The sequence below is a fragment of the Mixophyes fleayi genome, chromosome 9, assembly GCF_038048845.1.
Source record: "Mixophyes fleayi isolate aMixFle1 chromosome 9, aMixFle1.hap1, whole genome shotgun sequence".
NCBI lineage: Eukaryota > Metazoa > Chordata > Amphibia > Anura > Limnodynastidae > Mixophyes > Mixophyes fleayi.
This window is the reverse complement of record NC_134410.1, coordinates 12,896,457-13,040,635: the sequence shown is the minus strand read 5'-3', so window position 1 is coordinate 13,040,635 and position 144,179 is coordinate 12,896,457. Positions and strand designations below refer to the sequence as shown.

Below are 144,179 nucleotides of genomic sequence, written 5' to 3'. Positions count from 1 at the left end.
CACAATGCGCAGGGTGTCCAAGATCAAATACGGAGGAAGCCGATAGCGGCGGACAACCTCCGCATCCGATATCCCAAAGAGACCGACACATGGCCTGAAGATGCGCTTCCTGGGACGGCGATGTTGTACTAGTTGCTGGTTTGGACGTGGCGGAGGATCAGGCCCCCCGTGAAACAGATTGTAGTCCAACTCCAGGATCCCCTGTATGTGTTACAAAAGCCTGAGTTAACAAACAAAACAGTAGGTGACACATTTCCACTTTTCATTTTTCACCGTTGCCTCAAATTATGAAACCAATACTTACAATATAGTGAACATTCATCTTCCTGCTTTTTGTGGCAAAGTACAGTCAAGATTTAGGGAAATTAACATAAAATGTTGGGGAAAAAAATTACTCCAGCCCTATTGAGCAAACACCACCTCACCATATAGAAACACCACAGACGTGCATGGAAAATGGATACTTACCAGCGGCAAACACCAAAATCACCTTGTGCAAAATCACATTAGTTACATTAAAATTTGTAAGGTGTAAACAGTTATGGAGTGTGAAACACGGAATACAGAGAGTGAAGCAAATTGTGTTAAAAAATGGGATTTTTTTACCAAAAAACAAAACAACCATATTAATTTACCTAACACACCACATCAAATTCCACCTGCCCCTTAATAGTGCAAAAAAAAAAGGTGCCACTCAATACTTACCACACAGACGCAAAGTAGCTTCTTATTATCACACTCAGCAAAGCTCTGCTAACTCTAATCTGTTGGAGAGGGTGAGCAGTTAACAAATAAAGGCAGGAAAAGGGTGAAAATTAGTCAAATCACTACATTATTGAAGTCTGTATGCAGTCCCTCATCAAAGTATACACAGTGAACGAATGTATCTAACTCCAAATGTAAACAAACACTTTACTTCTAACATCCAAAAGCCACTCTCTAACAAAGTTTGTAAACCACTTTCAGCACCAAGTGAAGTTGCTTAAAACATATAGTATGAATGGCATTTCTAGCTCTCAAACACATAGCAATGCTTTGATAGGTAAAAATACTTAAGATTGACAAAGGTACTGCTGTAAACGTCTTGAACCAGCATTTGTCCATCTGTAGTATACTCACCCAGACCACTGAAACTCCCAACAGCACTGAAGTTCCACAAAGGCGTTTTTAAGTACCACTGAATTGATTACTGAATTATCTGTCGGTGAGTACGCCGGAACGGCATTACGAGCACACAGGTGCGTTCAGAGTGGACGAGTGTGTTTGGTTTGAAAAGATATCTGTCATGTTTTCAAAGTGTATTCAAAGTAGTGTAAGTGTATTTTGTTACGATAATTCACATATTTGAAAAATGAACTTAGATGTTTGTGTTGTGCAAAGATCATGGTTTAATGAGTGTAAATTTTAAAGGTATGCAAGAGAACATATTTGCCATTTGGTGTAGACCAGGGGTGTCCAACCTTTTAGCTGCCCTGGGCCACATTGGAAGACGACGAGTTGGTTTGGGCCGCACATAAGATACACTAACAATAACGATAGCTGATCATCCAAAAAACCATAGAAAACATAGTTAACATATATATATGAGAAAAAAGTGATATATATATATATATATATATATATATATATATATATATATATATATATATATATATATAAATATATATATATCACTTTTTTTTCAAATACCCCTATACTTACCTTTCAATCGCCCTGTTCAAAAAATCCTCTCTAGTTATTATACTATAATCACTTTTTGTATTGTTTCGATGCAATATCAATAAAGTGCATTTAAGCCAGGCATTGTATATCAGGGTGCCCTGACCAGGCCTGCGGTACCTGACATATACATCACTGTGACCCTAAATTGGGACCTGTTTTGCTAATTCACCCACTATGTTAGTTAAGGGATAACAACTTATAATGGGCCAAAGAGAATAATATATAATGCCCCATTAGTATTACAAGTAGAAGTATGTAGCAGGGAGATAAGGTCCATGATGCTCCAGGGCCAGGTGACTTTTATTCACTGGTCAGCGTCCCTTGAAATAATAAAAAAATCCTCCTTAACTTACCTTTTAATCGGCTTGTTCTCCTGTCCTCTTCTCTTCTTTTCTCCAATTCTGTGCTGCTGATTGTTCTTCTCGCGCGGGTGACTCCTCTGTGCTGCGCTCCGCAATGGATGTTGGGCGTGATGACATCACGCCCGACATTCACTGCGAGCACCGCACGGAGGAGGAGGGACAAGGGAGGGAGCCGGAGTACCAGCTGACGTGACCATGTGAACGCAAGGTAAGTATTTTCTTTTCTTTTTTTTGCAGGATTTTTTTTTTTCCATTAACAGTGCTGCCCCCTTGCCACAACCAAAACTCCTTCTGGGCCACATTTACAGGCGTGCTGGGCCTGGACAACCCTGGTGTAGACGATAGTGTGGTGGTTAGGTATTCCATCTGTCAATGCTAAGGTCATAAGTTCAAGTCCACGAGTCAACCTCTAGTGCAAAGTGCAAATACGACCCTCCTGTAAGTTTCAACACAATTAATAAAAGTAAAGTACGCAAATACTATTCATTCGCCATAATAATCGCATCCGCGATCATTCATCCTATTTTAGTATTTACAGCTCGGCAGGTTTACAAAAACAGACAATTGTGTGTGTGTGTGTGTGTAGGTGTAGTACTTGATTTCATGATAACCCTCATGTTGGTAATAATAAGTGCCAACTCAAATTGTATGCAGGTACAACACAGAGAAGCAGCTGACCCTAATAAGTTGCTTGCAAACACTTTTAGGATTCATCCACAAATGAAAGTTGTGTAAATCCCAAAATGGCCCCCAAACCCCTTTGCCAAAAAACTGTCCCAAATGCTAAACGAAATGTTTTACCAAAAATTAATATACAGGAGTGATTTTCATTTTAAACGTTTCACAGTGCATATTCCAAGGACTTACACCTCTAATAGTTCCTAGTGAAATAATTGACATTATCCCTAACTAGAAATCCCAAAACTTGTCCTGAGCTAAGGTTGATGGTCTGTTTTTCATTCTATGCAATTGAAATCATTTTTAGACCACTTGATCATTGGTGTAGCGGTTAGAGAATGCACCTTTGCAAACTCGAAACCTGAGTTCAATTCCTCCCCAACACTCAACACTCTTGTGTGTGTGGAATCACTAATATTCTTCCTATATATGTATTGAGTTCCAAAGTGTCTCTGTTGTAAAAGTACGCTAGCTCTAATTTCAAACAGCTCTGGCGTGAAAAGTGAAAATTTAGCAGTATTATTCTGAATAGCGTTTGGAAGCAGTTGGGTTAACAAACAATAGGAAAGATGTGTGGATATAAGAGCCATTTTACATAGAGAATAAATATAAAATATTGTGTGTTAGCCAAAATTTTTGCATTGCTATACAATTTGCTAGAGCTCCATGTAAAAGTGAGAAAGGCCTTATTCAGGATATGTGAATGTTTTTGCACGTACCTTTGCCATCCATTCCGGCTGCCGGTATGGATGGGGAATGCACTCAGCGCTCCATTCCAGGAGTGGAATGCACTCAGCCATCCATTCCTGCATACATTAAGTCAGTTATAACAGATAACTGTAATCTATAGGTGTAATCTCCAATATATATATATATATATATATATATATATATATATATATATATATATATATATATATATATATATATATATATGGAAGTATGTAGCAAAGGTGATCCCCATAATCCAAAGAACATATATGTGTAGCATACCAAAATGCAGTATACAGGCCTAGAAAAGACAGGCATCTTTACTCAAGACCCAACAAGCAGCAGAGGGCGCTATATTAAGTTGACTAATTCCGGCATTCCGGCAGTTCCGGATTTAAACCAAAGGCTCAAAATATCAGCAAACATCATACACTTTACAGTGGCATTTATTACAAAGGTGTCTTTAAGTAAAAGAGGCTTATTTTACACAAACGTACTAATGGAAAATTTTTAAGATATATATCCAAATAGATGTAAAAAATTTTTTAAAAAAAACCAAACCTAAAAATTTCTGTATTCGTATGTATGTTGTGCATATTTAGTTTTGCATTTTAAAAGCGCACAATGCTTTTTGAGCAGTTTAATTGTTATTTTAGCTAACTATTTTGGACTTAAACATGGCCCTGAGCTGCCTTAAGTTTAAGTAAGGAGTTGAGACATGATTGACGTCAGTTTTACGTACACGGACAGAGGGAACTCCTACTCTTAAGTTAAAATCCATAACGCCTACTCTTCTCAACTGATATCTTATCTCCGCCCACTCCACGCCCACTCTCCTCCCATTCCCACCCCTTTCTTCTCAAGTGGTCAGCCAACATCGCAAATGTATTTGCGATGGAGTTTTAGACACGTATTCCATTCCGTGACGGATATGCTCTGTTTGAGCAGCGTATTATGGTGTTTTACGCATCGTAACTCCCTGTTTCGTGCATGCGCAGAGACGATTATCAGATTATGCGCATAAGAAGGCAGATCCGTACCTTGATGAATCGGGTCCTACATTCTCTAGAAGCGGATTACCCAAACAAAACTGTAATTATAATGGACATCAGATCATTTCAGAATTCCAGATTCCTGAAAGTGATGGCATAAAACACTTCACTTAAGCACCATACCATCCAGACACAAATGGATTAGCTGTAAGCTTTGTTCAAACATTCAAGAAAGCTATAAAAGCCCATGAGCCACGAGCAAATTAGTAGCCTATAAAAAGAAATTCAAATATACATAAAAAATTTAATGTTGGTCAAGAAATGTTAGCGCAAGATTGTTGAGAGGACAAATGGCAACCGGGGAAAATCATTTCAAGGTTTGGTCTCTTTATGTATACCGTTGATGTTGGAGCAGGCTTATGGAGTTGTCATGTAGTTCAAATCATTAATGCGCAAGGGAAACAAGCCACAAGCTCAAATGTTGGACCAATTCAAAGGAGCTCAAATGTTGTTGAATCAATTCAAGAGCCAAATGCAATTTTAGTTATAAAACATCAAGTTGCTTCCACAGACATGTATATTCAATAAGATGTAACTCCAGAGACTTCAGTAGATACTGAGAAATTAGACTATAGAAGTCATTTAAAAATGTGTCTTGTGCTTTTAAGATGGCTTCAAATATAATGTAGATGTCTTAAGAAAAATAAGGAGTATATGATATGATCCTAGAAATATGTCGACGGTGCTTAGGAGTAGAAGATAAGAGGCACCCAATGCCAATTATTTTCATTTAGATAAGAGTATGGGCCTCTTAGAATTTATGCTACCATACAATGGCAGATTTATATCCCCAATTATTTTAGACATATGATGCCAGATGTTGTATCGCTTTGCATGCTTTCAATGTTCTATAAGAATATGTATTCTCCATTGTAATAAACAGAATAGCTACTTGAAACGCAACAAGAGGGTGTGTGTTTTGTTTCTGTTCTCTGGACATAACTGCATGCAGGAAAGAATTTTCTTTGGTTTGTGTATATGAGACAACTTCAATCCACTGGTAAAAGACTTTGGATTTGACAATACCCAACAAGAATGTGGGTCTACAACTGTTTTAGAGGAAGTCCCAGAGTCTACGACAGGAACTACAATTTACCGAGTCTAGTGCATCAAAGCTTCAGTCGTTATCCTGACAGGTAACAGAGATATTCTCTAAAGCTCAATTAATATTCTTAAAAGATTCATATACTGAAGATATTTGTGTCTAATTATTTTATTGCATGGTCATAATTTTGTATTTATTATCTAAGAAAGGAGGAGTGTAGTATAGGTGGACAACTTTATAGTTTCAGAGGTTAACATTAGGGGGTAAATGTATCAAGCTGAGAGTTTTCCGGCGAGTTTGAAAAGTGGAGATGTTGCCTATAGCAACCAATCAGATTCTAGCTATCATTTTGTAGAATGTACTAAATAAATGACAGCTAGAATCTGATTGGCTTTTCAAACCCGCCGGAAAACTCTCAGCTTGATACATTTACCCTCAGGAGTTTGTTCTAAGAAATTTAGTTATATCATTAGCCCAACTGTCATCTTTTGGAATATGTGCATGAGCTCAGAAGTAAAGAGTTCAGTGGCTGCTGTTCGTAATATAATTAATTGGCCAACGTGTTTATTCAAAACTAAATACACTGTAACTGAACTACCATATGCATACAGCTGCTGGACACACTGAGCTTAATTGTCATTCCTGTTGCATCTGTGTTCAGCTCCTGAACACACAGAGCTCAACTGCCATTCCCATTTCCATATCTGAACAAACTGAACCAAGTTGTCAGCATTCTGGATCTTGAGTCAAAGCTGCAGTGACTGCCTACTCTAGGAACCCTAACCTGGTGGCGGTAAAGTAGAATCCATCTCCTTGATTGCTCTGCATCAATTGTTCCTTTCCACTCTCTCATTAACTACTGTACCTAATCTACATTCATCCACATCTTTCACATCCCTCCACCATGCACCTGCTTAATATCCCTTCTCACTTTCTCCTACTCACTTTCATCACACTTTACTTCAAAATCCTTTTCTCTCCAGAATCATATGTCTTCATCACCTATTATTATTTCCCATCACTAGTTCCCTCTTCGCTAATCTGCATGCATCAATTGTTTTGTTTTCTATACTCACTGACCTACATAAACAGAAACAAACCTCACTCCACGAATCATCCCCCCATGTCCACTATCCTGCCCAGCTCCTTCTCATGGCTATTGGCAACAACTCACCTAATCCTGGGCCCTGTGCGATCCCCACTATTTGCTCATGCTCCTCGTTCTACCCCAAAACTTTCCTTCCAATTCCTCCAATACACCCTCAGTTCATTCTCTCCAGTAACCAAAGAAGTATCTGCACTCATCTCATCATCTCAACCTGCAACCTGCCAGTTGAAACAGGTTGAAGAGGTGAGCTAGAGGTGGTCTTGCAGTGGGAGAGAGAGAGCAGAGAAGTTGGGAGAGAATAGGGGGTCAGGTTGTTGGGTGATATGATGAGATGAGCGCAGAGACTTCTTCTTTGGTTACTGGAGAGAATGAACTGAGGGTGGATTGTGGAGTGTCACAAAGTAGGATCTGAAGGTAACGGATTCCTAGTTTATTTTCTACCTCCTACCCAGCATATCTACATCTGGCATATCTTTTCCTCAACTACCACTAATTTATTTGGGGTACCACAAATCTGGGTTCTCTGCCCCGTTTTTTTTCTCACTGTATCCCTCTTCTCTTGGGGAACTAATTCTGCCTCTGGTACCACCCTTACACTGATGACACCAAAATCTACCTCTCATCCCCTGATCTCTCTCCTTCTGTACTTGTATAACCAAATGTCTCTCTGCTATCGCTTCATTGAATTCCCAACATTATCTAAAGGGCAACATATCCAAAACAGTTTATCATCTTCGTTCCTCCCAGGGTCAATGCCTCCACTCAAATCTCCCTCCCCCACTTTATTCATCACAACCAGTCTTTTTCCCACTCCTATTGCCTCCACCTTAGAATAGTTTTCAGCATATGCCCTTTTCTTTCCGAAAATGTTACTAAAACTTAAGGATGAGCGGACTCGGATTTCTGGAATCCGAGCCCCCCCGAACAGTGCGGATCCGAGTCAGATCCGAGCACTGCCCGGGTATTCCCGCCGATTCCGAAACTGAAAGCGAGGCTCTGAGTCATAATCCCGCTGTCGGATCTCGCGATACTCGGATCCTTTAAATTCCCCGCTTGCCGCCGCCATCTTCACTCGGGCATTGATCAGGAAAGAGGGAGGGTGTGTTAGGTGGTCCTCTGTCCTGCTATTTCTCATGCTGTGCTGTGCTGTGCTGTGTCCTGCTGAGTCCAGTGGTGCTTTTGCCAGAGCTCTGTCCTGCTGAGTCCAGTGGTGCTTTCGTCCTGTGCTTTGTTTTGCTAAGTGCATCTTTATTTTAAAAGTATTAAAAATTCTTCCATAAAAAGAAAAAAAAAAGAAAAATTCTATAAAAATCCTTTTAAAAAAAATATAAAAAAAAAATCAAAAGTCCTTGCTGAGTCCAGTGGTGCATCAGTCCAGTGCTCTGTCCTTGCTGAGTCCAGTGGTGCATCAGTCCAGTGCTCTGTCCTTGCTGAGTCCAGTGGTGCATCAGTCCAGTGCTCTGTCCTTGCTGAGTCCAGTGGTGCATCAGTTCAGTGCTGAGTCCAGCGGTGCTTTTGTCCTGTGCTTTGTTTTGCTAAGTGCATCTTTATCTTAAAAGTATTAAAAATTCTTCCAAAAAAAGAAAAATTCTACAAAAATCCTTTAAAAAAAATATAAAAAAAGTCCTTGCTGAGTCCAGTGGTGCATCAGTCCAGTGCTCTGTCCTTGCTGAGTCCAGTGGTGCATCAGTCCAGTGCTCTGTCCTTGCTGAGGGAAATAATCTCTCTGTGGCTTACCCCACTTAGACTCTCCTGGGGATTTGAATAACTGCCATTTCTATTACTCTGAGCAGTGGATTTCAGACCAGTTTAGGGTTTTATATTGTGGCCCCGATATCAAATTGGGTACCGGGCCACTCCACTACGCAGTCCAGATAGCTGTGCAGTGGAATTCAGACCAGTTGAGGGTGATATATTGTGGCCCCGGTACCAAATTGGGTACCGGGCCCACTCCACTACGCAGTCCAGAAAGCTACCTCGGTCCAACGTTTTGGACTAAAAACAATATTGTGAGGTGTTCCAAATAGACTGGAAATTAGTGGAAATGATTGTTATTGAATGTTATTGAGGTTAATAATAGCGTAGGAGTGAAAAACAAACAAAAAACTAGATTTTAGCACTTTTTATGCTTTTTTAAAAATAAATCAGAACCCAAAACCCTAAATCAGAACCAAAACCTTTCGTCAGGTGTTTTGGCAAAACAAATCAGAACCCAAAACCTCAAGCTAATCAGAACCCAAAACCCAAAACACTAAAAGTGGCCGATGCACACCCTTACTAAAACTCTTATCCATTCTCTAATCATCTCCTGCATTGTCTACTGCAACCTCCAGCTATTTGGTATTCCCCTCACACATTTATCCCTGCTTCTATCCATCTTAAATGCCGCACCACTCCACATCTGCTGCACCACTTTGCAAATCCCTACACATATCCTCCAGAAACCATTTACATTACTCACCCTTACCCACAAAGCCCTCAACAACTCCCTTTTATGCATTTCAAACTTCAAATCAAAACACTCTCCCTCTCGTCCTCTTAGATCCACCACTGACCTGCAATTTGCTTCGTCTCTGGTAATCATCTCTCAGTCCCACCCACAAGATTTCTCACGGAATTCGCCATACACCCCTTGTTCAGATTCTCTGAGTCTCAAAATTTTTAAACAGTCTTAAAATACATCTCTTTACTATACTACTGTAACGGTCTGGAGACTAAGTTTAAGTCCAGCATATACTGTGGAGCACTGTGGCACCTTACAAATCTATGATAATAACAATGCTTATATGTGCTGACTACTTCAGGCAGTTGCCGACTACTGGAGGTGGGCAGAGTTGCCATGTGCTACAGATAAAATTTCCCCATGGTTTGTGTTAGCATCTGTCCACTTCTACTCTTCTCCATTACTCAGACCACACTCAGAATATTGCTAAACTACTTTCACACACCCTTAAATCACAAGCTTTCTGCTTAGTTATATACAATCTAACTACAGTCAGGTCCATAAATATTGGGACATCGACACAATTCTCATATTTTGGGCTCTATACACCACCACAATGGATTTGAAATGAAACAAACAAGATGTGCTTTAACTGCAGACTTTCAGCTTTAATTTGAGGGAATTTACATCCAAATCAGATGAACAGTGTAGGAATTACAACAGTTTCTATATGTGCCTCCCACTTTTTAAGGGACCAAAAGTAATGGGACAAACGACTCAAAAGCTATTTCATGGACATGTGTGGGCTATTCCCTTGTTATTTCATCATCAATTAAGCAGGTAAAAGGTCTGGAGTTGATTCCAGGTGTGACATTTGTATTTGGAATCTGTTGCTGTTGACTCTCAATATGAGATCCAAAGAGCTGTCACTATCAGTGAAGCAAGCCATCATTAGGCTGAAAAATCAAAACAAACCCATCAGAGAGATAGTAAAAACTTTAGGTGTGGCGAAATCAACTGTTTGGAACATTCTTAAAACGAAAGAACGCACCGGAGAGCTCAGCAACACCAAAAGATCCGGAAGACCACGGAAAACAATCGTGGTGGATGACAGAATAATTTTTTCCCTGGCGAAGAAAAACCCCTTCACAACAGTTGGCCAAATCAAGAACACTCTCCAGGAGGTAGGTGTATATGTGTCAAAGTCAACAATCAAAGAAGACTTCAGAAGAGTGAATATAGAGGGTTCACCACAAGATGTAATCCATTGGTAAGCCATAAAAACAGGAAGACCAGATTAGAGTTTGGCAAACAACATCTAAAAAAGCCATACAGTTCTGGAACAACATCCTATGGACAGATGAGACAAAGATAAACTTGTTCATCACAGAACACAATCGATTTTACACCGCACCAAGCTTTGAACCCCTTGAAGGTCAATTACATAAATAATGTTTAATCATATAGGGGAGGTGCTCCAATACTATGTATCAACTATTTGTTATTAGAAAAAGAAAGAAAGAAAGAGAGGAATAGTATTTTGTGGGCACTCTTTTATACAAATGGTTTGATATATTATTATTATAAAAACAAATAAACTTTATTGATAATTATATTAAAAAATTGTCACAGCGAAATATTAAAAATGATGAATGTAATATTGAAACCTGTAATAATTCAGTTAAAAGGTAGATTAATACCGAGCTGGCTTGCTGCTATTGATCTATGTAATTAGTGGCTAACGAGTATATTAAAGTACACTCAATTGGTATGAATCTATGACTAGGAGTTCCTGTAGTGGGTCTCTGCTGTTAAGATATCAGCAGGGATCCATGTTTAAGGTTGATAAACAATGAGATAGATCTATGGTTAAGATAAACTATTTGGCACAAATAAACCATTCAATCCCTTAATTGGTGTCTATAAACCAAATTACTAGTTATCACTTTGATAGGTTTAGCTTAATAATATATGAGAGCTAAAAACTTGTAAATGTCTATCCATTGTAACTAACCACTTACCTGGTTGTCTTGTGAATGACCTAATTAATATAACATACGAGCTATATTGGCTAAGTACTATTATCTTCAACTAATAAAGTCCTCTGATATATGGTCCATATAATAAATATATTGTTGAAGCCAAAGTCATACTTTATGCAACTTTTAAATATCGTATTGTGGCTGATACGGAAAACCAGCTGTATAATCATATAACAAGCCCTTATTTCCATGGTGATATCAACAAATGACGTCATAGGATCATATGATGTATCATGTGATACAAAGCACCACTCATAGACTCACAGTAATAGCGAGCCTCTGAATCCTCGGCTCAGCTGACCTATGTACGTCACGTAAGGGGCGGGAATTTCCCCTTTATAGAGCCTACCACAACCGACCATCGGGTTGCCTTGTCAAAGCTCAGAAGCGAAACGCGCGTCGGCGTTACGCTGAGCTCGCTGCTCTATTTTTATAAATTATTCAATATAGGCTGAGAGTTAGTACACCTCTAGCTAGGAGATTAGGATTAGGTTCCGTTAGCAGCCAGATATTAGGTTGATTCTATCAGGAGCATTTAGGAACCAGCCTATTACAATTAAACAATGGATAGACATTTACAAGTTTTTAGCTCTCATATATTATTAAGCTAAACCTATCAAAGTGATAACTAGTAATTTGGTTTATAGACACCAATTAAGGGATTGAATGGTTTATTCGTGCCAAATAGTTTATCTTAACCATAGATCTATCTCATTGTTTATCAACCTTAAACATGGATCCCTGCTGATATCTTAACAGCAGAGACCCACTACAGGAACTCCTAGTCATAGATTCATACCAATTGAGTGTACTTTAATATACTCGTTAGCCGCTAATTACATAGATCAATAGCAGCAAGCCAGCTCGGTATTAATCTACCTTTTAACTGAATTATTACAGGTTTCAATATTACATTCATCATTTTTAATATTTCGCTGTGACAATTTTTTAATATAATTATCAATAAAGTTTATTTGTTTTTATAATAATAATATATCAAACCATTTGTATAAAAGAGTGCCCACAAAATACTATTCCTCTCTTTCTTTCTTTCTTTTTCTAATAACAAATAGTTGATACATAGTATTGGAGCACCTCCCCTATATGATTAAATATTATTTATGTAATTGACCTTCAAGGGGTTCAAAGCTTGGTGCGGTGTAAAATCGATTGTGTTCTGTGATGAATTAGTGTGCTCTTGACACACTGCTAGTAGTATTTCTCCAGCACAAGCTATACAAATAGATAGTATTAACCATTAATCAATAGTAAATTACAAGTATATAAATCCACGATGGCGGTTTTTAGCATTAGTAATGATTTGGTCACAAGACAAGAAAAATGGAAGTCCAATGAGGATATTGACCTTTTATTTGGCTATACCTCACAAAATAAAGATAGTGATGACTGGACGCAAGACCTCTCTATGCTAAAAAATATCATGTATAAGCAGACAAAAACATACTGGAATAAGACGATGTTTAACAACTATACAAAACAAAATATGGTTCCAAGAGGGTTAAGACCTAAGGTGTACCCCACTTTTGAGCTGTTCAATGAAGACCTCAAAAGAGAATGGGAAACAGCTCTAACTAAATGTTCTAATGAACTGATTCGAATTCTGATCAAGCATGATACCTTAATATTAGATCAATATACAGGAGAGATCAATGTACTAGGTGATAAACTCAAACAATTTGATAACTTAGAGACTTTTCAGAAGGCTTATGATAAATTTAAAAAGGAGTTGGATCAATTTGAAAAGCTAGTGATGGATAAAAAACTTATTAAATTTACGAGAGATCGTAATGATTATCTTAATAATACAGTTTTTAAATGGCATCATAAAAAGCCGACAAACAAATCAGTTTCTTTCTCCAGCATGTCTGAAATTGACTCATCTGAGGGAGAAACAACGGATCCCTCCATGTCATCAAAGGAAGATTCTCATTATGGAAGGGATTTTTTAGGGTTACGCCCAAGGCATCGAGAGGGCGGAAACAAATCAAAATCAGACAGATACGGAGGGGGGGGGAAGAAATATAGAAAGAAAGATAAAAATAATGGAGGAACAAGAAACTCCTTACCCTCCTCGGAGGAACTACAGACGCACCAAGCTGTAGATGATCAATTGAGAATTATTAACTTGACAAATCGGCAGCTCACCTCAACACATATTGACCTTCTTAGTAAAGGCTTGTCATTTTCGCCATCCCTTAAGTTTGACAGATTTGATTGGGAGAAGGATCTGGTGCTTTTCTCTAGGAAATTATTACTTAAGAAATTTTATTCCAAGCAATCACAGGCCACTGTTTCAAATGACCCTCAAGAAGAAAATATAATGACTAGCGTATTTGATACAGTAGCAGAACAAAGTGCACTTCAAATACTGGAAGAACTAAATACTGAGGATCAAGTCATAGAGACGGGAATTACACGTCCTAAATTTAAGAAAAAATCAACTTTCTTTCCAGATGTATCCATCTGTCCCCAGATTAAAGTTTATAGAGATTTAGTCTCAAGATCTGGATCAATTATATCATACATCTTCATATAATAATGTGGGTGAGAACAATATGTCCATAACAGAACGAACAGCATTAAAAGAAATTAAAACTTGGGATGATATTATCATCAAGCCCTCGGATAAAGGGGGAAATATTGTTCTCTGGCCCAAAACACAATATTTGGCAGAAATGTATAGACAGCTCAATGATGTAGAATGCTATAAGCGCATCATTTTCAATCCTACAGCTAATTATTTACTATCTTATAACAAACTTATCAAACAAGCCTTTGATGGAGGTATAATATCTAAAAATGATTATGAATACTTAGAAGTACGTAACCCAAAGATATCTACAATCTACATGATTCCAAAGATCCATAAAAATGAGTCCAACCCCCCAGGAAGACCAATAGTATCGGGGGTAGGATGTCTTACGGAGAATGCGAGCAAATATATTGATCTTCACTTACGTAAACACGTAGTGAGTTTGGACTCATATGTAAGAGACACCTTGGATGTACTAGCCAAATTGCATAATGTAACAATCAATAGCTCTACGAAATTGGCCTCTCTAGATGTGGAATCACTGTACACTAATATCCCTCACCATCTAGGCATTAAGGCTGTACGTTATTTTCTCAATATATGGAGAAACAGAATAACATCAACGAGTTTCTTGTACAACTGTTACAATTTGTTTTAACCAAAAATTACTTTATATTTGAAGATAAATTCTTCCTACAGATACAGGGGACAGCCATGGGTACAGCCTGTGCTCCCACCTATGCCAATTTATTTCTGGGCTGGTGGGAGAGGGAATATGTATTCTGTGCTCAGAATGAAGAATATACAAATCATGTAATACTATGGCTACGTTACATTGATGACGTCTTAATACTATGGGACGGTCAGGATTCTCTTTTTCAAGATTTTGTTAAGATTCTGAATATTAACGATATCAATCTTAAATTAACCTCAGAAATTAATGAGATGGCAATCAACTTTTTGGATCTTACAATTACAAAGACTAATGATGGAAGACTGGATACGGATGTATACCGTAAAAAAACAGCCACCAATAGTCTTCTACACTTTACGAGCTCTCATTTTCCCCCGGTGATTAGGGGTGTTCCGAAAGGAGAACTATTAAGAATTAAAAGAAATTGCTCTAATCAAACAGTGTATAGACAAAGAGCAGACGAATTGAAAAAGAGATTTCATGATCGAGGATATAGTAGAAAGGTGATCAAACAGGCAGAGCAAGCTGTTAAAATGAGAGACAGAGAATCCCTTCTATATCCCTCTCCCAATACCAAGAAGGGGTTACAAACTAATGATATCAGAATGATAGGAACATATTGTACGGAATGGAAAAACATATTATCTATTTTTCAAAAACATTGGCATGTCCTCATGTCTGATGAGGACCTCCGTAAAATTCTCAATGACAGAGTATCAATTACATGGAGACGGTCAAGGAATCTTAAGGATCAATTGGTTCACAGTTCACTCCAATCAGAACGTAAACAATTATCAACAAGACCTAAGGGTTTTTTTCCTTGTGGAGTCTGTAAGGCATGTCAATATACAATTCCAACTAAAGAATATACAGACAAATTTAAACACAAATGGAGTATTGAACAATTCCTTAATTGTAACACACCCAACGTGATATACTGTCTAACCTGCCCATGTAAGTTGAAATACATAGGAATGACCAGCAGACCGTTCAAAAGGAGAATTCTTGAACACGTGGGGAACATACGGAATGCTATTAAGGATAGAACTAACATGAGACCTTTGACTACAGTAGCCAAACATTTCTTACAACATCATGATCATGATCCTAAATACCTCAAGACATATGCAATGGAACAGATAAATCTTGGTCTTAGGGGCGGGGATATACAAACTGAGCTCCTTAAACATGAAACCAAAAAAATCTTTCTGATGGGAAGCCTCATCCCCAATGGCCTAAATGATAATAGTAACTACATGGTGTTTACCTGATTATGAGTATAAGCAATACTTTAAACCCCAAAATTTGGGTTCAATAGGTTCAATTTTAACTGGAATTTGAATTACTAATAACCACAGAACAAAACTCACATATTCAGTGTTGTTGATTACTTAAGCACATCAATGTTTATTTATCTGTATCAGCTAGAGTTGCTGGATTAGTCTTAACCTAGATATTCAATATCACTCATGTTTTGGTTTTTGCACTGTTTATTTTCATTTTTTCAATCAGCACTATTCACTTATTAAATTATATATAAAATAAAAAATAAAATAAAAAATAAAACACAATAAACAAAAATTAATAAAAAATGCACAATAAACAACAGAAAAATACATATTAACACTCAATAAAAATAAAAATAAATAAATAATAACAACAAAAAACACAACAAACACACAAAGAATAATATCATTCATCACATTTTTAATATGTTTGCACTAGTCACATTGTTTTATATTTTGACAAATTTAATGTTCATTTTTTCAGGATACTAAGATCATGTAATAAATATAAGGCGAAGTATTGCAGTTACAATCAACGTGAAGCCATTAATATTCACGTTTAACACACTGTAAACATAACATGGATATATATCATAATATGGAACTTATACCATCTCAGATTAAATTTATCAACATGACACCTTTATCTTTTAATGATAAGCAATTAGATCCTTTATGTATTTTGATACGCTAACCACTTACCTGGTTGTCTTGTGAATGACCTAATTAATATAACATACGAGCTATATCGGCTAAGTACTATTATCTTCAACTAATAAAGTCCTCTGATATATGGTCCATATAATAAATATATTGTTGAAGCCAAAGTCATACTTTATGCAACTTTTAAATATCGTATTGTGGCTGATACGGAAAACCAGCTGTATAATCATATAACAAGCCCTTATTTCCATGGTGATATCAACAAATGACGTCATAGGATCATATGATGTATCATGTGATACGAAGCACCACTCATAGACTCACAGTAATAGCGAGCCTCTGAATCCTCGGCTCAGCTGACCTATGTACGTCACGTAAGGGGCGGGAATTTCCCCTTTATAGAGCCTACCACAACCGACCATCGGGTTGCCTTGTCAAAGCTCAGAAGCGAAACGCGCGTCGGCGTTACGCTGAGCTCGCTGCTCTATTTTTATAAATTATTCAATATAGGCTGAGAGTTAGTACACCTCTAGCTAGGAGATTAGGATTAGGTTCCGTTAGCAGCCAGATATTAGGTTGATTCTATCAGGAGCATTTAGGAACCAGCCTATTACAATTAAACAATGGATAGACATTGTCACGGGCACTAGGAGTCTTTACCCAGGGATCACCAGATGGTAGGCTTACCAGAGCAATGTAGATGGTAATAGGGTACTCTGGTAGCTGGGTGATCACGGAACATGAAATGATGGCCGATGAGATGCTCAGGAAAGTCTATGACTAGCAACACTGGTAATAATGAGGTAATGATACACAAGGAACTGTATGGACAAGGACACGTGAAGGTAGTCAGTGGTCTGCGATAGCAAGTTGTACCACTGCTATAGTGAGGAGGAATGTCCAACAGAAACAAGGAGGTGATGAGAGTCAGCGGTCTGCGGGTAGCAAGTTGTACCGCTGTCTGAGTGAAGGAATGGAATCCAAGTGGAGGTATCCAGGTAGTCAGTGGTCTGCGGTAGCAAGTTGTACCACTGCTATGTGAGAGGATAATGGAACAGGTGATACCGGAAACAGGGATCAGTGGTCTGCCATCAGCAAGTTGTACCACTGAATATATATGTGAGGAGGTGCACGGGGGAAGACTGCAACACAGGATATACACAGGCACCTTATACACGATCCACAGTAATATGCACAATATAGGTATATATATATGTAAATGACTGATCAGGTCTGCAATCTAGAAAGTCTCTTGAAGTAGTCCAGCACAATGATAACACAGTCAATGATGGCAAGAGACTCAGCGGGTAGCAGACTCCAGAGAGAACCAAACACAGTCCAGCAAGATATGCAATACACAGCACAGTCAATGAAAAGTATGCATACCGTGGTTCAGCAGTAGCAGTCAGATGGGATTGCAGCGGTACCTGAGCGGCTGGAGACCGACTGGATAGGAAGTCCCAGGATAGGAGAAGCAGCGGTCTAGCAGGTGCAGCGCACAGGTGAGTAGACCGACAGGGACACGAATCCACAGGAGTCAGCAACACGTGGAACTGGACTCATAGGAAACCCAGGAGAATGGAGATGATCCAGCAGAGGGTAGTAGAAGAGATACAAATCCAATGCTGACAGGAGGGTAGAGGCCAGTGGAACACGTGAAGGCGTGGAGAGTGGATCAGCAGGAGATGGACGATAGCGCTGACCACAGCGGCAGGACTCAGCGGCACACGGAGGTAACCAGTAGCAACCACAGGAACCAACAGCGATGGGAAACAGGAGTGCAGCGCAGGGCAGGAGCTGTAGATCACGAAGTGTAGCAGATGGTAATGAAAAGCGGCAGTCTCGAGGAAGTCACAGCACAGATGAGATGAGAGTGTAGTGCACGGAGGCAGCGGATAGTAATCAGCTGGCAGTCACGATGTTAAACACAGGCGAGTTGCAAGCAGGAGACTGTAGTGCACAGAGGCAGCGGATAGTAGTCAGCTGGCAGTCACGATGTTGAACACAGGCGAGTTGCAAGCAGGAGACTGTAGTGCACAGAGGCAGCGGATAGTAATCAGCAAACAGACTTGATGAGAAGCAGGTGAGTGAGGTAAAAGCTGGAGTGCACGGAGGCAGCGGATAACAATGAGCAAACAGTCACATTGATATAAAATAACGTTGAAGTGGTGTAGAAGACTGTAGTGCACGGAGGCAGCGGATAGGAATCAGCAAACAGTCATGATGATACAGTTGATGGTAGAAGTGGTATGGAACCACAGTAGTAGAAGTGGTTTGGAAACCACAGGAATCAGCAGCACTGAATACACAAGTAATACAGGAACACCTTCAGAGACTCATGAGGAATGAGACTCCAAGATCAGGCAATGTGGTAGTGACCACAGGTGCTTAATATAGGGAGGTAGCCTGATCTGCCAATTAAGTTAAAGGGGTATACACTGAAGTATAGAAAAGGGCTGCGCATGCGCAGACCCTCAGGATGGTGGACGGCCACGGTTCCTAAATGTCCGGGAAGAGGCACTCACGGTCCGGTGAGTGACAGTACCCCCCCTTTTAAAGGTGGGCACAGAACGCCTGGAACCGGGCTTGTCCGGATTTTTGGAGTAAAACTTCTTCAAAAGGGCAGGAGCATTAAGATCTTCAGCTTTGATCCAAGAGCGCTCCTCAGGACCAAAGCCCTTCCAATGAACGAGGAAGTGGAGGACTCCTCGCGAAATTTTTGCATCTAGTACCTCGGTAATCTCAAAATCCTCCTCCTGATGGACTTGAACTGGCTGCGGAGCTGAGGGAGGAGTTGAAAAACGGTTGATAATAAGAGGTTTGAGCAAAGATACATGGAAGGCATTAGAAATCCGAAGACTCTTAGGAAGAAGGAGTTTCACACATACTGGATTGATAACTTGAATGATCCTATATGGACCAATAAAACGAGGGGCGAATTTCATGGATGGAACCTTCAAACGAATATTTTTTGTGGATAACCAGACACGATCTCCAATTTTTAGTGGTGGAATAGCCCGCCTCTTCTTATCAGCGAAAGATTTATATTTGATAGATGTCTTCTTTAAACAGGTTTTGACCTGAGACCAGATATTTTTAAAGGTCTGACAAACAGTTTCCACCGCAGGAACTTGGGTGGGCGGGAGGGCAGGAAATTCCGGAAAAGACGGATGGTGACCGTGAACCACCAGCACTTGACTTTTTGAAGATGACTCCTGAGATCCATCTTCAACGTCCGATGACGTCATGAACGCCCGATGAGGAGGAAGGCGTTCAGACTGAACTTTATCACACAGATCCGTAGATGAAGGATCTTGTGGAGGAGGACCTGGTGGAATAGACGAATGCTGTCTTTTGAATGAAACCACTTGGGAGAGACAACGATGATGACATTCAGTTCCCCAAGATGTAACTCGAGGAGTGCGCCAGTCAATCTGGGGAGAGTGACACTGAAGCCATGGAAGGCCTAAGACAATCGGACTTGTCGTAACAGGAAGGATCAAAAACGATATTTCTTCATGATGCAGGGCACCAATCTGAAGGGTTACTGGAGACGTACTCTGGGTGATGAGACCGTTGATGAGACGTGATCCATCTATAGCCGTCACAGTAATGGGTGTTTTTAAGGTAATCACTGGTAGAGACCATTGATTTACTAATGATTTGGAAATAAAATTTCCTGCTGCTCCGGAATCAATCAATGCCTGTGACTCAAAGGTTTTGGTAGCAAAGGAAATAGTCACATCAAAAGCGCAGACTTTAGATTTCATAGACGATGGAGAGGACTGCAGGAACCCTAACCTTATCTCCCCAGTATTGGTTAGAGCCCGGCATCTCCTGGGACAAGAATTGAGCATATGCGTAGAATCGGCACAATAGATACAAAGTCTATTCTTTATTCTTCGGTCCCTCTCCTCTAAAGTTAATTTGGAGCGACCTATCTCCATGGGTATCACCGGAGATGAAGCTGGGTGAAATTGAGGATTTGAGAGAGGAGGTGTTTTAACCGAAGTTGTTTTCTCAGGTTCTCTTTCACGAAACCTCAGGTCTACCCGATGGCAAAGAGAGATCAAATCTTCTAAAGAGGAGGGTAGTTCTTGTGAAGTCAGTGCGTTTTTAATTTTATCGGAAAGCCCCTGCCAGAAGGCGGCAACTAGTGCTTCAGTGTTCCACTGAAGTTCAGAGGCTAAGATCCTAAATCGAATGACGTACTGAGCCACAGTGCGAGATCCTTGGCGAAGACGGAGAATGCTGGATGCAGCGGAAATGACACGACCTGGTTCATCGAATACACTTCGGAACGTGGAAATAAACTCGGCACTATCCTGTAACAATGGATCGTTTCTTTCCCACAGAGGGGAAGCCCATGCGAGAGCTTGTCCAGAAAACAATGAAATAAGATAGGCCACTCTGGAACGATGGGTAGAAAAATTTTGAGGTTGGAGCTCAAAATGAACTGAGCATTGAGTAAGAAAACCCCTACAAGTTTTGGGGTCTCCATCGTATTTTGACGGAGTAGGCAGGTGAAGCGTGGAAGCTGTAAACACCTGGGATGGCACTGGGGAAACGGAGGAAGGCACAGGAGCATCAACAGTAGTTGTGGCATCTTGTACAGACGGTCTTTGGGAGGCTAAGGCCTGGTAACACCGCAGTAAATGCCGTTGGCGAACTTCCTGTTGCTCAATACGAGTAACCAGATGCCGCAGCATCTCTTTGGCTGTAGGTTCCGTATCTGGGTCTGTCATGGCCTGATCTTACTGTCACGGGCACTAGGAGTCTTTACCCAGGGATCACCAGATGGTAGGCTTACCAGAGCAATGTAGATGGTAATAGGGTACTCTGGTAGCTGGGTGATCACGGAACATGAAATGATGGCCGATGAGATGCTCAGGAAAGTCTATGACTAGCAACACTGGTAATAATGAGGTAATGATACACAAGGAACTGTATGGACAAGGACACGTGAAGGTAGTCAGTGGTCTGCGATAGCAAGTTGTACCACTGCTATAGTGAGGAGGAATGTCCAACAGAAACAAGGAGGTGATGAGAGTCAGCGGTCTGCGGGTAGCAAGTTGTACCGCTGTCTGAGTGAAGGAATGGAATCCAAGTGGAGGTATCCAGGTAGTCAGTGGTCTGCGGTAGCAAGTTGTACCACTGCTATGTGAGAGGATAATGGAACAGGTGATACCGGAAACAGGGATCAGTGGTCTGACATCAGCAAGTTGTACCACTGAATATATATGTGAGGAGGTGCACGGGGGAAGACTGCAACACAGGATATACACAGGCACCTTATACACGATCCACAGTAATATGCACAATATAGGTATATATATATGTAAATGACTGATCAGGTCTGCAATCTAGAAAGTCTCTTGAAGTAGTCCAGCACAATGATAACACAGTCAATGATGGCAAGAGACTCAGCGGGTAGCAGACTCCAGAGAGAACCAAACACAGTCCAGCAAGATATGCAATACACAGCACAGTCAATGAAAAGTATGCATACCGTGGTTCAGCAGTAGCAGTCAGATGGGATTGCAGCGGTACCTGAGCGGCTGGAGACCGACTGGATAGGAAGTCCCAGGATAGGAGAAGCAGCGGTCTAGCAGGTGCAGCGCACAGGTGAGTAGACCGACAGGGACACGAATCCACAGGAGTCAGCAACACGTGGAACTGGACTCATAGGAAACCCAGGAGAATGGAGATGATCCAGCAGAGGGTAGTAGAAGAGATACAAATCCAATGCTGACAGGAGGGTAGAGGCCAGTGGAACACGTGAAGGCGTGGAGAGTGGATCAGCAGGAGATGGACGATAGCGCTGACCACAGCGGCAGGACTCAGCGGCACACGGAGGTAACCAGTAGCAACCACAGGAACCAACAGCGATGGGAAACAGGAGTGCAGCGCAGGGCAGGAGCTGTAGATCACGAAGTGTAGCAGATGGTAATGAAAAGCGGCAGTCTCGAGGAAGTCACAGCACAGATGAGATGAGAGTGTAGTGCACGGAGGCAGCGGATAGTAATCAGCTGGCAGTCACGATGTTAAACACAGGCGAGTTGCAAGCAGGAGACTGTAGTGCACAGAGGCAGCGGATAGTAGTCAGCTGGCAGTCACGATGTTGAACACAGGCGAGTTGCAAGCAGGAGACTGTAGTGCACAGAGGCAGCGGATAGTAATCAGCAAACAGACTTGATGAGAAGCAGGTGAGTGAGGTAAAAGCTGGAGTGCACGGAGGCAGCGGATAACAATGAGCAAACAGTCACATTGATATAAAATAACGTTGAAGTGGTGTAGAAGACTGTAGTGCACGGAGGCAGCGGATAGGAATCAGCAAACAGTCATGATGATACAGTTGATGGTAGAAGTGGTATGGAACCACAGTAGTAGAAGTGGTTTGGAAACCACAGGAATCAGCAGCACTGAATACACAAGTAATACAGGAACACCTTCAGAGACTCATGAGGAATGAGACTCCAAGATCAGGCAATGTGGTAGTGACCACAGGTGCTTAATATAGGGAGGTAGCCTGATCTGCCAATTAAGTTAAAGGGGTATACACTGAAGTATAGAAAAGGGCTGCGCATGCGCAGACCCTCAGGATGGTGGACGGCCACGGTTCCTAAATGTCCGGGAAGAGGCACTCACGGTCCGGTGAGTGACAGACATTTACAAGTTTTTAGCTCTCATATATTATTAAGCTAAACCTATCAAAGTGATAACTAGTAATTTGGTTTATAGACACCAATTAAGGGATTGAATGGTTTATTTGTGCCAAATAGTTTATCTTAACCATAGATCTATCTCATTGTTTATCAACCTTAAACATGGATCCCTGCTGATATCTTAACAGCAGAGACCCACTACAGGAACTCCTAGTCATAGATTCATACCAATTGAGTGTACTTTAATATACTCGTTAGCCGCTAATTACATAGATCAATAGCAGCAAGCCAGCTCGGTATTAACCTACCTTTTAACTGAATTATTACAGGTTTCAATATTACATTCATCATTTTTAATATTTCGCTGTGACAATTTTTTAATATAATTATCAATAAAGTTTATTTGTTTTTATAATAATAATATATCAAACCATTTGTATAAAAGAGTGCCCACAAAATACTATTCCTCTCTTTCTTTCTTTCTTTTTCTAATAACAAATAAAAGATAAACTTGTACCAGACTGATGGGAAGAGAAAAGTATGGAAAAGGAAAGGAACTGCTCATGATCATCATCATCATCATCATCACCATTTATTTATATAGCGCCACTGATTCCGCAGCGCTGTACAGAGAACTCATTCACATCAGTCCCTGCCCCATTGGAGCTTACAGTCTAAATTCCCTAATATAGACACACACTCACACACAGACAGAGAGGGAGACAGACAGGTAGAGACTAGGGTCAATTTTGATAGTAGCCAATTAACCTTTTAGTATGTTTTTGGAGTGTGGGAGGAAACCGGAGCACCCGGAGGAAACCCACGCAAACACAGGGAGAACATACAAACTCCACACAGATAAGGCAAACGGGAATTGAACTCATGACCCCAGTGCTGTGAGGCAGAGGTGCTACCACTACGCCACCATGCTGCCCGCCCACCTCATGCGTGAAGCATGGTTGTGGTAGTGTCATGGCGTGGCCATGTATGGCTGCCAATGGAACTGGTTTCCTTTTATTTATTGATGATGTGACTGCTGACAAGAGAAGCAGGATGAATTCTGAAGTGTTTTGGGCAATATTATCTGCTCACATTCAGTCAAATTCTTCAGAACTCATTGGATGGCGCTTCACAGTGCAGATGGACAATGAACCGAAGCATATTGCAAAAGCAACCAAAGAGTTTTTTAAGGCTAAAAAGTGGAATGTTATGCAATGGCCAAGTCAATCACCTAACCTGAATCCAATTGAGCATGTATTTCAATTGATGAAGACAAAACTGAAGGGAAAATGCCCCAAGAACAAGCAGGAACTGAAGACATTTGCAGTAGAGGCCTGGCAGAGCATCACCAGGGATGAAACCCAGCGTCTGGTGATGTCTATGCGTTCCAGACTTCAGGCTGTAATTGACTGCAAAGGATTTGCAACAAAGTATTAAAAAGTGAAAGTTTGATGTAGGATTGTTAAGTTTGTCCCATTACTTTTGGTCCCTTAAAAAGTGGGAGGCACCTATAGAAACCGTTGTAATTCCTACACTGTTCACCTGATTTGGATGTAAATTCCCTCAAATTAAAGCTGAAAGTCTGCAGTTAAAGCACATCTTGTTTGTTTCATTTCAAATCCATTGTGGTGGTGTATAGAGCCCAAAATATGAGAATTGTGTCTATGTCCCAATATTTATGGACCTGACTGTATATGTATGTACGGTGCAGGAACTCACAATTCTATTCCTATTGCAGGTAATTTGTGAATTCACAGGCTAACACCATTCAGCAGCCAACAATCAAGACTTGGGGGTAAATGTATCAACTGAGAGTTTTTTGGCGGGTTTGAAAAGTGAAGATGTTGCAACCAATCAGATTCTAGCTATCATTTTGTAGAATGTACTAAATAAATGATAGTTAGAACCTGATTGGTTTTTCAGACCCGCCAGAAAACTCTTAGCTTGGTATATTTACCCCTTGGTGTTGGAAATTGCAGGTACACGTTGGGTATTACTGAGTTAATGTGTCGGGTACAGCGACTGCATGCTGATATGTGTTAAGCGCTGTTAGCACATGTGTGTACTGTTGGCACAAATCTACCTCTTAAAAATGTTGTACATCAAGATCTGCTCAGCAACAAGTTGTTTCTTTCTATCTTTTAGAAAACTTTGTCCAACCTGCCTTAATGTTTGCTTTAAACAAATATGTAAATCTACAAATAAACCAATACTCTCAGAAAATGATTTATTAGATTCTTGTACATTAATATATGTACAGTATTATAAAGCAGTTACAAACAGACAGCATTTAACAGAAAAAAAAAGTTTACTTAGTAGAGGCAGAGACACAGCCATAATCTCATTGCAGTGACCCAAATTGCATTGTACCTTATAGAACTGACAAACATTGCAACATTTACAAAGCCACTAGGAGATATTAATGCAAATTTTAATTTGACTGGATTTATATCACCATTTATATATTTATTTACAGGGTGCTCCATAAGTGTGGATACACCCTGTTAAAACGGAAATGAGTAAAGAGATATTAATCCATTGCCTACACTTCAAGATGGCCGCCATACTGGCCACAAACCCAAAAAGTTTTCCTCCACACCCAGATCATCATATGTGTAGACACTGGATTAATATTTCCTTACTCATTTCCATTTTAAAAAGGTGTTTCCACACTTATGGACCACCCTATATATGAGATATGTGTATAGTGATGAATTGGTGAGTTAAATTCATAGTTGCCTACTCTTCCGGAATGTCCGGGAGACTCCTGGATTTATATAGATAATGCACTGAGATGTGTCATCAAAAGTGAAGCTGCATTTAAGGATATTTTCTAGAAAAGTTATTCTGAGGTGTATTCTGAGATTTCTTCTTTTTGGAATCTGTATTTTCAAAGCAAATATGGAAACGATAACTGTAACACAACAGTTCTCTGACCATACAATATGTGATCAGAAATAGGCGCAGAGTCAGGTTTTCCGCACAGAAGGGAGGCAGCAAGGATCCACGTTTTTAATAATTGGATCTCAAACAATGAAAATTAGCTAATTTGTGATTATTTTAGCAGTATGGAAAATGCAGTCCAGAAGCATCGAGGATTATCTGAAACAGAAATGAGATACATCATACACTTTCCATAATACTATACAAAGTACAGGTTCAAAACATCTGCATTACTGTCCTATGCTTTCTAAACTCGGAACAAGACAAAACTATGTTTATGAGCAGAGATGGACCAAACTATTCTGCTGCCTTAGGGGGAAAACCAAAATGGTGGCACCCTTGTTATCTGTTAGATAAACATATGTAGTATGTTTAGACAGGGTTTCTATGTGTGTGTTTTTTGCTTTTTTCAGGACAGTTCCCTCTTTTTCCCAACAAATCTGTAACCCAAAATTAATTTTCCCATAATTCTGACACATAAACTAACAGTATCATTGGAATAGGTTGTTATAACTGTTATGTTATTTGCCATCCAAAAGGACGTATGAGGTAGATTTTTTAAGGCCTGAACAAACTTCAAACCACGTGGATGTTCCAAATTCTCATTGTAAAATGATGGTAGCCCTAAATTTAGTCAACATAAGAGCTGGACAAAGCAAGATCGCTATAGCAACTAACAAAGGCACTCTGGCAATTGGAGCATATACCCCTTTTGGGCAGCCTCCTTCCAATTGGGCAATAGGCTATCAGTATCTAAGATGGAGGCACAGGCTGACAATGAGTATGAATGTGAAACAGACCGATAATATGTGTCATAGGCTTGCAGTACATGCAATAGGGGCACAGTCTGGTAAAATGCGTGATGATATATTTTATTTGGGGTAAATATATGCTGCCCATTTTTAGGATGATAACTGTCTCTTAATTTTTGGAGAAATATGTCCAGGCTTGGTCTACACTACTAAAGACAAATATTTTAATTTTAAGGACCACTCCAACTCAAAATGAATACATTGTTCAGCGTTAACCTGACTTTCCACTGTAGCTCTGGTAAAAATTAAAGTATTATATCCCATCTCATTACAGACAGCGGAAACTCCTCCCACATCTTTAGAATAGTGTCATTGAACTACTGAGATATCATTGCCCGTGTATATATCACCCAAGCCACATCATACATTTTTGCAATACAAGTCTTCTAAGCTGTCAGTCACTGTGTGTCTGCTCTGGTAGAGAAGCTCCTCCCTCCTAACATAGCAACATGCTGTAGAGGAGTGAAAGAGAGCACCGAGGACAGAGTTAGTTACATATAAACACTCCAGTTATCTTCTGTATATCATCCAGCTCAGTAAAACACAGTCTTTTATATATATTAATGTAGAATAGTGGTTTTACTTGCACTTTAACTAACAGTAAATCTTATGAACAGACTTGGGCCTCTATATGGCCACGGAACACGTCAATGACTTATAATATTGTAATTTACAGTAGGGGTACATTATCCCATATATAACTTATTCTATCATTCTATATATGTGAATAGTATGTTACAGTCACATAGAATGAAACTGGTTTATATCATACCTATAAAGTCAGTGACCTCTTCCCTGGGTCATGTTCTTCTTTCCTTTACAAATCAGTGCAATACCAGCAATGATCCCAATGATCCCGAAAGCCAGACCGAGGCCACATACAATGTTCTCAGACATCTCTGAATCATGATGGGGGACCTCAGGTCCTGTAATAAGTGACCACAGCAAAAATGTTAATGAGGGACAAAAATAAAAATAAAATATAAAGTTCAGAACAAAAGCTGCAAAATGCAAACCACAGTCAAACTCAGATTTAAATCATCAGCATTATATATTTATACAGCGCCACTAATTCCACAGCACTGTACAGACCATATTTGTCACTCACACCAGTCTCTGCCCCATTGGAACTTATAGTCTAAATTCCCTAACACACACACAGACATATACACACACACACACACAGACATATACACACACACACAGACATATACACACACACACACACACACACACACGCAGACATATACACACACACAGACATATACACACACAGACAGACAGACATATATATACACACACACACACACACACACACACACACACACAGACATATACACACACACACACACACACACACACACACACACACACATATACACACACACACACACACACACATATACACATACAGACTAGGGTTAATTTTGTCAGCAGCCAATTTACTTACCAGTATGTTTTTGAGCACCTGGAGGAAACACACACAAACATGGGGAGACTATACAGACTCCACAAAGATAAGGCCAAGGTCAGGAATCGAACTCAGGACCCCAGTACTGAGGCACAAGGGGGGATGTTTAGGAAAGGGTGAAGTGTTTACATAAAATCACAGAGCCGCTATTTGCCTGTTAAGGAAATTGTCCTGTACTATTCACAAACATCAATCAGGATATCGCTGTTTTCCTCTTTTGACCTAATACTGCATCAAAGTCAATTCTTTAGATAACTTTGGGCTTTTTGTTTCACTTTTAATTTGAAAAGCATCAATGTGTCTCCTGTGCAGCTTTTATAACTACGGTTTTCCCTGAAACATTTCATTGGATCTGGGAAAATAAGAGTAACTGTAGTCAAATGAGACATTTACAAAAGTAAACGTAGGAAATAATTTCCTTTCTGATGGCTCTTTATTGTTCATTTTGTAATGTATTGTTTTAAATGTAATACATTCTATATTATTGTTAGTCTTGTCTAATGTTTACTGTTGCCCTGGTTTCCTCTTGGTTTATGCTGCAGAAAACTGACTGCACCAAAAAGTCAGTATTGTAATTATAAAAGCAGGATCTAGATGACACTATTACATCAGATAGATTAGAAGTGGTAAGTAGAACTTGTTCTGTCTTGGGCACAGAGATTTGCTAAATTTTAAGCCTGTCCCCTGTACACCATGTCCCAACCTTATCTCACCATACTATAGAGGTGGCACTATGCCATTGTCCATATATACAAGAAAAGGAGATGGGGATAATTAGATAATTACACCATCATTGTACAATCACGCTGACTGCTGTATTATTAGACACACTACAAAGCCATTGCAATTATTTTTATATTATATTTTTCCCTTCCCTTCTCCTTTAAAAGCTGATTCTGTGCAACCTCTCTAACTTGTCTGGCTCCTGCCCCTGGTGCTCACTCCTAGTTATACCTTCGTATACAGATATTTTACATAGTAATGCACTCTGAGTCAGTACTGTAACACTGTGTAAGGATAGATTAAGAATCTAGGCGCACTTGCGAAACTGGAGACCAAACCTGATTTCACATTGAGCCTCTGCTATTATCTGCTTAGTTAGCGACCTCCTAGATGAGCAGTGCAGGAAGATCACAGCTGTTCTCTACTATACACTTGGTACAAAGTTGTGTTTAAGCAATATGCATTGCTCAGATTGGTGATCAAACGTTATCTTCTGGAGATCTCGTCAGGGGATTTACATTCTGTAGTCTCCATTGGAAATCAGTTAGATCCCCAACACTACACTTTTGCACTTTCTTAAATATTGCATTCTATTTATATAGTGTGTTCTCTTGAAATTTAGTAAATACATCTCTTCCTATAATGGATTTCCAGTGTAATGATCCCAGTGGATTGAATCCGCTACTCATCAGGATGGCCACTGTCTTGATCTTGTTTTCTCTAGACTATGCTCAGTTTCTCATTTCCTCAACACTCCTTTCCTCCTCTCGGATCATCACCTTATTAGCTACTCGCTCACCCCCAGTTCTTTACTCTTCCTAGTGTCAAACTCTTCCAAGCCTCCTCACAACCGCAGGAATTTCAACTCTTGATTTTCAACAGTTTTCCACCTCTCTCCAACACCTTCTCTCCCCAATTTCTACATTCTCCTCCCCTGAACGGGCAGTACCCCATTTTCACCAAACCCTAGCAACTGCCCTGGATCAAGTGGCTCCAGCGACACTACATACTTCACGTAGAATTCGTTGCCAACTGTGGCACACTACAGTAACACGAACTATAAAAAAACTTCCTCGTAAAGCAGAACGTCACTGGCGTAAATCTTGTACCTCTAATGATTTCATCACATATACTGATATCTACCACTCCTATAGAAATGCTCTGGACACTGCTAAACAAACCTACTTCCAATTTCTCATCTATGCTCAGGCTTCTAACCCCAAACGCCTCTTTAACACACTTAAATCTCTTCTGAATCCTCCTGCCCCAAATCCTCCAACTACCATCAGTGCACGGGATCTTGCTTCCTATTTCAAGGACAAAATTGATAAGATCAGACTTGAAATGATATCATCTCCCTTGACAAGCAATCAACTCAATTCCTTTGTAGCACCCTCTAACACTCTCTCTTCATTTGATCCCACAAATGAAGAGGAAGTTTATACTCTCTTCTCATCTTCCTACTCTACCTCCTGTCCTCTTGATCCCATTCCCTCATAAATTGGCATGTCCCTGTCTCATGGGCAGCACAGTGGCCTAGTGGTTAGCACATCTGCCTCACAGCACTGGGGTCATGAGTTCAATTCCCAACCATGGCCTTATCTGTGTGGAGTTTGTATGTTCTCCCTGTGTTTGCGTGGGTTTCCTCCGGGTGCTCCGGTTTCCTCCCACACTCCAAAAACATACTGGTAGGTTAATTGGCTGAAATCAAATTGACCCTAGTCTCTCCCTCTCTGTCTGTGTGTGAGTGTGTGTCTATAGTAGGGAATTTAGACTGTAAGCTCCAATGGGGCAGGGACTGATGTGAATGAGTTCTCTGTACAGCGCTGCGGAATTAGTGGCGCTATATAAATAAATGATGATGATGATGATGATGATGATGTGCTCATTCCCCCTCTAACTAAAATCTGTAATCTATCTCTTTCTAATGGTATTGTTCCATCCCTATTCAAGCATGCAGTAATTACTCCCATTTTAAAAAAACAGAATTCTGACCCTAACTCTCTCGTAAATTACCGCCCCATCTCTCAGCTCCCATGCCCCTCCAAGCTTCTCCAGAGAATTGCCTACACTCGCCTCACACACTTTCTTACAGCAAACAACCTATTGGATCCTCTTCAGTCAGGCTTACGCTCTCAACACTCCACAGAGACTGCGCTGACCAAGGTTGTCAATGATGTGATCACAGCAAAAAATAATAACCATTACTCTCTTCTAAATCTCCTGGATCTCTCTGCTGCATTTGACACTGTTGACCACTCTTTCCTCATACAAACGCTACAATCCCTAGGTCTTGAAGGCACTGTCCTATCCTGGTTATCATCCTACCTATCTAATCGCTCTTTCAGTGTTCATTTCTCTGGATCAACCTCTGCTCCACTTCCTTTATCAGTTGGAGTACCACAAGGCTCAGTCCTAGGTCCTCTGCTATTCTCTATCTACACCACTTCTCTTGGAAAACTAATAAGCTCCTTTGGATTTCAGTATCATTTCTATGCGGATGATACACAAATCTATCTATCCTCACCTGATCTTTCACCATCTGTGTGTCTCGCGTTACTGACTGTCTTTCTGTCATTTCATCTTGGATGTCTTCTCGCCAACTCAAACTCAATCTTTCAAAAACTGAATTAATAATATTCCCACCCAAAAACAGAAGCTTCCTGTCTGACATTTCTATTTCTGTTGATAACATGACCATAAATCCCACCCCGCAAGCTCGTTGCCTAGGTGTAATCCTAGATTCACAACTGTCGTTTATTCCCCACATCAACTCTATATCTAAATCATGTTACATACACCTAAAGAACATTTCCAGAATACGCAAATATCTGACACAAGACACAGCAAAAACATTAATTCATGCACTCATCATCTCCCGCATCGACTATTGCAATTCCCTCCTTACAGGTCTTCCCAAAGTCAGACTTGAACCCCTACAATCTAATTTGCACGCAGCGGCTAGATTGATTTTCCTTGCAAACCGTTATTCCTCTGCTGAGCCACTCTGTCAGTCTCTACATTGGCTGCCTGTATTTTAACGAATCCAATATAAAATTCTTCTACTATAAGGTGTCGAAGTCGTATAATTGGATGAAAGAAAGTATATTAATTAATATTGTTTCACCGTGCGATTGCATTCAGTACGCCACATGTCATGACGCAATCGCACAATAAATAACGCACGCATACACTCACACATTCACTTATATATAGTTCATATTTATTAAGGTTCCAATCCACATTCATTTATTAGTAAAATGTATTAGATTGTTTATTTATGCATATATAATACTGTAGTAAAGGTATTTAGGGTTCAGGTGTTTTAAAAAGTAAAGAGTTTGGTCCCATATTTAAGCTTATTTCACCAGCATTAACTCGGTGTGGACAGAATAGCGATCGCATCTAGCGATCGCAAGATACAAGCAATATGAGATTAATGCTCAAAAATACTTTTGTGTGGGTCAGTTTGAACTGGTCATTCAGAGTCAAATCATATGAACAATGTGGTGGGGGAAGTTTCCCCTCACCCTTTGTAAGGATCAAAAGAACTGACCTATAACTTGCAAGGAACTGGAATATCATCAACCCGGGACCAATGAAGACCTCACCAAGTGTTATCTGTACAGGATATACAAGCATCCTGGCTTTTGTTCTAGCTATCTTTGATTCTGGCAATGTGAGATCATGGCTGCATTCATTGAACCTGGGTAAACCCTATAAGGAAGATGTAATGTATTTTGTGTTTTATATTTTCCTGCTTTAATGTAATATCTTTAATATATATCATGTATCAGCTATATTGTACTGTATTTTACTTGTTTATGGAACTGCTAAACCTTTTCTTGCTTTTTGCTAAATAAATTGCTTGTGCTTTGGAACACATAGGGGCATATTCAATTGTTAGAATATCCCGCCGTGTTAAAACTATTACCGTTATAACGGGAGCTGTGAGCTGAAATTCAGCTAGTAAACTACCGTAATAACGGTTTTTACGCGCACTATTATTACGGTAATAGAGTGCAGAGTGCGAGATTTTCGGCGATTCCGCCGACCATTGAATATGCCCCATAAATCGCTTAGACAATGCTGATTGGAAAACGATGAAATAACTTTAATAAAGGCCATCAACAAAATTGCTCCGACATACATTTCCTCACTTGTCTCAAACTATCTCCCTACTCGACACCTCCGTTCTGCACAAGATCTACGTCTCTCTTCCACTCTCATCACATCCTCCCATTCTCGGTTAAAGGATTTTTTCCAGGCTGCACCCATTTTGGGAAATTCCCTCCCTCGCACAGTAAGACTTTCCTCTAGTCTTCAAACGTTCACTGAAAACCGACCTCTTCAGACAAGGTTATGATATTCCTCAACCACCATCTTAATTTCCCTAGGTTACCCTATTACCATCCTTTACACAGCTGACACAAGACAACAACCCTCTGACCAACATTTCCACACACACAGCCCACTCAATACTTTTACCTTTGCATTCTAGCTGGTCTATTGTGCAATATGATGTAGCACATGCCCTTGTGTTTCAAACTCCCATTGTCCTATAGATGGTAAGCTTGCGAGCAGGGTTCTCTTACCTCTCTGTCTGTATGTATTACCCAGTATTACCCAGTATTGTCTTATTAATGTTTGTTCCCAATTGTAAAGCGCTACGGAATTTGCTGGCGCTATATAAATAAATGTTGATGATGATGATGCTAATTACATAGAGTTCCATTCATATGATCTGTACAGATATAGTAATTGTTTTACTTACTCCAGAACTTGTTGGTGGGGTTGACTGACAGCCCGGCATGCTCCACAGAACAGGTATACACATCTCCCTGTTTCGGGATCTCTGCCAAGTACAGGAATTTACTGAAGGAGCCATCTGGTGCAGGGTAGAAGTCGGTCTCTGACACTCCAGCCGTCACAGGCTGATTATTCTTCAGCCAACTCATCTTAATAACCGGGGGAAAGAACTTTGTGGTAAGACAGATCAATGTACTAGGTTCCCCAAGAATGACGGGTTCCTTTGTGAATACATATATGTCAGGGGCAACTGCAGGAAAAAAGATCACATTATTATGACCTAAACTATTATTCTCCGATAGTGCATCAATAGTATCTATTATTAGAAAAATAGTTTTAAGTGAATGTCCTACTTTTGTGAACTTTTCACCTCCTTCAGTACATCTAATAGTATTAAGGATACATTTTGATAAGAGATGTTCTTGACTTGACCCTTCTGCTTAGTTTGATAGATACATTCTCTATCACAGTGTACCCAGAGCTGTAGACTGTTGATCCACATAGGAAAGACTTATGTGTTGTCCTCTGAACATGTCTGGTCCCCACCACTGCATATTCTACCTGATATAGCAATTCATACCACAAATTCAAATTGTGTGGTGGTTTGGGCTGGACATATGCAGATGATACCTATCTATTGTGTAGAAACATTGTATATTTACTCTGCTGGAGAATGTATCTAACCAACTCATCAAAATAGACAGGGGGTTCTGTAAGCAAAAATGATCTTTTCCGGTCTATTGGGTGTAATAAATGCAAAGGTGGACATAGCTTGTACAGAAGGAGCCCAACTGTATCTAACTTCTATTCCTTAGCCCATTATCTGTAAGATATATACATTATTAATAGATTTGCTGCAACATGTTTGCTTCATTCTCAGCTTTCATTACCATACTAAGCTGCACACTCCCAGTTCACATTTGGTTGCTCCTGGTTAGATCTCTGTCTGGACTCAGTGTGCTGGAATGGACTGTACCTTCTCATTCAGAGTAATCACTGGTGTCAATGTGCAAGCTAAGCAAACACAATACATCCGGACCAATCACACTAGGAGTCCACTCATAATGCATTCTGGGAGCTCAAATCTCCACACACTAACTTTGTAAGCAGCGTAGTAAGTGGTAAAAAGCAGGAACTGTGCTATATGTCTTAAAAAGTAGGTTAATCATACTTACCAACTTTCTGCGATTGCCTTCCAGGAGCTAGCGTGCGGGGGGGGGCTCCAAAATCATGTCATGACGCAAACGCGTCATTTTACAGTGGGTGGCGGGCCAAATGCCCGATTCCCAGAGAGTCACGGTATTTTGGCCCTAATTCTGCAGACGCGGGAGATTGCCATACTCTCCTGGTAGTCCGTGAGACTCACCCGAAATGTGGGAGTCTCCCGGACATTCCGGGAGAGTTGGCGAGTAGGAGGTTAATTCTGAATAAAGGACTAAACGCACACAATACCTTGAACAGATGGTTCAATAATATACATTATAAAGGCAGGTAATCACAGTAATTTCTGGACCATGCAGGATATTTCTGTGCTTTGTGTGACTTGGTAATATGAAATAAGCTCATATTATGATATTGTTAATCTCTGCACTTTTCATAGGAATGTATGAGGTTTAGACTGTTCTCCGGTAATCAGAGAACTGCTGATGAGAAGCATCTTTGATCTGCATCTAATTAACATCTTAAGCTATATCTCACTTGCTGATTTGCTTTGTTGTGCTTGTCTTGGAAATAAAGGCTGAGATAAGACTACAATCTGAAGATCTTCTGATACACCTTATGTTAGGAGATGGTCCCAGGTATCCAGGTGTTTAACTCACCTTGGGGGTAAATGTATGAAACTTAAAATGGAACTTTTTAATAAAGGCAAAACTCACCGAGATTTGCTTGTAGTAAAATTGCCGTTTTAAATATGGCCACCAAACTCGCAGAAAATCTGCAATTTGACAAATTCTTCAATACAATAATTAAAGAACAATTCAGGCACTGTATATATCCTGTTCAGGTTAAACATAAAATATATATCAATTCTTATAATCATATGGTGAGAGGTTCCTTGATGGTTCTTCTCCAGTTCCTCATACGTAGTAGGAGGATTTATGAAAAACAAAAAAAAAACACTAATAGTGTGATTTTATATGCACCTGTTAGGGTTATGATTTATAATAAATAACTATAAATGTGACAATAAGTTTTATGAATAGTTCTTGTGGACTTTCCAAAAGGTGACCCAAAAAAAATAAAAAATAAATTCACTTATTAATCCTTTCAGGCTTGCTGGTCCCTAGTGCCACACTTCTTACTAGAAATTTCGTTTTTGTAGTCGCAATTAGCAAGAATCTTGTGTTTCTTCTCTCTTCTATTGTCCTCTGATACTCCTTAGATCGATATTCTCATCACGTGTTATGCATTTATAAAGAGAAGAAAATACATCTAATGTAATCCAACTTCAAATTTTTTACAAAAACTTTAATTTTCCCAAACAGTCACATATTAAAAAACACATTGAAACATAAAGCATTGGTTTGTACGGTCACTCCTACCAGAATGGATCTCTGAACAACAGCAGTGGTTAAGTGATGTTTCCAAACAAATATCCTGGGATTATAAACACACTGTGAAAGTCCTGAGTTCATAGAGATGTTTTACATCAGAGAGGAGGTCTGTATTCAGCAATCTTACTCTTCACAGACTTATACTGAGATCTATCACCAACATGTCAAAAGACTCTCAGTACCTTAACTTCCTATTTAAACAAAATCCACCCAATCACAGGTGATTAGGAACATGGAACATCTGTGATGTTTAACCCATTCATTATTTGGCTAAACTGAAATAAATACAACCACTGAACATTCAATAAATATAAAAAAAAACAATGTTCATAAGTTAATAGAAATATAAAAAATAGATGATAAAAAAGATAGTTGTAAAAAGTAAAAAAACTAAATTCCATCAAAACATTTGTCCACATAATTCATTTCTCATATACTAACCTACTAAGCTTTTATGTAATCTCATTAGTATTGTTATAATTTTATCCTTATTCCAAATTAAACGGATTCTTGATGGTATAGTTGTCTGATACCGGAAATGTGTAATTACCATTTGGGACACACATGGAACGCATAAAAAAACACAATATAAATAAAATCCTACTCTCCAAGGCTAAATAGGTAAAAATAATATCGCTATAAAATTTTCTTTATAAAGTCAAAATTCACGTACTAATATAATTCCTGCAAATACTATGATAGACCGGAGCCAGAAATAAGTCATTTCCGAGTGGAACGCACTTGGAACACATGGGATTTCCTCTTTGCACCAGGTGCTATGGGATGCATAGGACTTCCCATTTATGCAGGGTTCTATTGTAAATCAGGAATGCTTGGAAGCATGAAGTTCCTTATCAGTGTGAACTTCTATGAGGCAAATCAGCAAGTTAGATACAGCTTAAGATGTTCATTAGATGCAGATCAAAGATGTTTCTCATCAGCAGTTCTCTGATTACTGGAGAACAGTCTAAACATCATACATTCCTATGCAAAGTGCAGAGATTAACAAAATCAAAGAAGTATTCTGCACTGTCCAGAACTTACTGTGATTTCATGTCTATACAATGTATATTATTGAACCATCTGTTCAAGGTATTGTGTGCATTTAGTCCTTTATTCAGAATGACCCTAGTTTTTAGAACATATTGCACAGTTCCTGCTTTTTACCACTTACCAGTTACTACGCTGCTCACAAAGTTAGTATGTGGAGATTTGAGCTCCCAGAATTTTTTTCTGTTTTTCGTATATCCTTCTACTACGTATAAGAATAAGTGGAGGAGAACCATCAAGGATCCTCTCACCATACGAATATAAGTATTGATATATATTTTCTTTTCTGTTTAACCTGAATAGGATATATACAGAACAGAATTGTTCTTTAATTATTGTATTGAAGTGTTTGTTTGTAAATTAGTGTGTGTTTTATATCAGAACGGTTTGGGCAGCAGTTGATCTTTGGAGCACAGTGAGAACTTTTTTTTTTTTTAGAATTTAACAAATCTGCAGTTTAATAAATTTACCCCTTAGAGTCTTCCAAATGCCTAAATAGTAAAAGAAAGGTGCAAGGAAAACAAGAAAAAATATTGCCTATACTTCCTTACTGCTGCTTACTCATCCTTACTATATATATATAAATTGTGTGATCAGACGCACTCTGTGTAACATTGGGATGATAAACATGAACCACTGACAGCCAATATACCAGCATATATCAGCATCTGTAGATGAAAAGGAAAGCGCTGTGGAAACTAGCAACAAGAACCCTCCATATACATTTATTACAACCACTTGTGTCATTCACGCACACTGTACAATAAGACTTTCTTACCATATGTTGCTTTTGTGTTATTTGACCGTGCTTTCCAAATGTCAAGATTATATTTCATCACAGCAAGCTCTGGCAATGCTGCAGCTGCCTCAAAACTGGTAAATTCTCCAAACTCTGGGAGTCTCCATCTGGTCTGTTTCTCTGCCAAATCCACATAAAACATCTCATCCTTGTCCATCTGAAACATGTACTCCCCTGTTGGCTCCAGTGTCTGGACGAAGTCTGATGACGTTAACACATTGCTCACTGCAGAAGAGACAGATAATACCATTAAGTATAAGTACACTGTAACTATTACAGCATCTAAAGGGAATCAGTCATATTTTACATAAAATACTTGTGTTACACAGGGCCGGATTAACCATAGGGCTAACTGGGCTACAGCCCAGGGGCCTATGGCATCCAAGAGGCCCTTGAAAGTGCTCACAGATGTTCCATGTTCCTAATCACCTGTGATTGATCGGTCGAGGGCGGGGGCGCCCCCGGCGCGATCAGTGCTGCTGAGCACTTTCACTGCGGTCCTTCCCCGGCGCGCTGTAGTCTCCTTACTGAGGAGATCCCGTGAGTCTCACTCTCACGAGATCTCCTCAGTAAAGAGCGAACAGCACGCCGGGGAAGGAGGTAAGTGACAGGGCGGGCAGCTCGGATCAAGGGAGGGGGGACCCTCACGGGGGAATGGAGGCCCCCTTAGCCCAGGGGCCTCCATTCCCTTAATCCGGCACTGGTGTTACACAGGACCTAGTACAGTGGATCCCAATTCTTCTCAATTCCATGCATCCTTAGGGTCTCCAGATTTATTTTTGAAGGCACCCTTAAGCCAAAATAATTATCATGTAGCCCCCTGCCTTGCTTACCCAGCTTATCACCAGCCTTGGCCGCGGCACCCCAGGGAGCTGCGCGCACAGTTTGGGAACTGCTGGCCTAGTGTATTATGTAAGTACAAAAATGTATCCCTCCCTCTGCTTTATAGAAGAAATGTGTGTTATGTATGAAAATATGAGCTATCCCTTATTCTGCACAGTAGTCACTCCCGGGAGCTAAACTCAAGCCCCAACATTCACCCAGGAGATGCTCCATTTGGTCAGGTGATTATTATGTTAATCAGCACATCTAAATTGTTGTCTTTTTTTTACTACAGGCAGTGCCGGATTTAGACCTCACGGGGCCCTAGGCAAGATACTGGTTTGCCCCCCAATCCCCCCCCCCCCTCCCTGAAACAATCCATAGCACTCTATTTTTTTAGCACAGCATATACTCCTATAGTTAAGTAGAAGGGTAAGCCGCACATCACGCTGCTCTTCCTGCATCACACTGCGGCCCCTCATTATTGTCCCTCTCATCACACTGTGCCCTCCTTTATCATTACACTGCATTTAATAAATAGACCCGAATTTTTGGGCAAAAATCCCGGAACCAGCATCTACCCGTTGTTGTAGATGGTGGGGGCGGGGCTAATCGCGTCATCGTGGCCCTGCCCCCTGCTACGATTGGCCTGAATTTCCTAAGATTGACAGGGGCGGAGCCTAACGGCGCATCACACGTGGCCATGCCCCCTCGACTGACCCCCTCCCGGACAGCTGGTCTCAAAAGTAGGTAAGTATGATATAAATACATTGGCCCCTCACACACACATAATATATATACACTGGCCCCTCACACACACATAATATATATACACTGGCCCCTCATACACACATATTATATGTACACTGGTCACACACACACACACACACACACACACACACACATAATATATACATAATATAACATAATTTTATTTATCTTTCTATTGCCCTTTTTCCTTCTCTTCTTTTATTGTTCTTCTTATCTTGCTTTCTGCTTTCTTCTACGTCGCGCTGCTTCTGCTCCTCGCCGAATCCTCACAGAAAATTACGCCCAGCGTGATGTCATCACGCCTGACGTCGTTTTCATTGAGCATTCAGTTGGAGAGGAGAGGAGACTGCCGGGAGCCGTGCTGTCATGTGACTTTTTTTTTCTCCCCCCTCTCTTATCTCGGTCGCACCGCGATATTATTCAACATGTCGGCGGACAGAGGGGGATGGCAGGCGGAGGGGAGCGCCCCTCCGCCTTGCCTATCCCTCTCACCGTCGGCTCTGGGGACCCCTAGGCCCTAGGCAGTTGCCTAGGTTGCTTAGCTGTAAATCCGCCCATGACTACAGGCCGTTTATAGCCTGTAAGAAAAAATTGATAAAATATATAACAATTTGTATTAAAACATATATCTCCAAAGTGAACATAAGGAATTGTACCAGACTTCACTATTTATATATATATATTTATTTTTCCTTTTTTGAGATTCACTGATTCAAGACTTTTCTGGAAACATTGGATTGGAACATACACTCACTTCCTATTGTGAACACTGTTTTCCTGATTAATTACTTTTTTGTTATATTGTATTTCTGTTTTCTTATATAGTGTTTAGCGCCACTGCTAGAAATTATTTTCCCTTTGTATTTTACATAGAAAAGTATTGTATTTTCCCTATTTCTAGCAAGGCAGCTTTCCAGTAGTATAAGCACCTAGGGATACTACACTGTAGGGCTTGTCACTGTTCTGTGAGCTTTCGGGTAGGAAGTGCTCTCCTGGCATACACCGAACCTAGATTCATCCATCAGACTGCCAGATGGTGAAGCGTGATTTGTCACTCCAGAGATCGTGTTTCCATTACTCCAGAATCCAGTTCAGGAATTGCAAACATTATATACAGAAAGAGAAAAAAACAGTGGAGCTCTTAAAGAAGCAGCAGAGAAAGACCAATACATTGCTGTTTTAAAACAAAAGTTTGTCATGATTCAGCAAGAGGTGCACACACAGCAAGAGAGTCTATAAAGGAACTTGTGGAGTACAAGTTAGATAGGCTTCATCTGGCTGTAGAGCGTGATAAGCTTGTACGATTGCTCCATGAAGAAAATACTGTCTTCTAGATACACTGAGGAACGTGACCAAGCGGTGGCCTTGACATCTTCTCAGAGGGGTTTGATGAACACCAAGGATGAGAGCATCCAAGTGGGTAAACCAAGAGGGAAGTGCCTAAATCTGATCACTGCTAATCTAGGTTCAGCTGTAAGGCTGTCTGACCGAAGGTGTTTTGAATGCGGAGAGCGTGGGTACCATAAAGACCGGTGCACTAGACCTTGGTGAGCAAATCCAACCGGACATGGCGGCAACTGATTCACCAGTCGGAAGCCCGGTCTTAAAGGATCTGCCAAAAACACCACAACAACTGGACCCCTATCTTTGGGAGCAATCATACCGGATGTTATGGCTAGCAGCTATTGACATAAGCTTCTAGAACAGGTGACAGAGGTCTTCGTCCTTAGCAGCCGCCTTTCTCGTAGAGCTTGTTACACTCACAGGTACTTGGATGCCCCCAGGACTTAACCCTTAGCCTAGTGAAAGCTTATATACAATACTGCAGCAAGTGTTAGGAGGCGGTAGCAAAGACAAGAGAGGATGGTCAAGAGCAGGCTGGGGTAACGTGTCCGTCATGGCAGCGAGCAGGGATATCCAAATAACAGAGCCAAGGTCAGGACATACAGACTTCAAGCAGTATCCAGAAAAAAGCCAAGGGTCAACAACGGGAATCTAACAGCAGGAACAAAGTATCCATAGGATAGGGAGCAGGGCAGCAACTGAGAGTCTCAAATGCTATAACTGGCAGGGAGGCTAAGTGCTCTCTGCCTTAAATACTGGCATGGACCAATGGGGACTCAGCAGCACTGGTGTACAATTAGCCACTGAAGTCAATTAATGGCTTATTTATATTTGCGCACGCGCCAGGCTGCCCTTCATGCCAGGATGCAGCGCTTCACTGAAAGAGCGTCTCGCCCATTGCCTAGGTGACAGCTGGGACAAAGAGGAAGTGGCGTCCCAGTCATCATGGCGACGGCCGGAACATGGCCCTAATGTAAACAATGAGCTGCTGCGGCTTGGGACACCGCCACGGCACACAACGGAATAGTAACCTGGGGGTTACGGTAAAACTTTTATGGAACCCTAAACAGTCGAAATCAGCATTGTCTGGTGACGTCGCAGATATGCCCACTTGCCTGTTGGTGAGGGTATAGACTGGTCTAAGTATCCAGAACTATTGAGTGTGCCAGACTTTGCACAGGACAAGAGAAAGGATGTGACTTTACAGCATGTGTTCAAGTTGCCTCGTAAAATATTGGAGATATTGCAAGACCTGTCAACTTGGCAGGCTGTATACCAACTTATGTGGTCAAAAGTATTATTTCGAGTGATTACTGTGAAGGAGAGGAAAGTAAAACAATTGGTAGTTCCACAGGTTCATGTACCCCTAGTGTTGGAAGCTGCACACACTCAGGTGAGTGGCGGACACAACACAGGTAAACCTGCTACACAGGTTTACTGGTCTGGAGTCTACTGAGCCGTAAAAAGGTTTTATGGGGCTTGTCCTTGTGAGGATACCGGGGTTAGAACCAAGGCTCACTAGATACCCTGTCCTCTAGGTTCACAGGTCACACAAGTAAGGAGACAGGAAAGAAATAATAATCCCTTTTATTAAACAAAGTGCACACACTTAGTAAAATACAACAGTGCTCCCCAAGGAAAAACTTGTTCCCCCACCAAATATATCAAGTGTCAGAAAATCACCAGTGCAAGTAAAAACTCCCCAACAAAGTCCCCAGCAGGTTACCTCCAAGCACAGAGTCCTAGCAGGCCCAAACTCCTGGTAATAAAATCCACAGTTGACAAGTGGGCCAGGGTTTCTGATCCTTAAGGTGGGTCTGTGTATCTTGTTGATCCCAGCCGCTCGGCCAACTCTCCACAAGCTTGGTGGGACCCTGGGTATTAGTCTCCCTACCGATGTAATCCCACCAATTCCCCAGAATCTGCGAGTGTCTCCCGATGGAGTGGTAACAGAATCAGTCCTAGAGGTACACTGTCCGATCTCTGTCAAAAAACTCCTGCTTCAAGCATTCCTTTAAGGCCCTGCGAGAATACGGTTACTCTCAAACAGTCCACGTTCTCGCTGTCTCAAGATTCTCCAACAATACCCCCCTCCCCCAGACAGCTCCTTTTTTGTCTCTTCTCACAAGACATCTGATCCTGGCCACCTCCCTGGGTCAACCCCCCACTCATTGTCCTCTTGTGATTGTTGGTGTGAAGAGTTTGGGTGGTAACAGGGGTGGAAATAGAGCATGACATCAGTGGTCTCCCCCCTGCGGTTATGGTGCCATTCAGACTGTGTTGCAGAGTTGCTAGAACAATAGTTAGCACACAGGGAGAGACCCCCTCCTAATTTTAGATAAGGTCCTGACCCTCCTCTTTTTAACCTCTTCCACTAGTTTTTGATGTCACAGGGTCCACAGTTGATTCACACTTCCTGTGAGCTGCCTCCCCCCTCCCTCTCTGGACACCACAGCAATAACAGATCTGGCCACCGGGCAGCATTTATTAACAGAGTAGGCCATGGTTGTTCAATTGGCCCACTGAGGACAGACCAGGTTGGAACGATATTTTCAATATAAGGCCCGGGTCTGTCACAGTCCTGAATGCCAGAAAGCCTGTCCCACTGTCGCAGTACAGCCACTGTTAGAAAGAGCTCATAAGCGTCTTTTTACAAAAATAAGGGGCTATGAGAGGAGAGGAAAGGAGGACAGGCTGTTACAGAACAGGGTTCTCAGATGACATGAAAATAAGGTCCCTGTTAGTACGCTGGTAGGCGTGATTGTGAGGACATTTAAAAAGGCAATAGAACCTTCCTAGTCCTGTGCCTTAAAAAGTCAGCTGGACAAAAAAAGCGCAAGATTTTCGGCGTTTCCACCGACAATTGAAATTGCCCCATAAGGTCACATCACAATGTCTGTACCAAAAAATATTTTATCAAATAAATAAGCAACACATAATAATACTATAATCAATTGTGTACATATGTGCTTTTAATGTGTTTTGTTTTGTTTTTATGTTAAATAAATAAATCAGGATGTTCTTTATGTGTATGGACACACAATGCATTTGTATAATCACTCTTACTTGCATATACATATTTTTTGCTATCTAGTGGTGGCTGGTCGCTTCTGGTTGACTGATTGCGATATCTCCTCTGAGGCTGTCGGGTCTTTTCTTCATTGATTGTGCAAATGTTTTAGGATTTTTTGTGTGTATATTTGAAGAGAATTTGTGTTACTTTCATTCATTGAAAGTTATATCTGCTACATTCTCTGAAGCCTAATAGTAGATGCTTTTATCGGTATGAAAACAAATGTCTACAAACAGGGCCGGACTGGGACTAAAAATCAGCCCTGGCATTTAAAGCACACAGGCCCACCTCTGTTGAAAAAAATGTGTGCGACAGTGCAGTGGCGGTGCCGCAAAGGGCGTAGCTACATTATGTTGGGGGCGTGGTCAAAATGGTGCGTTGATACATACATTATAATAAAACATTACATTTATCAGACCCTCCCCATCCACATTACGCCACCCCCCCAGATACATTATGACACCCCCAGCCCACTGTACTTATCTATGCTTCTGATGCTGCTGACATTCCTGTAGAGTGAGCAGGGAAGCTCTTAGTTTCACGAGATTAATAAATCTCATGAGACTTAGAGCTCCTCGGCTTGCTCTGCAGGCTGTGTCCTGGGCGGAACTGGGAGCACAAATTCCTCCTGCTGACCAGAACTGGATTAAGGCTCGGGGGCCCGGCACTTAAGTCATAGGGGCTCCTATAATGTAATTTGGCTATTAGACAAATTTTTGACAAATACACAGGCAATACTGTGTGCACTACTGTTAGGTGCACGCAGTTCTGCCTTAACAAGCAGTACAGTGTGAAGTAGGACATATCTCCCAACTGTTCTTGTAGTCAGACCAAATCCTGACTAAGCGGGACAGTCACCCACCAAATTCAGAACAGTTGGCAGACTGTCCTGGTCTCTCCTACCTGTCTTGTCATGGTCACCACTTGTGGCTGCTGGTGTCTTTAGATCAGTTGCTGCTTGTCTGGATCCTGGAATGTTGGATGCCCTATTAGGAGAAAAAGTACATGAGTAAATGAAATTTAGCCCTGGTGTTAAATCAATATAGCATCCACGTTTTAAAATTAGGCCTCACTGCAGTCACTCATTAAAATACTAGTATTCACATTTGATAAATAAATCTATTTCCCTCCAACTAGCCCTGACATTAAATAGCATTCCCATTTAATAAATAAAAATATTTTCCTCTCTCCAAACAACCCCAGCAAGAAATTAAATAGCATTTAAGTTTAATAAATATATCCATTTCCTACAACCACCCCAGGCATTAAATAACTCATAATCACATTTAATAAATAGACCTCATTTTCCACACACAGCCCCACATTCAATTAATAGCTCCCAAACTACCCCAGCATTAAATTAAAAATCCAATCACCCCATCTTAAATTGATAGGCCCCACTATTAAATTGCCCCTCCATCCCCCCACAAATTGAATAGCACCCAATAATTAGCCCCTACCTGCAATTCACCATTAGATTAACCAGCCTACCTCCCACATTATATTAAGACCCCCCCATCCACACATTATAGTCATACACCGATCCCCCCCCCCACACACACACATTATAGTCGTACGCCGGCCCACACACACACACACACACACACACACACACACACACATTATGGTCATACACTGACCCCCCCACACACACATTATGGTCATACACTGACCCCCCCCACACACACATTATGGTCATACACCGGCCCCCACACACACACACATTATGGTCATACACCGGCCCCCCCACACACACACACACACACACATTATGGTCATACCCTGTCACACACAAAACATACTATATTTTCACTGTCACACACGTACACACTATAATCATACCCTGTCACACACACATACTTTACATACCCTGGCACCCACATACTTTACATACCCTGGCACCCACATACTTAACATACCCTGGCACCCACATACTTTACATACCCTGGCACCCACATACTTTACATAATCTGGCACCCACATACTTTACATACCCTGGCACCCACATACTTTACATACCCTGGCACCCACATACTTTAAAATACCCTGGCACCCACATACTTTACATAATCTGGCACATAAACTACCCCCCCTCCCTCCTTACCTTGTGCGCTCCGCGGCGCGCTGTGCAGTCTTTCCTATCACATGGGACGGCACCTATCACGTGGTGCGCGTCCCATGTGACATCGCCAGATCCATTGATAGGAGAGGAGGGGAGAAGAGGACGCGCGGCCACCAGGAAGTAAGTATACAGCCGGCCCCATTTCTCAGCGCACAGACTGTCATGCAAGAATTCTGGCATGACAGTCTGTGCGCTGAGCGATGGGGCCGGCCAGCTAGCAACCGGCCCATCTGATCATCGGCCCTTCTGGCATTTGCCAGAAGTGCCAGATGGCCAGTCCGGCCCTGTCTACAAAGCTTTATTGTGCTTATGACCTGGTTTTGTGCATATATATATATATATATATATATATATATATATATGGGTGTAGGTAGATCTGGCATAAGCCTGGTGTATATACTACCTGGCATGTGGACGACAGTTGGAGTGAGCTGTACACTGGCTCAGCTCTTAGCCCAAGCTTCCACTTTTCCTTATTCTCACAAATTTAAAGCGTTGGATATTTCTGAATACTGTTGGAAAATATCACAGTGGCGCTGAGGATCAACTATACACCAAAAACAAGGCTGTTTTAGTACCTACTGAACTACCATTTCTGTTCAGCTGCTGGAACCACAGAGCTCAACTGTCATTGTGTCTCAACATCTGTTCAGCTGCTTGCTGAGCTCAATTGTGATTGCTGTTGTCATCTCTGTTTGGCTGCTGGATCTTCTGCACCCAACTGTCAGCATCCTGGACCTTATCGTGTCAAAGCTGCAGAAACTGCCTTTATTAACCCCAGCCAGGGGGCGGTAAATTATCCTTCATCTCCTTCATTGCCCTGCACAATTTGGATAATGTTTTCCTTCCCACTCTCTCATTATCTACTCCAGCTAACACACATTAATACACATTAATTCACATCTCTTAAATCTCTCCATCATGCACCTACTCAAAATACACATTCACTTCCTCCACAATTCTCCCCAAACTCCACTTCTCTATCCATCATCCTATTTCTGCCTCCCTATTATTATTTCCTCTTCACTATCTCCCTCCTCCCTAGTCTGTACACATGAACTGTTTTGTTTCTTGCACCCACCCAACTCACCAGCCTACATAGACAGTGTGTGGGACCGGGCCACACTACCAAGATAACATCTCCCACTGGCCTGTCAATCTGCAGGGATCTCACAGACTGTCACCCCAGGACCAGTTCTTAAATTGCGCCCAGCAGACTGGGAAGAGCTTATTGCGGACACATAGGGGAGTAAGAAGGATGGGACAGGAAGTGAGGAACAGCTGGAAGCCCTGATACATAACAGAAACGTGGAAGAGGTTAATTTCAGGAAGGACTGTTTGTTATCCAAGATCTGGAGGTAGGGAAGGATAAGTATTACCCTTTGTATTCCACATGACTGGCCCAAACATTGTAGCAGGGACACAGCAGGGGAGCCACTGTGGAAGGCCAGATCATCTCCACTCCCACTCCAATCCTCTGGCCCAGCACCCATCAGTGTCTAAGAAGGAGAGACCAAGAGGTTTGCCTGTGGAGGGAAATACACTGTGGGAAATTGACCATGAATATAAGGAGTCACTCCAGGGGTGGAGAGGGTATTCATTCTGAGAATTGATTCCTGGAAGGTGTGGGGCTGACTGGTGTTGAGTTTCTGTTCTCTACCAGCGACCCAGTGATCATCGCTGTCCTGTACCTGTGGAAGCAGGCTGTTGCTCCATCTTGGGACCTGTAACCATCTCCATCCATCGGGAGATACTCGCTAGGTTCTAGGTAAAATTGGGGTTAAAGTTTATATTTTGTCCACAGAAACTACCTTTGTATTTTACACTTTATTTATTAAGTTGCTATTGAACTGTTTAAATATTTTTAGAAACCAAAACAGCTTTCTTTGTCTATTAATCGAGTGCTGTTTGCCTCTGGGACAAATACTTGGTCTGGATGATGCAGGGATTGAGGCACACTGAGGTGTTTCTTATATATAAGAACCTACTCTATTTTGCAAGTTTGTTAGTCTAAGCTGTTACGCTGACAGTCAGTACACAAACCCACAGAGCTAGATGGTGGAGGTCTTCACCTTTAGCAGCCGCCTTTCCCATAGAGCTTAATATGCTCACTGGTACTCAGATGCCCCCAGGACTTATCTCCAGATGTAGTGTGAGTTTGTGATACCAAACCGTAGCGGCAGGCCAGGAGACAGCGTAGATGGCAGTGAATGGTCAGACGAAAGTCAAGGTCAGGGGTCACTAGCAAGCAGGATAATCAGGGAACACACCAAAGGTCAGGGTCACGAGCAAGATAGTGAGGTCCAAGGCACAGGCAAAACTAATCAGGGTTACAGGCAAAGAGGGAAAATTCAAGGTACAGGCAGGGGTCATACACAGCAAAGACAATCCAGAAGGTAATTTCACCAACAGCACAGGAGCAGGTAGCAGGCAGAAACTGGAAGCTATAACCGGCAGGGAGGCTAAGCCCTCCCTGCCTTAAATACTGACTGTGGCCAATCTGAGCCTAGCTCTGACAATCACCCCCAGGCTATGCCTAATTAAATAAGGACCTTAATTATCCCACAGGCTAGTGGGTTACCTGCGCACGTGCCCTGCTGTCTCCTGTTGCCGGGACGCGGCGCTCACTATTACAGCGTCCCGACCGTTGCCTAGGCAACGGTCAGGACGAGACCCAGAAGTGACGTCCCGGTCGCCATAGCGACGGCCGGGCCGCAGGTGAGAGAGTTGCGGCGGCTGGGCACCTCCGCGGCTCGTAACATAAGCACCATGCATGCTGGTGGAGGCATTTTAAATCACACAAGAGATTCTGGGAGAGAACAACAACCAGGGTGCAATGAACTAACTAGATGGACAATTTTGCTGGACATTGGGCCTACAGCTATTTGTGACCTAGAGCAAAACGAGGCTATACTAAATTATGATGGGAAAGGAACTGTAGTAATTATGTGTTAAACAGGGATGGGAAATGTATCGGTACCATGATACCGCCTTATTGTTACACCCTTATGCCCATCCTTATTTTACAGTATTAGAAAGCTGCTGAACACGTCTTCACCTCTTATTTGCACAAAATACCATTAAGAAAGGAAAAGGATGAACCTTATAATAAGGAAACATTGGGGAACATGACTAGGGAAATAAATTAGAAGATAGAAGATCTATGTAAAAATAATGTGTTGGACTAGAGTTCTTTTAAGAGTTACAGATGTGCAAGAAATCTTGATTTACAGTGATTTAGTATTTCTAAGTATATGTGTTATAATATGTATTAATTAAATAGTTTTCTACAATTCTGGAATGTTTGAGAGTCTCGCAGATTAAAGGGAGACCTCTTGAACTCCTGAGAGAACAGGCTACTCTTCTGGAGAGGGCTTACCCGCAAGATGGACAATGACAAGAATTGCTTCAACAATTCCCAATCAGTAAACATCTAGTGGTAAGGCTTACTAAGGTGGGCGGGCCTTAATAAGCCCCACCCATTAGCTCTTTTCCTACCTCGCCTGAGGCATCTCCCAGACATAAAGCTGAGAAAGTAGGCAATTATGATTAACAAGTATTGGTGCTGGCAGTTTAATTTTGAAATATTCTGCACCTCACTAGGGAGGTTAATAAACAAATCTTAATTATTAACAACAAAAGGCAATGTCCTGTAAAAGAACAATTATGAGGTTCTGAATAGTACGTATATGTGTATAGTTTAATATATTATTTTGCAGCAAAAAATATACAGGGGGCATGATGGAGCACTATAGTTTAATCCTCTGTTATTATTGAATAACAAAATATTTATTTTCAATTTCCAATGTGAGATCCATTTTACAATGCAAATGTGCAGAGACTCAAGCAATCTTATATAAGTGAGTATATGAACAATACACTGAGTAAAAATCACACCAGAATGCAACATGTTAAAGTTTTAAGAGCGATACATGTGCCTTGGTGGGGTTTTCTACATACAAAAATATATATATATATATTAGAAATAATATCCTCAAATTCAAAGTTTGATTTCTGTAACAGTCATGACTTTAACTTGTCTGATGCTCATATTATGAGAATGCTAAATTAACTCTTAAGTATATGTCCAGATAGTATTACAGGTTACACTTGTAATCTGATAGAATATTTAAGCAAAATGTTGAAGATCAATGTCCTTACTGATAAACATAAATCTCTCTGAGTATATCAGCCCCCTCTGTAACGCAGATGATATAGCAAAAATATTTTTCTTTGTCACCTATCCCCCATTAATTTATAAGATGATTTATGCTTCCACTTACCTTCAACAGATGGACTGATGTTTAGGAACAATACACATATCAGGTATAAGTAGCCCAGGTGGAGGTGCTGTCTTTGAGACATATTGTCCATATAACACAGCGGCACAACTAGTCCACAGAACTTCTAATAAACGTCTGAGCTTTACAGAGACACACAGACAACTTTGGAAACATAATACTGAGTTGTTCAAGAGTATTTGGCCAATAGGAATATTTGTAGCACATGACACATCAGTTACTGGGTAGACTGCTCCCGAATAGAGCATACAAAGAAGGTTTTACTTGATTCATAGGGAAACACAACAGAATTCATCATCATCATCATCATTTATTTATATAGCACCAGCAAATTCTGTAGCGCTTTACAATTGGGAACAAACATTAATAAAATAATACTGGGTAATACATACAGACAGAGAGGTAAGAGGGCCCTGCTCGCAAGCTTACAATCTATGAGAATTAAGGTCCAAGAAGTTGTTTATGACAGTGGCAAATAGTACTACACGGGGGTACTTAGCAAACGAGTAGGTCGCTTTTTTTAACTAAAATGTTAGGGTTTTCAAAAATAGTGCTTAGGTAAAATTTAAATGTAAAAAAAAAAATGAGCGGTAGGATGAAAAAGATAACAGGGGAGGGGGTGAACACTCCAGGTGTTGTGAAACTACAAGTCTCAGCATGGTTTGCCAGCATATAGCCAACCAATAGCTGGCAGGTATGCTGGGACATGTAGTTTCACAACACTTGGAGAGCCACAGGTTGGCCAGTCCTGCTCCACATCATAGATAATTCAGGCAATGTTAGACATGAGGGCCTAGCTAACAAACAATTATGGAGCTCCCAATCATCTTACTTAAGTTGGGTACACACTGCAGTAATTTCATGCAAATTTCTAGGTGTTCACTCAACAATCATTCTAGAATATTCCCCTCCATATAAGAGTGATCGGTAAACCAACAAGCAGTCAGTTGACAGTTGAGCTGTTGGCGTTGTATTTGTGCTGATCTAAGGATGGTAAACTGTTTGCATGAGCAGCAAAGCGGATATAATAAGTACCCTGGTTTCATGTGGTTGTGGGATAGTCGGGCGAAGCAATATCATTGGAAAAAAGTGACATGGCCTTCAAGAGAAAACATGGCTGTAAGTGCAGCGAACATCATTAACGAGCCATTGGTTGACAGGGAAAAAAATCATTCTCCCACCACTCCATATCAAGCTGGGACTAATGAAACAATTTGTGACAAAGATGGTGATTGCTTCAAGTACATTTATAGATTGTTCCCTGGACTAAGTGTGGAAAAACTAAAAGCTGAAATCTTTGATGGCCTCAAATTCATAAACTTATCAAGGATTCTAATTTCACAAAATTTATGGATGGCGTTGAAGCTTCTGCCTGGTGCAGTTATGGCTCAGTTGTCAAGAACTTCTTTGGTAACCACAAAGCAGACAATTATGAGGAACTAGTGCAAAACAAGCTGACAATAAGCTCAATGCATGTCCTGACAGCCAAGGCCTGCTGGGACCAATAGTCCAGTAGTTCCACATAGTAAAGCAATATAAAATAACTAAACACACAATGTACTAAAATAAAAATAAAGAGTCCGCAATTCTCTCTTTACCATCTTTATTTTACTTCTAAATCCTTTGGGGTTTTATTTTCTTCCATCCTCGAGTAATCCAAGGGTTAAACATTTTCTTTTAAAAACCCTGATGACGGAGGTCTTACTCCTAGTGCAGTTGTGATACGCATGAATGAGAAGGAGCCAGGGGCGGGCTGGCCCGGGCCGCTCAGTCAGACCGCTATTAAGGCGGGGGGGTAGGCCGGCCGGCCGCCCCCCGGATGCAATATACCACATTTTCCCCGGCATCCCATGTCATCAGATGCGGCCGCGTCAGCGCACAGGCAGCCGCATCACATGACGCGGCCGCATCCCATGTCATGGGATGCGGCCGCCTGTGTGCCCGCTGGGCTTCCCTCTCCCAGCCTGCGCCTTGAAGGAGCCTATCTGCGAATAACCAATCAAAGCAGCTTGCCTCTGATTGTCTGTAGCGTGAGAAGACTGGTCTGATTGGCTACTTGTGTATAGACTCCATGTGGGCTATGAAAGAACTTCATTATGTTTTAAACAGAGGGGGCTGGATTTTTTTTTAAAAAAGGGATGGGGTGATAAGCATTGAAGCACATGGACAGCAGGGCAGTGAGAAGGGGAGAATCAGACAGGTAGAAGTATTCTCTGTAGATTAGCCAGTGAGTTGGGGAGCTGTGAAAGGCACATGGTGGAGGTCTGAGTAGCATGTGTGGCAGGTCAGGGGCATACTTGCCAACTTTCCTGGAAGGGAGGTTGAGTGGCAAGTGCCGCAAATCGCTTAGTCTCGACCATGTGGTGAAATGTCGCGATTGTGCCATCGAGCCGTGAGGGCGGGGCCAAAATTATGCAATTTGCGACAGATCGCATTTTCGATGTCCCTTGTCCCTCCCACTTTGCTGCTAAGTGAGCAGCATGCTGGAAGGTTGTGTGCTCTCCAAGGAGAGGTACAGAGAATTCAGGCATCTCCTGGACAGCCTGGGAGAGTGCATGTGGGGGTTATTTTGGTGCAAGTGGGAGGTGTGTGCAGCATGTGGTGGAATATTAGAGCAAGTGGGGGGCATATGGTGGCATTTGGGATAAGTGATGTGGGCACACTAAGGTTGTTTGCAGGTTTTTTTTATTCTTAAATTACAGGGTAGTGTGCAAGCCTTTTGAACACTGAAGTATATCAGATTGCCCTTCACTGTCTATGAGCAGACAGAAAACAGCACATCTATAAAGGATCTCTCCCTAGCAACAAGTGATGAATGGAGCATGTCTTCTGATTGGGTCTTTTAGAAAAAAATGTCCAATCAAGTAACTTACAGGGAGAGTCTCAGATAACTCTGTAATAATATTATATCCTTTATGTTTGTCATTTGTCACAGTAACAGTTGTAGAGGTTGTGAGTAGCTGAAAATTACAAGAACCAAGATGGGAGCTGTGTTCTGTATTCTGCCAATCCTGTTATTTCTGAGATTTAACATCATCCACTGCAAAAATTCAATAGGTGAGTGATCTCCTCAGTTATCTGTTTTAGTTATATGTTTCTAAACAATTAGAAAAACATAAAAGATTAGACAGACTTATAAATATTTATTTATTTATTTAGATATCTCATATATTAAATCTTGGGTGATATTTGTATATACATAATATAGTTACGAAATGTTATAAACATTATGGGCCTGATTCATTAAGGAAAGTAAGGCAAAAAAATGAGTGAGTTTTATCTGGACAAATCCATGTTACAATGCAAGGGGTACAAATTAGTTTATTATTTTGCACATAAGATAAATACTGGCTGTTTTTTCATGTAACACATAAATACTTGATAGCTTTATTTGATAGCTTAATACTGAAATTTAAAGTTGATCTAGAACATGCCTTACCCTAACTATAAATCTGCCATCACATTTTACATTGACCTGTTTGTTGAATGTGTAAAATGTAGCAACGTGATAAACTCTAATTGTGATGTGTAAGTGCTGCCCCCAACTGGCAGAGAAGGAAACCTCATTAGAGTAAATTTGGTGTTAATAACTGTAAAGCTTTTATTTAAAGGCTTGGAGAGCTGTGAAAGGACTGTTTTTACTTGTTGCTCAAATGCCAAGTAAATAAATATGTTTATCGGATTAGTTTTATTTTTAGAAACAATTACAATTCAAGACAGAAGTGTCTGTGATACATTTTTTAAGGCATTAAACAACATTTTCTCTGTTTTATTACAATTTGTATAACATATATGTCATATATATGCAGTATATATGTATGTATGTTGTTTATCTATAAAGTTTTAGTAGACATTAAATAAAATGACTATTACAAACTAACACTTCACAATGGTAACTACTGTAATTTGTATTGTGTAACATGCATAATAACAGTGCAGTTTGTGTACAGTGGATTCGCTTGTAGTGAATTCTTAATTATAAGTCTCTTAGACATACTGGAAAGATCACGTTTCATGGATTTTAATACTATTAAATATATTAAAATAATATATAGGTCAGTTTATAAAATGCACAAAAGTGACCCAATAACAGGAACTGATATTTTTATTTGGGGTGAGGGGGCGGTGTCCAAGTCCATTAATGCTGGTCTCACAAACCTGTTCAACTGTCACTCAAAATCCCTTTATCACAGATTCAACTTTCCAAACAGCAAAACACATTTCAGAACCTGGTAATTCTAACAGCTTGAATTCAGCCTTGAATATGCCCTAACAACGGAGCCGCTAGTGAAGTGAGCAGCCCTAGGAATGTAGGCAATCGCCACTACCATAGCATGTAGTGAAATTGTTATTAAGATCATTAAAACTAGTGTAATGGATTGTGTCTGATCATATACATATGAACAATTGTGTATCTCTGTACAGAAGAGTGTCTCTCCCTGTACATGTGTGCCAGGTGTGTCTTTCTATGTATATATTGCAGTCAGCCTAAATGATCAATGTATTATACCCAGAGTGTCCAGCACACTCCAACCTCTACCCTCACTATACTTTTATATTTATTGTACTGGAAACACAAAAAGATAAAATGTAAGCTCTACTTATCTGCAGAGGTATAACCAGAAGCCCAAGCCACCCTTTAGCATCCCAGTGAGACGCAATTAACCCTCACACATACATACACCGATCAGTCACAACATTAAAACCACCTGCATAATATTGTGTAGATTCCCCTGGTGCCTCCAGCTCTGACTCATTGAAGCATGGACTCCATAAGAACTCTGAAGGTGTCCTGTGGTATCTGGCACCAAGACGTTAGCAGCAGTTCCTTTAAGTCCTATAAGTTGCGAGATGAGGCCTCCAGGGCTCGGACTTGTTTTTCCAGCACATCCAACAGATGCTCGATTGGATTGAGATGTGGGGAATTTGAAGGCCAAGTCAACGCCTTGAACTCTGTCACATTCCTCAACCCATGCCTGAACAATTTTTGCAGTGTGGCAGTGTATTATCCTGCTGAAAGAGGCCACTGCCATCAGGGAATACTGTTGCCATGAATGGATGTACTTGGTCTGCAACAATGTTTAGGTAGGTGGCACGTGTCATAGTAACATCTACATGATTCCAGGACCCAAGATTTCCTAGCAAAACATTGTCCAGAGCATCACACTGCCTCAGCCTGCTTGTCTTCTTCCTATAGTGCATCCTGATGCTATCTCTTACCCAGGTAAACAACACACAAACAGCCGGCTGTCCACATGATGTAAAAGAAAACGTGATTCATCAAACCAGGCCATCTTCTTCCATTGCTCCATGGTCCAGTTTTGGCGTTCACGTGGCCATTGTAGGCGCTTTCGGTGGTGGACAGGGGTCAGCATGGACATACGCAGCAAGCTGAGACTGAGACTATACAGGGTGATACAGTACAGAACAATAAACGAGTATTACCAAGACTTTAGAAATTCCAGACATGGCTATTGTAGTGTAGTTGGAGCAGAAGAATAGGTATAGAGAAAGGAGGGAAGAGGGCCCTGCTCATAAGAGCTTACATCCTAAGGAAGGGCAAACAGACATCAGGCACAGAAGGAAGTCAGTTGAGGGGATATAGCATAGGAGGAGTAAAGAGAAGGGGCCAGGAGGAGAGAGGAGATAAGAACGAGCGGGGGAGATAAGAAAGGGTTAGGTGGATGGCTGGTAGGCTTTAAGGAACAGGTGAGTTTTAAATACCGAAACAGAAAAAAAGAGAGAAATAAAACAAATCTGCACAGAGAACCTAATATCACATGAAACAGATGTACTATTCAGAATGTATCCGCTGTATAGTCAAATGATTCAGTTCTGATTCTTAGAAGCAGAGGGTGCAACCCAAGACACATGCATTATTACACAGATAGGAAAAGGGAGAAAAAGAATCTCTTTATTTTGGGGCACTCCATCATTCATACATATAATGTTAAAATTTAATTTTATTGTTATGTATTTAAAATAAACTTCACACTAAACTTTAGCCATTAGTATGGCTAAATCGATTAAAAGATAGAAAAGGAAGAAAAATGTAATTTAAAAATGGAAGGTGTATTTTTTCCTTATATGGAAACTCCTGAGGTAATAATAATTTTATTAAATAATCCTATAGGGTCTCTCGGCATTATAATATATGTGGTTAAGTTTTAGATCCATATTGACAGTTGATGTGATGTCTCCATATTAGACTGGATATATGTCAAGGATAAATATCTATTGATGTGATTATTCACTGTTGAAATAGATTAATCTAAATAGAGTATATATATACCAGTATTATCATCATCATCATCATCACCATTTATTTAAATAGCGCCACTAATTCCGCAGCGCTGTACAGAGAACTCACTCACATCAGTCCCTGCACCATTGGGGCTTACAGTCTAAATTCGGTAACACACACACATACACAGACAAACTAGGGTCAATTTTGTTAGCAGCTAATTAACCTACTATAATGTTTTTGGAGTGTGGGAGGAAACCAGAGCACCCGGAGGAAACCCACGCAAACACGGGGAGAACATACAAACTCCTCACAGATAAGACCATGGTCGGGAATTGAACTCATGACCCTAGTGCTGTAAGGCAGAAGTGCTAACCACTACGCCACCGTGCTGCCCACCGTGCTGTATTATGCTGTATTATGAATTATAAGAGATAATAGGCAAAAAACTTTAATTCATCCAGCTTCTAATAATCACCATCTGTTTATTCAGCTTGAATTTCTTAGAAAAGCATTATGATTTATCTCAATACCATTATTGGAATTGAGCAGTTGAATCACAGTTAAATATTATGGGATAAGATATAACACATTGAGGGGTCTATTTATTATAGTTTTTTCCCCTTGTAAAGCCCCGAAAACGTTCGGGACTTTACAGTTAAAATCCTTATGTATTAATCTGGCATAGCAGCAGATATCGGAGATATCTGCTGCTTTGCACCCATTAGCGTTTTTCTGAGCACTCCCCATAACAATGTTTGGGGAGTGCTCAGTACCGCTATGTATTAAAGTGTGGCAGGTGAAGTATTTCTCTTTTTTTACTTGTTAATGTACGTCATCTGAAGCTGGCGCCATCTGAAGCTGGCGTACATTAACATAAGTGAAACTTTACACTGAAAACAGCTCTGCTCTGACGAGCAGAGCTGCACAGCGCATGTGTGGAGGGATCACATGATCCCTCCATCACATGCTTCAGCTTCCTGCAGACAGGGATCTTTGTGCGCATGTCCGAGTTTACCGGTCGGCGCCTGCGCACAGGGATTGAAAGAGGGACGATCGGCACCGCAGAGGGAGGAAAAGAGAAGAATCCAGTGTTAGGTAAGTGTAAGACTTCACAGGAGCAGCCGTTTTTCAGAACGGCTGTTCCTGTGTTGATTTTTAATACATATGAGAAACTTTTCAATCCGCATCTATGCGATGAGGATTGAAAAGTTTCTACAGAAAAAAACGAAGGGTCATAAATAGACCCCTTAAACTCTCATGGTTTAATAATTCCACTTAGAAATATCTTAGTTGTGTTTCTCTTTCAGTCTGCGGCAGACAGCCTTTGGAATCAGTATCTGGTGTTCTATATAAGCTTCAATGTTCTTCACTTCACTTATCAGTGGTATTAATGTTGTGGCTGATCTGTGTATATAGTAATATATAATTTCATATATTAAATATATTGAACTAATAAATTCAATGAAAACAGGATCTAGAAGCAGATATTATTAGATCCAGTTAGCTCTGTTAGTGCTGCCTGGCAGGTGATAGGTCTTGTCTGCTTCTACCCAGCTTCTGTGCACAATGAAGGTGTCTGGGTAGACTGCCTTAATGTAGGTTAAAGGTTTAAATGCTCAAGCACAGTTTATACTAGAAATGTTCACTGAACCCCGTGTTTTGGTTTTGGATCTGTATTTTTTAGAAAAATTGCTAAAATATGCTAAAATCACATAATTTGGCTCGTTTTTGTTCCTACATTATTATTAACCTCAATAACACTAATTTCCAGTCAATTTTGACCACCTCACAAGTCACATTATTATTTTCATACACTTTCACACAAAGACTGCAGCAACCTTGGTGGATGGTAAGCGACAGAGCAACGACACAAACACACGGCAGTTCATAGCACATCTAGGAAACATTGGCACACAGCAGTGGCAGAAAAGAAAAGTGGTGCAAGATGGAATTGTTTCTGGGCCCTCCCACCCACCCTTATATTAGATATTGAAAAGGACATGTACAGTTTAGCAAAGCAAGCACTCCAGCGGCAAGCAGTGCCACTTTTGTGGCTGAAGTGCTTGCTTTGTTTGGGCCCCCACAAAACAAGCTAACAATAGCTTAGCTGCCTTAAGCCTAACAGTGCTGTCAATGAACTCTACATTATTAAACCATGTCTGCTCGTGCTGCATCTTTAATCTCCTTCTCCTCTGTGGATACCTCCCACTCATCCCTGAAGAACTGCCAAACTTATATAGACACAGGAATGGATATTACAACTGGAGTGGCATTAGATCTTCTTCAGACAGACTGTGACACGGAACATGTGGGCAGCATAGAATCCAATATGTTGGAATACACTGCATTGAACAGAGATTTAAACCAATATATAGATGCACAAAAATATATTTGAAGATTGGGCGCAAGAAGGGAAGGGATTGAAACATTAGGGTAACATGAACACATCCAAAATTTCCTGTATTGAACCTCTGCACAGTGAAGGACAAAGTGATATATATTCTAAATGAACCCTGCAGATTGCAATCTGTACTGAGCTTATACACAGTGAAGGACAAAGTGTATTTAATAATCTAAATGAACCTTGCAAGTTATAATCTGCAGTCATAAGTATCGATTATCATGTGTTTATATTCTTAAATTGAATAACAGTCCTGCAATAATTTAAGCATAAGCGTATATTATCAGTAATAAAAAAACAAATAAAATATTCTGCCTTCAATCATAGTCCTTCGGATTGGTGTAATTAAAATGTATTACACATTCTACACACCAACCATCCACTTAACCCCCATCTCCTCCGCTCTTTCTCCCCTCTCTCCCATTGCCTCAACTGGCTCCTCTTGTGCCTGGTCTGTTTAACCCTCCCTTAGGATGTAAGCTCGTATGAGCAGGGCCCTCATCCCTCCTGTCTCCTCACCCGTTCTTCTGCTTTTTGTTTATTGCATCAGCCTGCCTGGAGTTTCTGAAGTATTGGTACTTTTTGTTTATTGTTCTGTACTGTTATACCCTGTATAGTCTACTGTTTGTACTATGTGCGGCGCTGCGGAAGCCTTGTGACGCCTAACAAATAAAGGATAATAATAATTCTGTGTTTTAACATCCTCCAGTCAAGCTCCTCACTCCTCAGACCCTCCGTTGGACATATGTCAATGCAAGATGATCCATGAAAGGAAAAAAGGAGGAGGAGATAGTGTAGTGCCGTTAAAATAATTTATTAGGCTCAGTTAAAAACAATCTCACTCACATTTTAAAAGAGTAACCGGTCATTGAAAGGTATCTTTGTCCATCCCTTCCTCCGGAGCTCACTGACAGTCTGGGCGTGCAGCTTCTAGAGTTATGAAGACGCTGTGTCTCTCGCTCACAGTCCGGAACTCCGTGACGTCAGGAGGGGTGGCCAAGATGACATTCTATATGCTGAATGTTCCAACGCATTTCATCACCTCTTGTGACTTCATCAAGGGGTGTGTTAACCAATATAAAGCATCAGGTTTAAATACCCTAATCATCCAATGGAATTCTCTTAATTTAGAGGTATTTTATGTTAACAGGATTTCTGTCCGTCAAAACTCTGTTTCCTAGTGTTAACACATACATTAAATCTATTCTACTTATACCAACCAAATATATATCCATTTGACAATAAATGGAATAAATTTATAAAACCACAATAAAAGTTACAATAAAAAAGTTTCAATAAAAAAGTTAACAGACCAATTGTAGCAGCCAATATTGTATTGCTTATAATTCTTCAATAATATCTATTAGCATAGTATCTATCATAACCTCATAATATATCCTTTTTCAATTTATAAAAACATAGGGAGACCATCACTAAAAAGGTTATATGCCTTCTTAAGCTTGCATATCTATATCATTATTCTATCCCTAAAAAATGAGGCATCCTCCATAAGAGATATAAATATATAAATGCATATTTTATGGAGACCCCAAAATGGGGATTCTTGCAGGGGATTTTTCAGTGACTTCAAGTCCTTGTCTGAAAATCACAATAATTTATAAAAATTACTTTAATTCAAAATCAATATTCAGACCGTGAGGAGTAGATGTAATGTAAATATCCATCTAGACTCTTCCTGATTAAGTCTTCTATTTTGATCTCCTCCCCTCCAATTTTTCTTCACCAAACATATGCCAATAAATCTTAAGCCAGAAGGGTCCTGATTGTGCTTTTCCCTGAAATGATTAGAAAGGCTATGGTTCTCTTTGCCTAGCTGAATGTTCCTTATATGCTCTGAAATTCTTACTTTTAATTTCCTGTATGTCCATCCGACATACTGTAATCTACAGGGGCAGATGGCCATATAAATAACCACTGTTGATTCACATGTGATTCTATCCTTTATGTGGTGGGTTTCTTGTGTACTGTGTGATACAAAATGTATTATTGGCTTAGTAGTTCCTGCTCCCATATTTTTACATGGTATGCAACAATTACCATAGTGAAAACCCTTTTGAAGTGACTGCAAGCCAATTTGAATTGTTCTTTGCTTTTAGAGGCAAATGACTAATTTCTTTTTATTATTAGGTGCTCTTCTGTAAATTATTTTTGCATGTATCCGTAATATTTCACCTAAAACCATACTTGCCAACTCCCGGAAACTTGCTTCTGGGAGTTGGGGGCGTGACTGGAGGGCGGGGCACGACCAACTGCATCATTTTGGCGCCGCCCACTGCGAAACCGTACTGTACGTCACGGGGGGCCAAAATGCCGCGATTGGCCTCACCCCGCCCCCTCCCACCCTCCAAAATGGTGTGATTCACTGAGAATTGCGTCAAATGACGCGATTCTCTGTGAAATCTTGGATCCGGGAGAAATGCCAGCTCCCCCAGGAGCCTGGGAGACTGACCCGAATTTCGGGAGTCTCCCGGACTTTCCAGGAGAGTTGGCAAGTTTGCCTAAAACATCATCCTTTAGTAACAGATTGCAATGTTTAGTTATTATTTTCTTAATGGCAGGCGCTGAATTCGAATACTGAGTAATGAATGGGATATTAATGTTTTCTTGTGATACAAGCTTTGGTTTTATCCTATATTCTAGTAATCCTTCCCTCTGTGTATTTGCTGTTTTGTAAATAGCCTCATTAATAGTTTCTTGGTCATACCCTCATTCTTCGAATCTTGATCTAAGGATTTCATTGTGTTCAATAAAGGTTTCTGTGTTGGAACAATTCCTCCTCACCCGGATAAATTGTCCAAGAGGGACATTCTTCAGCCATATTGGATGGTGGTTGCTGGTGGCTGGAATGTAACTATTACAGTTCACAGTTTTAAAGTGGGTTTTTGTTTACACTTTTTTGTCTACAATTTCAATCTCCAAATCTAAAAATACAGCTTTGTCACGACTTACCATGGTTGTAAATTCCAAATTCTTTCCATTAATACTCATATTCTTCACAAATTGTAAAAGAGTTTCCTCGTCTCCTCTCTATATGAAGATAATATCATTTATAAAGCGCCTCCAGAGGACCAAGTTCGCAACCACTGATGTTTTTCCCCAAATCTCTTCTTCCTCCCATCTGCTCATAAAGAGGTTTAAGTAACTTGTTGCGAAATTGGCTCCCATCGCTGTTCCGCGCTACTGAAGAAAGTGGGTGTCTTCGAACCAAAAATGGCAATGGATAAGGATGAAATTTATCCCATTGATGATGAAATCAATTTGTTTCTTCGGTATAACTTCTCTCTCTAAGAAAAGTATAAAGTGTTTTCACATCACTAGTAACCAGAAAATTATTGTCTTCCCATTGGATGTTGTTAAGAATATTTAATATCTTTGTTGTGTCCCTAATATATGATTTTTGTTTCTTGACTGCATCCTGCAGAAATGTATCTATATATTCCGAGAGTGAGAATGTTAAAGATCCAATACCAGATATTATTGGTCGGCCAGGGGGATTGATTGAATCCTTATGAATTTTCAGAAGGAAGTGAAAGAGGGGGCGTTTGGGATGAGTAGATGCAAGATATAGCCGCTCCTCCTTTGTACATTTCTCCTCCTTTGGAGGGGAAATGTACTTTAGTCCAGCGCAGTGGAGAATGCTTTTCGTGTTGAGCAAGGTGCTGAAACCTCTTATGGACTGGAATAATATCAGGCCTAGTGGGCGGTTCCCACGAAGGCCTGGGCACGTGACTTAGCTGAGTCAGGATCATACGAGCGCTAGAGAATAAGACCACAAGGCAATGGGTCTGCTAATAAGTACTTCAATGAATATGAGCATTAGTACATATCAACACATGATAAGCAATGCAGCAAATAGTAATGAGATGTTAGAGATAAGCAGATTATCATATATAACATTACAAGGAATGGTTAAGCATTAAACACAGCAGTACTGCAAATCACAAGGAATATATATATATATATATATATATATATATATATATATATATATATATATATGGGACATAAATGCAAGTATCAATGAAACACATAGAATATGTATTGCATCCTCTGAGCACAGAAGGAGTCCACGGCTGAATACTAGCAGGGTTCTGTATAATGAGAGTTGGTAAATCGCCACAATAGGAAACAGTGAGATGACAATTGACAACAGAGTTCTGTACCAGCACTGAATAGACTTAGCCAAGCCAGAGCGCATCACTGATGAATACACAGCAGGTAGTGGGTGCCACGACAAGACACAGTAATAGGGATGACAGCAGGATTCTATGCACGTCAGAATATGTAAGTTAGTCACGACAGGGCATGGCAATGGTTTTGTACTTGGCAGCAGTCAGTGTGCAGCATGGATGGTGATTAGCTGTAACAAGACATGACAAGGATAGAGACCAGCAAAGTTCTGTACACAGAGATGGTGAGTAACGATGTTCAGGATACCACCGGAGTCCGGTAATTAGTAGAGATTAGCACTACAACATATATGTAAGGTAAGGGTCTGATCACCGCAGAGTGTAGAAATAGCAGCATCAGCGGACCAGCCTGGAAGGTATCAAATAAGTTCTTGTACAGTAGTATAGGTAAGATGGCAGTTCAGTATATCCCAATGATGAGAATCTGCACACTTGGCATAATAAACACAGTCTTGTCAAATGATGCGTAAAGATACATACAAACAGGAGAATCCCAAAGATAGTGCTACCAGCACTTGGTTGATGAAGCAGGTTCACCCACAAGGAATTCAACAGGAGAGTTCAGGAATACACAAGGATCAGAGAATACACAGGAGTCCATGGAGTCAGGCTAGCAAACAAGTTGCACTTACAGTGAGCAGGTGTCAGTGCTGAGTTTAAATAGAGCAGATTTCATTGGCCCGCCCTGAAGGTGAGTCATGTGATCCACAGGAGAACAAAGCAGACAGGGAAAGTAGCAAACCTGGTCCTAAAGGGTGGACTCCGGACACCTACGATAATTTTTTAGGGAATCTTTTCCAAAACTGTTTGAGTAAGCGAGGGGCATGAATGTCTGAAGCTTTAACCCAGGAACGTTCCTCAGGCCCATAGCCTCTACAATCGACTAGAAATTGCAGTGAACCTCTGGATCTACGAGAGTCCAATAGTTGTATGATCTCATACTCAGTTTGATCTTGAGAAGTAGCCGGAGGTGGAGAAGCTGTGATGTTTGAAAATTCATTTTGTACCACCGGTTTCAGCAGAGAGACTTGAAACACATTGGGAATCCGTAGTGAGGATGGAAGTTCTAATCTGAAAGCTGCTGGATTGATCATTTCGGAGATTCGGTAGGGATAGATAAACTTGTTAGCTTGAGTCAAGTGATTCCCTTAATTAACCTTTTGGAAAAGCAGCTAGAGAATTTGAAGTACGTGATGAAACAAAGCAATTCCGCTAACTATGTAGGACTTGTAGATCAAGTACTTCATTCACTTCGCCAGGATCCGAGAGTTATCAACACCTTGAAATTGGATCACTACATTTTGGCAAATGTGCATGCTCCTAGGTTTAAGAGCTATGTCTTCTCTTTGTTTCCAACTGACCCACATCTCAAGAGATGCAATGAGCTCCTGGTCAGCAAGCTGACAGCTCAAGTGGTACATGACACGACGATGTCTCCTCCTTCAGTTTCTTTGGCAACTGCTGCTACAAAAAAACTTTCTCAAGACACCCAGTGGTGATGCAGACAAGTCAGCACAACATTTTGACATTTGGTGTGGTCTAAAAGAATTGCCCAAAAATCGTGACAGCTTTGTCATAAAATGAACTACAGATTCCACAAGGAAGGACATTTCCGGCAATTACATCAAAGTACAGAGACGTCTGTAATGGTGGATTCCAGCGAGGATAAATTAGTACTGTATGAGGATGATGTACACACTGATGAGGATGACAGTGTAGATTGCAGGTGCTGGGATCTAGCTGAGAGAAGGGAGCTAGCTGATACTCGTATGCTTGTCAATATTTTGGGTAGAATGGCATTTTGGCAATTTTTTTTTCTACAGTAAACTTTCACCTTTATTAGAGAGGTGTTTTTTTCTTTAAAAAGGTAAAAGCTTTTTTTTTTACATTTTGGTTTCCCTGACTTAAAACCACTATGCACTTGAACACAGACTTTAGCAGGTAACGTAGAGGGATTAGTATCACCATGATGACTGGTGCCAGCAGCTGCTTGGTGCTGGTCTTCTGTGGACTGATGTGAATCCATATCGATGGCACAGAGTAATTTGACTGGCGACTGGAAAGTGACAAGAACAATGTGACTGGAGACTGGAGAGTGATGACAACACTGCTACCCCTGTTTCTGTGTGACCAATGGCACTGAGACTGGAGAGTGACAAGAACAGTGTGACTGGAGATTGGAGAGTGACAAGAACACTGATACCACTCCTGTTTCTCTATGAGCAATGGCACAGAGCAATGTGAATGTAGACTTTTAAGATCATTGCTAGCCCTATTATTTCTGTTTCAGCACTGACAATGAGCAATGGCACGTACACTGTAGACTGGCAAGAACACTGCCACCTCTCCTGTTTCTGAGTGAGCTATGGCACAGTACAATGTCACTGGAGACTTAAAAGAACACTGCCAGTCCTATTATTTCTGTTTCAGCGCTGAACACTGCCACCTCTCCTGTTTCTGTGTGAGCTATAACAAAGTACAAGGTCACTGGAGACTTTTAAGAACACTGCCAGCCCTCCTCTTTCTCTTTCATTAATCATGCTGCCCAACTGCACTGGAGACTGCCAAGAACCCTGCTACCCATTCTCTGTCTCTCTGTGAAATGGTCCCGGATCTCCATGGAATGTGGTACTTATAGAATCCAAAACTCGCAAGATCCGACGACACAACAATGCCGTTTTGCCTCGTTTTCAGTTCTGAGGGCGTGAGAAATTGCAGAGAAAGTACTCGGATCTGCAATGTTCAGATGGGCTCGGTTTTAGGCCCAAGCATCTCTAGTTTATACTGGACTACCAGGCTGATAGGTAGTGTAAATGCAGACCTTGGTGTGAACTGTCAGTATGAAGTAGGGGATCCTTCACCAAGGCTTCAAATTACAATTGTAGATGGTGTACTGCCATTTGACATCCAACAAAACGCCAAGAATTTCCTTCAACACTGACTCGTTGTATATTAATTACAAATTGAGGTTTAGGACTGTCTGCCTTGTTGTGGTTGTGTTACCTGTAGTGCTGCCTATGGTGGAGTAAAGTGGTTCCCGGTCATTTTGTTTGGTAACAATGCGAGGTACCGTGACACAAAGTGGAGGTCGTTTGCTATCGAGTCTGTATAGAAACGAAAAGAAGTGTTATGGTGTCACGGGCACTAGGAGTCTTTACCCAGGGATCACCAGGTGATAGGCTTATTAGAGCAGTATAGATGGTAATATGGTACTCTGGTAGCAGGGTGATCACGGAACAGGAAATAGCAGATGATGGAGATGCTCAGGAAAGTCTATGACTAGCAGCACTGGTAATATGGATGTAGTAATACACGAGGAACTGTATGGACAAAGGACACGTGAAGGTAGTCAGTGGTCTGCGGTAGCAAGTTGTACCACTGCTATAGTGAGGAGGAATGTCCAACAGAAACGAGGAGGTGATGAGAGTCAGCGGTCTGCGGATAGCAAGTTGTACCGCTGTCTGAGTGAAGGAATGGAATCCAGGTGGAGGTATCCGGGGAGTCAGTGGTCTGCGTTAGCAAGTTGTACCACTGCTATGTGAGAGGATACTGGAACAGGTGACACGGGAAACAGGGATCAGTGGTCTGCCTCTAGCAAGTTGTACCACTGAATATATATGTGAGGAGGAGCACGGGGAGAGACTGCAATACAGGGGATACACGGGCACCTTAAACTTGATCCACAATAACATGCACAATATATTAATGACTGAACAGCACTGCAATAATAGAAAGTCACTTGAGGTAATCCGGCACAAGATAACACAGTCAATGATGGCAATAGTCTCAGCGGATAGCAAACTCCAGAGGAGAACAAACGCAGTCCAGCAAGATATGCAATACACCAGCACAGTCAATGAGAAGTATGCATACCGTGGTTCAGAAGCAGGCAGTCAGACAGGAGTGCAGAGATACCTGAACGGCTGGAGGCCGGCAGGATGCGAAGTCCCTGGAGGGGTGAAGCGGTAATCAAGTAGGTGCAGCGCACAGGTAGATAGACCAGCAGGGGAACAAATACTCAGGAAGCAGTAGTATGTAGAACTGGACTCCTGGAGGACCCTGAAGAGTAGCGATGGTCTAGATGAGATGAAAGTAGTGAGGCGCAGATCCGATGCAGACTGGCGAGTAGAGACCAGCGGGAACACGGAGAAGCACGGAGAGCGGATCAGCTGTTGTAGGACGAGTAGAACTGAGGAGTAGCAGCAGCAGGACTCTGCAGATACACGGAGGTAGCGGATAGCAACCAGCAGGTGCAGCAACGATGAAACACGGGAGAGCAGAGCTGAGCTGGAACTGTTGAGCACGGAGAGTAGCGGATAGGAATCAGTTGTAGCAGTCTCGAGGAAACACGGGAGAGATGAGATGAGCTGAAGACTGAAGCGCACGGAGGCAGCGGATAGGAATCAGCCAAACAGTCACGATGAAACACCGGCGAGTTGAAGTAGATTTAAGACTGTAGTGCACGGAGGCAGCGGATAGGAATCAGCAACAGTCACGATGATACATAGCAGAGTTGAAGTGGCTTGAAGACTGTAGTGCACGGAGGCAGCGGATAGGAATCAGCTAACAGTCACGATGATACACAGGAGGGTTGAAGTGGTGTGGAAACCACAGGAGTAGAAGTGGTCTGGAAACCACAGGGGTAGAAGTGGTTTGGAAACCACAGGAATCAGCAGCGCTGAATACACGAGGAAACACAGGAACACCTTCAGAGGCTCATGGGGAATGAGACTCCAAGATCAGGCAACGTGGTATTGACCACAGGTGCTTAATATAGGGAGTGTTGCCTGATCTGCCAATTAAGTTAAAGGGACAGGTACTGAAGGGTTTGAAAGGGCTGCGCATGCGCAGACCCTCAGGATGGAGGACGGCCACGGTTCCTAAATGTACGGGAAGAAGCACTCACAGTCCGGTGAGTGACATATGGCTTACCTATATGGTGTGTATCGCCTTGGTGTGTTGGTTGTAGTAGCTGTATTGAGTGTATCCAGGTGGGCACAGTGTTGAGGATAGGTGAAATAAAGTGTATCAGTTGGCCTTGTAGTATGTACATGTGTCTGTCTTGTCCTTTGGAGAGATAAAAAAAAAAGGGGGGGAGAGGGTTAGAGGGAGAGAAGGGGTGTCAAAAAAGGATTTAGATCCAATATAAAATACTTTTACTAACCTACAAGGCCATCAACAAAGCTGCACCAACATACATCTTCTCTCTTGTCTCAAAATATCTCCCAACTCGCCAACTCCGTTCTGCACAAGATCTGCGTCTCTCATCCACCCTCATTACATCCTCCCATTCCCGGTTACAGGACTCAGTGCTGAGTTTAAATAGAGCAGATTTCATTGGCCCGCCCTGAAGGTGAGTCATGTGATCCACAGGAGAACAAAGCAGACAGGGAAAGTAGCAAACCTGGACAGGATTGTTACAGTACCCCCCTCCTAAAGGGTGGACTCCGGACACCTACGATAATTTTTTAGGGAATCTTTTCCAAAACTGTTTGAGCAAGCGAGGGGCATGAATGTCTGAAGCTTTAACCCAGGAACGTTCCTCAGGCCCATAGCCTCTACAATCGACTAGAAATTGCAGTGAACCTCTGGATCTACGAGAGTCCAATAGTTGTATGATCTCATACTCAGTTTGATCTTGAGAAGTAGCTGGAGGTTGTGAAGCTGTGATGTTTGAAAATTCATTTTGTACCACCGGTTTCAGCAGAGAGACTTGAAACACATTGGGAATCCGTAGTGAGGATGGAAGTTCTAATCTGAAAGCTGCTGGATTGATCATTTCGGAGATTCGGTAGGGATAGATAAACTTGTTAGCTTGAGTCGAGTGATTCCCTTAATTAACCTTTTGGAAAAGCAGCTAGAGAATTTGAAGTACGTGATGAAACAAAGCAATTCCGCTAACTATGTAGGACTTGTAGATCAAGTACTTCATTCACTTCGCCAGGATCCGAGAGTTATCAACACCTTGAAATGGGATCACTACATTTTGGCAAATGTGCATGCTCCTAGGTTTAAGAGCTATGTCTTCTCTTTGTTTCCAACTGACCCACATCTCAAGAGATGCAATGAGCTCCTGGTCAGCAAGCTGACAGCTCAAGTGGTACATGACACGACGATGTCTCCTCCTTCAGTTTCTTTGGCAACTGCTGCTACAAAAAAACTTTCTCAAGACACCCAGTGGTGATGCAGACAAGTCAGCACAACATTTTGACATTTGGTGTGGTCTAAAAGAATTGCCCAAAAATCGTGACAGCTTTGTCATAAAATGAACTACAGATTCCACAAGGAAGGACATTTCCGGCAATTACATCAAAGTACAGAGACGTCTGTAATGGTGGATTCCAGCGAGGATAAATTAGTACTGTATGAGGATGATGTACACACTGATGAGGATGACAGTGTAGATTGCAGGTGCTGGGATCTAGCTGAGAGAAGGGAGCTAGCTGATACTCGTATGCTTGTCAATATTTTGGGTAGAATGGCATTTTGGCAATTTTTTTTTCTACAGTAAACTTTCACCTTTATTAGAGAGGTGTTTTTTTCTTTAAAAAGGTAAAAGCTTTTTTTTTTACATTTTGGTTTCCCTGACTTAAAACCACTATGCACTTGAACACAGACTTTAGCAGGTAACGTAGAGGGATTAGTATCACCATGATGACTGGTGCCAGCAGCTGCTTGGTGCTGGTCTTCTGTGGACTGATGTGAATCCATATCGATGGCACAGAGTAATTTGACTGGCGACTGGAAAGTGACAAGAACAATGTGACTGGAGACTGGAGAGTGATGACAACACTGCTACCCCTGTTTCTGTGTGACCAATGGCACTGAGACTGGAGAGTGACAAGAACAATGTGACTGGAGATTGGAGAGTGACAAGAACACTGATACCACTCCTGTTTCTCTATGAGCAATGGCACAGAGCAATGTGAATGTAGACTTTTAAGATCATTGCTAGCCCTATTATTTCTGTTTCAGCACTGACAATGAGCAATGGCACGTACACTGTAGACTGGCAAGAACACTGCCACCTCTCCTGTTTCTGAGTGAGCTATGGCACAGTACAATGTCACTGGAGACTTTAAAGAACACTGCCAGTCCTATTATTTCTGTTTCAGCGCTGAACACTGCCACCTCTCCTGTTTCTGTGTGAGCTATAACAAAGTACAAGGTCACTGGAGACTTTTAAGAACACTGCCAGCCCTCCTCTTTCTCTTTCATTAATCACGCTGCCCAACTGCACTGGAGACTGCCAAGAACCCTGCTACCCATTCTCTGTCTCTCTGTGAAATGGTCCCGGATCTCCATGGAATGTGGTACTTATAGAATCCAAAACTCGCAAGATCCGACGACACAACAATGCCGTTTTGCCTCGTTTTCAGTTCTGAGGGCGTGAGAAATTACAGAGAAAGTACTCGGATCTGCAATGTTCAGATGGGCTTGGTTTTAGGCCCAAGCATCTCTAGTTTATACTGGACTACCAGGCTGATAGGTAGTGTAAATGTAGACCTTGGTGTGAACTGTCAGTATGAAGTAGGGGATCCTTCACCAAGGCTTCAAATTACAATTGTAGATGGTGTACTGCCATTTGACATCCAACAAAATGCCAAGAATTTCCTTCAACACTGACTCGTTGTATATTAATTACAAATTGAGGTTTAGGACTGTCTGCCTTGTTGTGGTTGTGTTACCTGTAGTGCTGCCTATGGTGGAGTAAAGTGGTTCCCGGTCATTTTGTTTGGTAACAATGCGAGGTACCGTGACACAAAGTGGAGGTCGTTTGCTATCGAGTCTGTATAGAAACGAAAAGAAGTGTTATGGCTTACCTATATGGTGTGTATCGCCTTGGTGTGTTGGTTGTAGTAGCTGTATTGAGTGTATCCAGGTGGGCACAGTGTTGAGGATAGGTGAAATAAAGTGTATCAGTTGGCCTTGTAGTATGTACATGTGTCTGTCTTGTCCTTTGGAGAGATAAAAAAAAAAAGGGGGGGAGAGGGTTAGAGGGAGAGAAGGGGTGTCAAAAAAGGATTTAGATCCAATATAAAATACTTTTACTAACCTACAAGGCCATCAACAAAGCTGCACCAACATACATTTTCTCTCTTGTCTCAAAATATCTCCCAACTCGCCAACTCCGTTCTGCACAAGATCTGCGTCTCTCATCCACCCTCATTACATCCTCCCATTCCCGATTACAGGACTTTTTTTCGGGCTGCACCCATTCTATGGAATTCTCTCCTTCACACAATAAGACTCTCCTCTGGTCTACAAACTTTCAAGCGTTCTCTGAAAACCCACCTCTTCAGACAAGCTTATAATATTCCTCAACCACCCTCTTAACCTCACATTACCCTATTACCACCTGTTACACAATTTCACACAAGACAACTACCCCCTGACCAACATTGTTGTGTGAGGGGATCAATTAGCTTATGAGTCACTTTTACCTTTGCAGTCTGGCTGGGCCGAAATGAAAAATGTAGACTTAACCTCATGTGTCAAACTCCCATTGTCCCATAGATTGTAAGCTTGCGAGCAGGGCCTTCTCACCTCTTTGTCTGTTTTACCCAGTTTGTTTATTAGTTTACTATGTTTGTCCCCAATTGTAAAGCGCTACGGAATATGTTGGCGCTATATAAATAAATGATGATGATGATCATGATGATTTAGTGCACTACCCAGAAATAAGTTTTGCGTGCTGCTTGGAACCTAGAGCAACCCATCTCTCTAGATAATCAACAATCCAAACAAATAATTCCCAGCGCACAGCTATAGGGTTAAATAATGTCGATAACTGTGATAACTCACAAATACTATTTCCAATACATAAGATCTGGTTTAAAATGTACTTATTGTTATTAAAAGCGGGTCAATCATAGAAATGATCTCGGCACAAAAAACGAAAACCGGAGCAATGGCTTGATTTTAACCGGATGGGTACTGATTTTGACCTCTTGGTCTAAAAATAAACAAATAAAGAAATCATCAATAACTATGTGCAGGCATGCACCACAAACCTCGATTATCTGATCAAATGAAATGAGTGGAACATTACCTGCATACCGCAGGTCTATACAACATTAACATGAGCCAATTATTGCGTTCTATCATCTAACTGTAATCTGCCGATATTAGAATATATCAAAAGTGAGTGTAACAACCAAAATAAATACAGACATGTATAATAGTAATAATGCAGGTATATAACTAACAATGGTGTCTGCTCGTACCCTATATATCCAAATGAAGTCACCTCATAAGTTCTTAAACTGACCGTAATCGTCTGTATTATCCGGAATTGTGCACCAGTGTCTTGAGGCTGGGAAACCTCCTCTGGCTTCCCGGCTAAATCCAATAATCCGTGTATCCTGAATGGTAATTGGGGATGGAGAAGACTCTGTCCTGCTGTGGCCACAGCCTCTATAATACCTCCTACAAATCACTGCTGATAAATGCCTGTGTAGATATTATCCAAAAGCCGCTAGTCCCAGTATCCGATGGAACTTTGTATCATAAGTTAATAGCTATCCTCCTTCATTCCCATCTGGTTAAAATAAAGTTATTGCTCCGGTTTTCGCATGTTGTGCCGAGATCATTTTCTACGATTGGCCCGCTTTTATTAACAATAAATACATTTTAAACCAGATCTTATGTAAAAATAATTATAATACAAAAGAAAAAAATAATACAAAAAAAATTATAATAAAAAATAAAAATGGAGATACTCACTTTTTCTTATTCCTGAAGGCTGGTCAGCAAGTGCAGGGGACCTCTTCAATGGCTGCCCACCGCTCCTCAGCTTCTCACATCAAAGGAGGAGGGTCAAGCACAGCTGTGCATGCTGGGAGGGGAGGGAGGTGTCGGTAAATAACTTTAATCACACTGTCAGTGACAGACAGTGTGAAACTATTAATGGGAAGGTAACACGATCACTGACATCAGTGATCATGTGACTGCATCGGGAAGCCCGGGCGCATCCATTTTCAGAAGAAGGGCCACTACAAAACCGCTGACTAGATTTTCTTATCTAGTCAGCGGTGTGGGACATAAGTGCAGCGGCGGAGGAGCGCCTGCTGCTGGTTTTTAGTGACCGCAGCCGTCCTCTCGGCCACTACAAAAGAGCAGCAGGTGCTCCTCCGCCGCTGCACTTATGTCCCACACCGATAAGAAAATCTAGTCAGCGGCGCCCTGCAGGTCCCGGCGCCCTAGGCCTAAGGTTGCCTAATGGGAGCGCCGGGCCTGGGTAGGTAGGTGACAGGTATAGATTGTAAGACAGCTCAGAGAGAAGAAAGCGTATGCTCTGGGCAAGATATAGCTTGAGACAGGAAGAGTGTTATAGCACATTAGATGTTATAGCTACATAGATGTTGTAGTTTGCTCATTATAGCTGCATAAATGCTATAGCTTGCTCATTTATAGTGATAAGCTCCAATGTGTTTAAAGCCGTATTCCCTAACAAGGGTAGAATGTTTATGCTTGTTTTACTCTTACAAGAGCAGTTTGTTTGCTGTAGTGACACACTGTAGCACCTGCAGGCTCTGTGGGGGTTTTTTGGATCCAAGATGACCGCAGTGAAATGCAGTCGAATGCATTCTCTGATTCTGCCTGTTTCTTGGCAGGGGAGTGCTGTGTAGGGGTGTAGCTGTAGGGGTGAAAGGTCTTCAGGGATCCCTGAAGAAGTCTGACTATCTACAGACAAAACGCCTTTGTTCCCACAAGCATCTACAACTCCAACTTTACTAGTGTAATTCATACTTGCCAACTCTCCTGGAATGTCCGGGAGACTCCCGCATTTTGTGAGAGTCTCCCGGGCGAGTGTGGCAATCTCCCGAATTCTGCCCACTTCACTAGGAAGTGCCCCACTTCCTAGTGAAGTGGGCAGAATTAGATCCCAAACTGTGAATCGCGGCGTTTGGCCCCGCCCCCGCTGTCAAATGACAGTTTGCGTCATGCCGTCACAGGGGGCGGGGCCAAAATGACACCATTTTGGCCGCCCCCCCTCACGCCCCCCTCCACTGGCTGGCTCCCGGAAGGGAGCTGAAGAAAGTGGGCAAGTATGTGTTAGGACGGGCACAACACAACCCGGAATCTACTCTGCCAGTCAGGTGTTCACTGGAGCCCCTGATGGTGGGGACAGATTGGGCCGCAGACTGACAGAGGGTCGTGAAGTGTGTACCGGCTGGGGAGAACCCAGGCAAGCGGAGTAAGGTCCACGCAGAGGTCAAGGGCCGGCAGCAGACAACAGTATCAGTAAACAAGCTGAGGTCAGGGGTCACAGGCGGATAGCAGGAACGGTAAACAGGCCAGAGATCAGGGTCACAGGATACACAAGCGAAGTCCAATTCAAAACCCAAGGGTCATACACGGGAAATCAGTAGCGGTCTCAGAAGACTAGAACAGGAACAAGCAGGTCAGCAGACTGGAGCACAGAAGCTATAACCGGCAATGAGGCAGCAGACCTCATTGCCCTAAATACACAGCTGGCCCAATCCTAACTAACATACACCCCTGCAGACTAATGAGCAGTCTAGCACCAGACCAATCAGGGCTAGTCCCTGATTGATACATACAGATGCAGGCTAATGCCTGTGACATCCAGGCCCCTTAATTAGCCCACAGGCTGTGTTCTTTTTTGCGCCTGCGCCCGGCTTCTAACACCGCCGGGACGCAGCGCTATGTGACAGGCGTCCGGCCGTTGCCTTGGCGACGGCCGGGTAGGAAAGGGAAGTGACGTCCCAGTCGTCATGGTGACGGCCGGGACGCTGGGGCAGGCAGGAAGCGAGCCGCGGCGGCTCGTGACAGTATGGTGTAATTTAAAACATAAACCTGTGCAGTGCAAATAGATTCTAAAAGATAACAGCTCTACCAGTATTAGGAGCTAAATTAAGCATACAATGAACTATATAATGAAACAACCCACTGATTGCCATGCAAGTTAACATGACAATGAAGAAATTATATATGTAAAATTTTGTGATAATGTAATAATGGACAGAATAGAAGAAATAAATTGTATCAGCAATGAAATAAAGGAAGTGATCTCACATCCTTCATTAAATCCCTTGGATGTGAATGTGTTCAATGTAAAAATCCAGAATGTTTCCCTCTGAGACAATTTCAACAATCTATCCCCTCCTCTCACATCCAAAGATACCAAATCAATTGCTTTAACTAGAGAGTATCTGGATTAGAATTATGAAATTTTGCAAAATGTTTCAGCACACTGTGATTATTAACCCCATGAATGATACTACTAGAGATGCTCACTGACCCCCGTGCTTTGGTTTTGGATCTGGATTTCCTTCGGGTTTTGGTTTTGGTTTTGCCAAAACGGCCCTTGCGTGTGTTGGTTTTGGTTTTGTTTGTTGGTTTTGGTTTTGTTTGTTTTGCTATTTTTTTCAAAATTCAATTTTTGGGCTAAAATAACATAATTTAGGTATTATTTTGTGCCTACATTATTATTAACCTCACTAACACTAATTTGCAGTCATTTCCATTCAATTTTGACCATCTTACAGGTCACAATATGCTTTTCATACACTTTCAGCCAAATACTGCAGCGATCTGGCTGGATGGTAAGCGACAGAGCAATGACTCAAACACTCGGCAGTTCCTACCACATCTAGGACACATTGCAATGAGCGCTTCACGTGTTTCTTGGATAAGTGAGGTAATTCTACAGCTAATATATGGCAACGAGTGCTCCACCTGTTTCTTGGATAAGTGAGGTAATTCTACAGCTAATAAATGTCAACGAGCGCTGACCACCCGGGATGTGTGATTTTATCAGACACACACCAATCCAGGGTGCCAGACAACGTATTAAAAAGAGCTATTGAAATCCAAATTAAAAAGTCAGTTGGGTGTATATTACACCCTACACTTATTAGTGCAAATTCAGAAAAATACAGTTTAATGCCTGCTAGGCCGTCCTTAATTCTACAGCTAATAAATGTCAACGAGCACTGACCCCCCCGGGATGTGTGCTTTTATCAGACACACACCAATCCAGGGTGCCAGACAACGTACTAAAAAGAGCTATTGAAATTCAAAGTAAAAAGGCAGTTGGGTGTCTAACTGTATATTACACCCTACACTTATAGTGAAAGTTAAAAAAAAAGCAGTCTGCAAAGACTGTACGATAAATAGAAATGCCCAAAGCAGCTTTTGTGTTTGGGTGTATATTATTCACATACACTAATAGTGAAAGTTTAAAAAAAAAGCAGCCTGCAAAGACTGTACTATAAATAGAAATGCCCAAAGCAGCTTTTGTGTTTGGGTGTATATTATTCACATACACTAATAGTGAAATAGAAAAAAAGCAGCGTGCAAAGACTATACGATAAACATAAATGCCCAAAGCAGCTTTTGTGTTTGGGTGTATATTATTCACATACACTAATAGTGAAATAGAAAAAAAAGCAGCCTGCAAAGACAGTACGATAAATAGAAATGCCCCAAGCCCCTTTTCTCTTTGGGGGTAGATTACACCCTACACTTATAGTGAAAGTTTCAAAAACATGTTGTTGTCATCATCTTCAGCATCATCCTCACCCTCATCAGTGTGTACATCATCATCACAGGCTATTAAATCATCTCTGCTGGAATCCGCCATTAGAGAAGTGTCAGTACTTGGATGTATTTTGCGGTAAAGGCCTTCCTCGTGGAAGATGTAGTTCATTTTGATGAACATCATCCTTTCCACATTTTTAGGAAGCAACCTCCTACGTCGATCACTGACAAGGTTCCCGTCTGCGGTGAAAACTCTTTCTGAGTACACACTGTAGGGTGGGCAGCTTAGGTATTGCAAAGCAAGTTTGTACATGGGTTTCCAAATGGCTTGTTTTTCCTCCCAGTATGGAAAGGGACTGTCTGACATTTCAATATCAATTAACTCTTGAAAATAATCCTCCACCATCCTTTGCATGTTAATAGTAAGATTGGATGGAGCTATGGCCGAGGTCACACTTTTTTTGCTAAAATCTTTCAAACCAGCCCAGATGTCAAACTGTTGTGGTCTGCCACGTGCGTCATTCCTGCTTCTCTTTAGAAAGTGCAATTTTTTCCGAGCAGCAGCTGCCTGAGGAACTGAAGGAGGAGACGTCGTCAAACCAAGGCCCAGTTCAGCGGACAACTTGCTGACCAATAGCTCCTTGCAACTGTTCAGATCTCGGTCATTTGGAAGCATAGAATCGAGGTAGGTCTTAAGCCTCGGATCAAGCACAGTTGCCAAAACATAGTGATCCAACTTCAAGATTTTAATAACTCTTGGATCATTGCGAAGCGAATTAAGTACTTCATCTACAAGGCCAACATACTTTGCGGAATTGCTTTCTTTCATCTCCTCCTTTAGTTTGTCAAGCTGCTTTTCCAAAAGTCGAATTAAGGGAATGACTTGGCTCAAGCTAGCAGAGTCTGAACTCACTTCACATGTCACAACCTCAACTGGTTTTAGCACCTTGCACAGAAAGGATTCTCCACTGTGCAAGACTGAAATACACCCCCCCTCCTTTCACAATGTCATGGCTTGTGCAATATGCTTGTATGGCTTTGCGCTGTTCCTCCATCCTCTGAAGCATGTACAGGGTGAAATTCCACCTTGCTAACACCTCTTGCTTAAGTTGGTGGCAGTGCAAGTTAAATTGTTCTTGGAGCTGCTGCAATCTCCTACATGCTGTGGCAGAATGCCGGAAATGTCCCGAAATTTTACGGGCCACCGAAAGCATCGCCTGCACCTCACGGTTATTTTTCAAGAAGCTCTGCACCACCAAGTTTATTGTGTGAGCAAAACAGGGAATGTGATGGAATTCACCCAGCTGTAATGCTCACACAATATTGTTGGCATTATCAGAAATAACATCCTGGGGAGAGTCCAAGTGGTATAAGCCATGTATCAATGACATCCCTTAGTTTTGGTAACAAATTATCAGCTGCATGCCTGTTAGTGAAGCCGGTGATACAAAGAGTAGCCTGCCTGTGAGAAATGTTACGTAGTGGTATACATACTGCTGCTGTTCCTGCTTGTGAAGGCGAAAGACCAACCCAGTGGGCTGTCAGTCATATAATATTTGGTTTGGCCACTTCCACTTGTTCACATATCTATGGTTAAGTGTACAGTTGTTAGAATGGCATTTTTGAGCACAATTAGTACATTTTTACGAACGTTTTGGTATAGTTGCGGAATAGTTTGTCGCAAAAAATGGTGTCGCAATGGAATTTTGTAACGGGGACACAGAACATCAATTAACTGTGAAAAACTAGCTGCGTTTATAGTGGATATTGGACGCAGATCTAACAATAGCATAGTCGCCATGGCGTCTGTGATCCGCTTTGCAACTGGGTGACTGCTGTCATATTTGCTTCCTCTAGCAAAACATTGTTTTACAGTTAATTATTGTAAAGTACTAGTGGTCTTCTTCTTGGGATTCTTATGGGAGGAAAATTCACCCAACAGCAGCAGCAGTGGGACTACCGCTCAAACATTCTTTGGAGGAATCAATTATAGTGTAGGAGTCATCGAGCCTTACCAAGTGGGATGCAGGGCTAACTCCGATCATTACTGAGGATATTGATGAGGACGGTGTTGTGGGTGTAGATTGCAGCCGTCGGGATGTAGGTGACAGAAGGGTCCTAGCTGATGATGGAGTGCTTGTTGTTATTTTTTTGCCATAACTTTCAGCTTTTCCCAACACCTTGCCATGAACTCTTGTCAAATGGCGTAACATGGATGAGGTTCCAAGATGGTTAAGGTCCCTCCCTCGACTGACTGTGGCTTGACATACACTACAAATGGCTACACAACTGTTGTCAGGATTTGGGTAGAAATAATTCCACACATAAGAAGTGGCTTTTTTGGTCTTATGCCCAGGCATGACAATGGCCTTCTTCTTGTTACGTGCCAGAACTGCTTCCACTGGTGCAGGACTTACACAAACAACCTCATCCTCATCAACATCCTCATTAGCGCCCTCGTCGGCTACACAAATATCCTCTTCCAATTCCAAAGTGGCATCCTCAATTTGTGTATCACCGGCTACACTCGGGCTTTTCAGGCACACAGCAGCAGAAATGCTGAAAGGGCCCTTCTTTACTTGGTACAAATACTTGATAGCATATTTGTACACTGAAATTTAAAGTTGATATTTGTGTGCTACATGAAAAAACAGTCAGTATTTAACTTATGTGAAAAACAGAATACTAATTTGCACCCCTTGCATTGTAACATGGTTTTGTCCAGGAGACTTAAATAAGAAGTGTCTTAAGTTAAGATCCTTAATGAATCAGGCCCTTGTAGTGCAAATTCAGAAATATATAGTGCTGGTATTTTAGAATTTCAGCAGCCAGAAAATAGCTTTTTAAGAAGAGAGGAATATGTCACACCCCAAACACTTGTAGAGCAAATTCAGAAATATATAGTGCTGGTATATTAGAATTTCAGCAGCCAGAAAATAGCTTCTTTAGAAGGGGGGAATATGTGACACCACAAACACTTGTAGAGCAAATTTAGAAATTTATAGTGCTGGTATATTAGAATTTCAGCAGCCAGAAAATAGCTTTTTTAGAAGAGGGGAATATGTGACACCCCAAACACTTGTAGTGCAAATTCAGAAATATATAGTGCTGGTATATTAGAATTTCAGCAGCCAGAAAATAGATTTTTTTAACTTCAATAGTATTTTTTATTTTTTATTTCAAGGTTAAGGGATACAGAAAACAAAATAAAGGGTACGGGAAGGGGAGGACCAGAAAAGAGAGAAGGGAAGGGGGGGTACATAGTAGGGTAGGCACATTACATCACATCAAAATTTAAAATTACGGTACTTAGTACAATATGGACTATCGAGTCAGTAGGTCAGTAATATAGTAAAGAAAAGACTAGTAACATCACGGAGGACACACTCCCAATGGGATATTCTCATTATAAGAGACTATGTAGATTCAGGCAAGGGTTCATTCAAGGTGAACTGTGAAAGGGGTAGCAACGAATCGGCTCGAGCTCTAATTGCCCCCTCCCCTTCTGTAGTATATACATGCCAGGAAAACCACTTTATTAAGGGTGATGAGGGGGATGAAGAATATGGCATCCCCCACGTCTCCATTTCGAAGCTAAACTGAACTTTAACTATCACTTTGTTTAGTGTGGGCAGGTCGGGGGTTTTCCAGTTTTGAGCCAGCGTTGCCCTAGCAGCTATCAAGATGTGACAAAACACATATCTGGCATGGAGAGGGAATTGTGGTGGGAAATGTTGTAGTAAAGGGTAGAAGACCAATGTCTAATCTGCTAGTATTTATAGAATTCCTGGGCAGGGAGGTGAAACTTATCCTGTATTTGCGAGAAAGACAAAAGTCTCTGCCCCTCAAGTAAATCTGACCAAGATTTAGCCCCATTCTCAATCCAACGATTTAGGTTTAATTCTGGAATGAGTTTTGCTACAGTTGCCAGTGAGATATTTGTAGTAGGGATGTGCACCGGCCACTTTTGGTGTCTCGTGTTTTGTATTCGGATTTGCTTGAGGTTTTGGGTTCGGATTTGTTTTGCAAAACACCTGACGAAAGGTTTTGGTTCGGATTTAAGGTTTTGGATTCGGATTTATTTTGAATAAAACATAAAAAGTGTTAAAATCAATTTTTTGGGGTTTATTTTCACTCCTACGCTATTATTAACCTCAATAATATTCAATAACAATCATTTCCACTAATTCCCAGTTTATTCTGAACACCTCACACCTCACAATATTTTTTTTAGTCCAAAACGTTTTACCGAGGTAGCTTTCTGGACTGCATAGTGCAGTGGTCCCGGTACACATTTTGGTACCGGGGCCAAAATACCTCCGCCTTCAAATGGTCTGAATTCCACTGCACAGCTGCCTGCTCCTACATCCTCTGCAGCATATACAGGGTGTAGTTCGAGCGTGTCAATACCTCTTGTTTTTGATGATGACAGGTCATTTTCATTAATTTATGATTTGGCAGCAACAGTCAACGTTGTTTAATATCTGATACGCCTCTATCTGGACTGCATAGTTGAGTGGCCCCGGTACCCAATTTGGTACCGGGGCCACAATACCTCCTCCAACTTTCAAGTGTAATGTTTATAATTTATAAAAACTACAGTAGTTATAGCACGTCAATAACTCTTGTTTTAGACGACCATGGTACAGAGCATTCATCATTGAGATCACATCAAGTATGTGAAAGACAGACAGGGTCGAAGTGTTATTTGTTGACTTTGTTAACAAAAAAACTGTCCCTGTTGCAAATATTCGTGCAATGAAGAGTGACTTTTTCATTTAAAGGCTCAAGCTTTCAAGTGTGGTGTTTATAACTTATAAACACTACAGTAGTTCAAGCACGTCAATACCTCTTATTTTTGATTATGACAGGGCATTTTACTTTTGGTTTAATTTGTTGAATTTGTTTTTATTTTGTTTTACTTTGTGCTCATGGCAAACGACTGTTGAATGGTCACATAATGGCAAAAAAAGAGTTGCAAGATGGAATTGTCCTTGGGCCCTCCCACCCACCCTTATGTTGTTGAAATAGGACATGCACACTTTAACAAACCAATCATTTCAGCGACAGGGCCTACCAAACAACTGTGGCTGAAATGATTGGTTTGTTTGGGCCCCCACACCAAAAAAGCTATTCATCTCTCCCTGTACAAACTAAACAGGCTCTACTGAGGCAAGATGTCGTCCTCATCCTCAACCTCTGATTCCTCTCCCCCTACAGTGTGTACTTCCTCCTCCTCACACATTATCAATTCGTCCCCGCTGGACTCCACAACCACAGGTCCCTCTGTACTATCTGGAGGGCAGTGCTGTACTTGATTGAGGAATTGTTAATTCATTTTTATGAACATCATTTTTTCAACGTTCTGAGGAAGCAACCTCCTTCGCCGCTCACTGACCAGGTTCCCCGCTGCACTAAAAACTCTTTCCGAGAACACACTGGAGGGGGGACAACTCAGGTAAAATAGAGCCAGTTTGTACAGGGGCTTCCAAACTGCCTTTTTTTTCCTGCCAGTAACATAGCAGTACCACTGGACTTATACTGCTGAATCAGTGAACTTTGTAATATTGCAGTACCACTGGACTTATACTGCTGAATCAGTGAACTTTGTAATATTGCAGTACCACTGGACTTATACTGCTGAATCAGTGAACTTTGTAATATTGCAGTACCACTGGACTTATACTGCTGAATCAGTGAACTTTGTAATATAGCAGTACCAATGGACTTATACTGCAGAATCAGTGAACTTTGTAATATTGCAGTACCACTGGACTTATACTGCTGAATCAGTGAACTTTGTAATATAGCAGTACCAGTGGACTTATACTGCAGAATCAGTGAACTTTGTAATATAGCAGTACCAATGGACTTATACTGCAGAATCAGTGAACTTTGTAATATTGCAGTACCAATGGACTTATACTGCAGAATGAGTGAACTTTGTAATATTGCAGTACCAATGGACTTATACTGCAGAATGAGTGAACTTTGTAATATTGCAGTACCACTGGACTTATACTGCAGAATGAGTGAACTTTGTAATATTGCAGTACCAATGGACTTATACTGCAGAATGAGTAAACTTTGTAATATTGCAGTACCAATGGACTTATACTGCAGGATTGTTTTGGGATATTTTTTTATATAATTATTTTTTTTGTAATTTTTTTTTAGAACTTTTTTTGAAATTTTTTAGAATTTGGGAATAATGGGGAAATAACAATGCCCTTAGAAGGACAGAGCACAGGACACAGCACCACTGGACTGAACAGGACACAGCACAGGACCCAGCAGCACCACTGAACTCAGAAGGACAGAGCACAGGACACAGCACCACTGGACTGAGCAGAACACAGAGCACAGCACAGCACAGAACTGAACAGCACGAGATATAGTAGGTACAGAGGACCACCTAACACACCCTCCCTCTACCCTGATCAATGCCCGAGTGAAGATGGCGGCGACTAGTGGGGAATTTATAGGATCCGAGTATCGCGAGATCCGACAGCGGGATTATGACTCAGAGCCTCTGTTTCAGTTTTGCAATTGGCGGGAATACCCGGATCTGTCTCGGGTCCGGCTCGGATCGGCAACGTTCGGGTGGGCTCGGATTTCAGAAATCCGAGTGCGCTCATCTCTAATTTGTAGTAGGGACGGTAAGATTTTGGCTGTTGACAATAAACCTATCCCACACCACCAGAGAGTCTTTGATCATCTTGGAGAGGAGAACCGTTGCCGGACGCCAGGATTTAGGGACCCAGATCAGGTCTTCCAATGGGAACCTCAAACACAATGCCCTTTCTAAATCAACCCACGGTTTCTGATTTGAGGGAAGAGACCAATCTCTTATTTGGGACAATAAACAAGCGTGATGATATTTATGTAAATCTGGCAGCGCTAAACCACCATGTTGTTTGGGCAGACACATTCGAGATCCGGCAATACGAGGGGGTCTACCTTTCCAAACATATGTTATCATAATTGATTGCATTTTATCAAACAATGCTTTTGGGATACTAGCAGGTATGGTCCGAAATAATTACATCATTTTTGGTAATACAGACATCTTAAAGGTTGCCAACCTCCCGAGCCAAGAGACCTCGCAGCATGCCCATGATTTGGTCAAAGTAAGTAGCTGCTGAATCAGAGCCGTATAATTTAGATTGATTGTGCTATCTAGGGAAAGAGTGATCTTTATGCCTAGATACGGAAGAGCCGCCGTTTTCCAGGAGTATTGAAAAGTTTTCTTAAGATATTCTATCCTTGAAGGGGGGATGTTTACAGGAAGGGCCTCAGATTTAGTTGAGTTAAGTTTATAATATGATGCTCGGCTATAGGCCTCAAGTATATTGTGAAGAGCTGGCAGCGAGGTCTCCGGGCTGGTCACAAATAATAATACATCATCGGCAAACAAACAGAGTTTGTGGACCGTGTTCTTGATGTTGATACCTGGGAACGGTGGGGAGACTCTAATAGCTAGTGCCAGGGGTTCCATTGCCAAAACAAAAATTAGCGGCAACAATGGGCAACCCTGTCTAGTACCATTTGAAATCTTGAAGCCGTCTGACATAAAACCGTTGCAAAACACCCTAGCTGAAGGGTCAGAGTATAATGCGGAAATAGCTGACAGAAATTTACCATGAAATCCGAACCGGTGGAGGACCCTCTCCATATAACCCCAATGTAATCTATTGAAAGCCTTCTCGGCATCAAGAGAGAGAGCCCGAGAACTTGCCACCCATTCCAGGATACCGAGCACCCTTCTGGTATTGTCAGAGGCTTGACGCCCCAACACAAATCCCACCTGGTCAGGGTGAACAAGTCCCGGAGAAGCCCATTTAGTCTATTCGCTATGAGTTTGGCGTAAATTTTTATATCTGAGTTCAATAGGGCTATTGGCCTGTAGTTGAGACACGAAGTAGGGTCCTTCCCCGGCTTAAGGATGGTAACTAACTGAGACTCCAACATCTCAGGGGGGAAAGATCCCTGAGATGTACCTTCATTAAACAATTGTTCAAGTAGTGGAAGAAGTTCTTCCTGGAATGTCACATAAAAGCCATTTATATACCCATCTGGCCCCGGGGCTTTATCTGAGGGGAGATTCTTAATAACTTCCTGGATTTCAGTACGCGCCCACGGAGCTACCAGGGCTGTTCCCGTCTCTGAATCCACTGCCGGAATATTTAGGCTATGCAAGAACCCCTGCCGGGCTAGGTTGGTGGGTAGACTCATCTTCCTTCAAGTTATAGAGCTTTGAATAGTACTGTGCAAACATGTTGGCTATTTTTCTAGGATTAGAGACTTTCCTACCTGACGCATCTATCAGATGTTTAATTCTATTCTGCGCTCGTTGGCCTCTCAATTTCCTCGCTAGAAGCTTCCCTGCTCTGTTTCCCGCCACATAATATTTTTGTCGAAGTCTAGTTAACGCTAATTGGGTCTTGGATAGTAGCATTTTCTGGAGTTGGGCTCTAACTAGAGTCATTTCTTTCTTCAGTTCTTTAGAAGGACGTTATTTATTCTGGGTGTCTAGTTTAACTAACTTTCCTTCGAGTTCTTTTTGCATAAAGGCATTAGCCCTTTTTATCCGAGAGCCCGTTTGGATCGCCACCCCTCTCACAACTGCTTTTAACGCACACCAAAAGTTAAAAATGTTTGTGTCAGAAGGGGCGTTAGTTTGACAGTACTGTTCAATCGCTTTTTTGATATCCAGTCTAGCTTCTAGTAGGGACAAAAGATATAGTGGCATATGCCACGTCCTAGGGGGGACAAAGGAGTTAGTGACCTTCCATGACCACAACACTGGAGCATGGTCTGACCAAGTTATCGGAGGATCTTAAATATCTTGGTAGCCTGTAGTGACCATTTATCAGCAATAATCAAGTCTATACGCGAATATGAATTGTGGACAGGTGAAAAAAATGTATAATCTCTACCAGTGGGATCTGCAGTTCTCCACACATCATATAAGTCAAATTCCCCCAGTAACCTGGTAAAGGCCAGAGAAGGGCCTGGTAAACTCGAACCCCCTGTGGGAGACGAAGGTTGAGAGGATCTATCCAGTTTAGGATCTGCTACTATATTAAAATCTCCCATAATTATCAGTCCTCCTTCTTTATGTTTCTCTATTTCTTGAAAAAAAAAACTTAAGAAAGGAATCTGTCTAGAGTTAGGGGCATACAACGAGAGTATAGTGACAAGTTTATTGTCCAGCGTACCAATCAAGATCAGATATCTACCTGCCTTGTCCGCTATAGTGGATTTATGAATAAATTCAACTCTATTGCTGAATAGGATGGCCACGCCATTCTTTTTATAAGGACCATTAGCGGTGAAACACAGTGGGAAATATCTATCTCTCATTACCGGGGGAGCTGCGGCTTTAAAATGCGTTTCTTGTAGGGCCACTACGTCTTCTTTGAGCTTATAAAATGATGAAAGTGCCAATCTTCGTTTATTAGGGGAGTTTAGACCTCTAGCATTTTGAGTCAAAAACTTAACCATTTATAATAGGAATAAGAGCTATTATAACCTCTCCACTGACTACTTACTACTGACCAACTGTTCAATCTGAAAAGTACCAAACCATTATCAGACTTAGTGATAAAACAGCACGAAAGACCGATTGTTTGTGGTAATATGTACCCTGGGCAAGAAGGGAAGTAGGGGAAAAGAAATTTAAAAAAAACAATAAACATAAGGAAAAAAAAAACCAAAATAACCCTGAATAGAGGGTTAGAGTGTTTGCTGGAAGGGGAAAGAAAAAACACCAGCAACATGTAATTATGGGGGGCGCACTAGGACGCAAACAGGGATCCCCCAACCCCCACCGCCCACCAGACCCGTTAAATACCAACATAGATTAATCATAAACAGATTAACTCAAACTAGTCAGAAAGACAACAAATCAACAAAATACTAGTGTACTGAAAACAACATCACCGCTTGGTATATTAGAGCTTAGAGCCTCCAGTCTTTGCGCCGGCTACCGCCACGCCTCTCTTTGGTCTTCTCATGGCCCATTTGGTACCTGCAGTGAGAAATAAAACACACGTACATACGAACAGTGGGGAAACTGCAGAAAGAAAAGTGTCCTCTTCTGTGTCTTGGAGTATGGCTGCTGCCCGTGACTCCTCCCTCTCCCATCGTAACAAGACCAAGGTGCCCCACGAGGACCAGATACGGGTTAACAGGGCATGATCTGGAGTCTACTGTCCAGATAGAGGAAAGCTGAAAAACACCAGAGTCTCTAAACTGCTTCCAATTATTTTGACCATTCTTGTCTAATGCGTAGGCTTGACGTAGTTGTCTGCTCAGGCACCGGGATATCCCAGGATTTCATTAAAGCCAGTCCTTCAGCTGCTGAAGAAAGGATGAGAGTAACATTATCTCTCCGTATAATTAGCTTGACTGGGAAACCCCATTTATATGGAATGTCCTGATCTCTCAGAGCTTTGGTTATACCTTGAAACGATCTCCTCTTAGCTAAGGTAGCAAATGAAAAGTCCTGGAAGATCTGGAGGTTCTGTAGATGCTCAGCATTCTCCTCCAAACGAGCCGCTCCCAAAATCCGCTCTTTTATAGGAAAAAAATGGATCCTCATGAGAGTGTCCCTGGGAACATTCTCTGGGGCAGATCTCGGTTTAGGAAGCCTATGGATACGATCTAACATCAGGTCTTGCTCCGTTGCTTCAGGTAGGAGTTTGTGGAACAACTCAGTGGCAAAAGAGAGCAACTCAGAGGTAGCGACTGTTTCAGGAATGCCTCTGATCCGGATGTTATTTCTCCTCGATCTGTCTTCCATGTCTGTAAATTTATCACGGTGGGAGTAAACTTCATCCCGCAATTTTTCATGCTCAGTTATAAGGTTGTTGTGCGAGGCCGCCAGCTCTTCCATTTTATCTTCGATATGGCTGGTGCGTCCGCCCAAATGAATGACTTCTTGATGCAATTCTTTCATAGACGCTTTCATTTCGGACAGGATTTCGGTTTTAAACAAGGCTAACATATTCTGCATAGACTTAACCGTGAGGGGGCCTTCAGGGTCCCCCTCTTCTGACTGGTTGCCGGCAGTAGGTTCTTTTCGTTTATCCGCTGCTTGTGTGGCTACAGCACTACCAGCCGGTCTATCTTTCTTGGCAAATCCTGTATTGGGAGAGACATTTTGGGGCTTGAAGAATTGAACTGGTGACGCAGAAGTAGTAGCCTTCACCTTTTTAGGAGCCATTGCACCAGAAGCTGGACACGGGATGACTTGAAATGAAAGACAGACAGAGGAGGGAAAAGAGAGGACCTTCCAAAGAATATAGATGCCAAGCGCTAGACTGTTAGAGTATTCAAGCGCTCTTAACTAGCATTTGCATAGGTTGTACAAGGGCTGGGGGCGATGAGGGCATGGGGACCCTGCTAGATTATACCATGGATCCCAATCGGCAATACATATAGTGTGGGTGATGGAGGCAGAGGGACCCTGCCCAATTGCAGAATGTTATACATACAAGCACTCCAGTCCACTAATTCTGTTTTATTTATAAAATAATTGCTTTATTGAATTATCACTTAAAATATAAATACACTATATATCTAGACCTGTCCAAAATTGTTGTGAAATATAGTAAAATAAAGAGTAGTGAAGAAGAATACAAGAGTTAGTGCTTAGAATATATAAAATCAAGTTGCGATGAACCCGTCACATGGGGCGAAATATTACGTTATGTTTATGTTTTTTTGTGGCAATTAAAGCCCTTAAATTGTCAATTGTGTTTTAGATACACCATTTATTACTGCTACAATTTATTGAGATCCAATACAGCTAATTGGTTAGAATCATCCAGGTCATGTATAGAGATAACCTAAATATTTCTCATTGAATGTTGTAATAAATTACTACTTGTTTCAAATTAAATTGTCTCATTTTCTTTTTTCACATGAAATTCACTCATTATATGTGTTTGTATTGAAACCTTATTTCAAATCCTTAGATAAATAATTGTTTTATTGACTAGTGTACTCAAGAAAGGGTTAATTAGCTGTTCTCGATTTATATTCAGGGCTGTAAGAAATTGTTATTTTTATCTCTATGGGGGTTTCTTGTTGAATGTTTAGCTGCATTGACATTATTAATTTTACAATTGTTAAACATTATTTCATATGAATTACTATATAACATTTAGAAAACTGTATCAAAAAGTGCTCTTTGTGTTGATTTTTCTTTTGATCCCTTTTAAAATATTTATATGTCTGCTATTAGATTGAGGAGGTTGACTATTTAGGCAAGCAATTAATTAATGATAGGCTCCTGCTGGGCCCCAGATGACTCCCTAGAACCAAGAGAGAGTAATGAATGAGGTCTTCACCTATAGCAAGCTGCCTTTCCCATGGAGTGCTATGTACTCACAGGTACTCAGATGCCCCAGGACTTAGACTCAGGGAAGTAGGGACTAATCTGAATGCCAGCTAGTGAAGGGGTATGAAAACTGTTAAACTGAGAAAAATAACCAGGGTGGTCAATAGCCGGGACTAGCAGTCCAGTTAGACAAGTCAAAGGTCAAGATGGGCAGCAAACAATAAAAAACAATAAGACAAACCAAAGGTCGGGGCAGGCAGCGAGCAAGGAACCCAGTAAGACAAGCCAAAGGGTGAGACAGGCAGCAGACAGGAGAATACAAAATACAGGCAATAGGTCAGGCAACAGATGAGCAATAGCAGACTTTACAAACAGACACAGGGCTAGAACGGTATCACTGGCAGCACTCCCTGTCTTTTATAGTCATGCTGCCGAATCAGATTGCTCCATAGGAGTGAACTCCTGCAGCCTATTGCAACAAACCGGGACGAAGAGGGCCAAAATGAGACATCGCGAGCAGCGCGGCTGCTAATAACAATTAAAGTATATTTTTCTTAATAAATGTGGAATTTATTGAGATCTTAAACCTGACTCAATAATTAGGTTCTTTATCAAAGTATGTGTGACCGGGAATTAAGCGATTGCCTATTTAACATTGCAATCAGTGTTAAAATGGTAGTTTACTATAAACTAATTATGAGTCATCTTTTTTTGCAATAATTATGAATGATACGTCTTAGTACCTGTTACTGAATTAGGTGAAGACATAACTGGAACTCTGGGATGTAAGTGGTCAATTGCTAAAGGTCTATCTCAGCTCATACGCAAATATACAAATTGCTTACATCAAGCTTTTCAATATTCATGATTATTTATTATGTTTCATACTGGATTGTCTGCATGATTAAATAGTCTGCAAATATAGCACTGCATTTATTCTGGTATAAAGTGGAGGAGACAATCAGAGGAGACCACTTTCTCAATACTTGGGACTTTCTAATAGTTTCTATTTGAAGATCACTTTTTTCTCAGGATTTGTGTGGATATATGAACTCTTAGGATCAGATTCATCAAGGCATGAATACTGAGCGCAGTGTGCGTTTGTTTTAAAACGCCTGTAAATCGGCTCTGTGTACTCCCGAATTCAACAAGAGATGGATCTGAAGATACGTGCTGTGATGAATTCGGGTGCAGGTCTGATTTGCTCTACTACTGTTAGGAACTCCCAAGCCAGTACAGTGAAACTCGGGGACTACTCTGAAGGCCCGGTGTTCACTGGAGCCCCTAGTGGTGGGGACAGACTGGGCTGCGGGCCGACCGAGGGTCGAGTAACGTATACTGACTTAAAGGAGTACCCAGGAGTGGAGTGATTGGCGGGCTGTAGTTAAGAAGGATCCTAGGTCAAAGGGTCACAAGCACAGATGCAATATCCAGAGACAAGCGAAGGGTCAGACACACAGGCAGAGAAGCAAAATCCGAAATCCAGGCAAAAAGGTCGAGGTCAGAAGAGAAGGGTCACAGGTCCAAGAACAAGCAGGGGTCAAAACACAGGTAGTCAAATCCAAGGTAGCAAGAACCAAACAGATAGCGCAAGCAGGCAGCAGGCCTGAGGACAGAACGCTATAACCGGCAGTGAGGCTGCAGACCTCACTGCCTTTAATGTACAGGTGAGCCAATCAGAGTCTGGCTCTGCAAATACTCCCAGGAGCTGACTGATGAATTAATTACAGCCTAATAGCCAGCAGGCTATTAGATCCCTCTGCGCACGCGCCCGGCTGTCCCCTGTTGCCGGGACGCGGCGCTACACTGCTGGGCGTCCGGCCGTTGCCTCAGTAACGGTCGGGAGTTAGAGGGAAGTGACGTCCCGGTCATCATGGTGACGGCTGGGACGCTGGGGCAGGCAGGAAGCGAGCCGCGGCGGCTGTGAGTACCATCGCGGCTCGTGACAGTACCCTCCCCTTGAGGAGGGGTTAAGGAACCCCGACATCCAGGCTTAGTGGGAAACTTCCTAAAAAATTCTTTAATGAGTCTTCCAGCGTGCAGACGTCTCTGTGGTATCCAAGAACGCTCCTCAGGGCCATAACCCTTGCAATGTACGAGGAATTGAACTTGGCCTTGAACCCTCCTTGAGTCAAGGATTTTTTCAATAGCATATTCGTGGTCTCCGTTCACCATCAGAGGCCTGGGCCTGTTAGAGAGAGACCGATTAAACTTGCTGGGAGCAGCGACTTTCTTCAGAAGCGAACAATGAAAGGTCGCAGGAATTTTTAAGGAGGTTGGTAGTTTTAATCTAAATGCCACTGGATTAATTTTCCTCTCAATTGGAAACGGTCCAATGTATCGGGGCCCCAGCTTCCCACAAGGTTGCCGCAACTTGATGTTCCGTGTGGATAACCAAACCTGATCCCCCACTTTCAATGAACAAGGTCTACGGTGACGGTCAGCGAAGACCTTGGATTTTCGGGAAGCTTGACCTAATGCAGCGTGCACCTTTTTCCAGACGGACCTCAGCCTGGCCGTAAAAGCAGGCGTTCCGGAATCCCCGCAGGGAACAGTAGTAGAGAATGAGTTGGATTTTGGGTGAAACCCTGTCACGGGCACTAGGAGTCTTTGCCCAGGCAATCACCAGATGGTGGCTTACCAGAGTAATATAGGTGGTAATAGGTACTCTGGTAGCAGGGTGACAACGGAACGGGAGGAACAGCAGATGGTGAGAGAATGCTCAGGAAAAGTCTATGACTAGCAGCACTGGTAATGAGTATATAACTGTACACGAGGAACCAGATGGACAAGGAAACGTGAGGATAGTCAGTGGTCTGCGTATAGCAAGTTGTACCACTGCTATAGTGAGGAGGAATGTCCAGAGGTAGCGAGGAGGCAGTGAGAGTCAGCGGTCTGCGTATAGCAAGTTGTACCGCTGTCTAGGTGAAGGAATGGAATCCAGGTGGAGGTAGATAACAGGGAAGTCAGTGGTCTGCGGATAGCAAGTTGTACCACTGCTATGTGAGAGGATACTGGAAACTGGTGTCACAGGGAACAGGAATCGGTGGTCTGCATATAGCAAGTTGTACCACTGCAATATATATGTGAGGAGAGCACGAGGAGATGAATGCTATGCAGAGTATACACGGGCACACAGGACTTGATCCCACGATGATATCACAATACAATAATAACAGAGCAGCACTGCTAAAGTATACAAAGTCACAATAACAATCCAGGAAAATAGGAAACAAAGTCAATGGTAGCGATAGTCTCAGTGGATAAAGGACTCCGGAGGAGAACACAACTCAGTCCAGCTAGATATGCAATCACAAGCAAAGTCAATGAGAAGTATGCATACCGCGGTTCAGGAGAGCAGGCTGTCAGAGAGATGTGCAGGGATACCTGAACGGCTGAAGGCCGGCAGGAGGAAAGACCACTGGAAGGTGGAAGCGGTAATCAAGTTGGTGCAGCGCACGGCAAGTAAACCAGCATGAACGAGGCAATACTCTGGAAGCAGTAGTAAAAGGAACTGGAACATGAAGAACACGGGAGAGTTGAGGCGGTCTGAACTCCAGTAGCAGAGATGGTAGCAGAGGAGCGCTGACCCGATGAACACAGGAGAGTTGAGATGAACTGGAACTCTGTAGAAGCAATGGAGGCAGCGGATAGGAATCAGCTGGCTGCAGACACGATGAACACCGGGGAGTTGAGGTGAGCAGGAACTCTGAAGAAACAACGGAGGCAGCGGATAGGAATCAGCTGGTGCAGACACGATGAACACAGGAGAGTTGAAGTGAGTAGGAACTCTGTAGAAACAACGGAGGCAGCGGATAGGAATCAGCTGGTGCAGACACGATGAACACAGGAGAGTTGAAGTGAGTAGGAACTCTGTAGAAATAACGGAGGCAGCGGATAGGAATCAGCTGGTGCAGACACGATGAACACAGGAGAGTTGAAGTGGTCTGGAAACCACAAATGAATAACAGGAATCAGCAGGAGCTGAATACACGAGGAAACACAGGAACACCTTCAGAGGCTCATAGGAATGAGACTCCAAGATCAGGCAACGAGGTATTGACCTCAGGTGCTTTAAATAGGGAGTGTTGCCTGATCAGCCAATTAATGAAAAGCAACAGGTACTGAAGGCTTGAAAGGGCTGCACATGCGCAGACCCTCAGGATGGCGGACGGCCACGGTTCCTAAACACACGAGAAGTAGCACTCACAGTCTGTTGAGTGACAAACCCGAAATTGCAGAAAAACGGGGAAGTATGAATAGTGGAATGGCAAGAATTATTGTACGCGAATTCTGCCCAGGGCAAGAGAGAGGACCAGTTATCGTGAAATTTAGACACATAGATGCGCAGAAACTGTTCCAGAGCCTGGTTCGTCCTCTCTGTCTGTCCATTCGACTGGGGATGATACGCTGAGGACAGACTGATAGAGATCCCGATGGAGTTACAAAAGGCTTTCCAAAACCAGGCAATAAACTGGGATCCTCGATCTGATATGATATCTTCAGGAGTCCCATGAAGACGAAAAATATGCGTCAAAAACAAGGTGGCCAAGGTCCTGGCATCCGGTAACTTGGGCAGTGATATAAAATGTGCCATCTTACTGAACCGATCCACAACTACCAGGATGGTGTTATGTCCTGCGGATACTGGTAGGTCGACAATGAAATCCATCGACAAATGGGTCCAAGGCCTGCTCGGCGCCGGCAAGGGTAACAATAGCCCAGAAGGACGGTTCCTATCCGTTTTGTTTTTAGCACACTCAGGACAAGCCCGAACATAATTCTCCACATCGTCTGACAAGGTGGGCCACCACAGCCAACGAGAAAGAACCTCAATAGTCCTACGAATTCCCGGATGGCCAGCAGAGTGATTGTTGTGGCCTTCAATGAGAACAGATTTCCTTAAATGTACTGGGACAAATAATTTGTTGACCGGTGTCTGAACTGGAGCGATTTTCTGTAAGTGCCGCATAGTTGCTCCTAGATCCTGGGTGAGTCCAAGATGAACAGTAGTCATAGGAACAATAGGCAACGGATCAGGAGACTGAGGATGATGGGCCAAAAAACTTTGAGACAAGGAATCGACCTTAGTATTTTTAGAACTTGGACGGAAAGTAATAATGAAGTTAAATCTAGTGAAAAATAAGGCCCAGCGGGACTGCCTAGGATTCAGGGTTTTAGCGGTCTGGATGTATTGGAGGTTTTTATGGTCCGTGAAGATGGTGATGGTATGAGTAGCTCCCTCTAACCAATGTCGCCATTCCTCCAGTGCCAACCTAATGGCCAACAATTCACGATTGCCGACATCATAATTACATTCGGCAGATAGAAATTTTTTAGAAAAAAATGCACAAGGATGTCATTTTTTACTTCTTGGGTCTTTCTGAGAAAGGATGGTGCCAGCACCGATATCTGAAGCGTCCACCTCTACAATGAACGGAAGTTCCGGATCAGGGTGTCTCAGCACTGGAGCAGAAATGAACGCAGCTTTGAGTGCCGAGAAACTCGTCAATGCCTCCGAAGGCTACTTTGCTGGGTTAGCTCCCTTTCGAGTGAGGGCAGTGATAGGAGCCACTAACGAGGAAAAAGAATCAATAAACCTACGGTAATAATTTGCGAATCCGAGGAACCTCTGGATCGCCTTCAGATTAGTAGGGAGGACCCAATCCTGGATTGCTCGAACTTTGGCAGGGTCCATTGCAAATCCTGATGAGGAAATTATATATCCCAGGAATGACACTGTGGCCACCTCAAATTCGCATTTCTCCCTTTTTGCATATAGGTGATGTTCCCGTAATTTCAGCAGAACTTGGCGAACATGCTGACGGTGCTGAAGTAAAGACTCAGAGTAGATTAAAATATCATCCAGATATACAACTACAGTTTTACCCAGGAACTCTCGTAAAACATCGTTGATCAGGCCCTGGAAAACCGCCGGAGCGTTGCATAACCCGAATGGCATCACGAGATATTCATAATGTCCTGACTGGGTATTGAAAGCGGTCTTCCACTCATCCCCTTTCTTGATTCGAATAAGGTTGTAAGCCCCTCTGAGGTCAATCTTCGAAAATATAGTGGCAGATTTTAATTGATCAAACAACACCGAAATCAACGGTAACGGGTACATATTCTTAATAGTGATGTTATTCAGTCCACGGAAATCAATGCATGGTCTAAGACTGCCATCTTTTTTTGACACGAAAAAGCAACTTGCGCCTACGGGAGATTTAGAAGGATGTATGAATCCCTTTTTCAGGTTTTCCTCTACGTATAGCTCCATGGCCTGAGTCTCCGGAATGGACAGGGAGTATAACCGCCCTTTGGGCAACTTGGAACCCGGGACTAAATCAATGGCGCAGTCATATTCTCGATGTGGTGGAAGGGAATCAGCTTTCCTTTTGCAGAACACATCAGTGAAGTCCTGGTAGGGTACCGGCAAAAAGTCTGGACTAGGCTGTAGGATTCTAAGCGGCAGGGTCTAGCAAGACGAGGAACACTTGGGACTCCAACGAGTAATCTCTCCACTTTTCCAGTCAATAAGGGGATTATGACTGCGAAGCCAGGGATACCCCAATATCAAAGGAGCAGAGGGACAAGTAATAAGATAGAAGGAGAGCTCCTCCGTATGGAGGACTCCTACAGACAACCGAACCATTGGAGTCCTAGCGAGAATCCTACCCCCAGGCAAGGGGTTACCATCCAAACCACATGTGGTGATGCTTGATCCTAACTTGATATGCGGAATATCAAGCATCTGAACCAAATGTATATTCAGAAAATTACCAGCCGCACCACTGTCAAGAAAAGCTTTCAGGTCCATGGATCTCCCACGAAAGGTTAGACGTCCAGGGACTAATAAAGAATTTTCTGAAGAGGTAATCTGAAGACCCAAGCGCACCTCTTCACCTGCACTTAGGCTTTGGAGTTTCCCGGCTTGTTGGGACATGAACGAACTAAGTGGCCTGGTTGACCACAATACATACACAGGCCTAGTGAGCGTCTTCTGGAGCGTTCCTCCGGAGGCAAGCGGTAGGCGCCCAACTGCATGGGTTCAGAGGAATCGGGCAAAGTGTTATCGAAGCTAGCGAAAGCGTCCATAAGAGCAGAGGACTCCCGTTCAGACTTCCTTTCTCTGATCCGACGATCAATTTTTATAACAAGTTGCATCAAGTTCTCCAGCGTGTTGGATATCGGATACTGGACTAAGGAATCCTTAATCTGCTCGGTAAGTCTTAAGCGAAATTGACTTCGCAATGCTGGGTCGTTCCAGGCGCTATCAGTGGACCATCGCCGAAATTCCGCACAATACTCTTCCGCGGAGCGACGTCCTTGCCTTAGCGTTCGGAGATGAGACTCAGCTGAGGCTACCCTGTCTGGGTCATCGTACAACAACCCCAGAGCTTGGAAAAAGGCATCCACTGACTGCAAGGCTGGGCTTGTTGAAGGCAAGGAGAAGGCCCAAGACTGAGGGTCACCCTGGAGTAAAGAGATGATGATCCCTACCCTTTGTTGTTCAGAACCAGAGGAACGTGGTTTCAGACGAAAGTACAACTTGCAGCTCTCTTTGAAATTACGGAAGGCTGACCTGCTTCCAGAGAATCAGTCAGGCAAATTCATCTTAGGCTCTGGTGTGTCACCAGCGGGAACTTGCTGGAGCTGCAGGTCTCTGGAAGCCCCTTCTTGGACTACCAGGCGCTGGGATAAATTCTGCACCACCTGGGAAATCGCCTGTATCTGATTGTCCAGAATCTGGGCTGGGGACAGATTCGACTCCTCGCCGTCCATGGCCGTATGATACCAATCTTCCTAGGCCGGTTATAATGTTAGGAACTCCCAAGCCAGTACAGTGAAACTCGGGGACTACTCTAAAGGCCCGGTGTTCGCTGGAGCCCCTAGTGGTGAGGACAGACTGGGCTGCGGGCCGACCGAGGGTCGAGTAACGTATACTGACTTAAAGGAGTACCCAGGAGTGGAGTGATTGGCGGGCTGTAGTTAAGAAGGATCCTAGATCAAAGGGTCACAAGCACAGATGCAATATCCAGAGACAAGCGAAGGGTCAGACACACAGGCAGAGAAGCAAAATCCGAAATCAAGGCAAAAAGGTCGAGGTCAGAAGAGAAGGGTCACAGGTCCAAGAACAAGCAGGGGTCAAAACACGGGTAGTCAAATCCAAGGTAGCAAGAACCAAACAGATAGCACAAGCAGGCAGCAGGCCTGAGGACAGAACGCTATAACCGGCAGTGAGGCTGCAGACCTCACTGCCTTAAATGTACAGGTGAGCCAATCAGAGTCTGGCTCTGCAAATACTTCCAGGAGCTGACTGATGAATTAATTACAGCCTAATAGCCAGCAGGCTATTAGATCCCTCTGCGCACACGCCCGGCTATCCCCTGTTGCCGGGACGCGGCGCTACACTGCTGGGTGTCCGGCCGTTGCCTCAGCAACGGTCGGGAGTTAGAGAGAAGTGACGTCCCGGTCGTCATGGTGACGGCCGGGACGCTGGGGCAGGCAGGAAGCGAGCCGCGGCGGCTGTGAGTACCGCCGTGGCTTGTGACAGTACCCCCCCCCCTTGAGGAGGGGTTAAGGAACCCCGACATCCAGGCTTAGTGGGAAACTTCCTAAAAAATTCTTTAATGAGTCTTCCAGCGTGCAGACGTCTCTGTGGTATCCAAGAACGCTCCTCAGGGCCATAACCCTTCCAATGTACGAGGAATTGAACTTGGCCTTGAACCCTCCTTGAGTCAAGGATTTTTTCAATAGCATATTCGTGGTCTCCGTTCACCATCAGAGGCCTGGGCCTGTTAGAGAGAGACCGATTAAACTTGCTGGGAGCAGCGACTTTCTTCAGAAGCGAACAATGAAAGGTCGCAGGAATTTTTAAGGAGGTTGGTAGTTTTAATCTAAATGCCACTGCTCGCGACAACTACACAAGACACTGTAGGATACGTCCAATACCTATGTGAAATATACATTTGCAACAGAACGCACAGGAGAAAAAAAATAATGTCATCTGTTAATTATATAAGTATTAATGACAAAACAGTTTAAAAGTTTATTTTTTTTCATGAAATAAATTTATTAAGATGATCTTACTGTCTATTGATCATAAAATAGATTTTTACAGTTTCTCGTGAATGCAAACACATGCATATAGCATGCATACGAGACTGTCATCACTAGTAATCAGGATTTAGACTAGCCCTGTTTCTGGGGCAAGAGATACGGCAGATAAACAAGTAACTTTGAAATGTCCAAAGCTTGAATCGAACGAGGCTGCCTGCGCTCGTGTTTGGCACGCCCTTACTGTACACTGACTACGGGGGGATGCCTCTACCCCACCACGTTCCCTCCCAGAGATCGTAGGCTGTAGTAAGTGTGCTTTGCATACAAAGATGAACTGCGGTAAGTTGCATATAGTCCGATTCTGAGCAAGCACAGATTAACCCACAAAAACGGTAGATACGTTCCTTCATGAATCAGGCCCTGAATCTTTATCTCTGGAGTATCTTTTACACCCTTAGAGTATATATACTTGCTCTCATCACTCTCCTTCTATAAAATCTCAATCTTGACCCTACCTCCTGTCTAAATACTGCCCTACCACTTTACATAGACTGCCCTGGTCAAAATCTCAAATGATTTTCTCTCTGCCAAGCCCAATAGCCATTCCTCCTTGCTTATCTCTTTGGACCTCCTTTCCATGGCCTTCGATACCGTAGAACACCCTCTCTTACTGCACAACCTCCACTATATTGGCCCTCATGACACTGTCCTTTCTTGGATAACTTCCGATTTGCCCAACTGCTCTTTCTCTGTTTCCACGTATGGCTCACCCCCCCCCCCCCCACCACTTCCTGTACAAACCCCCCCCCCAGGTCTCGGTGCTCAGCCCCTTGCTGTTCTTCATGCACTCTTCCCCCATAAATGAACTCATCAGCTCCTTCAGATTCCAAAAATCACCACTGCAGCAGCGACACTCAAATCTACCTTTCCTCCCCTGACCTCTCTCTTTCCCTCTCTAAGCTCTCTGGTGCCAATCTGCCTGTTTGCCATCTCCTGCTGGAGGTCCCAAAGTTTTCTTAAACTGAACATGGCCAAAACTGGACTCATAGTGTTCCCTCTCTCCAGAGTCTCTACCCCTACCCATTTCTCTCTCTCTTTATATAACACCTCTATTTCCTTTGTCCCCCAAGTAGGTTACTTGGGCGTCATCCTTGACTCCTCACATCCATCCCCTCACCCAATCCTGTTCCATCTTCGCAACAATGCACAGATCAGACACTTTCTCTGCCTTGATGCCACCAAAATGGTCTTCCACTGTCCAACAATCTCTCGCCTAGATTATTGCAGCCTCCCCTGACTGGTCTCCCCCTCACCCACCTCTCTCCTCTAAACGGTATCCTTATGCTGCGGTAAGATTAATTGTCCTTTCTTCTGCCTCCTTTCTCTGCCAAACCCTACACTATATCCCCTTCACCTATAGAGTCCAAACTCCTCACCTTCAAAGCCCTCACCAACTCCTCCTCATCCTACATCTCCAACCTCATCTCCATAATCCCTCCTGCAGGGCTGCCAACTGCTAAAGCAAGAGGACAAAAAACATGGTTTCCACCTGCAAATGGGGTAATCAGCACAAAGCTCGGAGTCACACTTCTGATATCACAGATGGAATTCAATTTAAAGTAAATAAGTTTTATTTTGATATACAATTCTAAACTAGCCAACAAGTGAATTCAATTGTCCCAAGGCAGATAAAGGTCTGGTAGAAGTATCTAACAATTGCAATCCAAATCACAAGAGTCAGCAAGGTTTTGTGGAAGCATCTGGTCAGATTCAAACACAATACTCAGACAAAGGCTTAAAAAGAGGAAGTGTATATTATAGGCCCAAACAGGAAATGAGATCCAAGCTGGAATCTTCATGAGACAGTCCCGGCCACCTTGGATAAGGGCTATTCTAAGGGCAAGTTCATAACAGGATGCCCCCTTCTCAATCACGTCCTCCAGATGGCTTAGGGCCAGGCTTCCCTGTCATACTGTCGATGAAATGTTTTTACCAAAAGTGGGGCATGAACATCCTCAGCAGATTGCCAAGCGTCATTGTCAGTATCTGCCTGTAGTTTATGCATTACATGCTGCTTTCCCTGGCAGCTCCTGCCTTTTGTCCTTATTATTATTGCAGCAGTACCTCTGATTACCAGAGGTGCTGCTATCGTGCCTTTCATGTTGCATTAGGTTAGTTAACCCATTCTCCAATTATCACATGCACCTTGGTGTGTTCTCATTTCCCTTATATATACCTGTTACTCCCAGCACACATGGTTGGTTATTGATACACCCTGTGGTTTCTTCCTCCTGCTTTGCTCCTGTGATTATGCTGCATTGGGATCTCAACATACATTCTGCTGACCTGTTTCATCTGTGAACCTGGTACTTTCCTGTGCATTTCCCTGCTGCCTGGAATCTTTCCACACCTCCCGTTTACCTGCAACTGCTGTATACCTGGTAATTTCTGCAAGACCATTATTACATCATCTGTTCAGACTCTTCAGCAATAAACTTGTATGTTTTTCACCTTATTCATGGCTCCTTAGCTGTATTTCTACATTGATTTGTGACAGTCATCTTATGGACCATACCTGTGCCAATGAAGCAGATACTGTAGGAGGAAAGGGATCTAGGAATCATAATTTCAAATGAGTTTAAGGCAGGTAAGCAATGTAACAAAGCAATGAGAAAGGCAAGTCAGATGTTTTGTGGCATAGGGAGAGGAATCAGTAGCAGATCAAAGGAAGTTATAATGCCACTGTATAGGTCATTGATGCGGTCTCATCTAGAAAACTGTGTTCAGTTCGGGCGACTATATTTCATCTTTCCCGGAAAGACTAAAATATCTTAATGTGTATAGTTTGGAGCAGAGAAGGGAAAGGGGGACATGATAGAAACATTCAAATATATCAAGGGTTTTAACAAGGAACAGGAGGGAAGAAACATTCTTCAAAGGAAGAGTAGTTTTAGAAAATGAGGATATGCACTGAAACTAGAGGGAAGTAAATCCAGAGAAAATGTGAGGACAAATGACTTCACAGAAAGGGTAGTGGATAAGTGGAATAGCCTCCCATCAGAGGTGGTAGAGGCCAACATAGTGTCAGGCACCGTCCCCACAGTTCTGCCGCTGCCAGGGACGGACGCCCGACTCCTTCCGACCACAAGCGTTTTGTTGTTTAGCAATGGAACGCAGTTCTTTCAGCCGTCTGCATGCGTACGCTAGACATCTCGTTGCCTAGCAGCCGTGACGTTCCTCTCTTCAGTGGGCGTTCGGTTTGCATCTGCCTATACTGTGCAGGCTTTCTCACGCTCCAATCAGGAGCACCCTGCCTCTATTTATACCAGCCTCTGTCACCTCGTAGGTGCCAGAGTATTAGGCTCACACTTGATCTCCAGCGTTGTTGCAGTATCTAGTTCCAATTTTCCTGCTGACCTGGCTTGTTTCTGACTTCCCTCTGGATCCTGATTTGGCTTTGCTCTCCTGGTACTGCTCGGCTTGCCTGACTACTCTTTGGCTTCTGACTCGGTACTGCAATGTCCTCCTGGTTTTGACCTCGGCCTGCCTGACTATCCACTGTTCACCTATCTCGCTGGTGACTATCTTGGAGAACCGCGACCTTTGCACCCTTGGCAGCCAAGCACATAACTCCTTGCGGGGGTCCCTGGTGAATGCCAAGGATGCGTTAAACTCCACGCCTCCCTACTCAGTCGCGTCTACACCAGACGATAGCTTCCATCACACTTTCGTTGTGACACATAGTAGTGCAAGTTAAACATGCTTGGGATAGACATAAGAATATCCTTACAAAGAACTAAGGATCAAATAGGGGTTTGAGAGGTTACCATAGGTTAAAAAATGGGCACAATAGATAAGCCAAGTGGTTCTTATCTGCCATCAAATTCTAATTCGAAGCATACGAGAGTCCAGGACCTTTTCCACTATAAATTACTCATGATCATCAACTTCAATTGGCTTAGGAGGGGGCAAAGAGCAGGCAGGAAATGGATTATTAGCTGAAGGTTTTAGTAATGACACATGAAAACAGGATTCATCTTCATAGAATCAGGAAGATCCAATCGAAAAACCACTAAACTAATCTGTGCAAGAATCTTATATGGACCTATAAACTTGCTGTCATGAATCGGGGCTTTAGTCCTGTTTACGCCACTCGGCGGTATCATATCACCGTGCATCTCCTTCCTGTTATAATGCAGCATACTAAATCCTGGGACAAAGCGTGACTTCTGTCTGTTATACTGGAGGCTGCCATCTTGGGTGAGACATTTGCTAAACATCCTGCTGAGTCTGAACAGCCGATTTCATCCACCAATTAGCTTCCTCTGCAGACTGTAGCTAATTGCAAGTGCAGCATTTCCTATTTCCAGTTCACCACTGTTGCTGTGAGTTGCTGCTTCATCCTCGCTGTGATACGGACTTCAATCATTTACCCTCTGAGTGAGTTTAGATTCATCTTGTTTGCTGCGATACAGACTCTAACCATTCACCTATTGTGTAAATTCAGCTTCACTTAGCTTGCTGTGATACAGACTTTAACCATTAATCCTTTGTGTGAATTCAGCTTCATTCTGCCTGCTGAAAGAAGATTTTGGCTATTAATTCCTCATGTGGATTCAACTTCATTCTATCTGCTCGTGTACAAATTCCAGCTGTTACCTTCTGTGTGGATCCTCCTCTCTTCAATCTCTTCCTGTCTCTCCTACTGACTATATGGGGTAGTAGGTTGTTGTTCTGGGTCATCCACGTTCTGGAGCCATCTCTGTGTCTCGGGGTACCGACTACCAGTTCCAGGCCTACTCCAGGTTCTAAGTTCTGAATTGTCCAGGGCCAGTTCTAGGCTTATTCTGTTCAGGAGGTTTCCACCCTTGTATATTCACTGCCTGAGTTCTGAGTCTTCCCAGTCCCAGTTGAGGTACAATATTCATCTGAGTTTCTGAGTTCTTGGAAGTACTGAGTCTCTGGTTGTGAGTTCATGTCCTCCCTGTTCCCATGTCTAGGTTCCAGTCCATCAGGTCCAGATTCCAGTCGTTTATTTCAGTACAGAGTTCAGTCTAGCATTCCTTCTCCTAACATCTGGTATACAGGAATAGAGTAATCTCTATGAGCAAGACATTCCTCCGGCCTCCCAGTTTACACTATATTCCTACCACAGCTAGTCCCAAGGGTCCAGAGACAGATCCCAGAAATCCTATTGCCGTGACACTTCTTACCCAACTTAGTGGATGGTACCTTCATCCGTAAATGTTGAGTTGACAACCATAATTTATTACCAATATTAAAAGTTGGAGCAGCTCTTCATGATCTGTCAGCATCACGTTTATATCTTTCTTGAGCAGTTTTCAATGTCTCCTGTAATAATTCAAGACTACTTTGCATTAGAATCAGTCTATCTTCCACAGCAGGAACTGGAGTGTCACAATGTAGAGTATTATCCATATATTTGGATGATAGTCTAGATTAGTATTGAATGGGCTAAATCTAGTAGATGGATGTTGGGAATTGTTATATTCAGCCATAAGGAGGACATCAACCCAATCATCTTGTAGATGACAAATATAAAACATCTAATATATTGCTCAAGTGTTTGGTTTATTCACTCTGTTTGTCCATTTGACTGCAGATGAAATGCAGTGGACAAGTATACATATAGTTGATGTGTCATGTGCCAGACTCCATTGTCATAGTTTAATTTACATTTTTTTGGAGGATTCATGAGTAGTATCAGTATCATATCCATTCTTGGTATCTGTTAATAACTCATTTGTACAAATAACCCCCCCAAAAATTTTAATCAGGAATTATTGTTTGAGCAGGCTTTACCTATTGAGGATTCTCAACATAGGCTCTTGAAAGAGCGTGAGCTTTACCATTCTTCGATCCAGGTTTATCGGAAATTAGGAGCTCAAAACGGCTTAGAAAGAGAGCCCATCAAGCTTGCCAGGGAGACAATCTTTTTGCCGATTTAAGGAATTCCAAACTTCGATGATTGGTGAGGACTATCACTTGATGCTTTGCACCTCCTAAGAGATGTCTCCATTCTGAAAAAACAGCTATAATGGCAAGAAGTTCCTTATTCCCCACATCATAATTTCTTTCAGAAGCAGTCATTTGCCTTGAATACAGAGCACAGGGGTGAAGTAACATCTTTTCTCCTAATCTTTAGATTCAGGTTTCAGCTCCTATAGCTGAAACAAATGGAAGTGTAGGATCAGAATGAATTACTATAGAAGCTGATGTAAACTTTCAAAATGGAAAAAGCTTTAGCAGCTGCTGGTGACCACTGTGAGTTGAGTAATGGGGGCAGCAATTACAGAAAAGTTATTTATAAAGCGTCGATAAAAATTAACAAAGCCCATAAATCGTTGTACATCTTTAACATTTTTAGGTATGGGCCAAAATACCACAGCATGTACTTTACAGGGATCCATACACAGTCCTTGAGGGAATATAATGTAACCCAAACATTTTGTATAATTGGTTTATACATAGCCATTGTAAAATAATTCGAACATGTTCTTGATGTTCCTGTAAAGAATTTGAAAAGATAAGGACATGATCAAGATATACAATAATGAATAGATCAAGTAAATCACGAAATACATAATTTATAAACTGTTGGAAGGTAGCAGGTGCCTTACATTACCCAAAAGGCATCACAAGATATTCACAATGTCCATACTTTGTTCTAAAGGCCGTTTTCCATTCATCACTGGGTCAGATGCGTATTAATTTGTAAGCTACTCTTAAATAGACCTGGTGGTAATGGGAGTGTGGCTTGAGTATCCTGTCACACTTCTGGTATCACAGATGGAATCCAATAGTACAATAGCCAGGTAGTTCTAAAGTGAACAGGATTTATTTTGATATATAATTCTAAAGTATCCAACAAGTGAAGTCAATAGTCCCAAGGCAGATAAATGTCTGGTGGATGTATCTAACAATTGCAATCCAAAACACAGGAGAGAGCAAGATTCTGTGGAAGCATTTGGTTCAGATTCAAACACAATACTCAAGCAAAGGCTTCAAAACAGGAAGTATCTTGTATAAACCCATACAGCAAATGAGATCCAAGGGCAGCACGGTGGCGTAGTGCTTAGCACTTCTGCCTTACAGCACTGGGTCATGAGTTCAAATCCTGACCATGGCCTTATCTGTGAGGAATTTGTATGTTCTCCCCGTGTTTGCGTGGGTTTCCTCCAGGTGCTCCGGTTTCCTCCCACATTCCAAAAACATACTGGTAGGTTAATTGGCTGAAAACAAATTGACCCGTGTCTGTATGTGTGTGTGTTAGGGAATTTAGACTATAAGCCCCAGTGGGGCAGGGACTGATGTGAGTCCTCTGTACAGCACTGCGGAATTAGTGGCGCTATATAAATAAATGGTGATGATGAAGATGGAATCTTCACGAGACAGTCCTGGCCATTAAGGGCTATTCTAAGGACAAGTTCATAACACTCGGCCAGGATGAGCTGTTCACAGGGAGACTTGCAGCATACTGTGCCCCTCTCATAATGTGCCACCAGCTGCAACTCAGCCAAGTATTTTAATTAAATTAAACCCTTTGCTTCTGCTGCTTCAGTTTACTGTTCCAGTGATTTCCTTGTTGCTGTTCAGTACCTCTCATCCACAACCATCACTTCATTGTGTTCAGTCCGCTGTTCCAGTGATTACTTGGTTGCTGTTCAGTGCCACTCTACTGTATCTCTCAGCAGAGTTTCTCCCATTCCTGTGTTCTCCATCCGGCTCTCGTCTAACGCTGTCTCTGATGGCCGCGACCTGCGGGGCAGTGGCTGCAATTCCGATACCTCCTTGCGGGGATTCCTGGTGAAGACAACTTGTCCCGTTAGACTCCACACCTCAGGGTAGAGTAGTGCCAAGTTTGGCAGATACGGGGATCCTATATTTCTGCATCTGACCGTGACAAGAGGCCATTAGTAGGTTGTTATAATTTTTGGATGTTATAGTGTTTTATGTCATTTGTGAAATAAGGGCAGATCAGAAGTTACTTTTTAGGTGGAGGTGGCTTTCCAGGAGATTGAATGTGGGGAGTGAAGGGCAGGTCAGAAAGAAGTATAATCCCTAGACAGCGGGTTTGTGGTTTGAGAGTGATAATACTGTTGCTCTCCATCCCTTACACACTGACAGGAGGAAGTGGGTGGTGATTACTCAGTGAATGGCCCAATCACTGATCACCTCATCATATCACCTTAGCAGCCTGCTTCCCGTAGAGCTATTCAAACCACCTGTCCAGCCTTTCAGAAGTGTCCCTGGAGACCAAGCAACTGACGAGGAGAAGAAAGCATAGAGAATCGCCTGCCACACATTAGAGTTTATGTGTAGCTTAATGGTGGAAGTGGGAATAGAGGAACTTCTCCATACCTGTTCTCACCTGTACACTTCTCATACACTAGTGGGTAAATGTATGAAGCATTGGTTTCTGCAAGAGAAATCGGCGACTTTGCAGAGAAAATTTAAAGTGGCAATGACTTTTAAAGGCAAGTTTGCCTCACGGGTCATGAGTTCAATTCCCAACCATGGCCTTATCTGTGTGGAGTTTGTAGGTTCTCCACATGTTTGCGTGGGTTTCCTCCCATACTCCAAAACTACCTTAGTATCTCTATCTGTCTGTGTGTGTTAGGGAATTTAAATTGTAAGCTCCAATGGGGCAGGGTCTGATGTCAGTTCTCTGTACAGCGCTGCGGAATTAGTGGCGCTATATAAATAGCTGATGATGAATATCTGCTACAATTCTACACACTAAGCCTCATCCTTCAAGTAATAACAATACATAGTAAGATCATCTCTGCAAGTTAATTTAAATATACAGCAGGCCCCTCAACCAAGGCCAAGATCTATTATCGGGGTTACACCTGCACCACTGAGTTTGATTGGGGAAGGTCTGAACCCCTGTACTGTTCTTGGACCTGGACCACCACACAGACCTGAGGCTATTTCAGTCACTGGAGGATCCTGCTCTTTCTCCTTACAAGAACCAGATTACTTCTTCTCCATCACTGTAACTATAAATTCAGAGAAAATCAATTACTCAAATGTCTGCTCCTTGCAAATGCCACCATTTTGCTCTGCAAACAGAAGCTCTGTGATGTAAATCTCATGGTTGCCTACTCACCTGGAATGTCCGGGAGATTCCCAAATCTCCAGGAGTTCCCCCGTAAGAGTACGGTAAGCTCCCAGATCTTTGGCACTCAATTAAATGGCGGGAGGCAGGACTTAGCAATGCGATTCCGCTGCCGCGTCATCATGACCACACTTCCTGACGTAATAGGCTAAATTGTTGTTGCCATGTTAGGGGCGGGGCCAAATGATGCAACTTGCTTGGCCGCGCCCCTAGGACTTTCCAGCGAGATTCCTCCCTCCCGGAGGGTAGATCTCTGAAGTTGGCATGTATGGTAAATCTGTTAATTACTGATACAACTTGAGTTTTACAGCTTGGTTTTAGGACACGCCCACAACACAGTAGCCTATCATCACACTACCCCAACAATCATTACACACACAGCAGTTTAACCTATAGACACAATGGCCTTGGGACATTCACCCAACAGCAGACTATTCTCGACTCATACTACATTAAGATTCGACCTTAGTAACTGAGCCTATAGACACATTAGTCTTACAACACGCCCACAACAGCCAATACTCAGTAAGACACAGCCCCCAGAAGCTGAGCCTATAGACATGTTGGCCTGGGGACACACCCCTAACAGCGGAGCCTATCATCACACTCTCCGTTCACAGCTACAGAATGTAACATCCCCCGCATGTGCCCATATTATTAACTATTATTAGGAGGTGGAGCTGTATCTGTACCAGAACAGTTGCGGTTTACACTTAGTACGGAGGAGCCGGGAGATTGAGGGGTCTTCCGTACCAGTGATGTCATGTGTGTCCCACCCACAGTGGTCATGTGATCTTGTGAACTGGTTTTTTTTTTTTTTTTAAATTCCGTATTGCTTTGGGTCCGTATTGATCATTACTCCCTTGTGTGTTCCCAGTACTCCTCTCCCTCTGCGCATGTGCGGGAAGCAGGCTGTAGTATGGTAGGAGATCTGTGAGATGTCTGTACAATGTGATCGGTCCTAGCTCCGGGTTCCTGTGTGTTTGTCGCCCTATACATAGACTGGAAGCGGGTGTCACATGACGGGTGTCTAGTTACAGGGTGTCACATTCTCATACCTACAAATAGTCCCTATTTGCTGACCCTGGAAAGGGCGGGTTATACGGAGAAAGAGGAGGAGCTTAATAAGACTGGGCGTGATTGTGTGTAATGTAAAAAGATATGTTGCATTGGAGGCGTGGTTTGTTGGTTTAGGGTCGGGCTTATATTGTCCCGATGTTCTCTGGATAAATGTGGGGATATATACTGTGTACATTGTGTGACTCTCTGCTCTTCATTCACAGCTGCCGCCGATTTTATGGCTGAAAGAAAGTCTGAATGTCACTATAATAACGGGACTCAGAGTGTGAGGTATCTGGACAGACTTTTCTACAACCAGGAGGAGTTTGTCTACTTTGACAGTGATGTCGGGTATTTCATACCGAAGACTGAGTTCGGGAGACCTGATGCAGAGGGATGGAACAAGGATAAGGATATCATAGAGCAGGAAAAGAACGAGGTGGAGAGATTCTGTAAATACAACTATGGAGTATTCGAGAATGCTGGAGCCATAGGGAGGAGAGGTGAGTGTCCTGTATATATCTGTATTATACCAGTATATATTACATGTATAATATACAGGAGGAGACATTCTGTAATATAACCATAATATTATACACAGCGTCACTACTGACCGGAGCGGTGAGTGTCCTGTATATATCTGTATTATACCAGCATATATTACATGTATAATATACAGGAGGAGACATTCTGTAATATAACTATAATATTATACACAGCGTCACTACTGACCGGAGAGGTGAGTGTCCTGTATATATCTGTATTATACCAGTATGTATTACATGTATAATATACAGGAGGAGACATTCTGTAAATACAACTATAATATTATACACAGCGTCACTACTGACCGGAGAGGTGAGTGTCCTGTATATATCTGTATTATACCAGTATGTATTACATGTATAATATACAGGAGGAGACATTCTGTAATATAACTATAATATTATACACAGCGTCACTACTGACTGGAGAGGTGAGTGTCCTGTATATATCTGTATTATACCAGTATGTATTACATGTATAATATACAGGAGGAGACATTCTGTAATATAACTATAATATTATACACAGCGTCACTACTGACCGGAGAGGTGAGTGTCCTGTATATATCTGTATTATACCAGTATGTATTACATGTATAATATACAGGAGGAGACATTCTGTAATATAACTATAATATTATACACAGCGTCACTACTGACCGGAGAGGTGAGTGTCCTGTATATACCTGTATTATACCAGTATGTATTACATGTATAATATACAGGAGGAGACATTCTGTAATATAACTATAATATTATACACAGCGTCACTACTGACCGGAGAGGTGAGTGTCCTGTATATACCTGTATTATACCAGCATATATTACATGTATAATATACAGGAGGAGACATTCTGTAATATAACTATAATATTATACACAGCGTCACTACTGACCAGAGAGGTGAGTGTCCTGTATATATCTGTATTATACCAGTATGTATTACATGTATAATATACAGGAGGAGACATTCTGTAATATAACTATAATATTATACACAGCGTCACTACTGACCGGAGAGGTGAGTGTCCTGTATATATCTGTATTATACCAGTATGTATTACATGTATAATATACAGGAGGAGACATTCTGTAATATAACTATAATATTATACACAGTGTCACTACTGACCGGAGAGGTGAGTGGCCTGTATATATCTGTATTATACCAGTATGTATTACATGTATAATATACAGGAGGAGACATTCTGTAATATAACTATAATATTATACACAGCGTCACTACTGACCGGAGAGGTGAGTGTCCTGTATATATCTGTATTATACCAGTATGTATTACATGTATAATATACAGGAGGAGACATTCTGTAATATAACTATAATATTATACACAGCGTCACTACTGACCGGAGAGGTGAGTGTCCTGTATATATCTGTATTATACCAGTATGTATTACATGTATAATATACAGGAGGAGACATTCTGTAATATAACTATAATATTATACACAGTGTCACTACTGACCGGAGAGGTGAGTGGCCTGTATATATCTGTATTATACCAGTATGTATTACATGTATAATATACAGGAGGAGACATTCTGTAATATAACTATAATATTATACACAGCGTCACTACTGACCGGAGAGGTGAGTGTCCTGTATATATCTGTATTATACCAGTATGTATTACATGTATAATATACAGGAGGAGACATTCTGTAATATAACTATAATATTATACACAGCGTCACTACTGACCGGAGAGGTGAGTGTCCTGTATATATCTGTATTATACCAGCATATATTACATGTATAATATACAGGAGGGACATTCTGTAATATAACTATAATATTATACACAGCGTCACTACTGACCGGAGCGGTGAGTGTCCTGTATATATCTGTATTATACCAGCATATATTACATGTATAATATACAGGAGGAGACATTCTGTAATATAACCATAATATTATACACAGCGTCACTACTGACCGGAGCGGTGAGTGTCCTGTATATATCTGTATTATACCAGCATATATTACATGTATAATATACAGGAGGAGACATTCTGTAATATAACTATAATATTATACACAGCGTCACTACTGACCGGAGAGGTGAGTGTCCTGTATATATCTGTATTATACCAGTATGTATTACATGTATAATATACAGGAGGAGACATTCTGTAATATAACTATAATATTATACACAGTGTCACTACTGACCGGAGAGGTGAGTGGCCTGTATATATCTGTATTATACCAGCATATATTACATGTATAATATACAGGAGGAGACATTCTGTAATATAACTATAATATTATACACAGCGTCACTACTGACCGGAGAGGTGAGTGTCCTGTATATATCTGTATTATACCAGTATATATTACATGTATAATATACAGGAGGAGACATTCTGTAATATAACTATAATATTATACACAGCGTCACTACTGACCGGAGAGGTGAGTGTCCTGTATATACCTGTATTATACCAGCATATATTACATGTATAATATACAGGAGGAGACATTCTGTAATATAACTATAATATTATACACAGTGTCACTACTGACCGGAGAGGTGAGTGTCCTGTATATACCTGTATTATACCAGCATATATTACATGTATAATATACAGGAGGAGACATTCTGTAATATAACTATAATATTATACACAGCGTCACTACTGACCGGAGAGGTGAGTGTCCTGTATATATCTGTATTATACCAGCATATATTACATGTATAATATACAGGAGGAGACATTCTGTAATATAACTATAATATTATACACAGCGTCACTACTGACCGGAGAGGTGAGTGTCCTGTATATATCTGTATTATACCAGTATGTATTACATGTATAATATACAGGAGGAGACATTCTGTAATATAACTATAATATTATACACAGTGTCACTACTGACCGGAGAGGTGAGTGGCCTGTATATATGTGTATTATACCAGCATATATTACATGTATAATATACAGGAGGAGACATTCTGTAATATAACTATAATATTATACACAGCGTCACTACTGACCGGAGAGGTGAGTGTCCTGTATATATCTGTATTATACCAGTATATATTACATGTATAATATACAGGAGGAGACATTCTGTAATATAACTATAATATTATACACAGCGTCACTACTGACCGGAGAGGTGAGTGTCCTGTATATACCTGTATTATACCAGCATATATTACATGTATAATATACAGGAGGAGACATTCTGTAATATAACTATAATATTATACACAGTGTCACTACTGACCGGAGAGGTGAGTGTCCTGTATATATCTGTATTATACCAGCATATATTACATGTATAATATACAGGAGGAGACATTCTGTAATATAACTATAATATTATACACAGCGTCACTACTGACCGGAGAGGTGAGTGTCCTGTATATATCTGTATTATACCAGTATGTATTACATGTATAATATACAGGAGGAGACATTCTGTAATATAACTATAATATTATACACAGTGTCACTACTGACGGGAGAGGTGAGTGGCCTGTATATATCTGTATTATACCAGCATATATTACATGTATAATATACAGGAGGAGACATTCTGTAATATAACTATAATATTATACACAGCGTCACTACTGACCGGAGAGGTGAGTGTCCTGTATATATCTGTATTATACCAGTATATATTACATGTATAATATACAGGAGGAGACATTCTGTAATGTAACTATAATATTATACACAGCGTCACTACTGACCGGAGAGGTGAGTGTCCTGTATATACCTGTATTATACCAGCATATATTACATGTATAATATACAGGAGGAGACATTCTGTAATATAACTATAATATTATACACAGTGTCACTACTGACCGGAGAGGTGAGTGTCCTGTATATATCTGTATTATACCAGCATATATTACATGTATAATATACAGGAGGAGACATTCTGTAATATAACTATAATATTATACACAGCGTCACTACTGACCGGAGAGGTGAGTGTCCTGTATATACCTGTATTATACCAGCATATATTACATGTATAATATACAGGAGGAGACATTCTGTAATATAACTATAATATTATACACAGCGTCACTACTGACCGGAGAGGTGAGTGTCCTGTATATATCTGTATTATACCAGCATATATTACATGTATAATATACAGGAGGAGACATTCTGTAATATAACTATAATATTATACACAGCGTCACTACTGACCGGAGAGGTGAGTGTCCTGTATATATCTGTATTATACCAGTATGTATTACATGTATAATATACAGGAGGAGACATTCTGTAATATAACTATAATATTATACACAGTGTCACTACTGACCGGAGAGGTGAGTGGCCTGTATATATCTGTATTATACCAGCATATATTACATGTATAATATACAGGAGGAGACATTCTGTAATATAACTATAATATTATACACAGCGTCACTACTGACCGGAGAGGTGAGTGTCCTGTATATATCTGTATTATACCAGTATATATTACATGTATAATATACAGGAGGAGACATTCTGTAATATAACTATAATATTATACACAGCGTCACTACTGACCGGAGAGGTGAGTGTCCTGTATATACCTGTATTATACCAGCATATATTACATGTATAATATACAGGAGGAGACATTCTGTAATATAACTATAATATTATACACAGTGTCACTACTGACCGGAGAGGTGAGTGTCCTGTATATATCTGTATTATACCAGCATATATTACATGTATAATATACAGGAGGAGACATTCTGTAATATAACTATAATATTATACACAGCGTCACTACTGACCGGAGAGGTGAGTGTCCTGTATATACCTGTATTATACCAGCATATATTACATGTATAATATACAGGAGGAGACATTCTGTAATATAACTATAATATTATACACAGCGTCACTACTGACCGGAGAGGTGAGTGTCCTGTATATATCTGTATTATACCAGCATATATTACATGTATAATATACAGGAGGAGACATTCTGTAATATAACTATAATATTATACACAGCGTCACTACTGACCGGAGAGGTGAGTGTCCTGTATATATCTGTATTATACCAGTATGTATTACATGTATAATATACAGGAGGAGACATTCTGTAATATAACTATAATATTATACACAGTGTCACTACTGACCGGAGAGGTGAGTGGCCTGTATATATCTGTATTATACCAGCATATATTACATGTATAATATACAGGAGGAGACATTCTGTAATATAACTATAATATTATACACAGCGTCACTACTGACCGGAGAGGTGAGTGTCCTGTATATATCTGTATTATACCAGTATATATTACATGTATAATATACAGGAGGAGACATTCTGTAATATAACTATAATATTATACACAGCGTCACTACTGACCGGAGAGGTGAGTGTCCTGTATATATCTGTATTATACCAGCATATATTACATGTATAATATACAGGAGGAGACATTCTGTAATATAACTATAATATTATACACAGTGTCACTACTGACCGGAGAGGTGAGTGTCCTGTATATACCTGTATTATACCAGCATATATTACATGTATAATATACAGGAGGAGACATTCTGTAATATAACTATAATATTATACACAGCGTCACTACTGACCGGAGAGGTGAGTGTCCTGTATATATCTGTATTATACCAGCATATATTACATGTATAATATACAGGAGGAGACATTCTGTAATATAACTATAATATTATACACAGTGTCACTACTGACCGGAGAGGTGAGTGGCCTGTATATATCTGTATTATACCAGCATATATTACATGTATAATATACAGGAGGAGACATTCTGTAATATAACTATAATATTATACACAGCGTCACTACTGACCGGAGAGGTGAGTGTCCTGTATATATCTGTATTATACCAGCATATATTACATGTATAATATACAGGAGGAGACATTCTGTAATATAACTATAATATTATACACAGTGTCACTACTGACCGGAGAGGTGAGTGGCCTGTATATATCTGTATTATACCAGTATGTATTACATGTATAATATACAGGAGGAGACATCCTGTAATATAACTATAATATTATACACAGCGTCACTACTGACCGGAGAGGTGAGTGTCCTGTATATATCTGTATTATACCAGTATGTATTACATGTATAATATACAGGAGGAGACATCCTGTAATATAACTATAATATTATACACAGCGTCACTACTGACCGGAGCGGTGAGTGTCCTGTATATATCTGTATTATACCAGCATATATTACATGTATAATATACAGGAGGAGACATTCTGTAATATAACTATAATATTATACACAGCGTCACTACTGACCGGAGAGGTGAGTGTCCTGTATATATCTGTATTATACCAGTATGTATTACATGTATAATATACAGGAGGAGACATCCTGTAATATAACTATAATATTATACACAGCGTCACTACTGACCGGAGCGGTGAGTGTCCTGTATATATCTGTATTATACCAGCATATATTACATGTATAATATACAGGAGGAGACATCCTGTAATATAACTATAATATTATACACAGCGTCACTACTGACCGGAGCGGTGAGTGTCCTGTATATATCTGTATTATACCAGCATATATTACATGTATAATATACAGGAGGAGACATTCTGTAATATAACTATAATATTATACACAGCGTCACTACTGACCGGAGCGGTGAGTGTCCTGTATATATCTGTATTATACCAGCATATATTACATGTATAATATACAGGAGGAGACATTCTGTAATATAACTATAATATTATACACAGCGTCACTACTGACCGGAGAGGTGAGTGTCCTGTATATATCTGTATTATACCAGTATGTATTACATGTATAATATACAGGAGGAGACATCCTGTAATATAACTATAATATTATACACAGCGTCACTACTGACCGGAGAGGTGAGTGTCCTGTATATATCTGTATTATACCAGTATATATTACATGTATAATATACAGGAGGAGACATTCTGTAATATAACTATAATATTATACACAGCGTCACTACTGACTGGAGTGGTGAGTGTCCTGTATATATCTGTATTATACCAGTATGTATTACATGTATAATATACAGGAGGGACATTCTGTAATATAACTATAATATTATACACAGCGTCACTACTGACTGGAGAGGTGAGTGTCCTGTATATATCTGTATTATACCAGTATATATTACATGTATAATATACAGGAGGGACATTCTGTAATATAACTATAATATTATACACAGCGTCACTACTGACCGGAGAGGTGAGTGTCCTGTATATATCTGTATTATACCAGTATATATTACATGTATAATATACAGGAGGGACATTCTGTAATATAACTATAATATTATACACAGCGTCACTACTGACCGGAGAGGTGAGTGTCCTGTATATATCTGTATTATACCAGCATATATTACATGTATAATATACAGGAGGGACATTCTGTAATATAACTATAATATTCTACACAGCGTCACTACTGACCGGACAGGTCAGTGTCCAGTATATATCTGTATTATACCAGTATGTATTACATGTATAATATACAGGAGGGACATTCTGTAATATAACTATAATATTATACACAGCGTCACTACTGACCGGAGAGGTGAGTGTCCTCTATATATCTGTATTATACCAGTATATATTACATGTATAATATACAGGAGGGACATTCTGTAATATAACTATAATATTATACACAGCGTCACTACTGACCGGAGAGGTGAGTGTCCTGTATATACCTGTATTATACCAGCATATATTACATGTATAATATACAGGAGGGACATTCTGTAATATAACTATAATATTCTACACAGCGTCACTACTGACCGGACAGGTCAGTGTCCAGTATATATCTGTATTATACCATCATATATTACATGTATAATATACAGGAGGGACATTCTGTAATATAACTATAATATTATACACAGCATCACTACTGACCGGAGAGGTCAGTGTCCAGTATATATCTGTATTATACCATCATATATTACATGTATAATATACAGGAGGGACATTCTGTAAATACAACTATAATATTATACACAACGTCACTACTGACCGGAGAGGTGAGTGTCCTGTATATACCTGTATTATACCAGTATATATTACATGTATAATATACAGGAGGAAACATTCTGTATATAACTATAATATTATACACAGCGTCACTACTGACCGGAGAGGTGAGTGTCCTGTATATATCTGTATTATACCAGTATATATTACATGTATAATATACAGGAGGAAACATTCTGTATATAACTATAATATTATACACAGCGTCACTACTGACCGGAGAAGTGAGTGTCCTGTATATACCTGTATTATACCATCATATATTACATGTATAATATACAGGAGGAGACATTCTGTAATATAACTATAATATTATACACAGCGTCACTACTGACCGGAGAAGTGAGTGTCCTGTATATACCTGTATTATACCAGTATATATTACATGTATAATATACAGGAGGAGACATTCTGTAATATAACTATAATATTATACACAGTGTCACTACTGACCGGAGAGGTGAGTGTCCTGTATATACCTGTATTATACCAGTATATATTACATGTATAATATACATGAGGAGACATTCTGTATATAACTATAATATTATACACAGCATCACTACTGACCGGAGAGGTGAGTGTCCTGTATATACCTGTATTATACCAGTATATATTACATGTATAATATACAGGAGGAAACATTCTGTATATAACTATAATATTATACACAGCGTCACTACTGACCGGAGAAGTGAGTGTCCTGTATATACCTGTATTATACCAGTATATATTACATGTATAATATACAGGAGGAGACATTCTGTAATATAACTATAATATTATACACAGTGTCACTACTGACCGGAGAGGTGAGTGTCCTGTATATACCTGTATTATACCAGTATATATTACATGTATAATATACATGAGGAGACATTCTGTAATATAACTTTAATATTACACTACTGACCGGAGAGGTGAGTGTCCTGTATATATCTGTATTATACCAGCATATATTACATGTATAATATACAGGAGGAGACATTCTGTAATATAACTATAATATTATACACCGCGTCACTACTGACCGGAGAGGCGAGTGTCCTGTATATACCTGTATTATACCAGCATATATTACATGTATAATATACAGGAGGAGACATTCTGTAATATAACTATAATATTATACACAGCGTCACTACTGACCGGAGAGGTGAGTGTCCTGTATATACCTGTATTATACCAGCATATATTACATGTATAATATACAGGAGGAGACATTCTGTAATATAACTATAATATTACACTACTGACCGGAGAGGTGAGTGTCCTGTATATATCTGTATTATACCAGCATATATTACATGTATAATATACAGGAGGAGACATTCTGTAATATAACTAGAATATTATACACAGCGTCACTACTTACCGGAGCGGTGAGTGTCCTGTATATACCTGTATTATACCAGCATATATTACATGTATAATATACAGGAGGAGACATTCTGTAATATAACTATAATATTATACACCGCGTCACTACTGACCGGAGAGGTGAGTGTCCTGTATATATCAGTATTATACCAGCATATATTACATGTATAATATACAGGAGGAGACATTCTGTAATGTAACTATAATATTATACACAGCGTCACTACTGACATATACACTATATGAGTATATCAAAACCCTTCCATAAGTAATGAGATGAAAATACAATAAATAACCTTCTATACAGCCATGGATTAACAAATTTATAGATTTTGGTAATAGTAATTGCTACTTTTTCTTTGGGATAACTGTATTAATTCCCTTAGTAATAAAAAGCAAAACAAAATAAAATATAAAATTCATATATTAACCAAAATTCCAAGTGGATTGACAAAAAAAGGACTCAATATGAAATCCCTGTTGTATATAGTGCATGTATAGGGGAATCCATCTGTAAAATTTTCCTCAATTTGGTCTCCAATATTTTTCAACGGAAGTCTTAAAAGGTGAAGAAAACATCAAATGTTAAAATCAGTTTTAGGATCCCACAACGATCAACTCCGTTATATTGAGGGAGCTAAAGTGTTAATGGAGCATACAGTCCCAGAGTCTGTTTTAATGGTAGTAGTCTTTAGATGAGACACATACAGTCTGTATCAGTGGTCTCTCACCCTTCCGACTTCAGCTGATCAGAAGTAATCTTCATCTATTTATATAGCGCCTTTAATTCCGCAGCGCTGCGAAGAGAATTCAAAGTCCCCCTTCACATGCTGCAAATAACACAGCCAGTTCCCCGCCAATCTTCTTACCCACCACACTCGTTCTGATAGGTGGTTCAAATGTACTGGATCAACACTTTTCAGTTTTGTAGAACTTCACCCACAGTTTCCTTGTTACATGGATTTTTTAGTTAGTCCTTTTCCACTTGCAAACAAGATAACAAACTTACGTGTTTCTCCACAGGTGTTGTGGTTTCATCAGATGGTGATTGTCATCAGAGTTTTCCTTCTTACATATTTTCTATATGTGTGTAATTGGGCTTCACAGCGTACTGTGAGGTTTTGATAAGCTAATTCTTCCCTTTCAATTAGTTTTCTGTCTTGGGTTTACATTTCTGTATATTTATAACTTATTGCCATTTAATTTAGACTGGGTTTATTTTCAGTGTTTCTCTGTAGTACAGCTATAGTGCAAACAGCTGTATTTTATATAGCTTGAAACTTAAATGTGTCACATTTAATGCTTATTCGAGACAGTGATGAGAAGTAGTCTTAGGGAAATAATAGGTTAGAATGATATTTTAGTCCTTATTACACTTTCATAGTTGCCATCCACCACTTATTTGAAAGCTATGATATATGATTAATTTCTATTAATGCAGATATAATTGTCTTTCACTGAATGTATCTCTTACACGGTTTCTGTGTTTCTTTTATATATTTGTGATCTTGGGACTTACTATCGGTATTCTGTCTGTACTTTTTTCTGTTAGTATTCTTAGGCACTTCCTCTGTTGTATCGCTTGTATTATTTTATTTTCTCATTCACACTCTTTCCCTTTTATCTTTTTGTAGCACTGTCACTAGTCATACACTCTAGTTAGGAATAGGGATGTGCACCGGCGACTTTTGGTGTCTCGTGTTTTGGATCCGGATTTTCGCAATGTTTTGAGTTCGGATTTTTTTTCGCAAAACACCTGCCGAAAGGTTTTGGTTCAGATTTAAGGTTTTGGATTCGGATTTTTTTTTGAAAAAAGCATAAAAAGTTCAAAAATCAAGTTTTTGGGCTTATTTTAACTCTTACGCTATTATTAACCTCAATAACATTCAAAAACAATCATTTCCACTAATTTACAGTGTATTCTGAACACCTCACAATATAGTTATTAGTCCAAAACGTTGCAACGAGGTATCTTTCTGGACTGCGTAGTGGAGTGGTCCCCACAATATAATAAGAAAACCATCAACTGGTCTTAATCGCACCAAAAAATGTACCTGGACTGCGTAGAGGAGTGGTCACCACAATATAAATTAAAAACCCTGAACTTGTATGATTCGCAGTCGCACCAATAAATGTATCTGGACTGCGTAGAAGAGTGGCCCCGGTACCCAATTTGATACCGGGGCCACAATAAAATAAATACACCCTCAACTGGTCTGAATTCCACCAAACAAGTATCTGGACTGCGTAGTGGGGTGGCCCCGGTACCCAATTTGATACCGGGGCCACAATACCTCCTCCAAGTTCAAAGTCTAGTGTTTATAACATCTTAACACTAGACTAATTCTAGCACGTCAAAACCTCTTGTTTTAAATAATGACAGGGCATTTAACTTTTGATTTAATTTATGGAATTTGTTGGCATTTTCTTTTACTTTTTGAACATGGCAAACGACTGTTGAATGGTCACATAATGCCAAAAAAATAGTTGCTAGATGGAATTGTCCTTGGGCCCTCCCTCCCACCCACCCTTATGTTGTTGAAATAGGACATGCACACTTTAACAAACCAATCATTTCAGCGACAGGGCCTACCTAACAACTGTGGCTGAAATGATTGGTTTGTTTGGGCGCCCACACCAAAAAAACAATTCATCTCTCCCTGTACAAACTAAACAGGCTCTACTGAGGAAAGATGTCGTCCTCATCCTCAACCTCTGATTCCTCTCCCCCTACAGTGTGTACTTCCTCCTCCTCACACATTATCAATTCGTCCCCGCTGGACTCCACAACCACAGGTCCCTCTGTACTATCTGGAGGGCAGTGCTGTACTTCATTGAGGAATTGATTATTCATTTTTATAAACATCATTTTTTTAACGTTGTGAGGAAGCAACCTCCTTCACCGCTCACTGACCAGGTTCCCCGCTGCACTAAAAACTCTTTCCGAGTACACACTGGAGGGGGGACAACTCAGGTAAAATAGAGCCAGTTTGTACAGGGGCTTCCAAACTGCCTTTTTTCCTGCCAGTAACAATATGGACTGTCTGACATGTCTACTTGGATGGTGTCAGCAAAGTAATCCTCCACCATTTTTTCAATTGTGACAGCATCCAATGCAGCGACAGTAGACATGTCTGCAATGGTTGTCAGGTCCTTCAGTCCGGACCAGATGTTATCAGCATCCCCGCCAGCGCCTCTTTTAGGAAAACTGAGCTTTTTCCTTGCAGCCATAGATGTGGAAGAAAATTAGGGTTTCCTATGTCGTAGGTGGCTGTGTAGGCTTGATTGGCCTTTTGATGCTCCTCCATCCTCTGCAGCATATAGAGGGTGGAGTTCCAGCACGTCACTACCTCTTGTTAATTTAGATTGCAAGGTTTGTAAATACTTTGAAGATAAAAAAAAAGCAGGCTGCACAGACTGTGGAGCTAGAAAGTTAAATTAAATAGACCACGTTTTTTTGGTGGCTAGTATCTATGCCCCCCCCCCCCCCCCCCTGCCCTACACTTGTAGTTGAATAGAAAAAAAGCAGCCTGCATAGACTGTAGAACTAGAAATTCAAATATACAAAGAAATGGACAAAGGCAGTTTGGTATCTGTCTGCATCAGATCCCCTCTCCACTAGGAGTAAAATAGAAAACTATTCAGCCGTTATATAATCTAGAATAGAAATTGAGAAAGGCAATTTGGTATCTGTCTGCATCATAATCATCAACATCCTCCTCACCCCCAGCTACATCAATATCCTCCTCCCGGTGTACAACATTCACACCTTCATTAGCCAAATCTGTAAGTGGACTGTGGGTGATCCTTCCAGCATATGCAGAGGGCGTGCTGCAAATGGTGGAAGGAGCCACCTCTTCCCGTACAGTGATGGGAAGGTCAGGCTTCGCAACCACCAACACCCTTGGACTCGCCTTGGGGATTTGTGATAATTTCTCTTTAGAAGGCAGAGTTGTTTGCTGTTTTGTTGCTGACACCATAACTCTTCAATTTTTTTGTAGGGGGGGGGGAGGAGGAGGAGGGCTAAGATCCTTGGGTGAAGCTGAACCACTAGTCATGAACACGGGCCAGGGCCTAAGCCGTTCCTTGCCACTCCGTGTCGTAAATGGCATATTGGCAACTTTACGTTTCTCCTCAGATGATTTTAAGTTTCTCTTTTTGCTACTTTTACCTAACTTGGGCTTTTTGGATTTTACATGCCCTGTACTAGGAGATTGGGCATCGGGCTTGGAAGACGACATTGATGGCATTTCATCGTCTGTCATGACTAGTGGCAGCAGCTTCAGCATTAGGAGGAAGTGGGTCTGGATCTTTCCCTACTTTATCCTCCAAATTTTTGGTCTCCATTATATGTAGCACAAGATACTGCAGAATGTGTGAACTTGGTAATATTGCAGACAGTACCAATGGACTTATACTGCTGGATTGGTTTTGCAAATTTAGTTATAATTATTTATTTTTTTAATTTATTTTTTTAGTGTGTTTTTATAACTTTTTTTTTATTTTTTAAAAACTTGGGAATAATGGGGAAATAACTATGCCCTTAGAAGCACAGAGCACAGGACACAGCACCACTGGACTGAACAGGACACAGCACAGGACCCAGCAGCACCACTGAACTCAGAAGGACAGAGCACAGGACACAGCACCACTGGACTGAACAGGACACAGCACAGGACCCAGCAGCACCACTGAACTCAGAAGGACAGAGCACAGGACACAGCACCACTGGACTGAACAGGACACAGCACAGGACCCAGCAGCACCACTGAACTCAGAAGGACAGAGCACAGGACACAGCACCACTGGACTGAGCACAGCACAGCACAGGATATAGCAGGGCAGAGGACCACCTAACACAACCTCCCTCTACCCTGATCAATGCCTGAGCGAAGATGGCGGCGGCCAGCGGGAAATTTACAGAATCCGAGTATCGCGAGATCCGACAACGGGATCATGACTGAGCCTCGCTTTCAGTTTTGCAATTGGCGGGAATACCCGGATCTCTCTCGGATCCGGCTCAGATCGGCAAGGTTCGGGTGGGCTCGGATTTCAGATATCCGAGCCCGCTCATCCCTAGTTAGGAATAGACAGGTTGCCCTCCCCCCATCATATTATCTAATCATTGTGATGCCCATCAAAACTGCCAATACACGACTGGCTTGTGCTTTTTTCTTAGACAAGAAGCCAACTGTAGAGAGAACCTGGTTCTTTAAATCCAGCTGGCCTAGGTTAATGAAATGAGTAACCTGTCATTTCTCGACAGATCCTTACTGTTTGTGCACGCCCTCTTTCCTCTGTGCGGCGTCTTTGCAGGCTGGAGGGCCAAGTTGCCCATCGCTGATCCATTTGAAATGGCATTCAGAGCAAACCATTTAGTCAATGGCATGTGTGTGTATATAACACCTTTTGGGTTAAAATTTAGAATGTCACAGTTACATTCCTGGATATCACTCTGTTGGTGGAAGATAATTATATAGTAACGGATACCTACCAGAATTATGTTGAGTGCAATAACTACTTAAATTATCACAGTAGTCATAGGAAGTTATGGAAAAATGTCCCTAAAGGATTTTGAGATGAGGAACTGTTTGAAGTGTACAGGAGAACTTTATTACGATGATAGATCTTTAACTTTATATATCAGCATAATTCATGTTCAGGACATTTAAAAAAAACAATATTGATCCCAGTTTATTTTAGTAATTCACAAAGTTAGAACAATTCTGTAACAGATGTGAGAAACATTGAGAAAACTAATTGGCTGACAAGTAGGTCTAATGATTGCTTTAAGTGTGGGAAGAAGAACTGTATAACATGCAATTGTATTATACATAAGTGCACCAAACGTTTTGCATTTGCATTAAAAGAAATATCATATTGACAATTTTATAAATTGCCAGTCTAAATATATCATCTACTTTATACAATGTGAGAGTGGAGCCCAATATATGGGCAGATCCATCCGAACACTGAATATTCATTTTTTAGAACATAGGAGAAATGCCCTAAGAGACATAAGATGAACAGTACATGGTACCCAGAACATTGCTGATTTTCCTGTGCATCTCTGTGGGTTGCAAGGAAACCTGAGTGGAGATACATCACCATGGAGTGCCTACATGGACCTTTACAGAGGAACTGTGCAACACATCGACGAGAACTGAATTTCCCCCACAATTTATCATAGTACTTTCACACTATCTTAATAGTGGTATAAATGTACGCTCAATTCCATTCCATCGGGTATCTGTTCTGGATTTCCAATTGCCTTCAACCGTGTTCTGTTTATCTTTTAACCTTGCAATACCCACAGGGCCACCTTAACTACATTATGGGCCCCTGGGCAATGCAGTGCACTGGGGCCCCTAAAAATATATATATATATATATATATATATATATATATATATATATGGGTCCCCTTAACTTACCTTAAGTATGATCCCCTTCTCTTTTTTCCGCGCTGAGTGTCTCTGTTCTCACGCTCCTCCATTCTGTGCTTGCAGTGAATGTTGGGCATGACATCACACCCAACATTCCCTGCGAGCACAGCCTGGAAGAGGGGACCAGGGACGGAGCCGGACCGCCAGCTGACGTGACCGCAAGGTAAGTATTTTATTTTTTTTTGCAGGATTTTTTTTCAGCGCTGCCTCGGACGGGCCCCCTTGCCTGCAGGGCCCCCGGGCACCTGCCCATTGTGCCCAATGGAAGAGATGGCCCTGAATACCCATAGATACTAAGCGCCTACTACTATGAGTCACATCCTGAGGAAAACAGAGTGTTCACAAGCATATTGCACTCAACAAGAAATGGGGCTGCTATAGGTGAAGACCTTGTGAATCTTTTGTAGGAGTCTCATGAACTTAACTGGTATTGTTCTAACAGCCTCAGTGGACTTAGCTACTTTGTGTAGCAGCAGGATGTTGGGCTTTGTGTCTGCTGTGCCAGTGAGTCAGTGAACAGCGTCACTTGGTGACAGTGCTGCAGGGGAACGGTTATTATTGTTCCTTTAGGGTAGGGTAATACCCCATTCATACTGCACCAAAATCCCTGGTTTTTCCCGGGTCGAGCTCAAACGACCCGGGTCTTGGTGCAGTATGAATGGTACAAGTCAAAAATCCCGGGTCTAAAAACCCGGGTCTTCAACCCGGGATTTATCGAGGGGTAATTTCCGGGTCGGACCCGGGTTGCCTGCACTATGAATGGTGCAACCCGGGTTTTTCAACCCGGGTTGCACAGAAAACAAGATGATTGGCTGTCTGCCTGTCTCTGGAGGATTTAAAGCAGGAGAATATAAAGAATGTATATGAAAAGAAGGGCAGTTTACAGAAATGTTATTAATGGCTATTACATACATAAATATACCATTGGGTATACATGATTGGAGATATATAGAGAAGGCATACCATCACTATTGTACTTTTTTATATATATAAATCATGCTAATAGATAGAGTATATTTCCCTTTAAATGAGCTAGTCTGGGTGTCTGATGTAGCTGATATCCCACATTACAGAGGTACAAAGTCTGGGAAATACTAGTTGTGTGAAAGGAAGCAAAGTTCAGGTTTTTCTGCCAGCATTTAAACACTGGAGCAGCATCCAGTCTTCATTTTTCAGCCAATGAAAACTGCTCTGGTGATGACTCCCACAAATTGCCAGGGCACAGACTTGTGCAGTATGAATGGGGTCAACCCGGGAAATTCCCGGGTCCGAGGTGCAGTATGAATGGTGTTTCTGAGCTGGGACGCTCCGAGCCCCGGCAAAAACCCGGCTTGAAAAACCCGGGATATTGCCGGGGCGGCAGTATGAAAGCGGTATAAGTTCTCTGTGCGGTGAAATACTTGGCATTTGTTAATTGTTGTATTCCTGTGTGATAGATAGATATATATATTAACAAAACCACACCCTTCTCGTGGCACTTTTGTCACCTTCTGTTGCAAGAACACCCAGCAGATATCGGCAACACGAAAACTTCTTGTTTTAAATCAAATATATTTATTGTTGGCATCACAATAAATAACACTTCTTCTGTCAGGATGACACCAGCAAGCATTCCCTTTTGCTTGCACCTCCTGGTGCCCCTAAACACTAACTAGACACAGACCAGCTCACTACTGATTGGCCAACTAGCTCAGCATCAGTCACATCTAACAAGAGCACAACTCAAGGTTAAATACACAGGTCTCCTCCCACAGGCTTGGATGACTGACAGGCGACACTCCCACCTTTAAAGGAAGTCTCCTCAGGTGATCTGTAACGCCTAATCAGCACAGCCACCCCTATCAGCTCTGCTGCTAGCTGTGGATACAAACACGTTAAAGCATGTAAGTAAATCACATTTTACATCTACTTTATCACATAGACTACCAGCAGACTATTCGCTCCATAGTGTTTTACCTAAGTGATTCCAAACTCACAGGGGTGCCAGGTGCCCTCATAGTGAATCATTCATATTTTTTGTACAGGGCTGAATAATACAGTGTGCTAAATAAATACCAAGACAAACTCCCCATAACCAGCACTATTGCTGGGGTGGAGGGTGGGTTTCTTGCTGTTTGTTTGTTTTTTGTTATTTTCCTTCCTTCCCCTTGCACCAGAGGGCAGTTATTAAATCCTCTACCATGCGCTCACTATCTCTCTCCAGGGGTGGTTCTATCAATCTCCCTAACTAAATATGGGCGCAGTCCACTGCTTAGCCAAGGGGGCATTACAATGGGAGCCTGTAAGTCTATTTTATGCTGCTACATTCACTCTTGTTGCTATATTTAGCAAATGTAGCCCTGTTTTAAAGGGAATAAGTTTACCTGAAATTTTTTTCCAGATGTTTATTGGCAAAGGAAATGACTACCATGTATGGAGGGGATTACCCTCAACATCATATACTTTATATTATAATTGCATACACACAGAGGGAGGGTTGGCAAGTTTTAGCCCGGGTGACGAGACTTGACTCAGCAGCCTATTTTAAAGGTAAAAAAATTGCAGATGGCCCAGTGACCCAGCCCAAGGTAGCCCATGGGACCTGCACGGGGGCATATGCCCCCTGCCCAGCCCAGCCGGCCCCTACATGCGTACTGGTTACATGAATTACATGAATACGACTTGTCACGAGATACGATTTAAAGAAGTGAAAAAGTCCTAAAGATGTCTAAGGATATAGTCTAATCTAATGGTTAATTTTTGTATGCAATGTTGACTTAGAGCATAACTTTTATTATAAGATCTGTAAGATATAGGATAACACTGAAGGCATTATAATGCAATAACATGGACATGTGAATTATTGGAACATAATCAAATGTTAAAAACATCATATAATAAATAGATAGACGTCAATTAAAGCGTCAGGCTTTGTCGTCTTGTTTATGTTATGTTTTCAGCTACATTGGTTTCATTGCGCATAAATGAGCACTATGCATCAAAATGAGGATTAAATGTATTTTTTACCTGCACTGTTGACAACGCCTCGGAAATCAGGATGCACCTGTTATCTATCTTATACATGATATACGGCTTTATTTAGATCTTATTTCTGTATATATCTACTCTAAGTATTTTGGTTCATTATAGACAGATTGAACATACCATTAACACATAATTGCCCTTTTCTTTATTTCAGTTGAACCATCAGTCACAGTGTCCTTAATGCCACAACATGAAGACCCTGATACAGAGCAGCGGATGCTGACGTGTAATGTGTTTGACTTCTTCCCGTCTGAGATAAAGGTAAAATGGTACCGGAACGACCAGGAGGAGACTGAACAGGTTCAGTCTACAGAGCTCTTTCAGAATGGAGACTGGACCTTCCAAACCCATGTGATGCTGGAGACGGACATTCAGAAAGGAGACACCTTCGCCTGTGAGGTTCATCACAGCAGCCTGAAGACACCGAAACGAGTGACCTGGCGTAAGAGATTTATATTACTAACCTAATAGACCTGAGTGTAATCAGGGGAGGGCTTCACCCCTTATGTGAAGAGTGCAGTGAATGACCACAGAAATAACCAGACAAGTGTCATCTTTATGTCTTGTAAACTTTTCCCAATCAGGGGCAGTCTGGGCTTGGGGGCATCTGCCACCCCCGGCCTGTACCATAGTGCACTGCCTTGGGCTGGGCCAACTGCATTTTCTTTTTTTCCTTTAAAATGTTCCGAGTAGGCTGCTGAGGCGAGTCTTGCTCCCCAGGCTAAATTTTGCCAGCCCTCCTCTGTTCCCAATATGAAGGTACTTTATCTAATGTTTTCATTTTGGAGAACTACAATGTAAAACATGTCTTCCAATATTTCAGATTTCTAAAGCAGTACATACTAGGGGATGTATCTAGCACTCCTGAAGTGATAGGGTGCCCCCAACCACTTAGAAGTTTCTTTTCTAGTTCTTGGTGCTTGTGTCTTCATTGGCTTTGGGCGCACCTTAGACGCTATATTAACCCAGTGCGCTGAAGGCAGGGTTGCCACATCATTATGTGCTAATCATCAGTGTCCAGTGTTTCTGCTTTGCTGTGTACCACAGCCTTGGACTGCTCCTGACTAAAATTCCTGGTTCTCCCTGTCTTACCACTCCTGCACCTGTGCCATTAACTCTATTCATGCTGTTCTATAGACACGGTTTTCAGTTATTGCTAGTCCTAATCTCTGTCTCTGCCTATGTGTTAATGTGTAGCCCCAGTGATGGAAGTACCACCTGTAAATAATTTATATATATATATATATATATATATATATATATATATATATATATATATATATATATATATATATATATATATATATATATAAATAAAGCATTTTTTTTAAATGCACAGATCACTGTAATTACATATTTCTTTGCAGTTTATATGAGAGTTACCGTAATGCCATCCATTAAAGGAAATGTAACCACTAAAGTGCAGAACTGCAGCTCAAATGCATTTTTGTGTTGTCATATTACTTACACACCATACGCTTTCCAGGTGTCTCTGGTGACCTGGTGAACAAGGTGCAGAATATTTATTTATGGGGGTGACGTGATCGTGCACCTTGATGTGCGCTTGGTGGACAAGTAGTTGTACATATGCACATGAAGCATTGTGAGTGTGTATATTTTGTGGCTAGTGTGTGGAAATTGAGAAAATATAATGTGCTATTTGTAATAAGGTGCCCAGTGCATAATATAACAAAAGCACAATATTTTTTTTCCCAGTTCATACGCAGCACTCTAAAAATGTGTACTCCTAATATACTTTATGAATTAGAATGTACTAAATTTATATTTTTCATCCATGGGGGACACTGGAACAACTGGGGTATATAGTGCAGTGTATGAGCCCGGCATTTTGACATTCCCACCTAAAACTCAAGCTTTTCCCCTTCTTAACCCCATTGGATGCTGGAGACTCTTCTTTTTTTGTTTTGTTTTTTATATTTACTGTGCCTCTCAAACCAGGGTGCTTAGTTAATGGCTGCTGTGGACATTCTTCTATTTTTCAAGTTTACTGTTAATTGTTTCTTTTTAATGATCGCTGGGAGAACTTTTCTTTGGCACCTCTGCGAGATACCAGGAGCAGGAAGAGGATGTTATGGGGACTGTATCTCCATGTACCCGCTCCTGATGTGGGTTTGCCTTTGGGGGAACCTGGTTACTGCTTCTGCATATAGTGGCAGGGATCCCAGTGCCAGCCTGCTTGGTGCAGAGTCTGGCGCAGGTTCCTCTTCCTTGGAAAGAATGATTGATTGCACCTCCACTTCCAAGACCCTGGAGTGTGAGCATCCGGTGGTCCTTCGATCATGTGAAGGATCAGACTTGGAGCTTTTCACCCAGGATGTAAGCAAAGTAGCTGCAGATTCTGAACTCTGAGGTTTCTTTGTGCCCTGATGAGAACTTCGGCAGGAAGTGGAGGCTTTAGTGCAAGACGTCGGCGAGGCACTAAATATTCTGGACCGTAGAGAATTGGAGATTCCTGGCAATTCTCTGTTTAAGAAACTTTTCCCTCCCCTCTTCTGTTAGTGGACCTTTAATGAAAGACGTGGATCAGGCCTGATCGCAGGTTGTAGTCCCTTTATCCATTCTCTAGTGTGGGCATGGTGAAATGGAAACCTCCACTTAAGGTAGATGCTCCCATAGCTCGCCTGTCCCATTGAATGCTGCTGCCCTAAGGGATAGCATGGATAGGAAGATTGAAGATTATCCTTAAGTCAATTTTTTACAAAGGCGGGGCAACCTTTAGACATGTATTTGCTTCAGCTTGGGTCTATTAGGCAATAGAGAGGTGCTCGGAGAAGTTGGTGAGGTCAGCAGAGAGGTCATCAGGCTTGGGCAGCTAAGTGGCCAGCTCCCAAGCATTCAGCATGACGAGCAGGGTTTACACCCGGAATCTCTCTTAACACAGCCATGCTTTAGCATTCTCCAGTCACAAGTCAGAACATATTGTACCAGAGTCTGAAACCATTTACCTCCACTAATGCCGAGTTGGATGCCTTTATATCTTAAAACACAGGTGCAAATTGCGTAATGACGTGTTAAGGTCCATCCTACTCTGCATAAGTGCGTGTGAATGCGTAAAGCATGATAATATACTTTTAAGTGTAATATTATTCTTGTTACAGATTGTGACTGGATCACATAGAAATAACTTAGTGTAGAATTTATTTTAATTAGCGGGGCAGGCGCCAATTTTTATCATTGCAAATGTACTGATTTTTGATTCTGTGTATTAGAAATGTACTGATTTCTGAGGTATTGATTTCTCATGCAGTAGACATTTGTTTGAGGAAATCTGTTGTGTAACTTCGAGAGTAAATTCTCAATAAGGCTAATTAGACATTTTTCATGTGAAGTGACCAACTCATCTTTTTAGTCTGAAAACACAGCAGGGAGTCGTTACATTTAATCCTGCCTTGTTAAGGGACAGGAAACCTCTGAACAATGTGATTTAGGATATCGCAGATTGATGTGAATTTTATTAGAACTTAGAATTATGTTAGCTCCATAATATCACATCCTGATGTTAAATCATCTGATGTAATATCAAACGTTTCGTGGCCTGGTCGGAAAAGAGGGATTATTTACCCCCTGCCAGGCTGTCAAAAACTATATAAAAAAGCACTGTTTGACCATGTAATGTATCATTATTTCATCTTTCTGGAGATCACTAGTGCCACAAACTAGGGTAACTGTCCTTATTAGGACTAATTAAACTAATAAAACATCACTGCTTCAAGATCCTGCTTTGACGCCTACTTACCTGCGGCAATTCCTGTGACCTACAGATTAGACCAATCTAATCTGTTATCCAGCTGTTCTGAGGTTGGGACCCAGCATTCCAGTACCAACGCTCTGCCCGCTACCTTGCAGCTCTGGCCAGTGTAATAGGCCAGGGGGAACCTTCCACAGCAACCCTGATCTAAAGGAAGAGTTCAGGGGTACCAGCCCAGGTGCCCAACGAGGGGGTGCACTAGCACCAAAAGTTACCCAGAAGGAAGCAGTTCTAGGCACTGGCGAAGAAGCCGAGTGGTGGCAGTAGAAAGCCCCTCCTACTGCGTTTAGAGGGCTGCAATTTGGAATAAAGAAAGGGGACTGTGGTAAGGCAAGCCCAGCCAGTCCCCAGCAACAACGGACAGGGTGGCATTGGAGGTCTATCCTGTCACACACACCAATCCTCATCATAATTTTGACGATTACGACTAGTGTTGTAATATAATTTATACATAATAAAATATAACTGCATGCCTTCCCACCACTAACAGCAGCGCTCCCAGCCTATGAGTGTAGTGACAAAACCAGGGGAACACTACCAGGAGTAGGCTATGACAGATTGGGCTGGGGACGATAGAACAGGGAAACTCTCAGCATGGGGGTCCCCTGTTACGACACTCAGCCCTAGTCTGTTCAGCATGGAGGGAATCAGTCCTCACTCCCTCTCAGAAGAAAACCACCCAGTGCAAAAGCACTAAGGCTCTTCCCAAACACCCCTGATGCAGTGGATGTGGTAAATTAATATATCAGTAATTTTTGGGTGTATTATTGGTCCAGGAAAATCCTGGCATGTCTAAACTGTTTGTGTATTCTGGTGCCTGTAGCACTTATTCTGGTGCCCGTAGAACTACAAGTGCCAGCATACCGAGGGCTGACAGAAATTGCTGGTAATTGTAGAGCTACAAGCACCAGCATGCCCTGGCATACTTTTAAAATAAACAGACACACACCGTGAAAAAAATACTTTATTAAAATAAAAACTCTGACATACCCTCATTCTCCACATTATTGCCACCTAAATCCACGGGGAGTCATCTTCCTTCCTGATTGGAATCCATTTGGAGAAAAATAAAAATTCCAGATGAACAACGATGACACGCTTCTCGTGAAGCTGTAACGTAATTAGTTCCCACTTTACATCAGCCCTTGTCTGTAAGTCCTCATGTATTTAATGCAAAAGACAGTTCAGGTAATGACAAATTACATTCTCTCTGTATTTGACACTCAACACTGCTTTGCATAAAAACTAGATGCATTATTGAGCTTGTATTATTATTTAAAGTAATAAAACGATGCTACTGATTCTCTGCTATTAGTTAGATTATACTGCACAAGTTACTTAATAAGCACAGGAGGCTTCAACATGGCAAGAGTCCTGTCTGTGTTGGCTTAGAAGGTTATGAGGCTCTGTGCACTTTACCTTCCAAACCTAAGGTGACATCCAGAGTTTCATATATGGAACCTCCCCTCCAAGATTTACACTAATTATCTTCTATGAGGACAAGTCTCTCGCAGGCTGATAAAGTGCTAATTGCTGGATTCTCTCACTCACAAATAATTATTTTATTCTACTTTTCCTCTCCTGATTTAGATCCAGAGACATCAGATTCTGCCAGAAACAAGAAGGTGACGGGAATTGTGGGATTTGTTCTGGGAGCTGTGTTCATCATTGTTGGTGTTGTTCTCTACATAAGAGGCCGGAAAGGTAATGAGGAATCCTGATGACTTAACAATATATATTTACAATATGGGTCATGTTTCTGATGATTCTGTTTATAATTATTTTTTTTCAGTCCAAACTACATTCCGTGGACCACAGAGCGAACGTAAGTTGTTGTTTCTTTTTGTATCAAAAATTAGTTGTGAATAAACAATAAAACTGACACTTTTGTTATTGATTGCAAATGGTTATGTAGACTAGGTGGAACTATCTATGGAATAATTCCTCTCCCCTCATAAAATATCAATTTATGGGTAGAAATGTATTTCATTTTTAGTTGTTGTTGTTTATTATTATTTTGCAGAAGTAAAGGAACTTTATACTGAAACGTTTCTTAGTTTAAAAACATTATGTATTTTGTTCTTGCATGAAGATAACTTTCGGATTTTCATAACCGAGATTATTTTCTCGTTAAAACCAAATTATTTTTATGGCATTGTCCTTGGTAATCTAGTTTTGCTGAGAAGCTGCCATAGCCAGTTGATGGCTTTCAACAACAGCTGTCCACCAATCCATGTATTGCCTATGGCGTCTTACTCTAGAGAGGTCATTCATTTACTAATTTCTCCAGATGTGGTTATACTAGTTCTGGACCATCAAAAGGTTTGGGGTTTTACTCCAACTTGTTTTTGGTTAAAAAACCTGCCTAATATCTTTGACCAAGTCTGAATCCGAAAACTTTAAACATCTAGCTTCGGGTGCCCAGATTCAAGATGTAGTGCTTGAAATCCGTAATAAACAGCATGGAGTGGGAATTTCGACATCATTATCAAATTGCCCTTAGTCTCTCTCTGTGTCTGTGTGTGTATGCTAGGGAATTGTAAGCTCCAATGGGGCAGGGACTGATGTGAGTTCTCTGTACAGCGCTGCAGAATTAGCTGATGATGATCAAGGAGGCTTATTTACATTTTACTATCTGGGAGGGGCATTGGTCCCTACTTTTAGGTTTGCTGTTCAGACAGATCATTACCAGTTCCAGGCTCTTTCCATTGGGCTCGCTATGGCCCCAAAGGTCTTCATTGCGGCTCTGTCATGCGGTCCAAGGTAGTGATGATCTTTCCTTATCTGGAAGATCTTCGCAACCAGGCTCTGTTGCCGTCAGTGCTTCTGTCCTGTGTACAGGTGATTACACAGACTCGGGATTGGATGGTTGGATTCTGAAGTTCAAGATGTCCAAATTCATTCAGTCCCAGCGGATGATCTTTTTGGGTCTTCTTTTCGACACCCAGAAACAGAGGGTGTTCTTGCCACCGGACAAGATTCAAGCCTTACAGAAATTGATACGGTCTCTGTTGGCTGTCAGACGTCAGTACAATTCTGCATGAAGGTTCTGGGCAAGATGGTTTCAACTTTCGAGTTTGCTCAGTTTCATTCAGTTGTAACATTGTCACCTGTGTCTTTCCACAAAGGTGATTCAGTCACTCCTTTGGTGGCTATAGAGGTAGAATCTCTGCAAAGTTTGCCAATTCTCAATCTGGGATTGGACATTGGTGACGACAGATGCCAGCTATCGAGGTTGAAGGTGCTGTATCTCTTCACACCCACTTTCAGGGCTTTGGACCATGGAGGATTGCAATCAATGAGTTGGAACTGCGAGCGGTGTTCTGCGTTCTGGTCAGCGCAGAGAATTTGCTGTGGGGATGGGCAGTGAAGATTCACTCGGACAATGCCACAGAGGTGGCATACGTTAATCACCAGGGTGGCACCAGGAGCCCTCTACCAATGTAAAGGACATGCAGGATCTTTCAGATGGCTGAAAAGAACGTTCAGGCCATCATGGCGGTTTTTATCTCAGGGTTGGATAATTGGGAGGCAGACTTTCTGAGCAGGTAGACTCTGCACCCTAAACAGAACAGAAGGACCGTGCTGTGGATATTAATTGCAATTATACATAATAGAGGGGGAAAAAACTCCTCTTATTGCTAAAAAAAAAGTATCTAAAAGATTGGTTCTAATATAAATATATTTATTAACAAAAGAAATAAAAAAATAAATAAACAATATAACACAATATATAATATAAGAAACAACTGGATGAAATTGACTCCTGACTCGGTGATGTTTATATTTGACGATACTCGATTTAGTGAACATCCTCTTTCCAAATAACATAAATCCTATGGATTAATCAGCCCGCAGGCACGCCAGCATAATAATCGTCAATAGTACCACATAGAGTGGGTTTCCATTGTTTATTCTTTATTTCTTTTGTTAATAAATGTGTTTATATTAGAACCAATCATATATATATATATATATATATATATATATATATATATATATATATATATATATAATTAGCAATAAGAGGAGTTTTTTCCCCCCTCTATTATTATGTAAAATTGCAGTTAATATCCGCAGCGCGGTCCTTCTGTTCTGTTTTGTGTTTTTCTTTGTTTATTAAGGGTTGTTGCATTAGACCCTGGATGAGCTGCAGTGGAATTAAATATTATTTTTTATATATTGAATCTTTATTATTTATTTATTTATTATTTGATTATTTTAGTGTCTTTTCACTTGTTAGCGCCAGCTTCTCCTTTCCCGGTAGTTGTTTAGACTCTTCACCCTGGCAAATGGTCTCTACATCCGGAGGTCTTTCACCAATTTGTGGATCGGTGGGGTCCACCAGACTTCGGCATGATGGTGTCTCTGTTATTTCACAAGGAGGAGCTCTTCTGCAATTACATCATTTACTATGAACAGACTGAAAATGCCGGTTTTAAAGTGACAATACCCAGACCCCACGCCTGTATTACATTATACGGGTGTGGGGTCTGGGTATTCATACTGTAGGTGTTTAGGCCATTCGGATTGGACACTGGACGGTGATTTCAAGCTCCGGGAAAAACTGCATGACTGACATCTGGTAAGTAGTAATTTTAGTACTGTAGGGCTTATAGGCATCGTTATTCCCCTGTCGTTTAAAACGTTGTCGGGGTTGATGGTGCCGTTTTAACGTTCCCCACCATGCTTCTGGCTCGAAAGCCAGTACAGCCAAGAATTATCGCAAGTTCTCAAGAACCTCTTGGTCGGTCTGTCTATCTGTACTATGCTGATGTATGTTGAGTTATGTTGGAGTTCCTGGGAATGTCTGAACCCAAAACTTTACAAAGAACTTTTAGTAAATCTCCTAATAAAGAGGAACAGTAGTGTTATTTTATGAAAAGGGCAAAAGATTTTGGTAAAATGTTCCCCATCTATAAATTAAGCAGCGTTTCAGTATGATGTCCCTTTGTGACAGTGACTGTCATCATTTGGCATTTGTTCTATATGTATGATTGTCGCAGATGTTTATATCCATGACCATGTTGGTTTCAGAATCTGGCCTTATTTATTATATATTTTTTGTTTTCTTTTAGATTTTATACACACTTAACTGGGAGAATATCTGGCTATAAAGAAATTAAAAACTCTGCTGATTATCCCTTCTACTTTGCAAATTCTGAAGTGGTGCCTTATTTTCCACTTAGTCTATACAGCCTTATGTAAAATCAGATGCCTGGGTCAGGTGACCTGTTTTATTTCTGCTGTTTCCAAGCAACAATTGTGTGCAGGAAGTAATGTCAATCCTTTAAAACAAGAAAGTCTTACTGTATCTATTGCTCCTTCATCTAATAGCTGTCATACTGCTTACACAGCAGTCGCTGTAATCCGCTCCCACCGGCCTGTAATCCCTATGCTGGGCTGTATCCTGGGGTACAGTCACATGAGGCTCCATATATCTTTATACATTTTGTGGTCTTACAAAAATGATCAGTTGGAGACATAGATAAAGTTTTGTGTTGTAGACAAAAAGAAACATTTCGTGTAAGTGGAAATTGTATATGTACCCTCACATAATGTGCCCCTATCCCGACAGCATCTCACTGAGCAACTCTACTTTCTTATGCTTTTAAGTGTCCTTTACGCAACCTTCACTAAATGCATTGCTTTATCTTACTGGCTATAGCCATGACTAATCCTGCAGGTAGGTACAGACCTAACTGGTAAGTCTGGAAATGAGGTCACACCCCTGTCTACCTACACAATGCCCATATGGGTGAGACCATGCTCATTTTCCAATTTGTTCTACCCATTTTAGACACTGATATTTGTTATTGGCTGTACTGTTGGCAAGTATGTGGATACAGCCACCAAAACATCATGGCTAGGTACCTCTATTCTCCTTCCGATGATTAATATTACTGTAAATTTGCACTTCTGTGCTCTTTTCAGCCTATTTTTTGCTCCTTGCCTGCAGGCCAAAAGTTGCCAGCCCTCCACCCGCCATTTAAATGTATCTGTTTAGGTTAGTTCTCAAAAGTGACTTTGTTTTAGCTAAAATCTTTTTTAGCAGCTTATTAAACAAAATATGTTTCAGATTTTTCTATGAAATGATTCACGGTCTGGGCAGTCATTGTGTGGGTTGCACCTATTTACAGCCTATCAATTTGCTAGGAGTTAGTGACATCACTGAGGAATGAGATATCTGGTTTCTGATTAATTGATAGGCTACATTCTCATTCCCACAAAATGGCTGCTTCCACTGTGACTTGGCTACACATGCTTTAAAATTTGCATAATGCATTCCTATTTAACCTCTACACTGCTAAATATGTTGGCAAACCTAACTCATGAAATATGGTTTGTACCACTGAAGTAAGTCTTGTTATGAATAATGCAATAAATCTGCAAATACTTCTGCATTGAATCAGAGTGAGCCTCTGTCCATTATTTATCTTCTGTGTGGGCACTAAAAGGTTTAAAATAACAATCATGTAATCTTTAGTTGGTGTGGTCCCTTATTGTTATGAAAGTAATCTACCACATGCACTTTGTGTAACTCTTAGTGAGACAAACTCTCTTTTGGGCAAATTTACCAAGCTGCGATTTTCTGGCTAGTTTGAAAAGTGGAGATGTTGCCTATAGCAACCAGTCAGATTCTAGTTATTTATTTAGTACAGTCTACAAAATGATAGCTAGATTCTGATTGGTTGCTATTGGCAACATCTCCATTTTTCAAACTATCCAGAAAATCACAGCTTGATAAATATACTCCTATGTCTTTATAAGTCTGATCATGGTAAGGTTTGAAGACGTGCAACAATCATTGTAAGAAATGCCAATATCTTTATGCTTCATTTAAATCTGATTATTTATGATATTACATAAAGCTGAAAGTGATTGACTTTTAATAAGTAAATGTATCTGCCTCTTGTCTGTATGTTTTGGAGCAAATAAATAATACCTGTTCTAAAATAAACATGGTCCTTGAACTATTGATTCCTTGTGATTTCCTTTTCATGCATTACCTTTATTGCAGGTTTTAACAACTTTCATCATGATCTAAAAGCTTAGTATTTAATAACTCTTACATGTCTATTTCTGCATTTTGCATACATGCTGTGAATATCTGACCCTGCTTAGCGACATCTGTCACCATGGAAACAGTCATTGTACTCCCAAGTTTTTTCCATGGTTCCAGAGGTTGCTAAGTAGTGTCTGTCAAATGGCAGCAACAGTCATGTTGGAGACTTTCAACTGCCGATTTCGGGAGGAAAAAGTAATTTTATCAAGTATCGTGAGTATTAACCAAATAATAAACACATTGCACAACTGAAATAGGTGAAAATATAACTACGCAAACTAAAAACTAAAAATAAAGAAAAAAAAAGCCAAGGGAGTTTGAATGGAACCAAAATGGTATGCAGCTGTTTTGTGGATTCAGATAAAGATATCAGGAGACCAGAACAACATCTAAAGGGTCAGAGCCTGTCGTGGACCAATTTATTAGAATTATATATATCACTTCACAATTTATATGTAATGTTTTCATTGAGGAAATCCCACTGAATATTGTTACAATGAGCACTTCAAATATTCCCACTCCTCAAACTCATTTCAGACTTAGGAGTATATTTGCTGAACTGCGGGTTTGAAAAAGTGCAGATGTTGCCTATAGCAACCAATCAGAATCTAGCTGTCATCTTGTAGAATGTACTAAATAAATAACTAGAATCTGACTGTGCCTCTGTCCCCCTCCTCCTGGATCCCCGGCTGCCACTGTGCCTCTGTCCCCCTCCTCCTGGATCCCCGGCTGCCACTGTGCCTCTGTCCCCCTCCTCCTTGATCCCCCCCCTGCTTCCACTGTAACGATGCCCCCCCCCCCCCCCTGCATCCCAGCTACCCCTGTATAAGATGCACCCAGATTTTAGACCCAAAATTTTGGGGAAAAAGGTGCGTCTTATACATGGGGAAATATGGTATGTCCCATATGTAGATCTAAAAATCTAATTTAAATAAATAAAACCGCATTCCTCATTCCTTTTTTAAATAGCAATTTAAGAACATTTTAAGCATGTATCTTAGGTGTCCTACAAATCATTTTCTCCCTTTTCAAAATCTCTCTGGAGGACATGCAAATATGACTGGTAGACTCCCAATTCTCAGTATGTCATGTAATAGCTGAGGGGAGGATTGTACAGATGGATCTCTGAGGGACTTTTCAAAGTCTCTCTGCTCCAACCATCATGTGACTGTGGTTGCCAACCTAGTAACATGGCCCTGTACAAACTATAAATCATTAATAGCAGCCTGAAGAAACAAACCAAGGGAAAATATAAATTACCAAGCTTTTTCATGTAGCCTGCCGCAGTGAAATCTATGTATATGTTTTTTTAAAAAAAAAAAAGGTTAGGTATGAGCTGCAAAATCTGCAGACAAGAGTTGCTTTCTTTTATTCGCACAAGTACAGTTATGATTACGAAATTTGGAAAAGCCCTTGTAAAATGAATCTGCATCTAATTATGAGGTTTAGAGGATGATCTGGAAAATGCGCAGTGAGGAAATGGTAAGAACATCACGAAGTCCAATCTGATAACAATTCAGAACCACACCCCATCCCCTTTACTCATTTAAACTTTTCAATTTCCTCTAAAATAGTGGTTGTTTTAGCCTAATTTATGTCCTAAATGAATAATTAGAGTGAGGGGCATCATAACTGTCTTTGTTTCATGTGTCACTTTTGTGTGTGTGAACCTTTTAATTACACTAGTCAAAGTGCAGCTACAATTGCACTTTCAAAGGAATGTAGTTGAAAAGTCGACCATGAAAACGTCTACAGTCATAAGGTCTACATGTCCAGAAGGTCGACACAGTTAAATGTCTACTTGTAAAATGTCTACAGGGTTGTGAAGTCTACAGTCAAAATGTTGACATAAAGCACTAGATTTAAAATGGCAATACATGTTAGAAAAAAAAAAGGATCTAAATGTAAACAATTAAAGGGCATGTCCCCGCCCCCCTCCAAACCAGCTTAACCAATCGTAGTGCTGCAAGCCTATGCTGGTACTAGCAAAACTGGGGAGCCAAAAAGTGTGGGGTCCTCCTGATTTTCCTATTACCAGCACTAGGCTTTGCCAGCCTGTGCTTGTGGCACTGTAGCAGGGAAACCTGCAGCATGGGGTCCCCCTGCCATACTGCCAAACAAGCCCCAGGCTGGTCAGCACAGGGCTGGATTCCATAGGGAGATCGGGTCTGCAAAAAATAACAATCAAATATTGGGAAACAATGTAATATAAAGATAAGGTAATGGTAAAATAATTTGAAATGTCTAAAAGCTAAAATAGAAAAACTAAGACTTAAGAAATTTGATGATATTGAATATAGTCCTCTTATTATAATGATCAAAAGAGGTTGGTTAATGATGTTAGAATATCAAGAGAATTTGTGCAAAATCACTCAAATCAAATATCCAAAAATCCAGATAAATTGTGGCTACCAGGGGGGACTATTTGATCCCCTAAAAATAAGAAGTCTCACTGACATTATTATAAAAGCAGTGTAACCCAGTTAATGACAATGTTTGCTTATTTATGTTACCAGTGTTACTGATATTGTTTAAATAATGTTAACACATCTAGAAAAGCAGTGTTGACTTTAGAAATTAGTGTGCACAAGGAATGTGTTTATTTTAAAATCGGGAAGGTATGATTAGAACAAAGAAAATATAAGGGTCAGGTGGCAGGAAGCACGTGGGGTGAGACAGTAGAGTGGAGGAGAACAAGAGAGAAGGGGGAGGACATGTGAGAGGAAGAGGAACATTGAGGAGAATTTAGCAATAAAGTATATGAAATGAGAGTATTGTGACAGATTAGGAAGATCGTGATAAGTACAAAATGAGGATAAGATATTCAGAAACTTCAGACCACAAGAATGAGAATCTGTTTGCTGTAAATATATCAGTACTGAGAGAGAAGTGTATCCACCCACAGTTCAGTAGTGACGTGATGCCTATTTTGAGTCTTTTTATAGCTGTAAAAATTCCCCCCTAAGGTTTGATACATCCTGATTGCACTGATCACAATTTTAAAAGCAAAAAAGTGACACTTTATAATACTCTGAATTTGGGTCTTTTTCATTTGCATATTATGGAAATAAAAAATAATAATGAAAATGAAATTAACTTTGCAGAGCTCAACATGTCACTACTAGTTTTTATATAAGTGATTACCCTTTTTAAAATATTAAAAATGATCTGACATATTAAACTTATCTGATCATTTTAACAGGACTATAACTCATCTAATGAGATGTAGTATATATGCCTACAGTATGTGTAATAGACTAGATCTATGTCTCCAATCACTTCTCTCAGCAGTGTTCCAGAGCCAGTGATCTAACTGAACTAACTGAGCTAAATGAACTACTGAGTGAAATGAACTACTGAGTCAAATGAGTGAAATGAACTAATCTTTTGTGTGAATTAGATCAGAATGAACTAATCCTCAAAATGAACTAGATTTCCTCAGCACTGCAACAGTTAACTACCTCAACTGTCAATCAAGAGTGAGATATATATATCTCTGTAAGTGTATTGTAAGACTATAGATTTTACAGTATAAGACCAGTGATTTCATACATAGTGTAATTGTATTAAAGTAACAGTTTATAAAAAAGAATTATTAGTAGTATAACAATCAAATTTGTTGTGTAAGTTTAGGGTTGATTAGTTATAAATGAGTGATTTAGGGATTAATATGATAAGATCCAGAAGATTTGTTAAACTTATACAAAATAAGGTGTCACGAACACCCAGCCTGTCCCAGATGCAGCAATCTGAACAGCTGGTCGTGACTGGCATCACCTTAGTCACTTAGCAATGAATGCACCTCTTCTGCCACCACAAAGGATTTATTATGGTGTCCTTATGTTCACCAGAACTACACTTAAATACTTAAATCACATACACATGTAGCATGAGCCTCCCTGGGCTTTGTACAGGGTCGGACTGGCCCACCAGGGTAGAGGGAAAATCACCGGTGGGCCCTGCTGCCAGATGTCGCTGCCCCGACACAACATTGATTCACAGGTTGGTCCTGGGGGAGGGAGCAGCCATCCTGTCGTTTGCAGGAGCAGATCCTCCCCTGCTTTTCTCTCTCTCTTGGTGAAATTATCACAGGACGGCGCGCATCACATGATACGTTCTCAGTGTTCACAAGAGAAGAAGAAGTAAGACTTTGCCTCTGCAGCACCTGATGATATAAGGTAAGTGTGGGGAGGGGGGATTTAATGTAAAATGGGTCCCCTTCAGTGCTCAAAGTTGTGGGATGGAGTGAGAGATATGTGCTTGGGTGCGCACGCGTGGGAGGGGGGAGAATCGGGCATTGGGAAGCGCTGGGAGAGTCTCCACCACCTCCACAAGAGGGACAGAGTTGGGGAGTTCATCAGTGGCAGGTTGCTAAGTTCTGCGGCAGCGCTATTTTCCCGGCGCACTTCATCCGGAGGGGGGTCAGGTGTCAATCAGCATAGCATGATTTTCTGGAAACCCCACCTTGACCCCCTGTACTCCTCCACTGGATTGTGGCGTTGAGCATCTCTCCTCTTGCCCCTGCACATGGAGCTGAAAGCCTGGGACTGTAGATAAGTATTTCTTTATAAACACTTGTTTTCTTCATATCTTTTCTATGGAGTATTATGCTTTTCTGTATGTTCAGTCTTTCTTTCCATCTCTTCTGTCTGTGTCTATCATCCTGCACTTCTCCTAGCTATGCTAGTCTTTCTGTCCTTTCCCTATTTGCACCAGCCTCTCTGCTCTTTCCATCTGTGCAAATTTCTTTTCCCTTCTTGTCTGCGTCAGCCCCTCTGCCCTACCTCTTTCTGCGCCAGCCCCTCTGTCCTACCTCTGTCTGCACAAGCCCCTCTGCCCTACCTCTGTCTGCGCCAGTCTCACTGCCTGCGCCAGCCTGTATGCCCTTCCCCTCTCTGCGCCAGCCGCTCATCCCTTCCTGTCTGCACCAGCCCCTTATCCCTTCCCATCTGTGCCAGGCCCTCATCCCTTCCCGTCTGTGCCAGTCCCTCATCCCTTCCCATCTATACCAGCTTCCCTGCCCTTCCCCATCTGTGCCAGCCCCTCTGTCCTCCCCCTTTCTGCCAGCCCCACTGCCCTTCCCCTCTCTGCACCAGCCTCTCATCCCTCCCCATCTGTGCCAGTTTCTCTGACCTTCCCCATCTATGCCAGTCTCTCTGTTCCTCCTCTGTGTGTGCCAGTCTCTCTCTTTCAATTGCCTGTGCACCATCTGTCTCTCCAATTTCAGTCTGTGCCAGTCTATCTCCC

General features: G+C 41.4%; 2 protein-coding genes across 3 annotated transcripts; one reads left to right on the top strand and one right to left on the bottom strand.

Moving 5' to 3' along the window:
* Positions 1-25,235: 25,235 nt before the first annotated feature.
* Positions 25,236-50,756, bottom strand: LOC142101979 (RLA class II histocompatibility antigen, DP alpha-1 chain-like). Its single transcript, XM_075186472.1, has 5 exons — positions 50,603-50,756; positions 38,167-38,412; positions 33,749-34,033; positions 27,553-27,706; positions 25,236-26,127 (listed from the first exon to the last, which is right to left on the bottom strand). Exons 1-4 carry the CDS (start codon positions 50,691-50,693, stop codon positions 27,561-27,563), a joined length of 768 nt encoding a protein of 255 aa, XP_075042573.1. The 5' UTR covers positions 50,694-50,756; the 3' UTR covers positions 25,236-26,127; positions 27,553-27,560.
* Positions 50,757-53,534: 2,778 nt separating this feature from the next.
* Positions 53,535-138,840, top strand: LOC142101975 (H-2 class II histocompatibility antigen, E-S beta chain-like). Of its 2 annotated transcripts, XM_075186467.1 has the most exons (7): positions 53,535-53,677; positions 108,826-109,040; positions 109,399-109,459; positions 128,252-128,539; positions 133,457-133,570; positions 133,659-133,691; positions 136,945-138,840. In XM_075186467.1, exons 1-7 carry the CDS (start codon positions 53,602-53,604, stop codon positions 136,959-136,961), a joined length of 804 nt encoding a protein of 267 aa, XP_075042568.1. In that variant the 5' UTR covers positions 53,535-53,601; the 3' UTR covers positions 136,962-138,840. The 2 variants fall into 2 exon arrangements, with proteins under 2 accessions (XP_075042568.1, XP_075042567.1); XM_075186466.1 differs by lacking the exon at positions 109,399-109,459 and having other exon boundaries at positions 108,826-109,104.
* Positions 138,841-144,179: the final 5,339 nt, after the last annotated feature.

Coding starts and splice junctions, on each gene's coding strand:
- LOC142101975 (XM_075186466.1), top strand. CDS start 53,602: ATGGGAGCTGTGTTCTGTATTCTGCCAATCCTGTTATTTCTGAGATTT. Junction 128,540..133,456: donor ACCGAAACGAGTGACCTGGC/GTAAGAGATTTA, acceptor CTCCTGATTTAG/ATCCAGAGACATCAGATTCT. Junction 133,571..133,658: donor CTACATAAGAGGCCGGAAAG/GTAATGAGGAAT, acceptor ATTTTTTTTCAG/TCCAAACTACATTCCGTGGA.
- LOC142101979 (XM_075186472.1), bottom strand. CDS start 50,693: ATGGACAATATGTCTCAAAGACAGCACCTCCACCTGGGCTACTTATAC. Junction 38,413..50,602: donor CATCAGTCCATCTGTTGAAG/GTAAGTGGAAGC, acceptor TCTCTTCTGCAG/TGAGCAATGTGTTAACGTCA. Junction 27,707..33,748: donor CCCCACCAACAAGTTCTGGA/GTAAGTAAAACA, acceptor CACTTATTACAG/GACCTGAGGTCCCCCATCAT.